The sequence below is a fragment of the Podarcis filfolensis genome (genome assembly GCF_964270895.1).
Source record: "Podarcis filfolensis genome assembly, chromosome: 6".
NCBI classification, from domain to species: domain Eukaryota; kingdom Metazoa; phylum Chordata; class Lepidosauria; order Squamata; family Lacertidae; genus Podarcis; species Podarcis filfolensis.
Genome location: NC_139609.1, coordinates 69,747,447 through 69,887,957, shown reverse-complemented (window position 1 = coordinate 69,887,957; position 140,511 = coordinate 69,747,447). Strand labels below are relative to the sequence as shown.

Here is a 140,511-nt window from a genome sequence, read left to right as displayed (position 1 = left end):
TCTATAAACATGTGAAGCTGCCTTATACCTAACCAGCCACACAGAATCCCTTTTAAAAAGACCTGGAGATGCAAGGGATTGATGCTCAGACCCAATACCTGCAAAACATGTGCCCTGCAGCTACTTTGCGGCCTCTTTCAAGGGCTTCTGAATCATTCTGGAAACTGAGTTCTGTTTTGCTCTGGATGCCTTTGTCTGTAGAATATATGTTCTAATTTGCTCTATATGAGCCAAGGAGACAGAAGAAGAGACAGAAGAAATGTACCGACTCCTTCCCTTTGGGCTGCCAAGTTGCAGCTAAGGTTGTCCATTCCACAGCAGTGAAAGAGGAGGCAGGTGCATCTTCTCCAACGACGCTCTTCCCGTGGTCCCTTTCCACATCCTCAGCTCTCACCTCCGCTTGGATTAGGCTTGTTTTTACACCCAATACTACCCTGGAAACAAAGTTGTATCAACATTACTTAGGCTGTACTGGGGAGAAAGACCCACTGAGGATAGTAGGACTTCCTTCTGCAGAAACATGCATAAGATTTTGCTGTTAGCAGCTGTTTGGCGAAGGTTTAATTTACCTTTACCTTATTTATTCATCACTGATATAAAAGATTTAAATAAAGGGGAAAGGCCATTATAGAGGACAAATTAGTGAAATAAAGGACAGGGATTCACCCTACCCGAGACAAAGTACATACTATTGATGTCTGAGTGTACATCATTAATTAGTGTATTTATTAAGATCTCTTTATTTAGGGTATGCTATGACCTCTAGTGGTTAGATAAAAGTCATTGTTGGCTTTAGTACAGGAAACTCTGTTTTGTGTGCAATTTACAAACAAACCTCCTGTAAGGATACACACCCTTTCCATCTCTGTTTGGCCCCACAAATTCATCCTGTTGCCACTGCTCTCAGATACCTTCATGCATTCAGTGATGCTGCACCATTCCAACACACATTTCAACTGGGGCACCAGTTTTGTGCCTTTTTTAATACTGAGTGGCAGATTTTTTTAAAAAAAAACAACAACAACAAACCCAGCAGGCACATCATCTCATCAACGCATTTCCATACCAGGAAAATTGCCCTGGTGGTTTTTGTTTCTGCATATCATACACCTCTTAAATGCACGAGAGCCCTACTAAAAAAGAAGCTGGCCATGCTTTGGTTCAAAATGAACAAAAGATGTATCTTTGCAGGCAATCCTCTGCATATCTAAGGAGTTCACCTAAGGAGCCTCATCAGCAGAAGTCCTACACAGAGATTTCCACCTTCACAACAGGGCCTCTCCTCGCCCTGTACAACACCTCCCCCCCCCATTGGAAGTGGGGTAGCCAGGAAAACCCCAGAACAGCACAAGGGGTGAGGAGAAGAATTGTTCCATCTGATGAGCTGCAATGTTTGCAGACAGAACGTTTGTCATAGTGTGATGTTGAATTCCACCTGCTATCTTAAATGGGGCTCACTCCTTTGTGAGACACGGAGCCCCCAAAGAACAAAATAAAATATCTATAATTTAAATAATTCTTGACTACGTTGGGAAATTTCTACAGGAGGGAACCTAAATGGCCAATCCAGCCCCTGGAGGCAGCCTCCCCCAACCTAGTATCCTCCAGATGTTTTGGACCGCAACTCTCATCATCCCACACCACTAATGATGCAGGCTGATGAAAGTTGGGGTGCAGAAAATAGCTGGAGGATACCTGGCTTGGTCAGCTGCTCTGAGGCAATAAGAAACGAAGGAGGGGAAAATGTGTCTCCTTGTCTTTGTTCAGCAGGTGGGGACCACAATGGGGAGAAATGCTGAGGAAGGAACACAGCTGTCTCTGCCATCTTCCTGATCCCTGCATACAAAAAGATGTTGAGGGCAGCAAAAGAATGTCAGACAACCTTGATCCAGCCCCAGGCACTAGACCACATTGGACTACCATCCAATAGTCTTGGCTCATCTAAACATGAGATTAACAAGGTTCCTAGGGGATCAAGCAAATGTGGGTCTGCAATGGGGAGAACTGTGGTCTGAGCTTAAAATGGTGGTATATTATAAGCACCGAAGTGTGCTCTTAGCTCATTGGATTCTGGGAACTGACAATGATTCTGCTTAGGGAATAGTGTGTTGTACACAGGCTGATTGCTGCTTCCCTGTAATTCTTTCAGAACACATCAATGTGCAATAAGAAACAGATTCTCAGATAAACTAAAGCACATTGCTCTCTCCTCTGAAGAAAATCCTGGAATGGCTGCCCTGTACTTGCCACCTTGCAGGAAAGGGCGAGCTAAGCAAAGCATTCATATTTTTATTGTTCACTGGTTCATGAACAAAACTAGGTTATTCTGCTGTTAGCTTCTGTGTATGACAGTTCACTGGAAACACTTGAATCAGATAATTGGAATCCAACTCTCCTGTTGACAACAGTAGTATGAAAAAACGGAATTGAATATGTAGAAGGAAATGATCTGATGGCTTTCATCTGCTCTTCGTCGCTAGGGAGAGAGCTTTTCCATTTGTCTCCGTCGGAGGCAGCCCCATTCCTCATCATGGAGAGGCTCTTGCCTTCATGGAGAAACCACAGAAAAATAATGACCATGCAGAAAAGGAAATAATATTACAAGCCATCCTGTTGTCAGAGTCAATCATGGGACTGCACCAAGACAGGTCAGGATCACATCTCACTATATCTTTGAAATCTATTAAAAGCAGTTTGTAGACTTGTTTTATGGCCATAGGCAGTGATGTGTGATTTCTGCGCCAAAATAGTTGGAAACATTATACACCAAGTATACTATGTCAGCTGAGTATATTTGCTGGGCTTTGTAAGTCATTCAACATCTAGGATTTAGGGGAGGGAAAAGTGAACGTTTCTTCAGGGAACTTAGGCACTGTCTCATTCTTGGAGTCCTAACCAGGTGTGTTGGGGATGCCCTAGAGCAACAGGGCCACAGGTGTTGTGCCCTGAGTCTCATAATAATTTAAGAAAAGCCCTCCTGGATTAGGCCAGACACCCATCTAGTCCAGCTTCCTGTTTTCACAGTGGCCCACTAGATGCCTATGGGAAGCCTGCAAGCATCTATCAATTTTGTGGAAACTGGTCAGACTGGAGTGGCACAACTGTTTTTCAGATTTTTTAGATTAATATCAAGAGCATCTTGGCTCTTCAGCAGTGGTGAAGAACCCAGAGGTAAAGCTGCCCAGATGTTGTTGGACCACAAGTCCCACCATCCCTGACCATTGACCATGCAAGCTGGGGCTGATGGAAGTTAGAGTCCAACAACTTGTTGATGATGTTGCTATATTTATAGATTTATAAAGTTCAAGGTATGCCCATAACAGCTTATTCTTGAGCAAACTGTCATGAAAATAGCATAAAAGTGTAAGTGAAGACAGGTGTAGTATTTTAAGAGCAAGGTTTGCATTAAAAAAAAATGTACCTTTTTCTCTTCCCAGAGTAAGATCTAACACTTGGTTTAACAAGTTTTTAACAGTTATTTATGAGCCAGAAAAAATGAGCTGTGGAAGGAACCTATTGGTTTGTGTCTATACCATCTACAACATACCTCTCACCCAACTATTGACAACTATTTCTAAATATTTGAAATTAAAAATAAATAAGGTGAAGGACAAAGTAGATACATATAAACATGCAGGTCACTTTGAGTTTGTTTTTTGAAAGATTTATGCAGACTTGGGAGGGAGGAAGTCTGACATCCAAATCAAAATTTAACTTGCTGAAATGTGTTTGTGTAAGGCATGTTGCAAAGCTGGGATCAAACCATGGATGAAGAATCTTCTGTGTCCTCTGTTAAAATTTTGTATCTCTCTCTGTCCCCCAAGACAAGCAGCAAAGCGGCAGACACCCTCTTGATTCTGTAAGGTCCTAAGCACTGTGATTCAGTCAATTTAAGCTCATGGTTGTCCCAGAAATTGCTGAAATACTACTCATTTTTCTAAACTAAGCTCACTAAATTGTTACCATTTCCTTTCGCAGCCCAAGAGGATAAATGAATGCACACTGATAATCATTTAATTGCCTTATAAACAACAAGCAATTAGCACTACTTAAATGCTCCAGTGGCACAAATGGCCTTCTAGGAAGACACAATAACAGGTCATTAGATTGTGGGGTTATATACTAGGGAGCCATACAATTGAGTCTGAATACGCGTCTTTTCCTCACTGTGCTACCGTGCGCCATGCAAATCGAAGCCACTAGTGTCATAGGCCCTCTAACCAAATTATGCTGGACTTAACATCACTACTGCTGTTATAGCTTACATATTTCCAGATGGAATGCTACGAAAGAATAGGAGCCTGTAGTGGAAGATCCATCTCTGCGTCCCCCAAATTTGTATATTAAGGAAAAAGTGCATACAAAGACATGTATATCAGAAGAAATCTGCACTAAATTGCTTATAATTTTTCAACAATTTTTTTTTTTCAAAAATGGCAAACTGATGTGGAAATGTGAAGAACTGAACTTATGACTGGAAAAATAAGTAACTGATATTGACAGATATACCCTTGTGACCTCATTGCCTCAGTTTTCTGTCTGTGGTGGTCATTGCAGACAGAGGGGGAAATTGTGCCTAAATGGCTGCGTTGATTCAACCATTAGCCTTGTTTTGTGAGGCTATTATTGAATTCAGGCTACCAGTACAACCCTCAATAATCAAAACTAAGTGTACTTCTAACTGTCTTTGCATTGTAAGGAGCTCTTATTTCTCCTGAATCTACAGCCAGCTGAAAGCACAGTGCTTTTAGCTAAAATAAGCATGCAATTCAAATTCCCCTCATCAAATATAGATGAGACACTTCAAAACCGAAAAAGCCACCCTTGCCATTGATCCACAAGAAAGACAGAGGTCCATTTTCTTCCAAAGAGTGGCTCTGCTTTTATTTTGCTGTTATCACACAAGTGTGTTTCTGAAAGCATCGAGCTGATCTCAAATAGTATGGTTACAAGGCATTTTTGAAAAATGAATTGGGTAGCCCAACCTTTCTGGGCAGCTATATAGCCAATAAACAGGTCCATACAGCAGAGTTGCTATACACTTAATTACAATCCCTATAATCTTCAATCCCTGTGGTAACTTTTCTGGTGTCTCTTTGTGATCCTTTCACGTTTAGTTGTCCTGTCACTGTGAAACGGAAGCTATAAAGCACTATTTTTGTATGCTACGCAAGAATGCCTTTTGAACTTCTGACGTCTTCTCTTTCTATCACGGTAAAGGAGAAGCAGGGCTGATCCAAGACAATTTGCTGCCTGAGGCAAAGGACATGATGACACTTCCCCTAATCCAAAAGATGACCAGTCTGGCAGTTAAAGTTAACTTCAGCACTGGCGAAAGGGCAGCAAGCTAGCTTAGTGGCTGCATGGCACACACAACTCCCTGCCCCTTAGCATCCATCGACTGAGGCAGCTACCTCATTCTCCCTATTGGTAGGGACAGACCTAAGCAGAAGTATACAATCCAACTGTGGGCATAATTCAGACAGCATTAAACACCTTGAAATCCCATTGATTTCAGTGGGAGTGGGATACACTGAAGTTTACTTCCCCACTGAAATAATTACAACTTATTGCACAACCCTGTATATGTCTGCTCAGAAGCAAGCTCCATTGAATTCAATGAGCCTTATTTTCAAGTACAGAAGAATATGAGAAGAGCTTGCTGGATCAGGCCAATTGCCCACTGAGCCCAGCATTCTCTTCTCACAGTGATCACCTGGATGTGCCAACAACTGGAATTCTGAAGCATGACTGCCTCTGAGTGCGGAGGCAAAGCATAGCCATCATGGCTAGTAATCGCTGATAGTGTTATCTTCCATGAATTTGTCTAATCCTTTTTAAAGTCTTCCAAGTTGGTAGCCATCACTGCCTCCTGTAGGATAAAGTTCCATAGGTCAACTATGCACAGTCTGAAAAAGCATTTATTTCAGTTCCTATAATATGATAAGTTAATGTAACATTGAAACCTTAAATGCTATTAACGTTGGTTGGATCACACCCTTCTTATTTATGCATGCTTATGAAGCGTAAACAAACCTTGTAGTCTTCAAACATGTGTGACTTTTGATATTATCACCAAACATATTGTCACCTCTGTATTGTTTTCCCCACATGTATCTACAGTACTCACATGTGCTACTACATGGAGAAATGATTTAGCTGTAGATGTCTGGATCCAGGAACCCAGGATTTAAACCCAAGCCCTAGATCTTGTCAGGGTGAAAAGGCAGGAACATTGTCCACAACCCAAGAGATTAAGCATGGCATGAAAATTTCCAGCGGTTTATGTGCAGCCCATAGCCAAACTCGTGTGTGTTTGTGTGTGTTCAAATGCGTATGTTTCTCTTGAAAAAGAACTTTGTGAATTCTAATAAGAAATTATATTAGCCCTGAAACAAAATTTGTTCCTCACCTTTAAAGAAAGATATAAAGATAAAGCTTTCATTTCCTTTACTACTGCAAATCCAACCAACCTGTTCTGTAAAAAATGAAATCACCATTAGACTATGAATGCATGTCAACTATTAGGGTCAGCAGCTCTGATTTCCTTGCTATAAACAGTTGCCACATGCACAAAGTGACTTTGCTATCTCCACTGCTTTCTGAATAGGTGCACCCAAGGTTTTCAGAGGTTCAGAGTCTACTCCACTACAACTACCACCATCTCAGAAGCAGCTGAGTAATGAGCAATTGGCAACTCCCCAAAATTGCTAAAAGTTTTCTCCCTCTCTCATAATACTGATTTTAACCTTTAAAGCCCTATACGGCCTAGGACCCTCGAACCTACAGGACCGCCTCTCCTGGTATGTCCCACAGAGGACCTTACGCTCTTCAAACAAAAACGTCTTGGAGGTCCCAGGCCACAGAGAGGTTAGGCTGGCCTCAACCAGAGCCAGGGCTTTTTCGGCTGTAGCTCCAAACTGGTGGAACGCTCTATCTCAAGAGTCTAGGGCCCTGCGGGACTTGACATCTTTCCGCAGGGCCTGCAAGACAGAGCTGTTCCACTAGGCCTTTGGCCAAGGAACAGCCTAACCCCCTCCTTTGGTAATTCTTCACAGAACTCTAGCCCAATGGTTGCCATCAATTTGATTTGAACTGATTTTATAATGAATTGATTTTAGAATGCTGTATTATTGTACTGTTGTTAGCTGCTCTGAGCCCGGCTTCAGCTGGGGAGGGCGGGATATAAATAAAATTTTGTTATTATTACTAGAACTCAGTAATAATGTTGGAAGATTCGGGAAAGACAGAATGCAGTACATATACAAGTGCATAGTTAAATTACAGAGTTCACTCTCACAGGATGTATTGATGGCCACCAGTTTTGAAGGCTTTAAGGGAGGTGAAGATTACTTCAAGAAGGATGAGGGTATCAATGACTACTAGTACGATGGCTATGCTCTACCTTCACTGACAGAGGCAGTATGATTCTGAATACCAGTTGCTGGAAAGGACAAGGAGAGAGAGCTATTGTGCTCAGGTCCTGCTTATGAGCATCTGCTTGGCCACTGTGAGAGCAGGATGATGAACTAGATGGGTCACTGGCCTGATCCTGAAGGGCCCTTCTTATGTTCTTAGCCCTGCCTCTGATCCCTACTCAAATTCCAGTGGAGTGCTTCAGATAGCACAGAGCACCTCGCTGTGAAAGAGTTAGGAAAAATACAAAAGGGACAGGTTCAGAAAATTCCCTTTAAACTGTGCACTGATTAAGAGTGAACAGTTATTATTGTTGTTCATCATTAGTATCTTAGTGCTTAATTACAATGCAGTGTTCTATTCCAGATGATGCGATTTAATTAAGCTCTAAGCTGAGCAAACTAAATAAAATTTAATTAATGTGACTCCTAAAGGTCCCTTGTTATGTCTCCTAAATGTACAACATATTGCAGGTGCAAGGGCCATTTCCCTCAGGAGACCTCATTGAGCTATTTTGCTTCTTCAGTATCTCGCAGGCTAAAACACAAATGCACACACACCCCTGTTACTGGAGGGAAGGGTGTTTTCAGTATGCACATCATGGAAAAACAACAGCACTGGCTCGGTATGTACAAACTGTGTCAAAGCAGTCAAACTGACAGCTTTGTTTAGTAGCAATCCATTAATTGACAACTGGATTTACGTGGCTTCCGAAACCACTGAGGGCTCATTTGCCTTATCACTAACAAAGCAAATGTCTCCAGTCTGAACAAAATGCTCAGATGAGCCACTTTAAGCTAAACAACCTCAAATGAGCTGTGACATATTTAGGGAGAACTCATTGAACACAATTTTATAATAAGGGGGATGGCTTTCATGCGCTGCTAGATTTGTTATGCAAGCAGCCGAAAAATCAAACAGGGAGAAGGCTGCATTTGCCAGAACGCTCCTTATGTTGTTCTTCCTATGCTACATTTGTGAGAATCTGTGGCAATATTCACTGATGTTGTTTTGAAAACAACAACACCTTCTTCTTACTCTCAGCCTATTCCTATGGTTATAACCATTCAGAGGTTAAAAACAAAAACATCAGCCCTTTGCAGTATGAGCAAGTCAGGAAAGGTCTGTAGCTCAGTGGCAGAGCCTTGCTGCAGAAGGTCATAGAATCATAGAATTGTAGGGACACCAAGGGCCATCTAGTCCAACCCCCTGCAATGCAAGAATCCCAGCTCAAGAATCCCTGGCAGATGGCCATGCAACCTTTGTTTAAAAACTTCCAATGAAGGAGCATTCACCACCTGCCATAGTCCCAGGTTCATTTCCCAGCATCTCCAGGTAGGGCTAGGAAGGGCTCCTGTTTGAAACCCTGGCCAATTGCTACCAGTCAGTTTAGACACTACTGAGCTAGATGGATCAATGGTCTGACTCTTGGGTGTCGGGGACTGGACCTCAGAGGAGGAATGATGGAGACCGCCTCCCCCTCCTCCTGAACCTTCCAGAGAAGAGGAAGACAGTTTAGCTTTGCAACACTGGTTTGCAGGAGGTCATAGCCCAGAGGCTGAAGAGGGGGAAAGCTGGGAAATAATGGGAGAGGAGCAGGAAGAAGCAGCAGCATCAGGGGAGAGACAGCTGACAGACTCAGTGTCTTTAGAAAGCATGCCAGACACCCCCCCCATAACCCCTTGGGCATTGAAAGTAGGAGAGCAGAGAGCTCAGAGGCAGAAGGCACAGATCAGCCACCATAGGGATGACGTATAACGGGAGAGATGGAGGGTGCGGGGTTTCACTTGGAGCAAAGCCATTACTCCAAGAGGCAGCTTTTCTAAGCCTCTCTTTGTGAATATTGAATAAAAGACTTCAGTAAGAACTCTCCTTGTTTATCTATTCCTGGCAGCCTACCATGGGGGGGGGTTGGATTTGCTGGCACCTGGCACTGGGCTTACCCACCCTTACCTTTTGCCCCACTCTTTCCAGGTACAGGTTAATTGGGAAAGAAATGGAACCAAAAGCTTCTGATCTCATTCTTGCAGCCATGGCAGAAATGGAAAGGAGAGCAGGGAGTACGTGAGCCTCAGGCTCACCTGCGCACATTGCCATGATGATAAGCCATTTTATTTATTGTATTGCAATTTTACTGTTTTACTGTTTTAGCATTTTAACACGTACGCTGCCTTGAGACAGATCATAACTGGCAGTATATAAATAAGTAAATAAGTTTTATTCCACAATCAGGGTGCAGCCCCAGAAAAAGTCCCATCCAAATCCCATCAGCCCCACCCAGCCAGCCTCCAGATTGTAACCCACAACATCTGGAGGAAATCACATTGGGGAAGCCTAGAGGCTTGTTTGTTTTTGTTGACTACCAGCTGCTTTTTGCTACTCCCTCCCTCTCTCCTATATGAAAGGAGTGGCATGTTTTCTGCTGGATGAGCATTGCATGGGGCCAGATACAGCAATGCCATGGCATTTAACTTGTTTTTTAAGAAAATAACAAACTATTGACCTAATACAAATCTCATCTTAGAAACTGTGGGTTGGACACACATCCCTGTATTGCAACGAGCTACTGATGTATCAGATCAGACAGGCATTTAAGAAAACCCACTTGTACTGTTTTCACAGCAATCTTCATGTCAGAAAATCAACAATTATTTAGTAGCCCAGTGATTTTCCTAGAAGATAACATTTATTTGCTTTGGGCAGATTATTATTCTGAGCAAAACCTGTGAAACAACAGCATCCAGGAAAACGTACTATTTACAACTGTCAAAAATAAGTATAAAGGACATACCGAAACAAACAAGGTGTGTTCTGATTGCCTTTAATATGACAGTCTTCCTATATAGTCAATCAAGTAATACTAGGTATTAGTAGAGTTACTGAGAGAAAAATGGAGGGTATGCTGACCTAGTGAATAAAAATTCAGAGCATATTTTATCCCTACCAATTTTAAGATTTGCTTACTAGTCTAGTGTGAGCTGGACAAGCGGATCAGCAAGGCAGCTATGGCAGTGGCTCTCCTCTCCAAAAGGGTGTGGGAGAATGTGATATTAATGTTAGAATTCCTGCTCCATGATTGCAGTCATGGGATTTTTGTCTATTACATGACGGTGTATGTTTTGGCTTCACAGAGTGGGAAGCGACGGAGACAGGGTGTTTGTGTTACTGTGTTCCATGAAGTGGGACTATTGTCCTTTGTTCTTTTTCTCTTTGCTGTCTGATGCTAGAGAGAGAGGGAGCCATGTTGCTCCATGTGTGTTTATATGTAAATAAAGTAGATTAACCAAAATGCTGAGTTGCTGAGGTCTGTTACGCAAGCTGCGCAAATTCTGCAGATCCCTAAGTGTGCTGATGTCTGTTGGCATCGGTCACTGTGATGTTCAGGCTGAAGAAAGCTTTTGAAGCTCCCGAACAAATGACCAGGAGGGAGAGAACATGGCAGTTGAGCATGTGTCTCTGCCAGGGTCCTATTCGAGTGTAGGACAAGCTCCTAACAATTAATAACCAATACCAAGATGAAGGTCTACCAGGCTTGTGTGTTGAGCTTGTTATGGAAGTGAGTTGTGGGCAACTTACAACCACCAGGAGTGACGCATCAACACCTTCCACATGCGCTGAGTCAGAAAGATTTTGGGCAGCACGTGGCAGGACAGAGTCTCAAAGAAAGATGTGCTCTCCCAAGCCCACATTCGCAGCATGTTCACCACTCCTGTCTCAGCAACGTCTCTGCTGGATAGGTCATGTTCACAGAATGAAAGATGGTAGGATCCCCAAGGACAAGCTGTCTTCAGGCACCAGGCCTGTGGGCAGACCAACTTTGCATTACAAAGATGTCTGCAAACATGACATGAAGGTTGGCAACATCAACCCTGCCATGTGGGAATCCCTTGCAGACAACCTCAGCACATGGAGAAAGGAATAACCACTGAGAGGAGCGCAGAGAGAAGAAACACCAGAGTGCATCTGCAGCTGCAGCAGCAGCCGGCCCCTTCACATCTGGGCTTCTAGAGCAGGCTTCCTCAACCTCGGCCCTCCAGATGTTTTGAGACTACAATTCCCATCATTCCTGACCACTGGTCCCGCTAGCCAGGGATCATGGGAGTTGTAGGCCAAAAACATCAGGAGGGCCGAGGTTGAGGAAGCCTGTTCTAGAGGATGTACAGATCTTGCCTTTGGGTATTGTGCCAAAGAAGACCCCTGGTGAGTTCTGTTTAATTCTCAATCTCTCTTACCCAAAAGGGGGGACTGTTAATAGTGCCATCCTACAGGAGCTTTGCTCAGTGCGCTATGCATCCTTTGACCATACAGTAAGGCTGGTCAGAGACTGCCGTCATGGCACTTTCTTGGCAAAATGCAACATTGAACCAGCTTCCCACCCAGTGCACCCAGATGATCTCAACCTTTTGGGCTTCAAATTTAATAACTGCTAGTATACAGGTCATGGGTAGGCAAACTAAGGCCCTGGGGCTGGATTTGGCCCAGTCACCTTCTAAATCTGGCCCGCAGATGGTCCGGGAATCAGCATGTTTTTAAATGAGTAGAATGTGTGCTTTTGTTTAAAATGCATCTCTGGGTTATTTGTGGGGTATAGGAATTCGTTCATATATTTTTTTTCAAAATATAGTCCGGTCCCCCACAAGGTGTGAGGGACAGTGGACTGGCCCCCTGCTGAAAATGTTTGCTGACCCCTGATATAGAAACATGGGAATTATAGCTCTGGAAGGGGAATGGGGTCTCCTAACAACTCTCAGCACCCTTAGCAAACTACAACTCCCAGAATACTTGGGGGGAGGAGCCATGAGTGCTTATTGTGATATCATAACGTTTTTAATATATAGTATGAATGTGGCCTATGTTTAGCTAGTGTGCACCTGCAACAGTAAAGTTGTTACAAACACAGGCATTTCATATTATGTTATTACTTATTTCAAACAGTTTTCAGACAAGCCCAAAAGTTTGGTACACTTTACATATAGCTTTTTGTATCTGTCTGAATTAGGAGCGGGGAACTTCTGGCCCTTCAGATGTTGCAGGACTACACCTCCCATCATTCCTGAATATTGACCATGCAGGATAGAGATGATGGGAGCTGGAGCCCAACAATATCTGGAGGGCCACAGGTTCCCCATCCCTAATCTTAATTATGTGGAATCTCTACACAAAGAAAATGAAGCGTGTCGTCCCTTCTTTTCATCTTGGTATTTAACAAGGTCTCATCCTCACGGGCTCTGAAGACCTTAAGCCCTGCTTGGTTACAGAAGATTACAGCTGCAACACCTATAAGAAGAAAGACTGAACATAAAGGCTAAGGAGAATGAAATCTCATTTCCATAAGTTCCACAGCTCAGGGAATTACAGCCAACATTCATGCCATGAAACAATCATAAATGCCTACACTAAAAAATAATTTTAAAAATCATGCCCTGGTTTCTTACTCTTTTTTTTTTTTTTTTTTTTTTTTTGCCTAAAACCTACTACTAAACATAAGCCACAAAAATTCATTTTTTGAGATATGAAAAATCTTCCCAGTAAGAAGCTCTTTGCATTCTTAAGTTCTGCAGTTTTCTTGAAATACTTGCAAGAGCATTTTTCAAATGTTGCTGCTAGAACAGTTGCTGAAAACAACAATTCCTTACAATAAAAGGTGGGAATCTGAAAGAAAATATTAATTTGCCGTGGTGTTATAGCTGCATATTTCAAAGGGAATCCTAGACTTGTTGTTGTTGTTGTTAGTTACTTTTATAGCTGACCCAGAAGGTGCTAAGGTGGCATAGGGGGTTCCCCCGCCTTTTATCCCCACAACAATCCTATGAGATAGGCAAGGTTGAGGCTGTGTAACCCATGACCACCCTAAAACACAACTAGGTTCTTCTTTTTCCCCATTTGGATCACATAGCTGGTAGGGACAGGGGTGCATCAAAAATGGCTCACAGCCACAATATCTCAAAGACCACCTCTTTCCATATGATCCTACCCAGACCCTGAGATAATCTCCTGAGGCCCTTCTTCATGTGCCCCCGCCTCGAGCTGTCAGGAGGGTGGCAACACGAGAACGGGCCTTCTCTGCGGTGGCTCCCCGTCTATGGAATGCTCTCCCCAGGGAAGTTCGCCTGGTGCCTTCATTATACACCTTTAGGCACAAGGCAAAAACGTTCCTTTTTAACCAGGCCTTTGGTTGATCTGACAGACATCCTATACCCTTTTAAAATGTGTTTGGGGGGCGCTATTGGTTTTCTTTTTTTTAAGTATTATGTTTTTTGTGGTTTTATATCTTGATTTAATTCTGTGAACCGCCCTGGGACCCCTAGGTATAGGATGGTATACAAATTCTAATAGTAATAATAATAATGATAATGACAATGACAAGGCAGTATTTCATAGGCAACAACAGGCTAGGTATGAATTACGGCTCATGTGTCTGTACACCACTTCTCTAGTACACTGGGAGTGTACTAGATGCGGAGTAAACACAAGTGTGTGCAAGTCCAAGAGTGATTGACCAGTGAGCTTCACGGCTGAGCAAGGTCTTCCCACTTAGTCTGATCATCTAACTGTTATACTGTACCTCTCTTCATTTTAAATCAGGGGTCAGCAAACTTTTTCAGCAGGGGGCTGGTCCACTGTCCCTCAGACCTTGTGGGGGGCTGGACTATATTGGAGGGGGGATGAACGAATTCCTATGCCCCACAAATAATCCAGAGATGCATTTTAAATAAAAGCACACATTCTACTCATGTAAAAACACCAGGCAGACTCCATAAAAAACCCAGAGATGCATTTTAAATAAAACAACACATTCTACGCATGTAAAAACATGCTGATTCCCAGACCGTCCACGGGCCGGATTTAGAAGGTGATTGGGCCGGATCCAGCCCCTGGGTCTTAGTTTGCCTACCCATGTTTTAAATACTCTAATTTGTTTTCTGTATGTCTGCTTTTTCTCTGTGTTGAGACTAACACTGCCTGGTTTTACAGTGCAACTGTAGGGTGCTCTGTCATTTGTTCACAAATAGCTGTGTAATGTTCTGTGCCCCCCCCTTAATCTACATTGACATAATTTCCCAAACTGCATTTTTTTATTTTTTTTTAAAAACTGTCTACCTTGGCATTTGGCTGTATTTGTTTCTCTTTCGTTACGTTAGTCAGGTGCTAAGCAAATAAAATCAATTCTGAAGTTATAAAAAGCAATTGAAAATGTCTAGTCTTTTATAGCAAAGACTCTGTTGTGGCAGCCCACAATGCTTCGAAAAAAATCAATCATCATTTCATCCTGCTACGTGTGCTACTAAAATTAAGGATTTATGTTAGGCTACTAGGGGAAATTATTTTTAGAGAACTACCTTTGCAAGATTTTTTTTTTCTCTGCTCATAAAACTCCTGTTTATGGTTTCCTCCCATAACAAGCGATTGCCTCCGTTCCAGCATGAATTATAGATATTAATGGATGATCCCGATTTACATAAAGTTTCCATCTTAATGGGCACCAAAATTGCAACCAGGGCAACAAAACCACTTACGATAAATGGCACATAGTAAACAAGTCATCACTGCCTTAAAAATATCATGAGGCGAAAGGCTGATAATATAATAATTACATATTATCCTCACCACAATTCTCACTGCTCAGAGAAATTTGCACTACTTTATCAGCGGTGCATTCGTAACAGAAGAAAGCCTGAGCTGGATAGCAAGATGGCTGGAAAAGCACTTAAATTCAATATAGCCTAAATATTTTAGTGAAGTATCATGCCCGCTGGAAAGCAGCAGATTCAGCATCCATGTTTGCATATGCTACTGCGTTAAGGCCTTTGTCATGTATCATATATTTCCAGCAGGAAGCCATAGGTCGTATGGCTTCTTGCTCGTAATACAGGATTGCACAATAACAGGCATGATTCAGCAGAAATTATGCATTTTTAAAGCTGCACACTGCCTGGGAAGTAAGACCTCAGTGAAGTCAACGGCGCTTCTTGATATATATATATGCACAGACTCTGGCTGCACAACCCATTGATTTTGATGGCAGGGTTAAGCAAGTATAATAAATTGCTTCCAATAGAATCAGTGGGACTTCTAAAAGTTTGCAACTTTGGCCGCTTCCAGACAATCTGTTTATTAAGCATTCATCTCGTTTTGTTTGTACAAAGTTTGCAGTGAGGTTAAATAATGCCAGCTATTCCTTGAGCACTGTTCTGGATTGTTTGTGGGGAGGTTAGATCATATGGCATCAAGCAAGCGTTATCCCACACTTTCCAGCACATTTCGCCATCACTTTCCTTATCTCAAAAAGTCTGGTTTTGTGCCCACCCACCCCACTCACACATGAAAACAAAGACCACCACAGCCAACCACAAATGAACAACCACACCCTAGGCCAACCCCAACCTCTCTCACCACCAAAAAAACACAAGCGAACAACAAAGAACCTGCACAGGCAACGCTGACACCAAACCCTACATATAGTAAAATAAGCAAAATAGTAAGTAAAATAGTAACACCTTCGCCCAACCCCAATCCCACCCATCTTTCCCCCCCTCCACCTCTTTCCTCCTTTTCTTCCCAATGTCTCAACAAATGAAACTGATTTGTAAAAATGTTACATGGGGGGGGAGGATACGAGAGAGACATTGCAAACACTTTTGTAAAACAAGAAAATCTTTTTAATTAAAAAAAATAAAAAAATTTTTTAAAGAAAGTCTGGTTTTGGGTGGGGTTGGAGGAACAAGGGGGTGGGCCAGTTGTGCAAGAGCACCAAATCCATTTTAATTGTGCAACCTAAATTTTCTGGCATGTGATTTAAATCCACCCAAAGATAGGAACAGTCTGGAAGCTTCATCTGACTTTCAGTGACTCATGGCTGGTGATCCTGTTCTATAAAGGATGCTGTTGTGTCACGCCATCAGAAGTGGTCCCTTATTCAAGCAGATGATGACTCTGCATTCAATGTCAGTGTTGAGGTGCTGGCTGTTCAGCTACCTGAACTGTCCTGTTACTTCAAAAGAGAATCATTATGTAAAGACCGGAAATTTCATTTGCTATAACTTTCAGTTAATGCTTTCCTGTCTCATCTGGATTACATCTAGCTCTGAGAGTAAGTGCCACGCTATGCCACGTCGATCCCCCAACAACAAGCCCACCAGCCCATTCCAGACAATATGTAGTGAAGAATATGATTACAACACAAGTGCAGTGTTGCCAACTGACCAGAAAAAACACCCTAGCCTAGCCTGCTCCTGGGTCCTTTCACAGAGGTTTAGACAAAGCTTTGAAGACATAATAAACAGGAATGTATGGATATTTGGAAGTAAACTAACCCTTCGCTACTTACTTTTCTGTTTTTTGAAAGTTTTAGTACAATAGTGTTTTCTAATTTTGTGTTTGTATACTTATTCTCCACTATCCAGAAAGGCAGCCTATAAATATTTAAAATAATTAGATATAAATTTATTTATTTTTGCAGATGGGACTGCTGTTAAAGGGCCCAGCCAACAGCTCAAAAGTGGGCCATTCTCCCCTTGTGGCCAATATAGATGTAACTTAGCACAGTCTAAACCACGGAGCCTAGGGCTTGCCGATCAGAAGGCTGGCAGTTCGAATCCCCACGATGGGGTGAGCTCCCGTTGCTCGGTCCCTGCTCCTGCCAACCTAGCAGTTCAAAAGCACATAAAAATGCAAGTAGATAAATAGGTACCGCTCTGGCAGGAAGGTAAACAGTGTTTCCGTGCGCTGCTCTGGTTCGCCAGAAGCGGCTTAGTCATGCTGACCACATGACTTGGAAGCTGTACACCGGTCCCTCAGCCAATAAAGCAAGATGAGTGCCGCAACCCCAAAGTCATCCGCGACTGGACCTAACGGTCAGGGGTCCCTTTACCTTTACCTTTAGCACAGTATCTAAGGATCCAACATGAATGAAACACAAAGGAGTTCAAATGCAAAGGAGTCCTAAACTGCCTTCAGGAAATGCATAAAGGTTGAGTGTCAGGAATAAGTTACTTCAGCTCACTCAAAGCATATTTGAACATAACATAATAAGAGGCCTGCTGAATCTGATGGATGGCCCTTCTAGTCTAGCAAGTACTCCTCAGAGTGGCCAACCAGGAGCCCACGGGAAGTCTGCTTAATTTCTTTAAGCCTCCATCATGATCCCTCACATATTCACCATTAAACAAAACCCTCAAACACTATAAATTTTTATCCTTCCTCTTTCAGAAATGCATCACCATTTTGTGAATCTTTAAAAAAAAAATCTATTTCTTTGGGAGCTGTGTGTTTTTCTTCCCCGGTGCTGGAGTACATAGCTTTGATCCCAGTTTGCGAGAAGCAGTACCTTAGTAAAATGTGAGTGTGTCACTGATCCCAGCCCAAATTTGTCTCCCTCATGCTCCTACAAACAGGTCCCAGAGGATCATTGTGCCTTTCAGAGTGGCTTTCTGAGGATGCAAGTACTTGCAGGTGTGAGGGAAGAAGTGATACATACACATGCATGCATCTATATCACACAAACAGCAGGATATGCAGATCCAATGATGTTTTCTTCTGATTACATGAAAGAGCAAATGTAAATATGACTCTCTTCAAAAGCCCAACTATTCCAGTGATTGGGATGAACTAGTTTGGTTTAATGAAGTTCCCTAAATTAGTTTTTGAAGATCTATTTAGTTCCCATAAATCCTGAGTGAACAGAACACGAATTAAGTTTGTTTTGGGCAATTTCTAGTTCGTTCTCTTACGTATGTGTATGTGTGTGTGTGTCTGTGTCTGTGTTTTATAACTCTTTAGACTCTTCGAGCCTTTAAGTTTAAAGGTAATAGTTGTTGGGAATAAGCTGTTCACATTCTCCCATGTCTGCATTTTGATGTTTAAGTATTTTATGTACTTCAGCACAGCAGCTTATAGCATTGTGAATACTTGTTCTTTATTTTTGATTTTGCTCAGAATCATTTGGGTAATTCCCATCTCCCTAAACCCATTTAAAGAGAGCATACTGCTGCCTTAGTAAGAGAGAACTCCATTTTTGATCACCAGGGCAAGCCCAAAGTCTCCTAGTAAAATAAAATGAGCATGCTCTATGTTATGTATTGAAGTTCTCACCCTGGCCACCAGGGGGTATTGTGTACTGTATATAGTTTTCACTCAGGTCCACATAAGTTAATTTAGGGGGTAAACACTGGGCTGCTGTTGTTACAATGTTGACAGCCAGTTGCCTATAAAAGCAGGCCGGCTGAGCTGTTTGCTGTTCAGTTCAGTTCAGTCAGTTCCAGCTTACTTATAAAGAACTACAGTGGTACCTCGCAAGACGAATGCCTCGGAAGACGAAAAACTCGCAAGACGAAAGAGTTTTTCGTTTTTTGAGTTGCTTCGCAAGACAATTTTCCCTATGGGCTTGCTTCGCAAGACGAAAACGTCTTGCGAGTTTGTTTCCTTTTTTTAAAAAAACCGCTTGAAGAGGTGCAGTTGCGACTGACCGTGCTCCGCAAGACGGAAAACATCGCAAGACGAAAAGACTCGGGAACGAATTAATTTCGTCTTGCGAGGCACCACTGTACTTGGATAACTCTCTGTGGCATCTGCTATGTCCACCCACTACTTAATACTCTATCAGTGTGTAATGTATGGGTTGTAGCTACCATCACCATAGGCATGATTTTGTGCTCTCACATGTGCTTGGTCAACTTTGCTATGAGACTTATGCTTTTGAGCCATTGTCCTGCTTGTTTCATCATCCAGAGCTCCCCAGTAAACCAGAATGCCTTTTGGACTCCACAGTGCCAGAAAGGGTCATATTGATAGCCATCTCACCATTCCATATTGAGGCCAGGGCTTCAGCAAGAGTGCCAACCTTACCAGCCATAAAGTCCCTCAAAGCATTCAGGCACAGGGGGGAGGTCATCTTAAGAAGTCCTCACCCCTGCAGGAGAGAACTGCCACCAGCAGCTTACACCTAACAAGGAAGTGGTTTGTTTATGAAAGCAAGGTTATATAGAAATTCAACCCAGTACCAACCTAATCACAGCCAGCATGGCTAGTGGTCAGGAATGATGGGAGTTGTAGTCCATTAAGATTTGGAGGGCTACAAGTTATCTATTCCTGACAAAAAATAATACGGTCTTGGCCTCCTGAACCTTCCTTAGTCAACAGAGCAGTACTTTCTATAGAGCCAGTGTGGTGTAGTGGTTAAGAGTGGTAGACTCATAATCTGGTGAACAGGGTTTGCGTCTCCGCTCCTCCACATGCAGCTGCTGGGTGACCTTGGGCTAGTCACACTTCTCTGAAGTCTCTCAGCCCCACTCACCTCACAGAGTGTTTGTTGTGGGGGAGGAAGGGAAAGGAGAATGTTACCCACTTTGAGACTCCTTCGGGTAGTGATAAAGCGGGATATCAAATCCAAACTCTTCTTCTTCTTTCTGCTTGCCTGTTGACATTAGGCAGGCTCCATCATTGTATTCTTTTAGACATCTGCTAAAAAAGCTTTCTGCTTGGGCAAGCCTATTCAGACATGTGGTTATATGTTTTGTAGTGTTTCATTGCATTTAGATGTTTTTCACAGTTTTGTAATGTTTAAAATATGTTATTATTTTATTTTTAATTGTATTTTTATTGCAGAGATGTTTGCAACCTGGACTCTGTTGAGAGAAGGAGAGAATATACATATGATAAATCAATATAAACTTCAGGGCCCAGCCCAAACCTGGGTTCTAGTACATACGCTCCAGACTGAATTAGAATATGGCCACTGACAATCCCAGATTGGCGCTGAGAGATTCTTGATACCAAACTTACTTTCCATATTACCAGAGACATTTTTCTCTCTCATGCAGTTCTGTACATGACTATTCAGAAATAACCCTGTTGGAGTTCAGTGGGATTTACTCCCAGGTAAGTATAAGATTGCAGCTTAAAATATGTAATATGCCATATCTAATCCATTCATGGCTTGATAAAATGTTTGTGTCTATTTCCTCTTTTAAGTATCTGCTTCTGTTCTGCATCTCCTGCTCAATATATTCCCGGCTTGAAAGAAAATACCCTTTGCTTTCAAAGGTATCTGGTCTTGCTATTTGGCTTTCTAGTCACATACCTCATGTGTTTCAAAAATACTTTAGTCAACTTTTAGAATTCAATAACTGACTTTGATAGAGAAATTACTGTTCCAGTGTATGGCAAATGACAATGGTCTAGAACACTGTTAAATTTAAGTCTTGAAAATGAACTTTAATAAAATGTGCTCCAATAATGTACTGTGACAGCTTTTAGAGAAATCAGCTTCAATACTCTGATTCTCCCAGGAATGCAGTGAGATATACTCAAGCAGCCTTGAGCCATGGAATAAGCAAGCAGACAGCTTTATGATAAATGGTCCTAGAAACCTAAATTACAACTGCACCAAATGAACAATATGTCCAAATTATTTGGTGGCTTTTTTTGTTGCAGAGACAGCTGGCATGAATACAGTGCGCTACCGGCGTTGTCTACAAACCTACAGTGTCACCTAGTGGGCAAACATCCCGTCAGGAAACCAGATCCTGGCTTGAAGGCTGCTGCAGGCTAAATGTCTCCCGTCTAAACAACAGAGTGGGTACATGAAAGAACGGCAAAATGTCAGGTTGCCTACCAGAAAGGGAACACTAGACTGAGCCAGTATTTGGAAAGTATATTGCATGACACACAGCAAATGGGGCTGCAGAAGATGGCAGCGCTATCCCCTTCCTTTCTCCAACATGAATTTTTTCCCAGTGCTAGAAAGATGTTATTCTTACTGTTATGATTTAGTTGTATAGCACCATCAATACATCTGGTGCTTTACACAGCGACAGGGGGTAAAATAATAACCCCCTGTTCCTAGGAGCCTACAATCCATTGGAGAGATGGAGAGACAACAGAAGGAGGGGGTGATGACAGAGACAGCAAGGACCGAGGAACAATTTGTGAATATATCTTGGTCCTGATTATACATATTTGAAGGGTGGCAATACATTTTGATAATAAATTAATCTTATCTGTGGCCCAATTCCAATATGATGCTAGGAATAAACATCATGGCGGGGGTCCAGGCAATGAGTGGCAGGTTTAATCCTGGACTAATTTACACTCATAGGTGCAGTGACATGGTCTAATTCTGATGCCAGTTGCAAGACGCTCCACAGGGGTAAATTGCTGGGGGGGGGGTTAACCTGGCTTGCATCACATTAACATTAAGCATTTCTGACTATCTAGCCAGCCATCGGTTTCTGGCCTTTCTATCATTTACGATATTTGCAAATAATAATCTATGTTGAATTGACTCTAAAACGTTATTTCTCCCTCTCCTTGAAATCCATAAAAAGTATTATAACAATTTTAAATTATAATCAGTGCAGTAAATTGAGTAGCTCAGCATCATTAAAATGTAGAATTCATAGTTTGTAGTGCTGAAGGTGCCATGAAGCAAAACATTAGCAGTCAGTTGTTACTAGATCTGCCTATGTGCCCATCTATACTCACACAAGCCTGTATATTACATGCTTCATGGAAGCGTCACTTTGGGAATCTTCTCCGGAGGCCAGTGTATGCCAGAGATTATAGTGTTTGACAGAATTACATTAGAAATACCCAGTGCTTTTTTCTGGGGGTATGCAAGGGTACTCTAAACATTTTAAGTGTGGCCTCATTGGGGGGCAGTATTTCAATATGAGTAGAAAAATAAGAGTTCCCCTAAACATTTTTTTTTTAGAAAAAAAGCACTGGAAATACTAATGCAGCCCTGCTTATTTGGGGGACTACAACAAGAGGCCAAAGTGCCAAAACGAAACATAAAGTATTTCTGTACACAAAATGGCAGACAATATTTAAATAGTATTGTGGATTGAAGCACCAAAATAGAAAAACAAAATGGCAAGTTGGTTAGTTGTTATAAATTACACAGGCTACCCAAATGTATACAGGAAATCCCCTTAAAAAACTGTATGCATAGTACCGTATTTTTTGCTCTATAAGACTCACTTTTTCCCTCCTAAAAAGTAAGGGGAAATGTGTGTGCGTCTTATAGAGCGAATGCAGGCTGCGCAGCTATCCCAGAAGCCAGAACAGCAAGAGGGATTGCTGCTTTCGCTGCGCAGCGATCCCTCTTGCTGTTCTGGCTTCTGAGATTCAGATTTATTTATTTTTTCTTGTTTTCCTCCTCCAAAAACTAGGTGCGCCTTATGGTCTGGTGCGTCTTATCGAGCGAAAAATACGTTATTTATAAGGTGATTTGTTTACTTAATTCCTTACCTGCCCTTTACCATAAGGTCCCAATGCAGGTTACAACAATTCAATATACAATTATAAAACAAATAATTCAGCTGCAAACATAAAGCAAACCATAAAAAACCACTTTAAAACATTTCTCCGTATAAAAACAGTTAAAAGTGATTCGGGTACAGACACAGGCTTGGAAAAAGATGTCCACTTATAAGGCTTGTTGAAAGAGAAATGTATTCATTAGGTGCTGAAAAGAGAACAGAGATTATGCCTAAATGTAAGGGGAGGGAATTCCAAAGGGTAGGTGCCACAACTCTAAAGGCCCAAGTTCTGTATTGTGCAGAATGGGAGTCTTGATAAGATAGTATCTGCAGGAGGCCTCTTCTGCAGAGCACAGTGATCAATTAGGTATTTAAGGTGTGAAACAATCTTTTAGCTATCCTGGCCCCTGCTGTATAAACCTTTGTACAGAAGTACAAGTAAGCCCAAGAGCTGCGGGTAAAAACTGGGGGCAGGCAAGTTTTTTCTGCACAATTCCCCAATAGTGTTGGCATCCTTCGGGGGTCAAGATGCCAGCTGGCTAGCCCCCAGCTGGATCATGCCCTTCCAGCCGTGACGATCCCCCAATCTCTGGTGCAACGTAAATCAGCGACTCACTGAGCACGCTATATTAGCACAGCATACAGTGCAAACAGAACAGGTGTGAGGCTTGTGGAAACATACTAACAGCTAAAGATTCATTAAGCATAAACCAGGACAAAGAAAACATGTTGTCTCCCTTTCTTCTCCTCAGAGAGACAGAGAGAAGCAAAAGCTATACACACAACGGAAGTTCCCAGCAAGCTGTGCTGGAATGTAAACAGACATGTGACACGTAACAATCCCATGTCTGCTCCTTAAGGTGGAATGGAAAGCAGTGCTGCACCCCCAGACCACCTGATAAAGGGATCCACCTCACAAAGGCAAGGTATTGGGTTTTTTTGCACTGTCCAGGAAGACTGACCACCTCGGGTGGAAGGCCTTTAGGAAGCCTTCCTGTTCAGCTTTCAGGCAAAGATGTTCAGCCAGACCAAAGTGGGATGCAAAAGAGTACACTGAGCCAGCCTGTCTAGATGCACTAGAAGATGCCTCAGTGAATCATTGCCAAGCTGTTTTTGTCCAACAACCATGGCCAGCTTGGCCAAAATAAGGTGACAGCACCACTACAGCATGTTCTTCCCATGTCTTCTTCACGATCTATGATAGTAGTGGCACTGATGGAAAGGCAAACAGGAAAGCTGAAACCTATGATGAGTGCAGAGCAGTGGTTCCTGTTTATGGAATTTATGGTACTGTTTATGTTTTTCTTTATAAATTATTGGATTTTATGTAATGCTCACATGTTTATAGTTCCCATTTACACTTTTCCTTAATTGTTTTATTTTTATGAATACTTTTTAATCCTGCACTTTGAAGGAAATTTTACTGAGCTTTCCTTTTCTTTCTTTGAAACCAATTAAAAATGCTTTAAAAAGCAAATGCCGACATTCATACACACAGAAAAAATCTATTCAAAACACAAATCACAAGCCTGATAAGCAAGCAGTTGGGGAGCGTGCACACACACACATATACACATATGTGTAGTCCGTTTGGGACCAAGACAGGAAGCCAACTAGTCAAGAGGCGGAGGGGAGAAAATAATGGGCAGAGACTTGTGCTTCCTATTTTGAGGCACACGAGGGCAGCATGACCTACTCTCTCTGCTGCTCCGACTTGATTCAAAAAATTGTAAGCCTTTCAGGGAAGAGACCTGTCCTGTTATACTTTGTAAAACACCATGAATGAACAAACGCACATAGAGAAAATAGGTAATAAAACACAATTGAAATACATGGTGAAAATAATTAATGTCAATCATGATTGAAATATACTCAGAGCTGAGAGTGGATTTCATGCCCTTTATTCAGCTCATAGTGGTGAGGAGGAATGGAGGTTCCCCCACAATATCTGCTTTATATACAATATTTACACAATGGGCTGCACGTGATTGGCTAATTCCGGGTTATCCTTAGGCCAATCAGGTTGCGGATTCACTTCCACCTGGAGCTGGATTGGGTGGCTCCTGCGGACCAATCATACTGCTGCATTGTTCCAGGACCAATCAGACTGCTGCATTTTGGATCCTATTCAACTCAGTACATAACAATAATATTTAGAGAGGGTATGTTTAGCCTGGAAAAGACGTGGCAGAGGATATCTGATAGCCATCTTCAAATATCTAGACGGCTGTCACATGGAAGATGGAGCACGCTTCTGCTCAGGAGGGTAGCACCAAACCAATGGCTTCAAGTTGCAAGAAAGGAGATTCACACTAAACATCAGGAAGAACTTTGGGACAGTCAGAGCTGTTCGACAGCGGATGGGGACTCCCACGAGAGGAGGTTTTGCAGCAGAGGTTGGATGGCCAGCTGTCAATGGATGCTTTAGCTGAGATTCCTGCATTGGACTAGATGACTCTTTGGGGGGGGGTCTCTTCTAACTATAATTCTATGCTCCAATGATTCAACACAGGGCTATTCGGAAAGCCAGCCTTATTTCCCCCTCTCCTCTTTCTCCATCCCTTCCTTCCGCGATAGGAAGAGCACCAACCAATAGCCAGAACCGGCGCACCGCAGCGGCCTCTACCGGCCACGACGTTTAGAACACGTCCCTACTCCCCTCTGCGCAGGCGCCCTCCGAGCTCACCAACCCTTTCATCTCGCGTCATCCCTACCGCAGGAGCGGGAGAGGCAGGCGGTTCTGATTGGCGCTCGGGGGAGTGGGCGGGACTACAGGGGTGGGCGTGTCCCGGAAGGGAGGCTGCTTGATGGCCGCGGAAGCGGGGAGAGGGAGGCAAGGGCGCCCGGGTTGCCCTCGCTGCGCGCGGCTGCTAGATGCTGCTGTCGGCGCCGCCCCTGCACCGGCTGGGCTGGCTCTGGCTGTGGGTGCTGCACTCGCTGGGGCAGCCCCCTCCGGCCGCCGGGAAGGAGGTCGACGTCGCCCGCTACAGGTGAGCCCGGACCAGGATGACTGATGGAGGGAGAGCAGCTCACTGCTCCCTCGTCACCTGGGCTCCTTTGCCTTCCCTTTTCTAAAGGCTCTGTGGTGCCAGGCGGATTTTCAACAGGTGAAGCCTCCCCTTTTTCCATGGCGTGCCTCTCTGGGTGGCCACGTTGAATTTCACCTGCCATCAAGTCTCCCGCAAGGACAACGAGAGAAAAAAGAATGGTGACAGCCCTGCTCTCAGGTGGAAAACCGAGGGTGGGAGAGGGCGGAAATCCTCTAATACTAACATGCAGGTGTATTTATCAGTTTGCTTTTTTTTAAAAAGTGCTTGTTGTCTAATAGTGAGGATGGAACAGAAATAAAAAGTCAGGGGATGACTTTAGATGGCAAGTTCTACCCTAGTAGAAAACTAAGAAACGACAGTCATTTTATTCATGTGTTTGTTTAAATATCTTAGGGATGTGGCTTCATGGAAAAGTAAACAAGATATCATAGCCATATATGTGGGCATGCTGCTCTTGACATATGCAGGTCTTTGTGGTCATGGTTAAAAGCAGCTGTGAAGAAACTTGAGGCAAAAAAACCCCCAGAAGTAGATCCTGCAAACCTGAAGTGCTTCCTTTGAGAAAGTAGGAAAAGTGCAGTAGATTTTTGGAAATTATTTATAAGGGAATCTTGAAGACATTGGTTTGGTGTGAAGACATGAACAGAGGCCCTTTTGTCTTCCCTTGCTTCTCCTGCTTTCCACTGCATTCTGTGTATATCAAGCAGGCAGCAAGAAAGTTGGAAGGAAGAGAATTGCTGAGGTGACCTACTGAGGGCCCGTGTGATCCACTCCTTTCAAAATTTTGGCAGTGCTATGCTCACCTTTTTAGAGGTCACCTTTTTTGCTGTTGTTGTTCTGTGGTGTTGTCCACTTTTCTGTAACACTGTAAGTCTGAAACGTCTTTTTTTTTCTCCCTTTAGAGAGCGAGTCAAGTCCATGTTTTATCATGCTTATGATAATTACCTGGAAAACGCCTTCCCATATGATGAACTGCGCCCTCTGACATGTGATGGGCAGGACACTTGGGGAAGGTACTGGGAAGACTGAATGTTCTTTCTCTGGTTGCTTGTGGAATTTTGAAATAACACCTTCTTAGGGTATGTCCCTGTTTACTAGAGCAGGTGTTGTCGTCCCCCACTTGCCATGCTGAGTGAAGCTGATGGGAATTGCAGTCTAACTTCTGGAGGGTCCCATGTTACAGCGTATGCTAGTTGTCCTGGAGCAGCATAGATTTACTTAACCTTTTCACTGCCTTTGGAATGGGTTTGTTTAGCCTAGTGAGGAAAGACTAAGGTGCACATGATGAAACTGTTCCGATACCTGAAGTGCTGTCACATAAAAGAGGCCAAGTTCTCTGCAGAACTTGATGTAATGGGCTCAAGTTACAGGAGGATGGATTTCAGTAGAACAGTGGGAGAAACCTCTTAATGGTAGGAGCAGTTTAGTCATGGAACTAACTATTAGAGTGGAGGTGGGCTCTCCCTCACTAGATCTTTTCCGACAGAGACTGGACAGCCATTTCTTGGTTTTTCAGAGAAGAAGCCCATTGGTTAAATGCTAGCATGTGCATCTTTCTATGTATTTTGTGGTTGATGCCACATTTGCCTCACCAGCACTGACTTCCTTTCTTTTTCAGTTTTTCTCTCACACTGATTGATGCACTGGACACTCTGCTAGTAAGTACCGTTTGTCAGTAACATCTTTCTTGGTTTTCTCAGGTCCTGCTTATTCTCAGGCATATTGGTAGAAAAAAAATTCTGTTCCTCATACTTTCAGTTTCTCCCTACTTTCAACTTCTTTACAAACAAGTAAAATGACAGCATTACTAAAACCAAGCACAAAATGGATTCCAAGCACAAAATGGATTCACAAATTTGAAAACAAAGGGTTATATCCAACACTATTGTTTCACTTACACAACGTATGTTTCCATAAGGAATGGACCATGCTCCTCTTTCCCGCCTGCAACTTCCCCAAATCTTCTCCAGAGGGTTGAGAGACCTTTCAGAACAGATTTGGGGGTGCACATAGAGAGAAGAGGACAGTGTGAGACCGGAACTCCATGTGTGCAGTGCAGGATACAACCCAAATGTAGAAGTAAAATTGTCCATTGTCTCCCAACAGATAGATGCCAGCTAATTCCAGACCTGATCCATAGAAACATAGAAAGCTGCTTTATACCAACTCAGGCTCACTGGTCCATCTACCTCAGTATTGTCTACACTGACTGGCAGCAGTTCTCCAGGGTTTCAGGCAGGGAGTGTCTCCCAGACCTATCCGGAGATGCTAAGGATGGGACCTGGGACCTTCTGTACACAAGGCCAACTTCTGTTGTTGATGCAATGCCAACATTCCAAGTTCTAGCACATTTTCTTCATTAGAACAACTTGAAGAAGCTTCAAGGGCAAAGCTAGATTGCCCCAGTGTAATATTATATATCTTTCCTACTGATTTCTATCCTGCCTGCCCCCAAATTTAGATGTTTGCAGTCTCATGAATTGTGTGCTTTCAGTTACATTTATTTATTCCCAGATTTTGGGGAACGTCTCTGAATTCCAGAGAGTTGTCAGCGTGTTGCAGGAGGGTGTGAATTTTGATATCGATGTAAATGCTTCTGTCTTTGAAACCAACATCAGAGGTGAGTGGAACTCAAAAAGGTCCCTGTCTTGGAAGTATTTTGCATAACAAATTAGTCTAGAGTTGCAGCACAGAGGAAAGATGAGTGTGTAATATAGTAACAGGATTCGGAAGGGTAGCCATGTGTAGCCAGTTGTAGCAAAAACAACAAAGAGTCAGTTGTAGCAGCCTTTTAAGGATTGACAATTTATTATAGCTTAATTTTTCACGGAGCAGAGTCCATAAGAGGTATAAAGTGTAATCCTAAATTGGCAGGCATTATATTAAAAGCACTGGGGGTTGGAAGAATGGAAAATGGAGAGGGAAATAAAAGTTATAGAAATACCCTGTTCAGAGGTAATACAATACCAGATTAGAACAAGGGTGGATTAACCAGATATTGTTGAAAGCCAGTTCTCATTATTCCTGACCTTTGGCCTTGCTCTCTGGGGCTGATGAGAGTTGCAGCTTCTAGAGGGTCCCCACTTCCCCACCCCTGTATTAAAGAGAGAAATCAGACAGAGAACTATGGCCTTCTATCCCCTGCCTGTAGCAGTCCTGGAAGCAGTCAGCTGGCAACTGTTAGAAATAGAGACCTGAGCTACATGGGCTTTTCGTCTTATTCAGCCGGGCTGCTGTTAACATTCTTGTGATGATTCTAGTGCAAGTTTTTGCTCTGATGCTTTTCTGTATTCATTAATAAGGTGCTAAGTTGAACATTTCATGACTTACACAGTATATCCTTGCAATGATCAAGGGAAAAGATGTTGCTGGGATAAGAACAATTCATGTGTGTCTCCTGAGAAGTTTAACCAAATGGCTGGCTCCTCTGTAGCCACTGAAAAGGAAATCAGTTCTGCACACTTCACATTGGCCAATTTGCACAATCAAATCCTGGGTTAAGAAGCCAGGATGTGAAAGTGTCATGCATGCTCACATGCAACTCCTTCATGTGAGCAGCATAACAGGCCAAGATTCAGCTTTTGGCCCTAGTTTCTCATTATGTGTGAACTGGAAACTGTGGTTAATGGGCTTTCAGACAAGACTGGATGTGAGGCCATGGTTTAAATTTGATTTCCAGTTCCTGGCTGGTTTGGAAGCCACATAGCATAACTTATGACTTTGCACATAAAACAAATCTCTGCTTAAAAGCTGAATCGTGGCTTGTTCAAAGGAACTCAGTGCCACCCACAAGTAGCTCCTGCATATACTGACTCCTTAAGCCAGGAATTGATTGTCCAATTAGTCTGTTTGCTCCTCCTTTTAAATATACTGTGATTGCAAATAAAGGGGCTGGGCATGGTTATCAAGAGGATGCTAGCTAGTCGGCTGTAGATATGCCTGGAGGAAGTGGATTTTCTAGATCCATTCCAGTCTGGTTTCCAGCTTGGTTTTGGCTCTGAAACACCCTTGTTGCCCTGATTGACAGTCTCCATGGGGAAAGTGATGGAGGAATGCAACTCTGCTGGTTCTCCTTGATCTCTCAATGGCTTTTGACACCATTGACCATGGTGCTCTTCTGGAGTGACTCAGGGAAGTTGGAGTTAGAAGTACTGTATTACAGTGGTTCTACTGCCTCCAGGATCACTACCATAAAATATTACTAGGAGATTACTGCTTAGGTTTTGGGCTGTTGGGTCCCACAAGGGTTCATTCTGTCTCCTAAGCTATTTAAAATATATGTGAAACTGTTGGGAGCTGTTATCTGGTGATTTGGAGCATGGTACTCGGCTCTCTCCTTCCATTTCATAGAAATTGGAGTCCGTGAAGGTGTTGGACAGGTGTTTGGAGGCAGCAGTGGACTAGGTGGGGGCCAATAAATTGAGACTGTTTCCAAATAAGACAGAAGTACTATGGATGGATAGTTCCCATGCCCAGGAATTTGGTGTACAAGTTCTGGAAGGAGTTGCACTCCCTTCTTAAGGAAAAGGCTTGTAGTCTGGGAGTATTCCCAGATCCCAACTGGATTGTCACTGGAGTCTCATATTGCTTCTGTGGCTAGGAGTGCAGCTGTTCCAAGGTCAGAGTAGCCTGGCCTCAGTTGTCCGTTCTTGGTGGCCTTCAAAAACATTCCTGTTTACTGAGGCATTTGATGGCTGAAAGAGACTGTGAGATCACTTGCTGAGATAATGTTCTTAACTGTTTTTAGATTTTTGTTTTGTTTTATCATTGCTATGTCTGCTGCTCTGGGCTCCTTTGGGAGGAAGAGCAAGATACAAATCAAATGAATTATAACATATTCACCCTTTGCCATTGAGACAGCTTTTTTAATAAGCTTTGGGTTCCCATTTTCAGTGGTTGGCGGACTCCTGTCTGCTCACTTGTTGTCAAAGAAGGCCGGTGTTGAAGTGGAAGCAGGATGGCCCTGCTCTGGGCCCCTCTTGAGGATGGCAGAGGATGCAGCTCGAAAACTTTTGCCAGGTGAGCACTGTTGCAGACTCTGAGAATTCATTTCCTCCCTTTCTGTGTTGCTGCCTTATAGGCTAAACTAGATTATAAGTAATGGGTACCAGGAACTGCAGGGGGACAAATTCTTGCAAATTGCTAGAAGCAGAAGAGATGTAGTTGGATATATCAAGTGCGTCGAAAATAAATATTTATGCTCCAAATGTAGCCTTCCCCAACCTTGGGTCCCCAGATATTGTTGGACCCAGTTCCCATCATCCTTGACCACTAGACCTGCTAGCTAGGAATGATGGGAGTTGTAGTCCAACAACATCTGGGGACCCACGGTTGGGAAAGGCTGCCCTAATGTATACAGTGGTACCTCGGGTTAAGTACTTAATTCGTTCCGGAGGTCCGTACTTAACCTGAAACTGTTCTTAACCTGAAGCACCACTTTAGCTAATGGGGCCTCCTGCTGCTGCCACGCCGCCGGAGCACGATTTCTGTTCTCATTCTGAAGCAAAATTCTTAACCCAAGGTAATATTTCTGGGTTAGCAGAGTCTATAACCTGAAGCATATGTAAGCTGAAGCGTATGTAACCCGAGGTAACACTGTACTGGGCCGAATGTTGCTAAAATCTGAAGGAATGAAAATGGACTCAAGTATCTGCTTTTTTATCGATGAGTATACCACAGCAGCAAAAATAGTAATATGGCTAAGTAGTAGATAATGTGGGACGCGGGTGGCGCTGTGGTCTAAATCACAGAGGTTAGGGCTTGCCAATCAGAAGGTCGGCGGTTCAAATCCCCGCAACGGGGTGAGCTCCCGTTGCTCAGTCCCTGCTCCTGCCAACCTAGCAGTTCGAAAGCATGTCAAAGTGCAAGTAGATAAATAGGTGCCACTCCGATGGGAAGGTAAATGGCGTTTCCATGCGCTGCTCTGGTTTGCCAGAAGTGGCTTAGTCATGCTGGCCACATGACCCGGAAGCTGTACGCTGGCTCCCTCGGCCAGGAAAGTGAGATGAGTGCCGCAACCCAAGTCATTCGCGAGTGGACCTAACGGACAGGGGTCCCTTTACCTTTACCTAGTGGATAATGTAATGGCTCTGATAAATATCTAAGATGAGAAGTAATGCAGCTAATGCAATGTTTACTTTGAGGAAGTAGAAAGGCACTTACAGTGCTGTATATGACATGTATTTGTCACTAAGCATTCATTGCACACCTGAGCTAAAACAGAACATAGTCTTTGCTGTCTATTTGAATAGCGATGATCATTTTAACTTGTGGTTACTAGGATTCGCATTTGTTCACCTGTGAATGGGTTACTGTTAAAGTGGAATATAAATCCCAATCTATACAACAGAAACCTCTTTGAGCAAAGTAGTTCTTCAGTATACAGCTGTGTTCTTGTGTTGTGTGTTTTGGAAAATCTTTAAATTATTGTTATAAACGTAGGAAATCTATTGGTTGCCAAGCCCGTTGAGCTTGATTGGACAGTGTATCAGGGTTGCTCACCAGGAGCAGGTAACAATTCCTTATGGGTAAATACCTTGCTTACCAGACCTGCTGTTCAAATTGAGCTGTGCGCTATAGGTGACGAGGCAGACAAACCTACATGTATTGAATTCAATGCATTGAATTAGGCAATCTTCCCAGTAGTTCTCCTGACTTGTTTGCCCACTGTTTAGATTGTGCTGGGCTGTCACATGACTTGCTGTTAAAACTTGAAACACACCTGATAGGGGACTTGCAGGAGTATTTGTGGAACCAACCTTGGGAGAATCCACAGTTTGAACTGTATTACCTACACTGGGCCCCCAGTTATGCTAGTTTTGTTTTGAAGCCTTTCAGACTCCAACTGGAATGCCATATGGGACAGTGAACTTACTACATGGAGTAAACCCTGGAGAGACACCAATTACTTGTACTGCTGGAATTGGTACATTTATAGTGGAATTTGCTACATTAAGTCATCTTACAGGTGACCCAATATTTGAGGATGTTGCCAGAAAGGCTCTTAAGACCCTCTGGAAAAATCGTTCTGATATTGGCTTGGTGAGTGGAAAAACCTCATGTCACACTTTCCAACTACATAGTTTGATTTCTGTTGAAAGTATGGTTGAATTAATGCTGCCACTGAAACAATTGATTGCAAGAATATAACAGTACCAGGTCCACCATGTACCATAAATGTACACAGGCTGGTATAAGCTGAATCCTACTCCCAAACGTCTGTTGTTTGTCTACATCAAGGATGAGCATGATGATCATCACCATTTTTCAGTAGCTTGTGGTCCAGATACCTTGAGCTTTTTTGCATGAATACAATGGGCGATCATATTAGAAGACGGCTTTGTTGAAGTTACAATACTTGTAGAAACCTGCATTGCTTGCTACCAGTCACTTCCTACCTCCACATTCTTACAAATCTTTTAAAAAAAAGATTTGCTCTTACATTTTCTCAGGTATACAAATCAGTTCAGGAATTTCCTCATTGGTCATTTCACATCATCATCATCATCCTCTTAAATGAATCTCTTCTGTCATGGAACTCAAGAGAGCACACATGACCCATCCAAACACTGACCAGACTCAGACCTGCTTAAGTTCAGCAAGGTGGTGGCTTCATGTGCCTTCAGACCCTCCCACTCCCTTCCACCACCCATTAGACATTGGTCATTGTTTTCACTGAAAACTGGTATGATCCACAAAGTGTCTGTCACAGGATTTAATGTGGAAATGAAATTCACTCTTGGGGAAATCCAGTGTATTCAGTTACGTTCTAGGCTTATAGTATGTTCTTGGGCAAATCCAAGAACTTGGAACCGAAAAGCAGCTGGGATTTTAAATAAAGATCAAAACAGTTGATGCCATGATAAGCATTCTGGTTTAAAAGGCTGTGTTAATGAATCATTAATGTCACATGTTAAAGATGCCTGGTCCTGTGTTAGTTCTCCTAATCAGAGTAGACTCATTGAAGTTAATGAACATAGCTAACTTATGTCCATTAATTTCAATGGGCCTATTCTGAGTAAAAATTAGTTGACTACCACCCATAGGTTTTTATAACAAAGAATTTGTACAGTAGCACACATTGTTGGTACTAAGTACATGTTAGAAAGGCTGCAGAAATTAAGATTTTTTGTTACATCCTTGTGCTTTTTGGAAACTTGTACAGATAACAAACCAAGGATCTATTGTTTGCTGAAATGTATAGAAATGTAAACCTATGCTAATCCCAATCTATAGCTTTTAATAAATGAGGCTTTTTTTCTTTCTTCAGGTGGGTAATCATGTTGATGTGGTAACTGCCAAATGGGTAGCCCAGGATGCTGGCATTGGAGCCGGAGTAGATTCCTATTTTGAGTATCTTGTTAAAGGAGCCATCCTACTGCAGGATGAGGAGCTGATGTCAATGTTTCTAGGTGAGTTCAGAAAGGGCCATAGCTCAGTGGCAGGGCATCTTCTTTGCATGCCAAAGGTCCCTGGTTCCATCCCTGACATCTCCAGGTAGGGTCAGGAAATACCTCCACCTGACATCTCGGAGAGTCATTGCCAGCCATGGTGAACAATGCTCATTGGCTTCCTTCCTTCATCACATTAGGGAAGGGCTGTAGCTCAGGGATATAACATCTGCTTTGCATGCAAGAGATCCCAGGGTTTGGGAATCTCTCTTCTCTGCAGCCCTAGAGAGCTGCTTATAGTCAGTGTGGACAAAACTGAGCTAGATGGGCAAAGGATCTGACTCAGGCTAAGGCAGTGACATGTGATGGTCTTGTTCAGTGGTGATGAGCACAATCGGGAGAATCACACTTTAAAGCTTCTGATTATGCATCAGCAGCTCTGTCTGCCCCTGTCAGATGTGGGGCAGGTGCACATGGTTTGGGGAAACTGTTTTGCAGCCAGATTGGAACAGGTGCCAGGCAAAATTAGGATGCATGTCCAGGCCATGGCCCCGGAGGCTCCTTGCCCCTGCTTTAATGATAACTCATGTGCCATTTTTTTCTCTTTCCCTCCTTGAACAGCAACTGCTCTGTAGAAGCTCATGTACTGCGAGCAGAGTTCCTTTTTAAAATATTTTCGTATTGTCATCCTTTTAACATTGTTAAGCATAAAAGGAAATTCCGATGATAAATGTGTTCTTTGAAATATATGCAAATAGAATATATGAAAGCCAGTTCATTTTCAGGTTCTCTGAAATTCTTCTTCCAATGTTTATCGTTCATTTTGTCTTGTCTTTCTGTAGACTACAACAAAGCTATAAGCAACTACACAAAATTTGATGATTGGTACCTCTGGGTTCAGATGTATAAAGGAACAGTCTCAATGCCTGTTTTTCAGTCCCTTGAAGCCTACTGGCCTGGCTTGCAGGTAAGGGCTGATGAAGAACAGGTATGTTTTAACTCAGGGATCGCTAAAGAACTTGTGGCTCTTCATATGTTGTTGGACGCTATGGTCAAGCAATACTTGGTGGCCACAGTTTCCATCCCTCTTTTAATTGCTTGTGTTCTTCATAATTCCATTTCTACAGTAAAACTGAGAACCTGCACCAGAGTAGGCGTCCAATGCAGTATAACATGAATCCAGTCTTTTTGCTTGTGTTGGATAATGCTGTACTTAAATCAGAAGTGTTAAAGCAGATGAGGACAAATATCTGCACTGAGAAAACCAGCTGTGGCTTTTTCTTGCCAAGAAAACAGTTAGCAATAATCCACTTTTCGTTGTCTCTCTGATCCCGTGTGAACTGTAATTCCGCTGAGAATCTGACAAAGGCTGTTTTAGTATCCAGGAATGAAAATGAACGATTTCCTAAAACAGAGTAGCCCTATTAAACTTGAACATGTTATTTCTAGTAGATTTCTTTCCAGACTTAAAAAAAAAAACACCTGGTTGCCACTGAGGTGTCCGTCCTATGGTTATTTTATATTCCAAGTCTTCTTACAGACATCATCTCAGTACATTGTTGATTGTGCTATTACGGTTCTTCTCCCCCCCCCCCTTTTCCTTTTTTAAAAGCAGATTAAGTACTGTTTGAGGGTTCTAGTTGTACACTGTGCTTGGTTTGATTATGTCTGCTATGCTCTATTCTTTCTGTTACCTCACTGGGTTTTTTCTGGTTTTGTTCTTCCTCCCAGAGCCTCATTGGAGACATAGATAGTGCAATGCGAACATTCCTCAATTATTACACTGTTTGGAAGCAGTTTGGTGGGTTGCCCGAGTTCTACAATATTCCCCAGGGTTATACAGTGGAAAAGCGTGAAGGGTATCCACTTAGACCTGGTAAATGAGAAATAAGTATTTTGTTTGTAGCATCTTTCATTTGTTGTTTACAAGGCATATAAATACTGCAGATGTATGTTTAAATAAAATAATTTATATACTGCTTAACTACAGTAATCTCCAGATAGTTTACAAGGATGAAATACTGAAAGTAAATATTGGTTAGAAGTATAAAATCAAACTCCAATTAAAATGCCTGCTGGAACAAAAACAAAAAATGTCTTCAGTAGGTGCTGGAAGTTCAGCAGGGAGGGAGGGAGTCTTCATGACATTCCTCCTAGGGATGCAGCAATAAAACTGCTAGCACATTTGCAAAACTAAGCATGGTTTCAAAGCAGATGAGGTGACTGTGTGTTAAGATTCCTGCCTTGCAGGTAGTTGGAGATGACCCTCAAGACCCCTTCCAATTCTATGATTCCATTATGTCATCTGGAAGCAAGTGCCATAAAATTGGGCCCACAATACTAAACCCAACGGCTCCTGGTGAATACGAGCCATGCATGCAAGCCACGGGGGACCACTAACAGTAACTCCCCCAAAGACCTCAGTAATTAAGAAGAGATACAAGGGATTAGGCAGGTATCCTGGACCCAAATTGTTAAGGGCCTTGTAAAGTTATATAAAAACCTTGAGCATGGCTTAGTAGCGTATGGGCAGTCAGTGTAAACTTTTGAACACTGCAGTTATGTGCTGGCGGTAATCTGCCCCCATCGACAGTCTAGGCCACAGCATTTTGCATCAGCTGGAACCTCTGGACCAGCCCCACATAGAGCACACTGCAATAATAGAGTCTTGAGGTTACTAATGCATGGATCTCTGTCCAGTAATGGCCATAGTCAGCATACCAGCTGAAGCTAGTAAAGGCCTCCCTAGCCTCCAGCAGCAAAGATAGATACAGGAGGACCCCCCCCCCCAAAAAAAGTCCAAGCTTCTTCATTCAGAGGGAGCACAACTCCACCCAGAACAGGCAACTGTCCAGTCTCCCAGACACATGAACCACCATCCCAAAGGGCTTCCGTCCTCCTACAGTTCATGCTTAGTTTACTGGTCCTCGTCCAGATCACCCCTCCACCTAGGCAAGTGTTTAGATCATGCATAGCATCCCCTGACTCAATGTTATGGAGAAGTAGAGCTGTGTGTTGATAGCCTATTGATGACCCTTAGCCCCAAATCATCTAAAGACCACACACAGTGATGTCATATAGATATTAAACTAGATTGTTTAAGACTTTAGCTTGTACCTTGTGGCTTCCTTTTGGATGATCTCCAAGTTGCTTTGTGGTTTGCCTTGGTTATAGATAAATCTATAGATCATTAACATTTCAGTCTAAGTGGCTCCTGAACCTCTTTCTGTTAAAAAGAGGGTTCCAAATGCATATTGTTCTCTAGTGTTGCCGAAGGCAGCAGCTTTGAACAGCAAGCTACCTCTTAACGCAGAATAAAATGAGTTCCAAACTACGTGGCATGATGGGGGAAAAGTTTTAAGGAAAACTGATTATTTTGTCCCTTATTCAATAATAGAGGACCCCTGTTTTGAACTATTGTGTGTTCTGAATCTTTGGGAAACTGTGCAGGTGCTTGCTGTATATTGAATAAATGCATGTGTATGCAATGATGTAACTTAAGGGGTGGGATTCACCTCATCAGTTGAAACCCTGTGCAATGGGGCTTCCCCTCTCTCCTTCATGTTGTTGTTGTTTAGTCGTTTAGTCGTGTCCGACTCTTCGTGACCCCATGGACCAGAGCACGCCAGGCACTTCTGTCTTCTACTGCCTCCCGCAGTTTAGTCAGACTCATGTTTGTAGCTTCGAAGACACTATCCAACCATCTCGTCCTCTGTCGTCCCCTTCTCCTTGTGCCCTCCATCTTTCCCAACATCAGGGTCTTTTCCAGGGAGTCTTCTCTTCTCATGAGGTGGCCAAAGTATTGGAGCCTCTCTCCTTCATGTGCCTCCTGAAATTGGTTCGGGGGTTGAAGAGAACCCCGCGAGTACAGCACAGGGGAGGGGAGATAATTCCGTCTGGAAAGCTGATAATCTTGTGCGTACAGAATATTTTTAATAGCGCAACATTGATTTCCACCCAAGCTTTTTCTTTTTTGTATTTTTGCAGAACTGATAGAGAGCGCAATGTACCTATATCGTGCTACCCAAGATCCCACCCTTTTGGAACTGGGCAGAGATGTTGTAGAGTCAATAGAAAAAATCAGCAAGGTTGAGTGTGGCTTTGCAACAGTTAAGTATTTCTCCTGAACTCTCTTCCCCTGCCCCTTTCTTTTTAGTAATGGACTAGTGTGTCCCTCTCAAGCATCCTTTTCTCACTAGCAAAAGTTAACCTACCAGAATGTGTCGTCTTGGTTGGTGTGTGTGTGTTTTATTCTGTGGCACAAATATGGCACTGATTCTAAGTTCTGCTTATTTCAACAGTAGACTTGAACTCCTGATTCGTGCCACTGTATATTTCTCCAGAATGTTGCTGAAACAATTGTACGACAGATTCTGGCATATGCAGTGTAACCACTTTTCCCTCCATTTATTTTAAAGATCAAAGACCTGCGAGATCACAAACTAGATAACCGCATGGAGTCCTTCTTCCTGGCTGAAACAGTGAAATATTTGTATCTACTGTTTGATCCTGACAACTTTATCCATAACAATGGGTCATCCTTTGACATCGTACTGACACCCTATGGAGAATGTGTTCTTGGTGCTGGTGGATACATCTTCAATACTGAAGCTCATCCTATAGACCCTGCTGCACTGCACTGTTGCAGGAAACAAAAGGAAGAGCAGTGGGAGGTAGAAGATCTAGTGAGAGAGTTCTATTCTCTGAAAAGAAGCAAGAAGTTCACTTTGACAAGAACTTCCGGTGGAAGAGAAGCAGAGACGCACAAAGACTCTGCAGATACTTCTTCAGAAGGCCGCAAAGAGCAAATGAACACTAAACAGAAAGAGAAAAGGAAAATCCCACTCCTGAGCTGCCCTAGTCAACCCTTTAACTCCAAACTGGCTGTTCTAGGGCAGGTCTTCTTAGACAATACTTGATTCCTTTGCTCTGATTCAGAGTTGTTGATTTCAATAAATATGTATTTTATTTGCACTTTTCTGTTGCTGTTTCCTTAGAGGGATATCTATCCTTAGGGGCATATCTTCAAACGGGCGTAAATTGTGTTTTGGCATACATCCACTTTGGAAAGCAGAAGTATTTTGAAAACAACAAAAAGCAATTGTATGACACTTAGTATAGCTTTAGTTCCCAGATTGCGCCAGCCCCCTGCATGCCTTGTTTGTTAATTTTTTTCTATCTCTCTATCTCTCTTTCAGAGAGTGTTCATACTCTTTAACCACAGGCAGCACGGCAAGTTTCATCTGATATTAAATAGTCATGTTAGCCTCATGCAAAAAGAAATATGGCAAGCAAGTTTTTGAACTGCATAATCTTTAGGCAAATGTGTTTAGAATACAAAAATAGGTTACATGCTCAGGTTGTGGGTGCCTGGATGCAACACCATTACCTGGGTGAGACTCGTTCAAGTAATGTACAACTTAAACAGCTGCACCTAAATAAGGTATAGTTTGAAAACTTGCCACACACTGTGCCAATAAAATGTTGTCTTGGTCTGTAGTCAACAAGATGTTTGTTTACAGCATGGTGACAGAGTGGATCTTGCAGATACGGTGTACTGTGGTAGCTCTGTCCTGCAAAGTACCCAATTCAGATTTCACTCTTGCCAAGAGTTTGCTACATGGCCCTGAGTCAAACAGCTGTGCAATCATACTTTGCCTGCTGTCTGCAAGGTGGAGATAACATACAGTACTAACCTACAGAGTTGCCATAAAGATTGCTGAGATAATTATGCTGAGTGCTTTGAATTCTGACATCCTGTATACATGTTAAGTTGATAGCTGTGAGAATAGATGGATTCACACATTTCTATCATGGACATTAAAGAGAAGGGTGATTATTTGTAGTCTTGGGGCTTTCCAATTGGGACACGATGGTGGCTTCTGATTTGTATGTGGTTGTTCTGGCAAAGACATCTATCTTACTCTATAGCTGGGAGTACTTTTTGTATAAAGCAGAGTTTTTTTAAAGGGGATTTAAAGGTATATAATGCAGCTTCCATTTTAAGATGCATTGCTTTTCTTTGTTTAGAGAGAAGCAAACCATGAGTGTTGGCTTGCAAGTAACAAGAAGTCAACCTTTGTTCCCCAGTGTGGCAACAGCAAAACTGAAAAATAAATGAAGCAAGCAAAAAGAAGAGGGGAAGAAACCTCTTGCAGGCAGAGACTTGTGTTTCTATTTTTATATGGGGTACTTTTTATAAATAATAAATGGCGATAAGTGAGCTAGTAGGAAGGCTGTAAATCCTGAAACACGTAGAGATGGGACTGGTATAAGTTCCATGTTGGCAATTTCTAGGATTTCTGCCAGATTCTAAACAGACAGTTTGTCTGGAAGGAGCAGAAAAGCTCCCCTTTTGTGATTATGGGTCAGCATAATTGCATAGAAGCGGCTTGCATTTACTTTTTCTTTCCACTTATATATTCTTATGTCCCATTTAAGGACAAAACCCTGTGATTTCACCTCGGCCAACCTCCCAGCTTCGTTTTACTATTTACCCTGTTGAACTTATGGAGAGGAACTTGAAAGCTTGTACGCTATGTTGTTCCACGTTGGTTGTCCTAATTACGGTATTGTGCTAGGGTAAAGGTAAAGGGACCCCTGACCATTAGGTCCAGTCGCGGACGACTCGGGTTGCAGTGCTCATCTCGCTTTACTGACCGAGGGAGCTGGCGTTTGTCCACAAACAGCTTCCGGGTCATGTGGCCAGCATGACTAAGCCGCTTCTGGCGAACCAGAGCAGCGCACGGAAACACCATTTACCTTCCGTTGGAGTGGTACCTATTTATCTACTTGCACTTTGACGTGCTTTCGAACTGCTAGGTTGGCCTGTAATTATTACCTTATTATATATATGCATATATATGCACATAATATGCTGATGCCGATTATAAAAAAATAGTTGTTAGTAATATTTCGTACACAACTATGGCTTAATTGAATAAAGGCTTTACATGTAGCTATCTAACAAAGCAAAATGGGGGGGGGGGCGTTTAAAAAGAACTTCACGTGCCTTTGTGTCTTCGGGAGGCGTCGCACAAAATACCGGAAGTCCTGGCTTTTGACTGAAGGGAGAAGGAGATGACAGCTTCGCCTCTCCGCTCCTTACGTGCTTCCCTCACCCGCATCCCTTTCTGTGAGTAAAGCTGCTCGCAGTTTACGGCCAAAGACTACGTTTCCCATCAGCCGCTGGGGAGTGGGGGGGGACGGGAAGAGGCAGGCGCGTACTCCTCTCCCCACCAATCAGGAAGCGGCTGGTTGTGCGCGCGCGGCCGGGCCAGCTGGGGTCGCTGCGGAGCAGCCCGGGAGACGTTCAGTTCAAAGAGCCTGAGAGGAGGGGCGCTTCCTGTTTAGCCAGAGGCAGGAGCGGCTATGGCGGCGGCGGCGGCGGCGAAAGGAGCAGGAGCGGCGCCCCCGCTCGCGGCAGCGGGCTCGGATCCCGGAGCCCCGGGGCGGACGGGAGCCTGCCGAAGGCCGGCCAACATCCTGGCCCAGCTCCGGCAGGCGCAGCTCAGTGGCCGGGGCCTGTCGCGGGGGCCGCAGGTACCGCGGGGCTGAGGCGGGCTTTGTGGGAAGGCCGAGGCTGAGGCGACGCCGAAACGCCACCTCCCTCAGAAGAGGCTCCGCTCAGGAGACGGGGCGGCGGCGGCGGCGGGAGGGACGAGGCGGGGAGCGAGGCCGCGGCCGAGCCACGTCCCATTCTAGCCTTGCCTTTTGCAGCTCGCTCTGGGGTGGGAAGTGGGGGGCGGTTTTCGCCCCTGTCCCTCCCTCGCGTGTGATGCCGCCCCTTTGTCTCTCCCCACCCCCATACCCGCATCCAGGAGGCGGCCCTTCTTGGCACCCGTTAGGGCGAGCTCGGGCAATTTTATCCCATCTCCCCCACCCTCGGAAATATGGGAGTCAGAGGCTTTCTGCCGCTCGTCTTTCTGGGCTCCCAGGGAATCCCGGAGTTTCTGCTGCAAGGCCTGCTTGGCTTCCTGGTCTGCAACTCTCAACGGCTTTTCTGTTAATAAGGCCATTGCCTCTGGCATTTGCTGAAGTCCGGTACCTTTCCCCCAGTAGCATGCAATCCAGTTTACTTCGTTGGAAAGGTGTCGTCTTGCCTTGCTCGCCGGAGTTTTTTGCGCGCGCACGGGCGTCTTGCACAGCCCTATGGCAAGGTATGACTCGCAAGCAGGAGTCAGTTGGCAGAATATAAGAGCACCGTGTTCTCCATCGCTGAGTCAACGTGTGGCAATTTTGTTGTGTTCCGAGAGGCAATCTTAAAAGTGTGATCTTTATGCAGCAGACACAAAGTCTGGCAGTTGAATTTTTCACCTACTTTCCTCCATAACGGCTGCCACGTTTAGGAGCATTAGGAAATAATAGTGTCCAAGGACACGTATCAAATACGTTTTCTTTATTTAGTAGAACTTAAGCATTGCAGGGGGGGAAAGACATATGAAGTTAATACCATAAAAACCTGAAGTACGAACATTGCAAATCTACAATGTTGATTATTGATACTGAGCTGTGAAACCCTAATTAAATCATAATTACCTGAATAAGCAAGGCTAAAATTGGGCATCAGGCAAAAGGTGATATTGGCCTCTGAAATGGAAGAATGGGAGATGCTGAAAGGAATGGATATTTATACCCATTTTTGCCTTTGAGGGAGATAATTTTTGCTAACTTTTTCCATTTATTTGAAGACTACAGTCCACAAAATACCCAACTTCAATAAAGGTCTATATTTTTGCTTTTATAAGTATCTTTGTTGTTGATGATGATGTTCTCCCTCTCTTCTTTTTTCCTGTATCCCTTTATTTCTTTTAACTGAAATCACCTAAATAAAACATAAGCATTAAATTAAAAAAATGAAAGGATTCAATAAATCATGTCCTCAAAATACATTCATTTCAGCTTTGGCAATGGTTTTGATCAAACATAATTTACTGTCATCAAAGCATAATAATTTTAGTAGCATCTAAAACAACTACATCAGATACAAACAATTGCTATTTTAAAAAAGTATCTGGATAAGAATTACATGCACATTATTAAAACCTAATTTTTACAGGGATGTGTTTGACTCATATTGGAGTGTACTAAAATTATCAGTGTTCAAAATAGCATTTGCTGTGAACACAGTTTGCCTAACCAATACATAAAGGTGGATTAATTAAGTCAGGCCAATCAAGGATTTTTTTATATAATGGGAGACAATGGTATTGGTTCGAGATAGGGAATGGGAAATAGTGATCTACCATTCTGGTATGCAAGTCTGTCCTGTCTCTGAAAGGTGTTACAAAAATAGAAAGATGCCTTATATTCCCATTTCTGTAAGTTTAGTTGGAATGCATTGGTATAAGGAAAATCAGCCATATGGACTATTGTTGTGTCCTGGAACCAGCCAAAATGAAAATATTTGCCACAAATATATGTGAAGTTTTTTGAAGAAATATTCCTTTGTATGTGATACCTCACAATACACAATATAATTTAATGTTGCAATCCAGCACTGAGCTGGGTACACCGAAGCCTGTTGTTTTCAGTGATTTAAAGGAGTTTTAACACTGTTGGATTATGATCAAAATGCACAATGTAAATGTTAAAAATTATATTCCTTCCTTTGAGGCAAGTTTCTAGCTGCCTAAAGTGATTCTTTTCTAACTTGAAAATAGAATTTACTTACCAGGATAACCTAACTTTCTCAGTTCTTTTTTTGTCCTTCAGTGAAATATGTTGTGCCTATCCTACTTAAGTCATTTCCTTTAGTCATTTCCCCTAAATACTAGAAGAGTTCTGGTTTGATGACTAGTGGAAAAGGTGACATTGATCTTGTAAACTCCTAGTTGGGTTTCTTTGATGAGTTTTGAACCTTTGAATCTGTGGTGTTTTGCTTGTATATATTTCATGCTTGATCAGCATTCCTTTCTCTTTTGGCACAATAAACTAAATTATATGGAAATTTACATCCAGAATTTTTAAAAACTCTTCTCTGAAAATGGTGGAGCCAGAAGCTTTGTTAAGTGTGAATGCTGAATTTAAAATACTGTTTTGTTCTGCTCACAGGGACTTCTTAAAATAGAAGTCCCTGTGAGTTGGGGGGCGGGGAAGCTGCAATGGCCCAAAGTTACCTATCTGCTGCAACACTTTAGCGTGGAGTTGCTAGTCAAAACTTTTTGTGTAGAAGCTTCTTGTCACTGCTTTGTTGCAAGATTGGGAATGAAAAGAGAATTTGAAGCATTGATTCTTTTCCACGGTAATGGAATCTGCATTTCAATAGCATTTTCATGGGGAGGGGAGAATTCATCACTGTGTCATGCACATTGCATTTTCTGCATGGGCATCATCACTTCTGCACATTACAATCACACACATCTTTTCTGGTGCAAGTGTTCATAGTACAGAAACTGTGGTTTTCCAGCTCAGGTATGCATAACAAAAGATACTTGTAAATCTAGTTTGTTTGTTTTTCTTATAGTGAAAGTTATATCTGTGAAGAAAAATCATAATGTGAGGAGTCCTTCTATCTTAAAAGAGCTGTGGTGTTAATCCTATCTAGAACCTGACAAAACTGATGGCACACATAAGCTGCTCACTTGGCCAACATCTAAATGATGTCTGTCTGTTTGCACAATGGGATTTCTAGTTTCTCTTCTCTCCCCCTAAAATCTGCTGAATGGTCCCTGAATTCCCCCAGAGCAGATTTGGGGGTTGTGTTTTGGGGGTCCATGGGGAGGAAATGAAGGGAAAGCCCCATTGTGTAAGCAGGCACCTACTTCCGCTAAATTAGATCTCACATCTTGACAAGCAACCCTACTTAGAAAATTTATTTTAACCCTTCAGTGGTTATTGAAAATCTAGAGTATTTTTAGTGTGATAAGGCTTCCTAATTTTGATAAAATAAGGTAAGGAAGATGAGGATAACACACTTGTGGGGAACTAGAGTAAGTTATATTTTGGATATTGAAAGTGCATGATAATTTACAAAATATTAGTTTATGAGTCTAAAGATAATACAGAATGAAACAACAGTATCCCATCAGTTCAAGGATTGATCCTTGCACGACTGGACTTTCCTGACACACACTCTACACACTATTCAAATCTGCTCTGTAAGGTTGAGGTAACCCTCTAGAATTAGTTTAGGGGGAAAGGAGTGGGGACATTCTGTTGCACAAGCAGAAATTATTGCACAGATAGAATGTTCATATAGCACTATGTTGGATACAACCCTTTATTTACAGTACTATCAACATCTGTGAATTTATAATTTCTCTTTGCCAATGACAATTTAAAAAAATAACCCATTCTTTTCATTTTTATAAAGAAGATAATAATCTACGAAAGAAAAATATAGGTGGAAGATATAGCAGGGAAAGCAATCTAATTTTCTTTTTGTATTAGTATTTTTTATTAGCAACAAACTAGTCAGCAGTTGCACATTGTTAGCATACCTCACCACTATCACTACTCTGGCTGATAACTTTGCTTATTTCCTTTGCAATACTCGTATGTGAGAGCTGTGGGTTTTATTCATATAGTATAGTTATAACAGAAAGCAGGGAATCTCTTGATCTACAGATTTGATCTAGGTGGCCTTAAAAAAGATCACATTCAGAGCCTAGCTGTCAGTTTTCAATACTATGGAAAATATTGCTGGTGGATTATTATTTTTTAAAAAGTTTTGGAAATTCAGCACTAGACATTGGCCTACTAGAGAATGGTAAGAATTTTTAGGACTGTTCTTGAATGGGAAAAGCTTTAAGCAAAAGAAATGATGGGGTGGCTTGGTTTTTACTACTGTTTACAATAGCTAAACTATGTTAACCAGCTGATGAATGAGGAAAAGCTTAACTCATGATGATATCTGAAAACAATATTTCCCATTTTCCTTAGGGTAACCTGCAAAGGGAGCCTGGGAGATTATAAATCTGTCCTCCACCCCACCCCCAGCTGTAGTGGCAATGTTTGCTTCAGTTGACCAAGGTCAAACATTTTAATGCTGATTTCAAAAATCATGTTTTAACAGCTGTACATTGGCTTGACATGTTCATCAAGCTATCCACCACAAACTCAAGTCATCATCATCATCAACCTTTTATTCGACCGTCAGTCAGAAAAAAGTACATTTGTCAATCCAGGAAGATTTTAGAATTTAGCCAACACTAAAATGGGCTAAACAGATAGCCCCATATCAATACAGTCAATTATAGTCTTGCGACGCTTAAAAGCTAAAAAAAGAAATTTGGCCACCAAAGAAGGTATAGCTCTAGTGACATTATTCAGCAAGTGTAAAACCTGGTTTTCTCCGGGTAGGAAGCTAAATTGACATAGGTGTGGGTCTATAAAATTTTGTCTAAGCTCTGCATAAGAAGGGCAAGTCAAGAGAATGTGTTCGGTGGACTCAACCACACCCATGGCACAATGACAGGTTCTCTGGGCGTATGGTACTCCCCTGTACCTTCCCCACAATATCGCAGAGTCAAGGACATTTAATCTAGCCGCTGTAAGAAGTCTGCGGTATTCAACATAGTGGATTTCTGCAAGGTAGGGGGCTGGTATGGTCCAATAAATCTGGTCCCCTAGGAACATCCCTGGTTTTACCAGGGCTGTGTCCTCTTGTCTGGCAGTGTCACTCAGTCTCCGGGAGATCACAGCTCTAGCTTGATTGTATGTCATAGACTCAAAGTAAAGGTGAGACAATCCGCAGGATTGAACCTCGTTAATGACCTCCCTTTCCCACGATGATTGGAAATCGTCCCTCAATATCAAGGGGGCAATACCCACTGGTTTAAAACAAAGCTTGAGCCATAGCCAGAGCTTCGTCTTCAAGGCCACATACCGTAGAGCTTGCCAGCCGACCTCTAATCTCATAACCGCACCCGCTACCGAGGGGGGAATCCTAAGGATGGCTCTAAGGAATCGCGTTTGGATAGAATCCAATTTCAAAAAATCCCTACGGGAGCCTAAAGAGATGCCCACCAAAAGAAGGGGGAGGACTTTCATTTGAAAGAGCCTCAAAGCTATCTTCACTGATTGAGCCTGATTCTTAGCATATAGAGATCTAATCTGGATGGCTGCTTTAGATGCATTAGTTGTTATATAGTCTCTATGGGCCAGAAAAGACCTATTTGACCGTATTACTTGTCCCAGATATTTAAAGCAGTTAACCTGCTCTAGGGGGATCCCGTTCATCGACCATCGATGGAGTCTCGGTCGGGCAGAGAAGACCATGATCTTGGTCTTAGCATAGTTGGGTTGGAGCTCATGCTGATCACAGTATTCATGTAGAGCTTGCAACATTCTCCTCAGTCCAATAGGGGATCTGGCAAGAAGTGCGGCGTCATCCGCATACAGAAGAACATTCAGAGATCGGCCTGCTAATTTGGGGGGGTGGAAAGCATCATTGGCCATGTGAGTCACCAGTAAGTTAATGTAAAAACTAAACAATGCTGGGACCAATAGACAACCCTGTCTTACCCCTCTAGTGGTGGTAACAGGGTTGGAGACTAGGCCTTTATTGTCTAGCCTGATTCTCAGAAAGGTGTTTGTATGGAAGCTGATAATCAGATGAAGGAGACGACGATCGATCTTTGTAGCAGCCAGTTTTGTCCATAGCTGCTTTCTAGAGATTCGATCAAATGCCTGCTTAAGGTCAATAAAAGCCACATGAAGAACCTTTGGGGCTTTGCCGGCATACTTTTCCGCCAGGTGATTCAAGATTAATATTTGGTCTGTGGTAGATCTTCCAGGGCGAAAACCCGCCTGTTCATCGGCAATGATATTGTCGTCCTCCATCCATTTCGATAGTTTGTTTAGCAGGTACCCCGAGTAAATCTTCCCAATGACATTTAGCAAGCTGATTGGCCTAAAGTTGCTCGGCTCTGTACGTGGGCCTTTCTTATGTATTAATACAATCAACGCAGAGCTCCAGCTTGAGGGAAATTTTGCTGTTTTGTTTATATGCGTGTAAAGTGCTGCTAAAAGTGGGATCCACCAATCTTTATTTGCTTTGATGGCATCAATGGATATAAGGTCATCACCGGGGGCCTTGCCTGCTTTAAATCGATCTATGAGAGTTTCAACTTCAGGGCATGTAACTGGGTCCCAATCGGGCAGTACTTCCGGCTCCACTGTATCTCCGCAGGCATCATGGGCTGCATACAGATCGGCGAAGTATCTTTCCCAAGTGTCCGCTGAGATGTGGGGTTCTATTCTTGCAAGCGGCCTACCCAGGTATCTGGAAATTAACTGCCAAAAAGAGGCTGGATTTCTATTCTCTGCAGCTATCAAAAGGTTGTTCCAATTGTTTCTTTCTGCCTCGAGCTTCTTTTCCTTTAGTAGGACTTTGTAACTTCTCCTGAGGGTGATAAGGCGGTTATTTGGCATGGGGTCATTTGATGCTCTGTATGCCAACCATTCATTATACAGATGATTCTTGAAGTTTTTGCATTCCTCATCGAACCATTTTTTGTGGAAAAACTGTTTACCATGCTTTGTGGGGGACCGAGCTAATGTTGCTTTTAGAAGTTCTGCTAGATCGTCATATATTGGTAGAGGCTCATCCGCCTGCATAAGGGAAGCCCTTTTTATTTGGAGCTGATCAGACCAGAGAAGTTCGTTCAACTGCTGGGCCGAGTTGGAGGTCCATTTAAGGGCTGTAGGTCTTATCTCCAGATGATCATTTGATAGGTGCACAAAGGAGTGCCTATCAAGTTCGTCAGCCAGAGTCAAGGAAATTTCTAGAGGGAAGTGATCACTCTCCAATCTTGTAGCCACCTTAAAGCTGGATATTTTGGGGGTAAGGTCGGGAGATATCCATACAAAATCAATAGTGGGTGCACGTGAACCTGACCAATAGGTGAATTCGGCAGGGTAGTCCAAGCTGACTGCCCCATTTAGCAGAAGGAAATTGAGGGCCAGCAAGGTTTGCCTGCATTTGAAACCTGCGTAAGTGGCTATGTTATCTTTGAATTTCCTTGGTAAAAGATCTGTAGTCATAAGAGGTGAAGAAGGGTACTTGTTAAATTTAGAGAATAAGATTTGGTCAGTATGTGACAGGCGTCCATTAAAATCTCCCGCCAACAGAAAAGTGGCTTCGGGGTATTTATCAAAAAGCATTTCCAATGTCACTTGGATTTCCTGCCATCTCAGATCAACCAAATTTCTCTTATAAATTGGACATAAGTAGATATTGATCACTACTATCGTTTCCTCTGCTGTTTGCAACTTTATAATCAGCATGAGTGACGACTGGATGTCGATTTTTTCGGCCTGAAGATTTATGGCTAAGGAAACAAAAGTAGCCAAGCCTCCTTGCGGTCTACCATGTGATAACGAGTTCTGCGTGGCATTCAGGTAGAAGCCCTTGTATCCTGTTAGATAGAAGTCCTCACAGGTCCATGACTCTTGGAATAGAAGGATGTGGCTGCCATTTATATAGGCAACAAATGATGGATCTGTCAGTTTGGATTTAATACCAGCCACATTCCATGATAGTAATGTAAGAGGCCGCTTTGTGTTTCCCTCAAGTCATGATTTCTCTTGAGTGGTTAATCCTGGAGAATCCAAATGGGGGTGTACGCTGCGTGAAGGGGCAGTAGGGTGAAAAAAGGCAGTGATTTTTTATTGTTTGCATTTCAGGTTCAAGTTGTCACATGTCACAGGAACAGCCAGTGGCTGGGGTGAATTTATAGATCGCTGTAAGAGAGAATCTTGATACGAGGGGGTGTTACTAGCCGACAAGTCCATAGACTCGTCGTTTGCCGTATGCTCTGTAGTTGCAGGAGTCGTGCCTTGAGGATCGAGGCTTGTTGATGGGAAAGCACTATGTAAGACAGAAGAAAGACATCCTTTTCGGTTAGCTTCCAGTAGCTTGTTTAGCCTTGCCACTGCCTCAGTGTTTGTCCAAAGGGCTACTGGATCTCCCAGTGTCTCTTGCATCGTCATGGTATCAGCACAAGGAATGCAGCCATTTTGAGGATTGGAGATCGTTATCGCTGCAGGGGGGTCCACATGGGCTTGTGTCTGCCAATCTTTAGGAGCATCTATAATGGCCAAGGCTGGACCCGTCAAAGCTCTACCCCTTAAGGCAGTCCCTTCTTGCCGGTGGGATGGTCGGCTAGTAAATCGTAGGGAGGGGTTCATAGGAAGGGTCCGTTGCTGCGAATTCCGGTCATAATCCTCAATCCTCCTTGTAGGCCGGCTAACCAAATTTGCTGAGTTTGGGGTTTTCCCAATAATGCCCCTACAGTTGTTAAACAAGCATCTTTGTGGGAAGATTCCATACCAGTTGAGGCGATTTTGAAGTTTGCTCAAAAGTGCAGGAAGCCTGGGAGAGTCGAACTTGAGCAACAAGCGCTTAAATTTTGGAGTCTCTGGCAGCCATTCTAATGATAGGAGATCACCCTGGGCCAAGTAGGACCTGGTCAACATTCGCAATGAGATCACAGCAGCTTTACAATTTCTCCAGGCATAGTAGGGGAAGCAGGAGTGAGCGATGTTCAAGCATATATTGTTAGGGGTGAGTTGGAGGTTTACCAGCTGCTGCCCCCTACTTAGGCTCTGTGCCTCATGATTATCAGGTCCCTGATGATTTAATGGCGGATTCAAAATCGAGGCAGGGGTTTTGGTGAAGGCATTTAGTTTTCCCTCTAACATATTGATGGAAGCTGATAGCACCTTTATTTCGTCAGCCAAGTGCAGGCAATATTTCTGCAAAGTCCTCAGCTCCACTGATTGTACTATATCACATAAAGATTTACAATGAGGGTCGAGGTGGGGAGAGAGGCCATCTGGGCTGGAGGTTATATCCAACAGCGATTTGTCTCCTGGCAAGGGAGTATTTGAAGTCGTTGCGGGGTCATATGGACAGTCTACCTGCTTGGAGGTGTTTAAAAGGTTGTTTGGAGTCATTGCAGGATCATGTAGGCAATCTAACTGCTTGGAGGTAACAGGCGAAAGAGGCACGAGATTGCAGAAAAACTCCTCCAATGATGAGATAGAAGGCTCTAAGGTCTTAGGTGGTGAATCCAGCCCAGTAGGCTTCGAAACCTTAGACATAGGTTCTGAGGCATTAAAGGAAAGGTCTTCCACAGAAGAGGTACGACCACGTTTTAGGTTCGTCATGCTAAACCCCTTGAGCGGCTCGGTTATCTAAGAGTCCTCCAAGGCCAAGCAAGAGCTGGTGGAAGGCCAGGGAAGCGCGGCCGGTGGCTGCCCAAGTTACAGCTAATCAGGTTGTTAGTGAAGCTCATTAGGGAGATTTATGGCGCTGACTATGCAAGCTTCCACAGGGTGAGTTCCAGGCGTTATCATCAAAACATTATCGTGCCAACTTCCAGAGAAAAATAGGAGCGGAGTAACTTACAGCATGAACTGGAAAGGGGAGCTCCGGCAAGCGCGTCTTACTTCGTCGCCATCTTCCCCTCCCTTCTCAAGTCCTCATTCCTATTCAGTTACCACCACCACCAATTCAGACTCCTTATGTGAAATTTAGAGTGAAAAGTGCCCCAGTTTGCATCAGCTTACTTGACTACATAGTGTTACATTTGCCATTTTACTGCTCATTCACCCAGTTTAGATAGATCCTTTCAAAGCTCTTCCTCATTTTTGTTTTAACTATCCAGATCATTTTGGTACCATCAACTCTAAATAATTTATGAACAAGTTAAAAAGCACAGGCCCCAATATCAGTCATTGGGGAATTTGCAGAAATCTGCTTTGGCAAGTGTTAGGACAATTGGAACACACACCTATAAGTTTTTCTTATAAGTAAGATGCAATGAGCATATGTGGATTTAATACATTAACAAAAGTACAATTTTCAGTGAGTAAACCATACCAGTCCTGTTATGAGTATCAGAGTATTTGACTAAACATCACTGGCCCCATTCTTCAAAATGTTACAGTCTGCTTGGCACTAAAGATCTGTTGTAATTAAGGTCACACAGTGTTGCCTGTATCAGAATACAGAACCCTCTTTGTATCCAGATTTTCACGTGAATGACAACTGAATTTCCAAATCTCACTTACAATGAAAGAACTTATATTCTTGTTGGAAGCATTGTTAACACCATTACCTGATATTTAGAATGCTTGCTGGAGAGATGGGGACAGTGTTTAATTTCTAAAGAAAGACATCTAGGGACTCAGACTTATACCATGAGTTTTATGAGCCCTCCTCAACAGAGTGTGGGAAGGGTGAGGAAACTTGCTTAGGGGAAAGGAAAGGACATACTGTGTGAGCTCAGGGACACTTTTAATGTATTCTAGTGGGTCAGTAGAATTAACTGTTGGCTTCCAAGTTTGAAGGCAATTTGTTGTCCCTTCTACATCAAGAAAAAGAAGTTTCTGCATGATTGGGGATGCCTGAACAGACCTAGTGTAATAGTGAATATCAGATACAGTGAGCTCACAATTTTGGTATAGTGACCAGTTTCCAAGACACAAGGTAGCATGATGTATGCTCTGGGGCAGTATAAAATATATTATATCTGAAAAATGTGTCAGTCTCATCTTTATCTTGTCTTGTAGCTCACAGAAGCTTTGTTAAAGGAAAGAGATAAACAAGCAAAGTGGAATGGAATTCCCTTGCTCTTACAGAAGCTGTATGAGAACAGTCATCCCAACAGTGATTTATCCCAGTGCCAAGGCATCTTAAAGGTAATGTTTCTTACTGGCAGACTGATTCATGGAGCAGAATCCATTCTCAGTTTCCTCTGATATTTTAAGTCAATTCATAAGTTATGTGTTAGTCACAGATTCTTTCAGTGGCCCCTCAAATGCATGTGTTTAGCTATTTCCATCCTGTGCATAATTATATGGACTGCTATCAGAGCCCTCATTTGTTGTCTCCCCCACTCCCAGCTAAACCTCCTCAAAGCTTTAAGCTTTCTTCGTACAGAAGATTCTCCAACCCTTTTTTTCCCAGAAGAGTAAAAAGGAATTGAGTATCAAGTTCTGCTCATATAAAGTGAATTTCAACAAATGTGTTTCACATATTTACTTAGAAATCATTTCTTTTCCCAATCTTGCATGTTTGGCATTTCAGACTACATTGATAGAATAATTAAGTTTGTTCTGTTTTCTGATATCACATTTAGCTGCTGATGCAGTGAATTAATCTGTATTTGCATATTTTTTGATGAAATCGGCTATCTGGTGCTGCAAATTGATGTTTTGAAAATCTCATAAGTACCCTCAGTAACCTTCTGCAACTACTTTGAATAATATGCTTTGATATGAAGTATCTCTCAGTACGTGCAACTTTAACTTTTGTTCCCTGCCAGGAGATTTCTCCCCTCCTTTCAATGGAAGCTATGGCATTTGTCACAGAAGAGAGAAAGTCTGCTCAAGAATCCACTTTTCCAAATACATACACATTTGACTTATTTGGAGGAGTTGATGTAAGTGGTTTCTACTTTTTTTAAAAAAAATGCTGTAGCATATTGTCAAATACAGTAACTAACACATTGAGTGAGGCATTGGTAGTAGGAATAATTAAATACTAATACTCTTGTTCAAGACAATAGTACAGCCATAGGAAGGTTTGGTTACCCAAGAAAGCCAAATTAAAAATGTAAGGAAGGGATTCTTCATTACAATAGGAATATTGTGTTTTTGGAGACTAAAGTAACTTGGCCTTTTGGCTTAGAAAATGAAGGCTTAAGAGAAAACACAATTTCACTCTACAAGTTGAATAAACAGTCACAGGGTGCAACTTTAACCAAGGTTAAAGTTATGTGATCTTGGTGTGTTTCTTCCATTCTTTTGGAGTGGGGGGTGTAAAGCAGCATGGATTTGCATCACTTTATTGGATGCTAGGAAGGAATCTCCCTCAATCAGATTGAGTATCACAAGGAACGGGAATGTTTTCTCTCTAGCAGGAATGACTAACTAGCAGTCCATGGGGTACTTGTAGCATCAAGAGAGGTAAGGATGGAGGGCACCAATACAGAAAATCAGAAGAAACTTCTAGAGTTGAGAATCTTGACCCTCTGGGTTTTTTCAGACTACAACCCCACAGTGTTAGAAACTGAGATATGAAAGCTAAATGGCAACTTAAACCTAGGTTATGGGTGCAACGATGGAATATCTAGGTGTGTTCTTTTTATAACAAGAATTCCGAAGCTGAAAATGAATGAACTGCAGCTAAAATATTATGTTCATTTTTTACATGGTCTAGTCCTTCACCCGCTCCCCCCATATATTCTTAAGAGGGTCTCTTCTCCAGTCTTCAGAGAGTAGCTGGAAGTGGGGAGGCAGAAATATGTCCCCCTTTCCTTCTACTCTGCAGTTTTAATCTGAAATCTTAGGTGCAGTACTGCACCCAGAGCTCAGAAATTGCTCACTCTAGTGAAATTCCCTATCACAAAATGTGCCTAGAACAGTGGAAGTTTTGAACACTGCAACTCCAACAATCCTTGATCATGCTTATAATCTGGAGGGCCACAGGTTCTGCACCCCTGCTGTAAGTGGCACTAGAAGTGTGTGACTTATTTCACCCAGTATATTTTGAAGTAAGACTCTTCATCAGAGGCACTGCGTATTTTTTATGTTGCAAGGTAAATGTGTTCTATATTAGGCGTCTCATAACCTGACTGGCCAACTGTCCTTCAGCATTTCAAAACGTTTATGGGGCACCCATAATTTCAGTGCTAAGAAAGTTGAGGGTTGTCATGGCTCAGAAGTGATATTCAATCTTCTTGAGAGTCATAGGATCCTGACGTATATAATTAATACTTAGCCTCTTGAATCCAGTATATTAAGTACAAAGTGTCTAGTTTCCTTTTGCATATTTCATAACCAAATCTTTAATCTTAATAAAGCTTCCATTTAGTGGGAGGCTGGCTCTGGCAATGGAACCCCTTGTCAATATATGAGTGGCTGTAATGAATGGGTCTGTGATAGAGCTAACTAAAAGTTGTCTATAAATTAAACACAAGGTCATAGTTAAAAGCTTGGAGAGCAACATGTCTGTATCTTAAAGATAAATTTAGAAAAGCACGTTCTTTTATTACTACAGAATCTTAATAGCTAGCTTGAACTAATATTGAAACTAAGCTATTTCACACTAAAATATAGAGTTGCCTACTACATCAAAATCTTTTAAATCCTCTTCAATGGGAAGTTACAAAAACCTTTTGTCTGTATAAGCTACAATTTTACAACTAATATGCGCAAAGACTGAGTAGTGATGCCGGTTGATATAACGTCTCGATCAGATAAGCTACAGGCAGTGCAGATTTTGCTTTTAAGTAGCCTATAGCTTTTAAAAGTTGCAATGTATTCAACTTCTATTCAGCCTTCACAAGGAGAGGCCACAGGCGTATATTATAGAGTCCTGTCCTCCTTAGTGATAGAGGGGTGGTTCGTGGTCCAGTCCTGTATGTTGTGCAATACAATTGCATCCTGTGCCACTACTGAAAGAATAGACTGGATGCCAGCCCTGATTCTTGCTCTCGGATAGCACCAGCTATTGGTGCTACTGTGTCAACTGGTAGGGAGGACAGGGTGGCTTCCATAAGGTGCAGGAATATGCAAAGGCCATTTTCAAGGGCAGGAGGTGCCCCATAGTCCTATAGATAGCTTTGCTACAATTGTCTGGAATGTTTTCTGGGTGACATTGTTTCCTTTTACAATAGTTGCTTCTGTCTTTTTTAACCCCTTATCAGTCTAATTCCAAGTCTTTCTTTGAAATGGAAAAGAAGGGTAATATAAAAGGGTGTGGGGGGTGAATAAAAGTATCCATTCTTTTTAATTCACTTGACTTATATTTATGTAAGTGTGTTACTGTATTGAGTTTTCCCAGTGTGTATATTCAGTAAATATTAGTAAGTATATGTGTATCTTTAAAATATTAATACATGGCAGGGGGAAAGCTTGCCCTGCAAATGTAAAGATCAGTAGACTATCCATGTCCTCTGCAAATGGCATTGCCTCAGTAAAGTTTTGAATATCTGTTTCCCCAGTGATTTTGTTTTGAATATAAATATAAATTTAAACTGTAGCTTGATTTTCATACAACACTGAAGTATAGTTAAGTCTTTTGCTTATGTGCTTTCCCCCGGAATAGCTGCATCATAGAGGCTAGAAGTTTACACCCCTAATTTCAATATAACTACATTTTTTTCATTATGGTTGAAGCACAGCAAATCTATGTTAATGCTTACTATAGTGTATTGAAGGAAGCTAGGACAATCAATCATGATTTAAAGGTGGTTTGTTTCACTAGCCACTAACCATAGTTTGTCTGTGCTTGGAGATAACAGGTAACAGCACTTCATTGAAAGTGGAAGCACATGCTTCCAAGCTCTTCTTCAGCCACGCAGGAGAGGGGATCACATGGACCCAAAGCTTATACACAATACTAAATTATGGTTTAGTTGCCTGTGAATTCAGCCATTGGCCCAGTTCACCTACTGTATCCTATTAAACCATACTTTAAAACATATTATTGTCTAATCTCAACAAGCAGTGTGCAGATTGCTCAATAGTTCCTGCAGTGTTCTTCCCCCCAGTCTTGTTGCTGCTGCACCACAGATTAAATAAATCAAAGTCTGGGTTGTTGTATCATCTGAATCCAGGTTCATGATTCATTTCTTTCCAAACAAACCATGACAGGTAGGCAATATTTTTCATTTTGGTTTGCCTCTTATTTAGGAGAAACCACAAGCCTCTGTTCAGATCACACAACAAGCCAGATTCAGACTAATTTTTGTCTGCAGCATGGCAGCAGATGGGGAGAAATGTTGTGGGAACTTTGCACCAACTTTGCAGCATGCACAAGCGTACTGCTCATTCACATTAAAACTATAGTTTCTTTTAAAATGCAAACAATGTCATTGCATTGCTCTTGAAATATGACTATGGTTTTGAAGAGAAGCATAGTAAAGTAGGACACTGGATGTTTTGTGCAATACAATAGAGCGGAATTGTCGTTTTTTAAAGTAGTTTGCTTTAAATTTCGATATAGCCCAAAAATTAGGTTTTTTTATTATTAAAATGCATCTATATAAAGTTATTATGTATCTAATTTTCACAGCTTCTAGTAGAAATACTTATGAGACCAACTCTTATTACACAAAAGAAGAAGCAGAAAAGTAAGTCAATAATATACTTCCTTCACCAAACCTTGTTTTGTTTCCTTCTCTTCTTGTGTCCTGATAGAATAATTGGTCACTAAACCAAGTACTGGTAGCAGTACTTGTTTGCTAACATTGTGTGTGTGTTTTAATGATGTATGAAAATGAAGTTTTACCACACAGTTTCTTAACTTTTATGGTTGCAGAGGTGATAAATGCTGGTAAACCGTGTTTGTTTATAGGATTAAATACGGCACAATAAACAAAGTATATAGGCAGTGAACATAGCACATCCATAAAACAGCATTAGACTACTTAGTAACATCTGGATAGTCATGCACAATAACCAGTGTGTTAGAGGACCCGCTCCCCAAACCCTGGAGGCAAGCCCAAATCTTGTTGGGTAGCAGTAGCCAAATGACCAGAATTAAACACCAACCACTGTCATCACTCCTGTGAGTCCAACAGTTTTGGCTAGGAAAATCACAGAGCTTTACAGAACGTCACCTAAGATTTGAGAAACAAAATACTAAGAACCAGACTTTCTGTTCCAACAATACATAAGCCTCCAGGAGGTTATTCAGTAGCAGTTTGTCTGAGCAGCCAAGTCCATGGATTTAGTTCTAGAAATCTTACTCAGAAGAACGCACAGGAAATAGGTGAAGTAGATTTCTTAAAAATTAAATTAAAAATAGTTTTTTTAAAAAAATAGACTCCAGTATCCCAGTGAAAGTATAAGAAAAAACCATTGTTAAGACTACAGTTGTGAATTACAAGACAGGATACAAAGCAACAAAAGCTAGCTTTCTTAGGCTAATACAAACAATATCAGCAAATGGACCAGTGCTGCTTACTTATAATAATAGGCACAGAGTTTCACAATCCAGACAAGCTAAATGCCCTTTCATTTAGAAGCAAGGCTAGAATCATGTGGCATATATATAGGCTCATAAGGTAATAAAAGGAAGTCAAAGTCTCACAGTTTCTTGTTTCATGTGGTGTTCAGAACAGGAATATCACATGATATCTGCAGTATTTCTGTCAGCCATATAAACTTGATGTGAACGGATTGCCTACCTGCCCTAATAATAGTTGTTGTTCCTCTGTGTGTTCAACTTAGATCAGATCTCATTTTTATTGGATTTTAGCAGCTGAGATACTTGCTGAATTTTTTCATTTGTTCATTTGGGCTGTTAAATACAGTGGTGCCTCGCAAGACAAAATTAATTCGTTCTGCGAATTTTTTCGTCTAGCGAATTTTTCGTCTTGCGAAGCACGAAATCCCATAGGAATGCATTGAAAATCAATTAATGCGTTCCTATGGTCAAAAAAAGTCCAAACAAAGCCAAATTTGGTACAACAAGAGTTTATTAAGTGCTCTTTAAAGTCACACATACTGTAAAGAGCATTTCAAAATTCAAACCCAGATTTATTTATTTATTTTTAAACAGCAGAGTGGCCCAATGGTCACAGAAAATCATAAAACTGCAGGGGGAAAAACACAAGCTTCCAGATTCTTGCAAACCCCTCCCCAACTGTTCCCCCAGCCACCCAGCACACAGAAATTCAAATCCAGAATTTTTTTTAAAAAACAGCAGAGTGCCCCAATGGTCACAAAAAATCATAAAAATGCAGAAAAAAACACACAAGCTTCCAGATTCTTGCAAACCCCTCCCCAACACCAAGTCCTTGAATTCCAAACACCCCAACCCAAAATCCAAAACCCCCCAAAAAAGTTTTAAAAGCTTAACTTACCAAATGGCTGCAAAAGAAGTTTTGGAAAAGCTTCAAAAATCACCAAAGTCTTTAAAAACCTGAAAAAAGGCTACTATGTACACTGCGTTCTATGAGTTGCTCCTCGAAGTCAAGTCGCAACTGTATTAATGGTGTTAAGAAAAAGGAAACAAACTTGCAAGATGTTTTCGTCTTGCGAAGCAAGCCCATAGGGAAATTCGTCTTGCGAAGCAGCTCAAAAAACGGAAAACCCTTTCGTCTAGCGAGTTTTCCGTCTTGCGAGGCATTCGTCTTGCGGGGCACCACTGTAGTGTGATGACGTATGTCATAGTTTGTGGTTGATTGTTCAGGAAGCATTAATCAGTTTTTTCTATTGCAGTAAGCGATGACCTCATCAAGGATTGTTTAAGCATATTGTACAACACTTGCATATGTGTAAGTTATATTTTCTGTTCTATCTATAATTTTTGTTTTGTGATGCAGCTAGGTTTAGGGGATTCTTGGTCTGACATAGAAAAACATTCAAAGCATTAAATTAATATTGCGTGCTGCAATATTCTTGATGCTAAAATTTCTATTGCATTTCACAAATTGCAGTGTAGCAAACCTGTTGCTGCTTGCATTTTGTCTAAACATCTTTTAAATAAGGACTCATTGCTATTTATTGCTGAAGTGTTTTAAGCCTTAATGCAGTGGCTTGCTGTGGGAATCTTGGTCAGCATTCCCTGTTTAAGACTCTTTTCAGTTATGTATGCTTTTTAAATATTATTCTGGAATTGTATGAGTCATTTTATGTTTTTGGTAGTATTTAAACTGGGTTTTTTTAAAAAAAAATAGAAACTTTTTATCAATATAAAATTAGTGTTGAAAACTAGAGTTGAGTTCATGACATTAAATGTTGCATGAAAACAAACCAATAATTCCTGTCATTCACATTACATTTGTATGCATTCACAAGACTATTGGATACTTTTCTTAGCAGGTATGCACTTTTATACTCACGTCATTTGAGCAGCCTAGCTTTCCCTTTTGAGAATTTATTGCTCTTCTACTTAAAGGCAAAGAAAGCTGGAAAGGTTCAGAATCCTATGTGGAATAACAAGGAAGGCACTTTTCTCCATTCCTTTTTAATTTCCACTTTGCTGCCTCCTGGGAGAGCCCTGTTTTTCTTTATTATTTTAAAATTATATGTGATGTTTGTCTTAGCAGTGTTAGCTTTTGCTCATGTGTATATGTGGTTTCTCATTGTTGTAGACTGAAGGAGTCACTAAGCGATTGGCAGAAAGAAATGATTTTGTATTGTTCTTGTTTACATTGATGACAAATAAAAAGACATTCCTGCAAACAGCCACCCTTATAGAAGACATCCTGGGAGTAAAAAAGGTTTGTTGATAATCTAGCCTATACTGTCATGTTCTCATTTAATCTTGAAAACTCTTTAACAGCTTGTAAGTAGAAGTCCCTTCTCAGTTCAGTAACTGATAAAAAAAATATTGTATCCTAAATGGAAAAAGCCATATTACTTGCTCCTAGCCTGTCTTTCCTTTGCAATGTTTAAGAGTAGCTTGGCAGCACCTCTCCTAACTGTAAAATGGAATTTTGGAAAGGCATCATGTAATAGCAAGGCTGGGTACCTTTTATTGAGCCTGCTGCAGTGAGTCCCCATTATACATCTCTGCATGCACTGCTTTGATTACCCCATTCATGCCTTAGCTTTCTGGTCTCAAATAAAGTAATGTTGTGGGTAGCACTATGCCCACTTCTGGATACTGGAATTTACAAAGGAAATGGTGAAGCAAGTGTGTCCAGAGAATAGTGACTAGGGTGGTGTACAGGGTCTGGAGGGACAGTTGGGAAATGAGTAGGTTTGGTGTGGATAAGAAAAGGTTAAGGGGACATGTCTGCTGCCTTCAAATACCTGAAGGGCTATTGCACGCAAGAGGGAGCAGACTTGTTTTCTGTTGTTTCAGAGCTAAGAGCTGTGGACAGTGGAATGGACTGCCTTGGGTGGTGGTGGGCTCGCCTGCATTGGAAATGTTTAAGCAGAAGCAGGGAAACCAGTTGTCGGGGATGCTGTATTTTAAGTTCTGCATTGCAGATCCTTCTTTGATTAGGAAGTTGGATTAGGTGATCTCCAAGGTCTCTTCTGATTCTGAAATTCTGTGATTCATTTTTTTTATCATGAGCTTGGAAATGCATTTATTTAGCACTTAAGTTTGATCAGCAGATTTAATTAGATCTCCCTTTTCCCAGTTAAAATAATAGCCGAGGCTTTCAAGAGAGAAAGGGGGGAATTTTTAAAGATGAGACATTATTTCCCGACCCCCATTATGTTTGCTATTTAAACCTTGTTTGGGTTTGCATTGAGACAAATACAGCATAAATGTAAATGCTATTATTCATTTGTAGTACACAAGCTAAAAACTTTGGGTGTAATGTTTCATGAAACTTGTACCCTTTCAGGAATCTGAGGAGTTTCCTTATGTTCTCTAACTTGTGAGATTAGTTGTCAGTTGCTGTCAATAATTTTCAGCATTGTGCCATTAAGAAAAATTGCTTCGCAAAGAGTAATTTACCAGTTATAATTTTAAAATATGTTCCCAAAGGTATAATTCATTCAAATTAAAATGAGATACAAGAAATAGAAGGAAAACCAAGAAACAGGGGACTGCAGTCAGTCTCATTTTATACCCTGCACTCTCATAAATGGTGCACAGATGTCCTTAAGACTTTCAGTTTCATTATAAGATAACTCCGCAAAATGCTTAAGCTAGAAGCATATTGCAATCATGTTCTTTTTCTATATTCAGTATTATTATTTTAGCTGCTAGTGCTAAAAGAAGTAAATTCTTTTAATTTTCTAGAAGTCCAGAAAGTGGGAAGGTGGCTTCATACCCCCATCTAATTAAAGAAAAATAATAAATTATTCCTGCAGTTAATAATTTCCAGCCAATCAGCATGGAACAATATGCAGTTTTGTGGTGAAGTGCGGTATAATTTGTGACTGTTTATTAATGTTAATAATGTATCAGAAGTAAGTGTTGATAACTCCTAAGTGTTGATAACTCATAACTGCCTTTGCTGTTGTGCAGCATGATCTCTCAAGATTGTTGTATGGCCCAACTAATACATTACTTAGATAGAATAGGAGTCCCTGGAAAGCTGTTCTCCTATGATAGGCTTCCATGTTGCCTAGGTAAAGTATTCTTTTCCCGCTCCAACTTGTCAAGGAGCAATATGATAGCAACAGCCCCACATGATCAGAACTTCTGTACTTTGCTGGGGTGACGCCTTTGTACAGACGTATACAAAACATTAGATCCGTTTTAAGTACTTGCTATACAGAATCTAATGAGCCTCACAGCAAGCAATATAAAAAGTAAAACGGTTACAGTAAGCCCACAACTTGCATGCAATTTACTTGTGCCCATTCAGTTTTACATGCTTGGCAGAAACATATTTTTTTTCAATAGAAAGGGGGTGGGTGTCTGGGAAATCCCAGCTGCCATTGAGCTCAATGTGTTTTGACTAGATGTGATTTTGGCTGTAGGCATGATCCCTGTAACATAGCCCCACATAAATTGCAGACTTACTGTAGTTATGTTAATGTTCTTCAGAGTGGTAAATTAAGAGATTCCTATCTCTGTATAATGCCCTATCTAGGAGTTTGCCAAAAAGTGTTAAGTGAGGTGAGGACAGAGGTGCACACCAGCTCCTTTTCAGACCTTCAGCTGAGTGCATCTTAGGTTCCTGACTGCAAATGCACTTTGAATTGAATATTAATGCAGTTAGACTCCTCCTTGTAAATGGGAACCCTGGTTTCACTATCAGTATTCTAAGCACATTCAGCTGAATATGTTCAGGATTCCCCTTTGTCTTAGGGATAAAATGAAGTGCAGGTTAGCATGTTTAAGGACATTGAGATCAGTGCTGCCTTTCTCCACTTCTAGCTAGTGGTTTCAGATGGAGATCAGAATAGGCTTTTAATCTGCAAGAATCTTGGAAATAATATCTTTGCTGAAAATTTTAAAAATCATCTATGGGTCACTAGCAGTCAGCATATCGCTTGTCATGTTTTAGGAAATGATTCAGTTGGAGGATATTCCAAACCTCTCCAGTCTAGTCTCTAGCTTTGACCAACAGCAGCTTGCAAACTTCTGCAGGATCCTTGCAGTTACAATTTCAGAACTGGACACAGGCAGTGATGACAAACATACACTTCTTGCAAAAAATGCTCAGCAGAAAAAGAACATGGGTCCTTCTCGGGCAGAAATTAATCAAGGTAAAGCATCCTGTTTCTGAAATTAATATGTACTCAAATTGATATGTACTCAGTTAAAGTATTTTAAGATGGAAGTAAACTTGATTTCATTTGGATTTCTAATAATAGTTGTTCCATCAATTTAACATTTGTTAATCCTATTTGCTTCTTGTCATAGCTGCACTCCTCAATATACCAGGCTTCATTGAACGACTGTGTAAACTAGCAACCAGAAAAGTTTCAGAAACAACAGGAACTTCAAGTTTCCTTCAAGAATTGGAGGAGTGGTACACCTGGCTAGATAATGCACTTGTACTTGATGCACTAATGCGTGTGGCAGGTGAAGAGACAGAGCAAAGCAGCACAGGTACCTGCTTTTAAATTTACTAGAACAGCCATTTAATAATCTGGTAGCTTTATCACCTGTAGATCTGCGTGTGGCCTTGTCTTGCACTGTACTCTTGCTTTGACATTTTCGTACTGGAATGGAAGCATGTGTGCAGCAGTCCCTAAAGACTGAAAAGACTTGTGTATTCAGTTTCTGCTACATTGGAGAAACTTAACATCTTCTCATTTCCTACCTTTTTCTTGCATTGATAACTATTATATAACTACCTCCTTGCCCTTTTTTTTTTTTTTTGTCTTTTAGAATCTTCAGATGAGAGTGGATTTGCCTCTACTTCACCAAGGAATCAACTTCCACAGACCATGAAGATTATGCATGAGATTATGTATAAACTGGAAGTTTTGTATGTCCTCTGTGTGCTTTTAATGGGCAGGCAAAGGAATCAGGTGAGATTCTGCATCAGAAGTGTATAGTGAATTGCAAGCAGTGGCTCTGAAAATTCAAATGGGGGTCCAGCTATTTAAAATCCTACAATCTTTTCAAACTCTAGACCACTAATAATCTTATCTTGTAGGAAATGGATGCTTGTTGATTCATGTATCTTGCACAGTGATCAGCTATAAGGTTTTTGGTTGGTGATCTAGTAAGAATTTAATTTGTATGTGCCTTTATGTACTTTTCCATTTGCCAAGTACTTTGCATTAAGATAGGCAGCAGTTAAGGCACCCTGCTTTATGCAAATACTTTGAAATGAGGCTTTTGGCTAAGGAAGTCCATGTCATGTTTTATGCCAGTCTATTTTGGGATCAACAAACTCACACTAAAAAGTTTCACTTTAAATTTTGAAATTTGGTGCATTATTGAAAACAAGTAGATTAAAATGAAGGGTGTAGCCACTGCAGAAGCACTCTTGAAACAACATTTTCTTCATTCCTATTCATTCTTGTGGGGTGTGCAGAATAGAAATCCCTAAGGGATATTGCTGGATATTGAAATATATATTTTTCAGAGTTAATTTGTGTGTGTGTGTGTGTGTGTGTGTGTAGATTATGATTTTTATATTTATATATATAATGGGCTATATTTTGTGGGGAAGTGGGGGAGCTTTAAAGAATAAACTGGCACAGTTTATGGAAGATCTTAAAACAATATACCTGTAGTGAATATACCTGATCATTCTTCTTGCCTAGGTTCACAAGATGATTGCAGAATTCAGATTGATCCCTGGCCTTAATAATTTGTTTGATAAATTGATCTGGCGGAAGCATTCAGCATCAGCCCTTGTTCTGCATGGGCATAATCAAAACTGTGACTGTAGCCCGGTGAGTATTAGGTTTAAGCTGCTGCATAGAGTATGTTCTTTTGAAATGGCCCTTAAGAGCTCATATGTAATAGCTGTTAATAATGTTGATAGCTAGCCTCTTCAGTTGTTTTTCATACTAGTATTTTTTTCTGATTGCAATGGTAACAGCATCACTCTCTAAAATGGCTTAAATATTTTTTAAAGCCTGGAAGTCGTGAGTTGATGTTTCTACCGGTCTGCTAGGAAGGATATTCTGTAATGTTTCTTATAAAATAAATTCTCAACTTCTTTCTTCTGTAGGATATTACATTGAAGATACAGTTTTTGAGGCTACTTCAGAGTTTTAGTGATCACCATGAGTGAGTATAGAATATGTTTGCCATAAACTTTGTGGTGGCACTTCATGTATTGCTGAATTGATAGAACATCATATTTGAAGTAACTCGGATAATTTAGAACCTCCTTAAAAGTAACATACAAAGAATATGTAATAGTTTTGATCATGTTTTACTGTTACACTTCCAAGAAGTGAGTGAAAAGATATTGGGAGGTATTTGTAAAGCACATTTTGGGAGAGACTATTCAGTGGCTGCCAGCATGCAAGGGACCAAAAAATGGAATACAGCTGTTTAGACTAGTTTTGTCAGAGGACACTTTCAAAGGCACTATGCGCATGAATTTTGAGATTCTAAACAGATTGCCCCAAATCTAAACTTATATTTAGGGCATTCTTTATCAAAAAGTTCAGGGGGAAAGGAACTGGAATTGTGAAACTTGGCCTTCTGCTATTTTAGGAGTTCCTTTTTCACAATTTCCTTTAATATGACAGTATTCAGCTAAATAATTACGCAAGCAGAATGATTCCTGCTTGCGCAACAGAAGTTTGCCCCCCCTCACACACACACCATCCCCAAATCTGTTCTAAAGTGTTGGGGGGAAACCCCAGAACAGGGGGAGATGGGGGAAGGGGAGACATTATGTTGCACAAGCGGAAGTCATTCTGCTTGTGCAAGGAACTACCTAATGCTACTTTGAATGCAACCTGTAATTTATTCTGTGGGTTCATTCTACTTTGTAAATTTGTAAATTGTAATTCTACTTTGTAAATTACAGGTTGCATTCTACTTTGAATGCAACCTGTAATTTATTCTGTGGGAATATAGATGATACATTAAAGAATCAATGTTTGTAATCACTCCTTCTGTCCTGATTTTTATAATAGGAACAAGTATCTGCTCCTAAACAGCCAAGAGCTTAATGAACTGAGTGCAATATCCCTCAAAGCCAACATCCCTGAAGTAGAGGCAGTTGTCAACACAGACAGGTAGAGAGAAGTGCATGTATGTTTGTATCATTTGTTCTTTCTGAAAGTATGGCAAGTATCCTATTTTACCAGGCCTGTCTCTTGAACCCTTGCAATAAGTTGGGTTATCTCTAACTTTGTTAGTATGTTGAACTAGCAAAAACGTGAATCACTCACACAATGCAATGGCATCTTTCTGAAGTGTATATTGGACATCTGGGTGGGGCCACATATGCTCTTTAGGGATTGCTTGCAGTCCTTTACAATCAGCTTCTACCCCTAAAGCCAACTCTGTCCCTTTTGAGGCAGAACTTAGGTCTGTTTATTCAGACCTGTGAACACTTAACAGCCAATGTTGGCTGGAGAGTGAATGCATAAGCGATGGATTTTGAGAGTGGAGGTTGCAAATCATAGGTTATTTTGATAACTGATGGGAACATTCATGGGAAGCAGGAAAAGGATCACATAGGACTTCATAAGGAATTTAATTAGCATATTTAAAGTATGCATACACTTATACAAATGAACATATTTATTTATATAATGCCCTTTATACCTATATTTCTGCTTAAATATTTATTACATACAAATTCCAAATTGGGTCACGCTGACTTCCTAGTGAATTGCTGCACATTCTGTTTATGAATGTAGCTTGTGCAATGCTTTATGTTACCCTGTTTGAGGTATGGGACATTCTTTCCATCTAAGAGGGAACAAGTTTCACAGCTTCACCCTTTTCATAGATTGAGTTTGTGGGCAAAAGCAGCATACATTATTTTTTTTAAAAACAAAACAAGTAGTAGCAAGATGTGGTCCTTACTGCCCCCTTTCCAAGCTATCTGGCCTGGAAAATAACATTGCTGTAGATGTCAGTTTGGAGGACAAAGGTGCAAGCAAATGGACTTCAACCCTCCGATTCCTAACATTTGAGGATTCATGGGACTGATTATCGTTCATTTGCCTAGCAGAGAGTTCAGTTGATATGGAATGATAAACCGGGTAAGGTGGCCTCTGTGTTTTAGCCACAGGCCAACACCATTCTGCTTTTGCTTGTTTTCATAACTTCCCTATAATTACACATTGTGTAATCTTGTACATCTAGAGACATCTGGAACATATAAGTATTTTCATATTGGCTACCAAAAAACCCTGGGTGTAAAACTTTTTTTAAAAAATTGAACTAACATCTGTTGGGTTAGAATATGCAAGTTCTGAGTTTGTACAGTTCTGAATGCTGTGTAATGGAAAAGTAACAACCCATTCTTGTGCATGTAAGCTCAGAAATATCCTACATTCAGTGAGGCTTAGATTTAGACTGTAGTCATGTTTTATTTTATTCATAGAATATATACAGCACTTGATTACAAAAACAAAACAAAACCTCAAAGCGGTTTACAAAAAGCTAAAACAATAAAATTTGTAGTATCTGTTTGTGTGAGAGAGCACAAGGTTTTTACAAATGCAGATTTTCTTCTTGGGCACTTAAGATTCAATCCCATTGAAAAGGTTTTTAGAATTACAATAGAAAATTCATTCACCAGCAGGGGGTGTTAGACTCTAATGTTCCATGGAGTCACAGTATGTTCAAAATACACCATCCATTTTGAAATGGTTGTAGCATTGCAAAAGCTTGGCATAGTTTACTCAGGTACTGCTGTATAGAACTGCTAGATATTTTCTTAATAAATTCCCCTTCAACCCATTGGTTTACTCATTGTAATTTCTCCCCATGTTTTAGGAATTTAGTCTGTGATGGGAAAAGAGGCTTGCTGACCAGACTTCTTCAGGTAATGAAGAAAGAGCCAGCGGAATCATCATTCAGGTGGGCTCTGTTATTACTACATTAAGCATAGTGTTCTGTTGTAGGAAAACTTGATCTTCAGAGTCCAGAGAGAAAGTGGATCCTTGCCAACTATTAAAAAACTTCAATTTTGATTAGTTTTGTCCTTGAATTGAAAAAAATTGAGGCCAGCAGTGCTCAGGGATAGGAGACCCTCTCTCAACATGGTTTCTACCCTGCCCATGACCTTAAAGTTGCCTAGTCTCCAAAGATGTCTTAGTTGTTTAAGCTTTGAATCCTAACTAGTGATACACATAAGGAAGATCCACATATATAGCCAGTTTTGCTTTGCTTTCCTTCAACTGTTCTCACTATCAAAAGAGCATGTCACATAAAACTGTTTCCACTTTTTATTTACAATTAACCAGATGTTTCTTTCTTAATATAAGGTGTTAATTTTATTTTATGCACCAGGTTTTGGCAAGCCAGGGCAGTTGAAAGTTTCTTACGAGGCGCTACTTCTTATGCAGATCAGATGTTCCTGCTAAAGAGAGGGCTCCTAGAGGTATTCTAAATGTTTACTAAATACATATGTTTGTGAAGCATGCTTCTAAACCCTTAAACCCTTGATTTCTTAGAGAACATGGAGTCTTTACTAAGAGTTAATCAACTTGTTAGACATTGTCATAATCTAGGGTTCAGTCTAATCTTCTGAAGTTTGTCACTTTACTGTGCTCTGTGTCTCTGAAACACCACAGTTATAAATTATCAGGCTTGATCCCCTAGCAAGTCAAAACACCTTCCAGTAACAAGTATAGGAAGTCAAAGCCATTTTATTTCTGCCTGCAGAAAGCAAAATGTGAAGCTTATTGTCTTTATGGTAATATTTTTCTCCTTGCCAGCATATTCTCTACTGCATTGTAGACAGCGAATGCAAGTCACGAGATGTGCTTCAGAGTTACTTTGATCTTCTGGGAGAACTGATGAAATTCAACATAGATGCTTTCAAGAGGTTTAATAAATACATCAATACGGATGAAAAGGTAAACCTAAACCCCCAGAGTCCCAAATGAATCCTCAGCCTTATAATATATTGGATGCTGGCAAAGCCTAATCACTCTACTTTTTTTAGTTTCAGATATTTTTGAATCAGATCAACAGCTCACTGGTTGATTCCAACATGCTGGTTCGTTGTATTACTTTGTCTCTAGATCGATTTGAGAGCCAGTCAGATATTAAAGGTAACTTTGTGGTCTGTTCTGAGACCAAGAAATTGTTTTTAAAATATGGGCAACTGTGTCTATAACCATCAGGGATGTGGTGGCTTCTGAAAATCCTTTTGGAATTATTGGGTGCAATGATTGGTTCCTGGTCCATGGCGAGCAGGTACATACAGGGTCTGGCTTTTCCCCCATGCTGATTAGCAGTGGCATATTTGCTGCACAGCCAGCAACTTCAGAAAGATTTTCAGCAGCCACTAAGGCTTAGATGAATTGATGATAACAAACAGGTAAAACTCCTAGTATCTGTTCACAATAGATAAGCACCCATTGTTGCTACTGCTTCTGTTTTTGTCTGAGTTTCTTTGAAGTTAAAAAAGTGGTAATTTTAATGGGCACTTCATGTGTTTGCTTTTCTCAATTAACGAACAGTGAATAGAAACAAATATTGGCAAAGCTGTTAGTCCTTTCAAAAATGATTCTTGGCTCAGCTCTTTCAACCTAACAAATGGCTTGTCTCCTACAGTGGCAGAAGTCCTGTCTGAGTGCCGCCTGTTATCCTACATGTCACAGATGTCCATGAGGATGTCCTTCCTTTTCCGGCTTATTAATATTATTCATGTACAGACGCTCACACAGGTAAAAAGCTGGCACTGATCTCCCATGGAGCATATGTAAATAGATTTTGTATCCAATGTGATGTTTTCCTTTAAGTTCCTAACCTGTTGGACTCTTGTGTTCCATAAATGGACTCTGGGAATATCTGTTAGTTTGAGCCTTTTATATTTTTTATCCTTATTTTCTTTACTATAGGAAAATGTAAGTTGTCTGAACACAAGTCTAGTTATCTTAATGCTGGCCCGAAGGAAGGACAAACTTCCCTTCTATCTTCAGACACTGCAAGAGATGGAATACACCAAGAAATACCCTGGATTTATCCTGAATAATTTTCACAGTCTTCTGCGTTTCTGGCAACAGCATTACCTCAATAAGGACAAGGACAGCACCTGCTTAGAAAATGTATGTCTGTTCCAGTTGCTTTGGAATATGCTCTTTATATTTTGTAATTGTGGCCCAGTGGGGAAAGAGTAAAAGAGATAGGTGATGTAATGACAGTGCTAAGGCAGTGTAATACAACAGCAACGTGAGTGTCAGGGTGTATTTTAAGAATATGCGAGAATTGAACGTTCTTAGGTGGCTGTGTTGGGCTCTCAACAAAACGAAAGCATTTTTTGGTTATTTTAAGTGTCACAGTTTCTTGGTAAGCCAGAACAGACTGTGCGCTGCCACAGAAACATTCTGCTTCCTCAAATGCAGGCTACATCTGCATTGAAAAAGTGAGAACCCATGTTTTGTTAGGTGGATCTAAACTTGACTGAATTTCTTAGCTATAGTAAAATAGTGCTTTCTATGTACCTATGCATTTGGTCCATGTTAATTTGAAGCAATAGCCCAGCATTGTCTGGTACTTTATATACACATACACCCCCACGCACACCATGATTAGCATGGAAATGCTTATGCTGTGTTCTTGGCCAGTTGTGGCATAACATTTTTCCACTGGAAGGCAGTTTTTATAACTTTCTATAGTAAAATTCATATGGAAAACATTATCATTTTGGTCTCCCTGGAGACATCTGGCTGATTACTGGGTGGGGGATGTCCTGGTTCAGGCCAGAAAAATTGTTGTGCTACTGGGCCAAATTTAAAGTTTCACTTGTTGGCATATAAAGCCCTAAACAACTAGGGACCAGGCTGTCTGAAAGATCGCCTTTGCAGTTGTCTGTGGTGCCGTGTGTGCTGGAGGTTTGTTTCATGGTAACTCAGAAGTCCTTCGGCACGGGGGCACCTGCCTTGTGGAATACAACATCTGTCGAAATTAGGCAGGCTCCAACAATAGGTTATATGCTAAAAAAACCACTTCAGTGGGCTTTCCCAGATTTGATTCACGGGCAGTATCAGATTTTTTTTGTGGGGGGCACTATATTTATTATACATTGCTGTGATATTTGTTCATATTCAGCAGCCTATTTATTTGGAAAATTTCTAAAATTTCTAAAATCGTCATACTGATTGCAGAATTTCTGCATTCTAAGAAAATTTCCTTTCCTTTCAAAAGAACACGCTCCTGAAAGAAGACTGGGCTAAGTTGCGTATACCGTTGCTCTGAATTCAATTTGAATTCCTAGTTTCCCTGTGTTTGATAATGGGTGGGGCCAACATGAAGTTTCTGTTCTTGGTAGCAAGTTAGTTGCTAGATACAGCTGCATTTTAGTGGCACTTGCTGTTGTGCTGTAGCATAAACTGTTTTTTCTACCTTCTTTACAGAGTTCATGTATTAGTTTTTCCTACTGGAAAGAGACTGTATCTATACTGCTTAGCCCAGACCGGACATCACCTTGTGCCATAGTTAGCTACATTGATGAGGCATACATGGACATGGACAGAGATTTCGCCGAGGAGTAATTCTTCAGGCTCTGGCTTCCAATGGACTGTGCTTCAGAGGGAATCTTGCAGACAATGGATTTTCAGGGATATGCTGTGTGCACAAACTTGGAACTATGGAATGTTACCATGTTAAAGTTTTCTCTCTCCATCCCCTGCTCTCAGCACTGTTTTGAAGAGCAAGACATCACCAACTTCCTAGTCAACATATTCAGGGAATGCTTGTGTTCTGTCCGAAATTGTCTGCAAAAAGCCCAGTCTTTTCTGCTCACTGTGGCTAGAATCCTTTGAGTTTGATAGATGGGATCTTTCAGATGTGCAGTTGTTAGCTGTGGCTTTTTATCCTGGCTACCAGAATTAGATGTTAAAAGTGCAGGCAATTTTTTGGGCCATCCAAACAAGCCGATTTTTATGGGCACGCCAGATGCACACCAGCCACATTTAAGCCACTTTAAAAAGTTTCTATTTTTATTGCTTTTTCCTTTGCATTGGGATATAGAACTGATTGTGTGTGTATTTTGTTTTTAAATTCTTGGAGATAATAGCTCTCTTCACTTCTTTGCAAACTACTTTGGGATTGTCTCCTACAAAACTTGTGTCCAAACCCCTTATTTTATCTTGTTGTGGTATTGCATCCAGAAGTATCTCTCTCCGTTCTGTGGAAATCTCTTGTCTTCAGCTGATTTTACAGTGTGGTCTAGAACAGGCATACATTGTGGTGATGGGGTTAGTCTTGGGAGCCTAGCTTTGACTAGGCACTAATGAATTGAAATTAACTGATTTCCCCCACTCTAAATATTGCAGCCTGACCATTTTGTCAATAAATAACCAAGTCAAGTTGAAAATTTATTCTGCAGTCCTGCTTTGGCTGACCATAAAATCCGCTCTTGAACTTTTGCTATTTGGAAACCTAACACTCTAGGCTAAAATAGCAAAATTAACACCTTTTATTCCAATTGTGTATATATATTTATTTATTGTTCCTGAAGTGTAATAGTTACTGGAATTGGCTGATCTTCTCCTAATGATACATGTATTAAATGCTGCCCAGTGATTTTGGTTTGGGGACAAATTGCTCAACAACATCTGAGTTTGCTCTTGTAACTGCTGGCATTTAAACAAGTCACTTGGAATATAAGCTAATATTTGAAGTCAGAAACTTTCTGAACATTCTTTTCATTACTGTGCTAAAGCACTTTAAGAAGCTTTAGCAGCCCTTTATCTCCCTCAGTTTAAAATTACTTTGATTGTCCCTTAATGTGTAAATGTATACTTCTGGGACATACTCATATAGCACAATATACCCCTGAAAAGTCTTGTGTTAGAATGCTATGACTATGTGGTATTTTCCTCTATGAAGGAAAACCTTAAATATCAGAACCAGTCTTGGTTCAGAAAGGTAATTTCCAGACATGGAACTTAACAGTAGCTGGGAAAGCGGAGTGCTTGACTATTCTCATCATCTTTACCCTGCACTTTTTGCTGCACCTTATTTTCAGATAACGCCATGGAAAGAACAGCTGGACTGCAGCAGGTTTGTTTACAGATACTATTTTAATATATATTTGCCTGATAAAAAAACAAAGGCACTTGCTTCCAGAATAAAAAGTATAGTACTGTTCTATCTCACAGTACTAGTTGCTCTTTGGTTTAAATCAGGCGTCCTCAAACTCGGCCCTCCAGAATTTTTTGGCCTACAACTCCCATGATCCCTGGCTAGCAGGACCCAGTGGTCAGGGATGATGGGAATTGTAGTCTCAAAACAGCTGGAGGGCCAAGGTTGAGGAAGCCTAGTTTAAATAATCTAATTGGTTGGGCATCTATTGAAGGAACAGCGCAGCACTTTAAGACCCAATCTGTGTTCTCCTTTGTGGTATGTTAGAAATTAAAATGGAAATATGGGAGCAAATTATGTATCTGCTGTGCAGGAGCAACCAACCCACATCCTTTTTGATTATTTTTTTTTTAAGGATATGTTAAAATTTTCATCCCAAGGCACTATTAAACTGGCTTTACCTGACTCCACATGCCTTTGACAGTTATCAAATGAGTCCAAGTGTTGAGGTAACTTTTTATAGCAGACATTTGCTTCTTGGTTTTAACCTGTTCCTTCTTGGGCTCATCCTTTTTCCCCTTCCCCAAATTCTAGGTTATATTTATGCGCTGATTCTATAAATGTAGTAACCCTACACTTCAAATTAAACGCTATGTATTAAAAGGCTCAAATGAGACTGGATGCCTTCCGAGTCGTTTTAATTATTGCATCCAGTCTGCAAAGAACTTACTAATTTTCATCCAGTATATATGACATATTTCCTTGTAATTGAATGGTCAGGCTGCTTTGTTTCTTTTATGCATTTGACTCAGGTGAGACTGATCCTTAGCTACTCCTGGGAGTGGCTTGGTATCGCCCACCACGCTCCTCTATTTGTTTCCAGTTTATTGGTATAGGCTCAGGGGTAAGGAACTTGCAGCCCCTCAGATGTTGCTGCACTACAGCTTCAATCAGCCTCGGCCATAGTGGTTAGACCTGATGGGAGTTGGAGTCCACCAACAATTAGAAGGCCACCTGTGTTCCCTATCCCTGTTACAAGGTGATTGCAAGGAGTTGAGCTGGGGTTTTTGACTCAGGCTGCACCATTTTCCTTTTAGTTCCTACAGGGAGCTTGTATGCCTGAGAGATCTCCCGCCACAGCTTTTCTCATAGAATCTTCTTTGCAAATGTTTAGAGACTGCAATGGTAGGCTTGGATTTAAATGCAAACTGCTTCAAGGAGTGATACCGATGAGTGACACTTAAATGTGGCTGAAAAACAAAAAAGGTCACTGTTGGCTGTGTTGGCTTTGGTTTGGATTTTTAATCACTAAAGGAATGGAACTGCTGTGTGGCAAGAGGGTGGGCCTCACCAGGCCAACAAATGTTCCTGGAAATTTAAAGTATCTCAAGTGGATTAATGTTCATGCTGCCCAGATTAATGCTGATTTACTAACAGCACATAAATGTATTAAATGGAAACTATTAAAATAATTTTATTTTAAAAAAATATGCTAGTGAAGGTCTTTCCTTTTTCTGCACCAATTCTCATAGTCACAGAGCTCTTCCTATAAAGAGCATGGATTGGGTATAAGCAAGTGGACTTCACAGTTGTAATGCTCAGGTGGAGGTTTGTGAGTTGATGGGTTAACAATAGACACACTGAAATTATCAACGGGTCTATTCTTTGTATGGCTGGAAGTGATTACCACACTTTTTTAACAAGTCTTAAGGACCCTTATGGTTGGTGCCAATTCTACTTTAGTGTAGGATCTGTTGGCATACTTGTGTGATTGTGTATAATTCTGCATGCTTTGGGAACAGGTACCATTAATGTGGAAGCTTGCAATCTGAATATGCTTTGAGAAGGGATAGTTAAGGGGAACTTAGCTGCCTCCTAACCATCTTCAGTAGGGATATGTCTGCTGTAGAACGTAGCACAGTATCTTTGCAGCCCTGGGTCAACTGTATTATTACTGTTGCATAGCTATCATTAGATGCTGTATGTCTAAGAATTAAAAACATTGGCTTCACAATGAAGGCTGCTCTTTGTCAGGTAGAACAATACATTTCCCCTTTATGTGGGTTCTTGAGTTATTTTTCCAAAAGACTTTGATCTATACATACTCCATGATTGAAGTTTTCACACCTGACCATGTTTCCTTACCTGCAGTACTTGAGAAAACACCTCTATCACCACTGGAAGTCAAGTCTCTACAGGGCCTTCCTCCACTAAGTAGATGGGGAAAGTTGCCTATTGATGGAATTCTTAGAAAAGGACTTTAAAATGGAAAGATGGCAGGAAGAACTTTCAAATAGAGGAATTGTCATAGTGAGAACAATAGTCCACCCACCCTGCTTCAATACTTATAAATAGGTCACAGCCTTCTCATGAATGCTAGGCTTTATTCACTACAGAGACAGTGATGGCTGTTGCAGCCATTTACATCTACACAATGACATACATGGTGAGAGAAGAGATGTTGCACTGCAGCTTCTTATTCTTCATACTATTAATATAAAAAAAAACAGAAAGTATGTTTCAGAGTAGATTGCAGGAACTTCACGGAGTCCCAACCGCTCCCTCAGTCTTTTCCTTCCGAGTTGCAACCCAAGGATGCAGCCACTGCTCTTGAGTGCTGCCTTGTCCTCCTTTCCTGGACTGGTAGAGCTTGGTCATCTTCCAAATAATATTAAACCATAGCTTAGCATTATGTGTGAACCCTGCCCTGCACCTTAACTATGAATTGTTTTCTACTAACAAACCATGATCCAAAGCCATGGTTGTTTGTTGGCTTATGAATCCTGGTTTGTTTTAACTGGCTTGGTAATATGTGAACCCAGTAGCTTAATGCTGGCTGGTTTGTCTACCCCATTGCAGAAGCTCTAGACTACAGAGGCATAAGGAAAGAGCAGCTGGAAAATAAAATAAACCAGATAAACAAGTCATGGCTTAGTGGTGTGTGTGTGGTCCAAGCTGTCTAGACACCACTAGATTTACCTGGCTCGGTTATTTATCACTAGCATTCAAAACAAAAAGATTTGCATCCTCCTCCAGTAAACCATCCTCACAAACTTTGTGGTAGCTTAGCCTTTACCTTCAGAGGTACAACTTCCCTAGTGCGAATCCGCAGTTTGTTCACTTGTGTCTCTGCGATATCTGCCCGCTCTTCAGCATCATCCAGCTCATGCTGCACCTTGCGGTATTTCACAAGGTTGGAGTTGGCTTGCTGCTCCTAAGAAGGAAAGACAGGGATGGATGTAGACAGCAGAACTGGTAGTGGCCCTGTGATTAGATACCCCTGTGGCAAGTATGGTCTGCTTAGACACATGGAAAAAGGTTTGCAGGCAGGGGTGAGTGTGAATTTGCCCTTGTGCCTTCAGAGCCTATAGCATGGCTGGGAAATCTTTTTTAGCCCAAGGGGTAGCACTGCCTTATGGACATCCTTCCACAGGCCATGTGCTAGTGGTGGTAAAGGCTACTTTCCAGCCATACAAAACACTTAAGGAAGGCTTGGAGCAGGATTGGTGAAGAGTGTGGCCTGCAGAGAGTTCCAAGGGCCAGATACTAAGGCCTGGGAGCCACATTTCCCCCCTGGGGGCCAGAGGTTCCTCATATATAAGCCCAATAAGAGCAATAAGGTGCAGGGGCAATGAAGGCTGATTTGCCCTAAGCACATGAGAGTGACATTTTAAGGTGTCAGAGCTCCTGTTGTGTCACTTTTTGAATATGATTCTTGCTTAGAATTAACTGCAGCAACACATGGGGAATGTAGACACTAGGGTTCCCACAAGACCAGAGGGAGCTGTGAGTAAAGACAGCACGTTTTCTGCTGCCTATAAGTCCCTGTCCATGCAGAGTCACACTTACTGCCTCCTCAAACTGGCGCTTGTAACTCTTGACTTTGCTCTGCAGTTTGTCAATCAGTTCCTGCATCCGTGCCAGGTTCTTCCTGTCCTCTTCAGTCTGAAAAGCAATGGCAAAACATGGGATAGCTCAGCTCTTCCTGTCAGTGATTCTCTCCCACACTATGCACAGAGATTTCCCCCTTCTGCTCCCTTGGAACTTCACTTTCCCTAGATTAATCCAGCCCCTCCTTGATCTCCACATATATCCAGTAGCATGTGGGCCTCCATATCTTGGAACTTGCCGCATCTTTCAGGCCCCCTTGCATTAATTATTGTTGGGATGAGGAAGGGGAATACATGGGGGCAGACTTTTAAAGTTCCCTCCCCGCCTCCTACTTATGGTGCAGCTCTACTGCTAATAAAACAAGGGGCTGAGAAATTGGTGTGAAGATGCTGAGGCTTGTACCTGATAGGTCAGTTCTTTGATCCTGCGTTCATACTTGCGAATACCCTTCTGAGTATCTGCATACTTCTTCTGTTCTACATCCAATTCACCCTCCAGTTCACGCACCTGAAAAGAACAAATAGGGTGGCTTAGGTTCCTTTACACCTCTCTTTATTTGACTCAGAGAAGAGACCTAGAATGAAGGATATAATTGTCACACTCAGCAAGGCAGTAGGAATTCATGTGGATGTTCGTATGTCACACTAGGAAGACGTTAGAGGGGACTTGCCTATACTCCCACATTCTAGATTCCTGCAAGAACCTTGTAGCTGAGATTTTGTCAACTCTGGGCTGAGTACCCTGAGCATCTTGTCTTCCTATGACAGAATATAACTGGAAGAGAAGAGGCCAAGTTGCACTATTCTCCAGGCCTATCCTTGGTGATTCCCTCTCAACTAGGACCTTCTCTCAAATAAAAACCTAGCATCTTTTAGGGATATTGGTGAACACAGTATTTCATTCGGTGTCAAGGGAATTCAAACAATGGAACCAGAACAAATCATGGCATTTGGCAATTTAATTTTCTGCATGATTTTTTTATCCTACCCATGAGCAATAGAGGGGAAATGAAGGCAACAGGAAATGGTTGAGTTGGAGCCTCCTAAGTCAACACATTTCCAAGCTGTTTCCTAGAACCATGAGGGCTAGAATCCTCATATTATTGGAATGACAAATTCTCCCTGCAGAAGTACATCATGAGTACAGCCCAAGTTATGATGAAGCATTCTTGGAATGCTTAGCATAGCAGGTGGTGGGGCTCAAGCTTGTATGAGCGTCAGGGAGTTAGGATAAGCAGCTCTGGGTTGGGCTCAGAGAAACACTTCCGCAGCATTCGGTCGGAACACCAAGAGTGGCATTGGGAAAGATGTTGCTGGAAGGATCTATCTAGTGGCTTCAGTGTTGGCAGAGTTCAGATTTCTATTAATCCCTCCTCCTCCTTGCCTTGTGGATCATAGATGGCTGCTGCAAGAAAATGTTACATTCCCCTTGTTCTCACCCTGGCTTCCAGTTTTTGGATCTGCTTCTTGCCTCCTTTCAGGGCAATCTGCTCAGCCTCATCCAGCCGCATCTGCAGGTCCTTGATGGTCTGTTCCATATTCTTCTTCATCCGCTCCAAATGGGCACTTGTGTCTTGCTCCTTCTTTAGTTCCTCTGCCATCATGGCTGCCTGGTGGGACAAAGGGCAAAGAGTCCATGTAGCATCTGGAGGTCTGCAACAGATGCAGGGTGAGATAGTCCAGCACACATACTAGCACAGCTTAAGCCTACCCAGACACAAGTGAAAGTGAACCTCTCTGTATTATCCATAGCTGTGTTCAGACTCCACTACCCATTCAACCAATCAGGTAATGTTGCAATCATCAAGTTCTTCACTTACGTTAACAGCCATTGTCTATCCCCAACTGGGAGTTCCCCTTGGTTTATCTCCTCTACTCTACCAAAATTACCAAGGCTCAGCCCATTAGTTCCTAAAGCAGAGATAGGTAATAGAGTGCCCTCCAGATGTTGTGGGCTAAAACTCCCATCAGCCCCAGCCAGCCTGGTCATGGATGATGGGAGTTGTAGTCTACAAGACCTGGAGGACACCACTTTGGCTATCCCTGTCCAAAGGTGCTGCAGATCACTCGCCTTCTCTAACCCCCAGATGTCCTGCCTCTCTTGTCCTGCTACTTCAGCAACACCTTCAGCTGCTGATGCCTAAGTGCTGTGGCAGCATGAAGAATGCCACCTACAAAAAGGGATGCTGTAGGCAACCACCTATTAACACAGAGGCATTGCCAGCTCTAGCCCGTCATTAGAGAGAATGGAAATGCTCTGGTGAATATGTGATAGTGAAGCTCCCAGCTCTGTAGGTAATTTCGTGTAATGAGTCAAAGCCCCGGCTAACTGCGAGAGCTGAAGCAAACGTTTTATTGGGTGGACAGCTGTCAAAATTTGGACATTTTAAAATGCACATTTCACAATTTAGATTGATATCCAAAAGCCAACATCTGACTTTCAGAGAAACAGCATTTGAAATTGGGCTGGGTTTTTTTTTTGTCGGTTTTTTTGCCTGTTCAAAGAGTGTTTCTGGTTTAATATATACAGTGGTACCTCGGGTTACCTACGCTTCAGGTTACATACGCTTCAGGTTACAGATGCCGCTAACCCAGAAATAGTGCTTCAGGTTAAGAACTTTGCTTCAAGATGAGAACAGAAATCGTGCGGTGGTGGAGCGGCAGCAGCGGGAGGCCCCATTAGCTAAAGTGGTGCTTCAGGTTAAGAACAGTTTCAGGTTAAGTACGGACCTCCGGAACAAATTAAGTACTTAACCTGAGGTACCACTGTACTAAACAAGCATTATTGTAACAGGAACAGTGCAAGAGTCCCTCTCAAGGGCTTCCAATCTCTTACATCCGTGATGGCTTTCTTGGCCTTCTCTTCCGCATTCCGGCATTCCTGCACCGCCTCCTCCACCTCAGTGCTCAACTGGGAGATGTCTGCCTCCATCTTCTTCTTTTGGTTAATCAGACCAGTGTTCTGGGAGAGAAAGGGACTGTGGAAATGAACTCGCCATGACATTAGGAACACAGAGTGCTAACAAATACTCAATTTAACCATGGGTTGTCTGGTCTGAGCTCTCCAGACTCGCAAGCAGAGAGTCTTTCCTGACCCCTGCTCCTTTTGACCCTTTTAACTGGAGATATCAGGGATTGAACATGGAAGAGTCTGCATGCAAATTGGTTCACTTTAAGTTCCATGTTGGAAAAACAGGAGGATATAAATAGAGTAAATACAAAACGCAAAGAAATAGATCTCTTCCTGGGCTTAAAAAAAAAACCTAAATCAAGTTTATCTTCTCAAATTCCTTGAGATAACACCCCCTTTCTATGTAAACAAGAAAATACAGGGTCTTCTAGCCATATCCTCTTCTTTCTACATGGGGCTATTCATAGGACACAGTTTCCCATGAGCCCAAGCGAGAAATTATCCCCAGAAGGAGAGGCAGATCAAGAAACCTGCATTTTTTCAGGGCTGATTTGAAACAGTTCACTTCAACCATCGATTCAGCACTGAGTCCAGCAGTTGGTATCTCACATGGGAACTCAGCCTCTGCCTCACCTGCGAGTGCAGCAGATTGACTCTTTCTGTGGCCTCCAGCAGCTCCTGCTCAGCCAGCTTCCTTCCACGCTCAGCTTGCTCCAGGGCTGCACGCAGCTCCTCCACCTCAGCCAGCATCAGGTTGTTGCGCCTCTCCAGGGCAGCAGCCTGCTCCTTCAGGTCATCGTTATGGCGCAAGGTGTCATCCAGTTCTATCTGCAAGTCCTGTCAGGCACAACAAGAAAAAAAGGGGTCTGATTAATATGAGAGAGAAGCAAGAGCTAGGAGTCTCCTGAGGTCTGCAGAGAACCATTAAGGGTATTCAGATACCAGGCCCAGACTCTCTCCTGTCAAAGACTGAGTGTGGCCTGTCTATAAGGTAAGAGGAGTGGGGAACCTGTAGCCCAACAACTACATGAGGCCTTTGGCCTAATTTCACGCAGGTGGCAAGATGTGGGGGTAAGCATGTAGCAGAGAGAGAGAGAGATTGTGCACTGTGGCCCTATTTACCTCTGGATTTGGCCCACCTACCATCAGCAGCTTGCCCCTGCAGGGCCAATCCAATACACTTCCTGCCTAAGGCAAAGGGCAAGATGGCACCCGCCCCCCAGTTCCACATACAGAAGTCAACTAGACTCACAGTCTAATCTTACTCTAATATTGGTAATGGAGTAGCATCTTCCATGGCACTTGAGGATAACAGGCTAGTTAAGAGGACACAGGACAGGCAGCATGGCAGACACGGCTCTGTCCTTCAAGGAAATGCTGTCCATCAACAACCTGAGGGGCCTAATGGTAGAGCTGGGCTTGGGGGAATGTGATACCAGGGGTATCTGTGGAGCAGCCATGGAGAGAGGCAGAAATACAGGAGAGCTCCAGGAGGCTCAGTGAGGACATGTTTCCGACATGGCTGACCTTCATTTGGGCTTGGAGCTGCCGCACCAGTTTCTGAGACTCGGCGGCCTGGCGGTTTGCGTGGCTCAGCTGTATCTCCATCTCATTCAGGTCTCCCTCCATCTTCTTGCGCAGCCTGATGGCCTCATTTCTGGCTTTGGCTTCTGCATCCAGTGAAGCCTGCATGGAGTCCATGGCTCTCTGGTGGTTGCGCCTGGGAAAGTGAAGAAAGATGCTTAAGAAAAGAGGCACTTTATACCCACAAATGCAGTACCGGTGAACCTTCGTCACAACTTTTTTTTTCTCAACGATGGCTCTCTGTGTAGATTTGCTCTGTGTTGGCTATGAAGGCTTCAGAAGGCCCAAACCTATAAAAACCTAACTAGTTTCTTAAAACAGCCTGCCACAGTATGTTCTGCTCCTACCTGAGGTTCTCAAATTCTTCATCCTTCTCTGCCAGTTTCCTATCAACATCAGCCTTGATCTGAGACAACTCCAGCTGGATGCGCAGAGTCTTGCTCTCCTCATGCTCCAGGGCTCCCTAGGAGCAGAACGAAAGATAAGTACTTCATGAAAAGGCTCACCAGAGTCCCGGTCCCCTCAGTCTGCTTCAGCTTATTTTTGAAAAGGTATCAGGGGTGCTGAATAGCCTGAAGCTCATTAGGGTATCTAATATTTTTGAGCAACTAGGGCAGCCTTTGCCAACACTCTCTCCCTCATTAACAACTGTTATAATGAACTTAAAACACTCCTGTTTACCCAGGTGTTTGGTTGCAACATTAGTTGTTTCTTGGAACCTTGAACCTTATTAGCTGTGGGGCTATGAGATTGTTCTTAAATGTTGTGTTTTTAATTTAATCGTGTTAGCATTTTAATATTTTGGTGTTTGCCACCTTGGGCTTCTCTAGGAGGGCTGAGGTAGAGATTTAATAATAAATAAAATAAAATAAACCTGGCACCATGTTGGCAAAGGCCAGAAGTGTACTTTTCTGACCACTGGATGCCACCATGGAGCCAGGTAAATGGTCAGCTTCTATGCCTCTAGTTGTTCCACCTGCTAGGATTCAACACCAAGACAAGGCCAGAAAAAAATCAACAGCAGCAAGTGATGGATGAGAGGCAAATGTGGGAAAGAGGAAAACGACTTGTCAAAGGCCTGCATGTTAAAAGGATACTGTTTCTAAATGCCACAGTTCTAACATCTATGTGGCTCTACCTAACAGGATTCTTCCTGAACACTGTAGGACTTGGGCAATACTTCCTACATTTGTATTTTCCCATAGGAACATGCACAGACACACTGACATATTTCTCAAATTAAGCAAGGCACTCCTTTCACTGCCCCAAATCTTTGTGGCCCAGTGTCCCTTGGGTCCCTAGATGATGGATTACAACTCCCATGTGGCAAAGCTATCTGGTCAAAATTCAGAATGAGGAGCAGCACAATGAGCTAGAGCAGGGATGGGAAATCTGTGGCCCCCCAGATGTTGGTGGATTCCAGTCCCCAACAGCCACTGCTAGCACAGCCCACACTCAGGAATAATGGCAGCAGAAGCCCAACAACTTCTGGGACTCAAGGTTGAAGAGCATTGCTGTAGCCCCCAGTTCAGTTGGGATATGGCTTGGATTTCACATAATGTGGCCTGACATTGCGCACGGCCACAACGTGAAGCTCTCCCTCTGCTCACAAGCTAGGGGCTCACCTCAGCCTCCTCCAGGGCAGCCTGGATTTCGTTTTTCTCACTCTCCAGACCTTTCTTCAGCTTCTCCAGCTCATGGATGGTTTTGCCACTCATGCCAATCTGATCAGTCAAGTCAGTGATCTCCTCTGGTAAGGAAGACAGGAATTATAGGCCTGCATGTAACTGTAGTTGTTTTTAATAATAATAATAACAACAACAACAACAACAACAACAACAACAACAACACGTGGGGGCCACTAGGTGGCGCATCGGAAGATGGCTGACAATAACATCTCTCCAACCCACATGAGGTAATTTGGAGGCTATGATGGGGGTAATTAGCCTCCTTAACCCCCCCCCCAGGATTGTGGGGGGGACGGCCCTTGCCTGCTGTGCCCTATACCACCCCCGAATTTGTGGGGGTGGGGGCACTAGGCACAAAGCCCTCCTGTGGGATTCCAGCACTCCTGGACGCTAGAATCCCTGATTCGTGCCGCTAGTTGCAAGCATCTTCAAAAGAAACAATTTGGACGAGATAAATTGCACATGCTTCAAGGAAAAAGGGGAGGAAAGACTGCTGACAGAAGAGATCTCTGATAACAAGACAAGAATAAAATATGAGAAGATACGTCAAGATACGGTATGACAAATGACTGAGGGGGGAGGGGGGGAAAAACCTGCCTTCCTTTTTCTTATGTGATTTAACAAGAATCCCCTCCCCTAATGAGTCAGAAACTAAGGACTTAAGCTGTGGATTTAAGGCTGTGTGGAGATAAACTTTCGAACCAAAGCAATGTTTCAAAATGAAGCTGGAAAGCTAAGAGTTTTGGAATGACGCAGTTAAAAATGCCGTCGCCATTTTGGGAGGCATTGTTGGAGCTCTTGGGTCTGGGAGGAGAAAGAGAGAAATAGAGTTGTTTACATATCATGGATCAACTCCTCGGTGGGACTTAAGAGCGACAAATGCCAAATTCATGATGGAAAGAGCGATGCTATCTACGAAGGAGATATATGGAAATCATCTGGACTTAGTGGAGGAACGGGAAATCCACACAGGATTATTATTTTGCTTATCGGCTTAAGGAGACTAACAGAAGAGATCGTAAAGGAAAAATAGAAATTATATGAACAAGATATGATGTGGAATGGGACTGATTTGGACATTAACGCAGTAATAAGAAGATGATTTGAATCCCCCTTTGGATCTTGAAGTATGGGTTCCCCCAACAAAATTTAAAAATTTGGCTTTGTAATTTGGAATTATGTGATGTGATTTAATTTGATGTGATTGGCCAGTTAATAAAAATTATTTAAAATAATAATAATAATAATAATAATAATAATAATAATAATAACAACAACAACAACAACAACACGTAGCTGGTATTCAGATACTCCACTAATTCAAAATTCCTGGGTGGAATTCAATGCCTGTTCTACTCAGAGTAGACCCACTGGAGTTAATTGACATGACTAAGGTTCATTCATTTCAATAGGTCCACTCTAAGTAGGGCTTGGTTGAATTCCACCGTCTATCTCCGAGTGACTGGGGAAAAGGGCGACCAAAATCAAACCCAGAATGGAAGACAAGACAGTTCAGAATGCCTAACCTAAAGCTCTGAACCTTTGCTGAGCTTGCCACATGGTTATGGCTTATGCCATCCTTCATCAATCTGGTGCTCTCCAGATGTTTTAGCCCATCAGCCCCAGCTAACATCTGGAGAACACAAGATTGGCGAAGGCTGGCTTACGTACTTGGGCTACACACAAATACAAGAGGCTGTCAACCCACCAGCACCACCCTTTGTCCAAGATGCCCAAAACCAGCCTTGCAAATTGGTCCACAGATGAGCCCACACATTCATTAGGCTACTGATATTCTTGTAAATAAGCTGGTAAAATGCGGTCTTGACTATGCTACCACTCACTGGATTTGTAACTGGCTGACTGTCCGAACCCAAAGGGTGCTCATCAATGGTTCCTCTTCATCCTGGAGAAGAGTGACTAGTGGGGTGGCACAGGGTTCTGTCTTGGGCCCGGTCTTATTCAACATCTTTATCAACGACTTGGATGATGGACTCAAGGGCATCCTGATCAAATTTGCAGATGACACCAAACTGGGAGGGGTGGCTAACACCCCAGAGGACAGGATCACACTTCAAAACGACCTTGACAGATTAGAGAACTGGGCCAAAACAAACAAGATGAATTTTAACAGGGAGAAATGTAAAGTATTGCACTTGGGCAAAAAAAATGAGAGGCACAAATACAAGATGGGTGACACCTGGCTTGAGAGCAGTACATGTGAAAAGGATCTAGGAGTCTTGGTTGACCACAAACTTGACATGAGCCAACAGTGTGATGCGGCAGCTAAAAAAGCCAATGCAATTCTGGGCTGCATCAATAAGAGTATAGCATCTAGATCAAGCGAAGTAATAGTGCCACTGTATTCTGCTCTGGTCAGACCTCACCTGGAGTACTGTGTCCAGTTCTGGGCACCACAGTTCAAGAAGGACACTGACAAACTGGAACGTGTCCAGAGGAGAGCAACCAAAATGGTCAAAGGCCTGGAAACGATGCCTTATGAGGAACGGCTAAGGGAGCTGGGCATGTTTAGCCTGGAGAAGAGGAGGTTAAGGGGTGATATGATAGCCATGTTCAAATATATAAAAGGATGTCACATAGAGGAGGGAGAAAGGTTGTTTTCTGCTGCTCCAGAGAAGCGGACACGGAGCAATGGTTCCAAACTACAAGAAAGAAGATTCCACCTAAACATTAGGAAGAACTTCCTGACAGTAAGAGCTGTTTGACAGTGGAATTTGCTGCCAAGGAGTGTGGTGGAGTCTCCTTCTTTGGAGGTCTTTAAGCAGAGGCTTGACAACCATATGTCAGGAGTGCTCTGATGGTGTTTCCTGCTTGGCAGGGGGTTGGACTCGATGGCCCTTGTGGTCTCTTCCAACTCTATGATTCTATGATTCTATGATTCTATGATACTGGTCTTAAGTGGAAGGATAGAGACCCACAAGTAGGGCATGCTTTGACCTTATGTGGGTCACATCAATCATTATTTTCTTCCTGTTACTGAGGAGAAGGGCAAAATCATTCCCTGAACACTGGTGATCCTGCTCAGATTCTCTACCCTGCTTCCACCCCCAGGCCATTACTCCCACACTTTCAAGCATTCTCTTCCCATCGTAAGGGCTAGATAGAAGCTACCTTTACAGAAGAAAAAGAATAAATGACACCTGTGCCTGCCCAGTAACAGCTCCTTGGATTGCAAAGTACACTCTTAGATTACCCACAGCCCTTACGATACCTTGCAGGTTCTTGTTTTCACGTTTGAGAGTCTCTAGATTTTCCAAGGACTCCTCATAGGCGTTCTTGAGCTTGAAGAGCTCTGTGCTGAGGCTGCGGGACTCCTTCTGGGAGGACTCCAGCTCCGACTGCGTCTCCTCGTACTTCTGCTTCCACTCCGCAATGATCCTGTCAAAATTGCGCTGCTTCTTGTCCAAAGCGGCAGCGGCCGAGTTTGCTCTCTCCAGGTCGATCGAAAGGTCCTCGATCTCTGTCTGCAGACGGTGCTTGGTCTTCTCCAGAGAGGAGCACTTGGCATGGGCTGCTTCCACAGCTTCCTCTGCCTCCTGCAGCCGGATGGCCAGCTTCTTCCTGCAAATTATCATGGTTAGCTAGGGAAATAGCTGCTCCTACACGAGCCAGAGATGGAGCCCTAGAAGCAGCACAGATCTCATCCACCTGGCGCAATGCTTTCCACCTTTCTGTTGAGAAGGATCTTCAAGGGAGACGGAAGCAACAAACTGGGAAGGGAAACTTGAGGAGGCAGCTGGAGCTCATTATGGCATGCTTCCTCCCTCTTCCTGAAATATATCCCTAACATGGACTTTTCCTGCCTCCTGCTATTGGGTGGCCATTTGCATAATTTATATGTATAGATGCAAATTTAGAAAGAATTACTGCAATTTATGTAGAATAAATTGCCTTTCACCATAAAGGGAAAGACTGACCTGCTGTCTTCTTTCCAGGTGCCAACTGGCGATGGGCAACTTCAAGGTGGTACTTCTCCATTCTTACGCTTCTTAAAAATCTGGACCAGCCAGCCTTTCAGATAGAGAACACCTCCAAACAGAGAACTGTGCTCTATGAAGTTGGACACATGACCATCCTACCTGTTGCACTTAATTGTAGAGTTGCCTTTGGGCAACACTGCAATGCGAAAGCTGCTTCATTTCTGCACAGAATTGGGACAGCACAAAATTTATTTTGCATGCATGGCCACCTCTAGGACTTACTTGGCTTCCTCTAACTCTTCTGTCCTCTGGATGGCGTCTGTCTCATATTTGGTCCTCCACTGGGCCACTTCTGCATTGGCCTTTGACAGGGACCGCTGGAGGTCTCCCTTGGCTTCTACTTCCTCCTCATACTGCTCCCGCAGAAGGTCACAGTCGTGGCGGGAAGCTTGCAAAGCATGAGCCAGAGCGTTCTTGGACTGGAAGGTTGGAAACATTAAAATGGAAACAAGGCCTCTCTCCCTTGCGTGTGTCCATTTATCAAGGAGTAGATAGTTCTAACTCCCCAGTGTGTCAAATGAAGGCTGGGGTTCAATACATTCTGACAGATTATTCATCAATAAGTTAGGAGCAACTGTTTGTGAAGATGGTTCCCTTCTATGCAAAAAATATACACAGTATGCAGGGTAGGAGAAGCTGGGCTCTTTATGGACACTCACCAAGCGGCCTGTGACAATCATTGGAGCAGATACTCTTGAGAGCTCAAGGTGGATGAGTCAACAAGGAAAACAGTCCACTGACTGGGCATGCCAATCGCCCAACATAATCACCACACCTGCTCTGTCCTGGCTGAACCAGAAGCCATGGCTTTTCTTATTTACTGTCTTTATGGAATGTAGAAGAATCAAGGCTACTGCTGTCTCCCTTTCAAAAAACATCTTTCCCATCAGAGACATTTGTTAACATACTGAAAATATTGCTACAGCTATGGGAGTATAATTTACTGTCTTATTCACTCTCCCCATGGAAGCACAATATTATCTACATTAAAGGGTTCCCTTTATAGCATTATAGCCAAAAAGATGGGGATGGATTTCAAACATGCCCATGAAAGTCCTGTTCCTGAATCCTAAAAATATGCAGACTGTGGTTATTTAGTGGTATAGAAAAGCACTCTGCACATACTCAGACTTCTCCTTACTATTATTTGATATATTCCAGGATATGCTCTGGGTATTGAAAAATAGTTTCAAGGCCCAAGTGAGCCTCCCCACAGTACAAATTAAGTCCTGGTTCCCTGTTACCAGCTCTTGACTGCAGGTGTAACCCCAGATGTATAAATGGTCACCTTAGTCTCTTCTTCTAGCTGTCTCTTGAGTTCATCAATGGTTTGCGTAAAGGAAGTCTTGCCGCGACTCAGCTGGTTTATAAAGGACTCCTTCTCTTCGAGAAGCCGGCTAAGTTCTCCTAATTTTGTAAAAAGCCAGATATCCCATTGACATTTCATTAGAGAACACATCATTTTCCAGTCCTTTGAAATCCAAAATAGCCACACTGCAGTTTTCAGGACTGATCCAACACTGAACACAACTCATTTGAAGGTTATCAGCATGGGCAGGATGCAGACATTGGGTGGTATTCAGTTTGTCAGATGGAACAATCCCCTTCCCCTCCTTCGCATGCTGTTCTAGAAGTTTTCTTGACTCTCTTGAGCTGTTTTTTGGGGGGTGGAGGTGAAGGGGAAGGAAAGCCCCAGTGCACAAGTGCAAGTCCTTATGCAGGCTTCCACTGGTGGGACTCATTAGCTCATCAGATTTTATGAATCCACCCCAATCCCCACAGGATAGATGTTATGGGATCTCAGTCTAATGTTCACCTCAAAAGACTGTAGCCACGTCAATCAAAATGGATTCAGTGCTTTCTCTTGGTGGCTCTAAAATCTAACTTGTTAGAAAGCCGAACCCAATGAATGTAATTAGCTCTGTATTTTCTGAAGCATGCATAGCATAATTACTACCAATTGGCATGAGCTTCATAAAGCTCCAAAATGGCTGATAATTCTAATCTCAATTATTTATCATTGCAGGAGTGGCATCTTTGGGCAATTGCCAGGGCCTCAGTACCAGGCAGGGCCTTCTAATGATGCCTGCCATGTTCTTATTCGATTAGTTTCTGGCTCAGCACTACAAGCAGGGCCAGGCGACTGCATCTAGCCAACGTTGTAATGTCCCACAATGCCCCTGACGTAGCATCAGTCACCACAGCTAGATAAATCCACCAAGCCACTGACAGGGGAGAGTGGCCCATGAGAGGGCATTTTGCCCAGGGCCCCCCTCAAGCCTGGAGCAACACTGTGAAGTAACTAGACAGTGACTTTTCCAAGGACATTCAATTAGCCTCCTCACGGCCAAGTGAGAATCAAAACCTTCAAGCTTCAAGTTCAAACTCAACATGCCAAGATCCCCAAGGCCAATTGTCCAGCATGGATATTCTGCAGCTCTTTGTAGGCAATTTATCTGACATAAGAATATCTTGCATCATCAAGGCTGCTTATCCAGACTGCTCTCTCTTCCCGGGGAGATCCAACATGCATGCAATCAAGGTCTGCAACACAGGGAGCAACTTTGAAAGCAAAGAATACCATTTTCAGTCTGCAGTCTCCCACGCTGGGTGCTGACTTCGGCTAGCTGACGCTGGAGTTCATCCAGCTTTGATTTGGTTTCACTCAGCTGATCCTCATATGTTCGGCAGAGCTTTTCAGCATTTGCCTGCAACAGGGAAGAAAACTTTCTCTAGATGTCTGAATTGTCAATGCATTAAACAACTGGCTCGAGGCAGAGCCTAGGGCTGGATCATGGACAGTGAAGAGCTCCGGTGCCCTCATGGTCTGCTCCCTGCACCAGATTTGGCACTTACATGTAGATGACTGTCCCCATCATGTACAGTATACACGGTGCTTACTAAAAAAAGGCAGCTACCTTCTCCCACCCTGACCAGTCAGAAAGTCAATGGTGTAACTTGCATTGCAGTGCTGGTCCTTGTCAACTGAGCAAACCAGCAGGGGACCTGTCAAGTTGAGGAATGCTTCAGATCCAGAGAAAGGGAACTGAAATGCTGAAAAAGTGCACCTGATCCACTCCATCTGAACAACCAATCACTGTAATGGACTTCTAAGCTAAAACACACCTTAGCTGATTCATTGGGCTTATGGTGATTTTTTGAAGTCAGGAGGAAAATGAAAAATCAAGCTTCTTGAGATGCTGACTTCTGCCTCAGGACCAAATTACTGCTGTATGTGATACCTTCCTCCCTCAAGCCACCTTCTGGCTTAGAGTTGCAGCACTAAACTAGCCCATTCACATTCATGCACGGAAAGCTCTACCTCTGCTTACAACATCTTCTCCTCCTTTCAACACATTAGTGCACAAGGAAGCATCAGCAAATGGTAATCACCTTGTTCTTGGTGAGGTAGTCAATGTTGGATGACAGATCATCCACCTCCATCTTCAACTCGCTCTTCTCCTTCTCCAGCTTCTGCTTCACGCGCTGCAGGTTGTCGATCTGCTCCCCCAGTTCCGCCACAGAATCTGCGTGCTTTTTGCGCAGGGCGGCAGCGGTTGACTCGTGCTGCAAAGTGGCCTCCTCCAGGTCCCTGCGCAGCTTCAAGAACTCTGCTTCACGCTTCTTGTTCAGCTCTATCTGGCAAGCTGTGGCACCACCCGCCTCCTCTAGCCGCTCGCTCAGCTCCTCCAGCTCATGCGCCACCTCTGCCCGCTGCTTCTCCACCTTGGCCCTGGCAGCTCGCTCGGCCTCAAGCTCCTCTTCTAGCTCCTCAATGCGGGCCTGCAAGTAGACAAAAGATGGCAGAAACCAGCAGGTAACTCTGCCCAGAATGAAAGGGGGAGGAGAACCCAATGACTCTGATCAGGGTCGAGTGGCTCATAACGCTTCTACCTGGGCTTCCAGGTAGAACACGTGGATCATTGTGGTACCAAGTGGCCAAGAGCATCTACATTGCAGTGGACTACAGGAAATTCCGCAAGGGCCGGACCAAATGTTTGCCCCTTTTGACTTTCAGAATAAATGGTGGGCTTGCTCCCCACTTACCCCCCAAAATGTTCAAACCCAGCTCTGCTGCTGTAAAAATATATATATATATGTATTGTGTGTGTGTGTGTGTGTGTGTATATATATATATATATATATATATATATATATATATATATATATATACACACACACACACACACACACACAAAAAGGCCTTCCCTTTTTGTGCCTGTTAACATCCAACACTCTTAGGTTTACCTGGAGCTCTTTAATTTTCTTCTGCAGCTGAATTGCAAGGACTTGTTCATCTTCAATTCTTGAATTTAACTGGTTCATTTCAAAGTCTTTCCTATGAAATAAAATAAGAACAAGCTGTGTTTATATCAGGACTGAGATAGATGCAATTGTCACTGCTAGGAGACTGAGGGAGGATTGTTTCTACACTGGTGGTTTGAAAATGTAAATGGTTTTTTTAAAAATCTTGTTTTTTGCGTTGTGGGACAAGACCATCTTGTTGAAAATATCATCTAAAGGGGTGTTCACATATTACACACAAGGAGTACACAATCTGTGTACCTGTACAACAATAGTTGAGCTGCACACTTGCACAGTTATTCACAAGTTCAACAAGTGTTCAGTGTGTACAGAATTAGTTCAGCCGCACAAACCAACAAGTGTATACTCTTTGACACAAACACTTGTTCATGTGCAGAGACAGCTTGTACTTGTGGTTCAGTGCAACACATGAATAAGCCTATAAAGCAGCTTAATTCTTTAAACCATGTAGCAATTCACTTGAGTTGAGAGCGGGGGCACAGATGAAGGCAGATTCACCAGCTGCCCCTGCTTTTCTTCATTGGGGGCAGTGATCTGAAGCCATAATGAGCATCTTAGTGGGTTGCACTGTGCAGCTCACGCCCTTTCTCTATTTCTCACTCCAGTAACTGAAGCTTCAAGGAGGACATGGGAAAAAGCAGGAGGGATAAATCCTAAGTACTTGTGCTTAAGTCCCATGGACACAAACCAGACACAAAGCCCACCATTTCTATTTTCACTTGCATCTTCAACAATCCTTCATACAGCAGAGACTCCTACTCAAATTTGCCTTTCGATACTGCGTGAAAATAGAGAACCCTTTTCAACCTGTAATTATTGTTCCAAAATTCCAGTGCAGAAACAATTCAGCATCTGTTGTGAGCTATTATCTCACATCTGTTGTTAGGCTGATATCAAGCAGCCTGCTTAACCCGGTTTGGTTTGATTGGGTGGTATTTCCATCAATTGCATGCTCACTTCTTGAGTTTCTCTTCCAGCTGCTGCTTATCATTCTCCAGATCCATCACAGATTCCTGAGTGAGCTTCAAATCGCCTTCCAGCTTGCGTTTTGCTCTTTCCAGGTCCATCCGTATCTTCTTTTCTTGTTCTAAAGCACTTTCCAGCTGGAGGGCACAAAGAATAGTGAAGGAAAATGAGAAAGTCACAGAACATGCTTTGCTCACCCGATCTACCCTTTCTCCCAAAATGGTGCCTCCGTGCAATGATGTCAGAGATAGAGAACCCATGTCCCTCCAAATGTTGTTGGATTCCAAGCCTCAATAACCCCAGCCAGCACTGCCAATGGACAGGGATGGTGGCAGTTGTAGTCCAACACCCTCTGGTGGGCCACAGGTCCCCCAACATTGGATAAGAAGCTCAGCCAGCTGGAAACATTACAGAAGCACCTATCCCAAAAAGCACATTTTGCTGTCTGAGGCCAAAGGCAAGATGGTACCCCCACCCCACTCCTACACACAGAAGGTGACTAGACCAGCAGTTGAATCTCACTTCAACACAGGCAATGTTAGTGGCACAGTGTCCTCCAAGGCACCTGAGGGCAGCAGGCTACTTTAAGGGGGTTAACACACAGGTCTGTCCTCTAATAGAGGAGGAAGCTGTCCCTCACCACAAGCATCTGCTGATACACTCTCCCTAGTGGTAGGGCCAGTTCTGGACTGGAACATATGAAAGGCAGATATTGCTGGGCAGACATTTCAAAGAACTGGACAAGTAGATATTGTTAAGGTTTCTGAGACTGACAATTTTCCAGCAAAGCATTTATGGTTGCACAATCTAGTGAGCTTTTAGCCAAACCTCTGGACAAAATGGGTGTCGCAGGTCCTCTCTCCTGGAAGCCTCAGTTTTTATACCACCACAGACAATTTTCATGTGCCTTGACTCACGTCATCCACTTGTTGCTCCAGCTTGACTTTAGCCTTGGTCAGAGTGTTGACTTTGTCCTCCTCAGCCTGAAGGTCATCCAGAGCTTGCTGGTGGGCCTCCTGCAATGCCTTTTTCTCCTTGGTCAGCTTAGCAATGACCTCATCCAAAGCAGCCATTTCTTCAATCAGGTTTTTCACCTACGATGGTGTGACAAAAGCTTAGAGGGTTATATGAATAATATGGAAGAGTGAAAGGATGCACAAATGTAAAACTCGGCAGGCCTTTGGTGAAGCACAACAACATTCATCACAGAAGATGGTAATTTTTAAATACCTATCAACTATAAAAGAAAAGTGGTGTAAATTCATGCTTTCACCCCACCCTTTATGCCATTGCCCCAATAAACCAAATGTGTTATTTCTGCTAAAAGAGAAGACAACTTTTTTTTTCTTTTTGTGCTGTTTTGAAGTCACACAACACAAATCCTCTGTTAAACTAGTAGCACTTTCAGGTATCACAAAACCAGCAGTAGTTTGTGCTGATTTTGTACTCTACCTGTTTTTCTTTATTCTTTTCGTGCTGCCATTACCTGTTTTTTATTTCTATCCTAATGGTGCTCACCTTGTTTTCTGTGGCATGCTTCTCCTTCTCCACCTTGGCCAGGGTGATCTCCAAGTCATCAATGTCTTTCTTCAGTTCAGCACATTCATCCTCCAGCTTTCGCTTTTTAGAGGTCAGGTCTGAGTTCATCTCCTCCTCGTCCTCCAGGCGCTCCATCAGTTCCTTCACCTTGGCTTCCAGCTGAATCTTGGTCTTGATCAAGAGGTCACAGCGCTCCTCTGCATCAGCCAAGTTGTCCTGCTCCTATTGAAGAATATCCAAGAGGAGGGAGCACTTTACCACACTGGGAGATGCTGATGCTCCATTCTCAAGTGTACAGATATATGAAATGTCCATGGTGGTTAAGGTGCTGTTTTGTCAATTGTCTACAATAAGAGTCTCACTTTGACTGCCTTCAATTCTCCAGCTGAGAGAAACACTGAACCCATCAATTTGTTGAAGTTTGTCAGATCCACAGTTCTATCACATGTATAGAACCATGTAATGGGGAATCAAACATCTCAAGTATCTTATTTTTCATTTTAAAAGCCCCCGACACACCACAAGTTTCTAGTTCTCATGGTTGCATGCTAAAAAGGGAAAACTAGTGTGTGGTAATTGATGAAGGCTCAGAAACTAGAAGGCATCTGCAAAAGAATTCCAAGACTGGTTAGGAAAAGTTAACTATCTAAGCCAGGCAAGGGCACTTGTGGCCACCAATGGAAAATGCAAGGTGTACCCCAAATGGCATACCTGATTCTTCAGGGGGACTATTCCCCCATGCAAACCAGGATAAATTCTTACAATATGCCATTGCCATGTTTCCATTAGCAAGACTTCAGTGCCTTGTCTCTGTGCATATTGTCTCTGTAGACTTCAGTATTCATCTTTTACCTTCTTAGTATATAGCAGTCAGGGGGCCACATGGAGGAAGGCCGAGGGCCACATGTGACCTGCAGGTTGCTCACTTGTGACATACAGAAATGTTTGAAAGGAAAATCTCAAGGCCAGATTCACCATCGGCTTCCTAAACTACTTATAACACAATGCCTACCCTTCACTTGGAAAGCTCAGCTGGACAGATTACTCACTGCTTGAAGCTGCAGTGACAGATCATTCTTCTCCTGGATGATGCTGACTTGCTTCTCTTCCAGCTCCTTGCGTTTAGCCTCCGACTTCTCCAGAGCTTCCTTCAGCTTCTGGAACTCCTCTTTGAGGGTGGCCATTTCCTTCTCAGTCTGAGCTGACTTGAGGAGAGGTTTGATCTTGAAGAAAAGCTTCATCCAGGACCAATTCTTGACTGCATTAAAAGCACGGATGTTCCACTGAATGGTGTAGAGTGCGTCCCTGTGGGGAATAAGTAACACATGTTGCAATGTGATTTGGTGGAAACTATTAGTGCCTGATCACTGCCCATTATAGAGGCGGCAGATTCTTGCTCCCTTCTCAAACCATGAGCAATAAGCTACAGATTCCTGGAGGAAGAGATGCACAGAGGAACTCAGTATACTAGGTATACACTATATCAGCTTGTGTGCAGGTCTTTGCTGAAAATCAGATCTTTTCTGAAACTTAAAAATCACTGTATTAACATAGTGAGGGGAGGGGGGAAGAGACGGAGCGGGGGCGAAAATCAGAAACAAACGTATGAAGGGTCTATTGGCCATGCCCAAGCAAACAAATGCTGATATTTTAAAGAAAATAGAGAATAACTTGTTCAAGGAAATATTTCATATACCTAAATGTTAATATCTTTGCACTGTAATATTTTATAATGTAACCCTCCCATCTGTTATGAACAGAAGATAGGCACAAAGTGGTTGTCTCTGTGAGTGAATGTAGCAGTGGCTGATATATGTGCTGCATTGATGGAGCATTGATGGGGCGTGCCAGCACCATTCTGAAATCCTGTCTCTTTTTCTGCTCTTTGAGGGCACGGCAGCCATTTTGTGTTATGCCATACACCCATAGCAGCCATTTAGTGGCTGCCATCCACAATGCTTTCTCAAAATAATTCCAAACATGCCCACTGGCCCAAAGTGGTCTGCCCATCTGGTCACTGAAAGTGAAAAGTTTGAGGATATTCCAGCGGACGACATGCAAGGAGTTCCTGTGGCCAGGCTTGCGTGTTGCTATACCTTCTGCCAATGATCCACCCATACTCAATGCGCATCAGCCGTCCACGCATCCTGGCCTGCAGGAGGGTGATAATCTTGGCCAGACGTTGATCTCGCATCTCCTCCAGGAGACCCAGCAAGCCTGCTTTGAAAAATACCTGCAAACAGGGAAACAGGGAAAGTTGGAGCAGAGGAGACACCAGTCTCTGAAGGACATTCTCCTTGTGCCAATTCCTTGCCCCCAAATTATAAAATACGGAAAAGGTGTTGTATATTTAATATATCAAATCACACAAGTCTGCTCACCTCTCTTGGTGCGGTGGCATTGCCCACCGGGATAATTGGCTCTTAAACGGTGGTTTTGCCTACCTCATAGCAATTTGTCACAACTGGTTGGGCATTGGGGCAATCCTTTGTTTTGGATGGAGGGGAGGTTGTAGTCTCCGCCTACCCCTCCAAACGCTGGGGTATACTGTTAAAGGGATCTGGGGGGAGTGGCCATGTCTGCTTACCCAGGGGGTCCAGGGTCGAAGGCACTCCCCCAGATGGTGGTCCCTGCAGGGGTCACCCTATTTGATATAAGTCTTAGGAACCCTTGCCTGGATTGACCATGCATCCCTTCCGACAGGTGGGCCGGAAGTATTTAGATTGCCCCATGCCAAGCCAAACCTCTTTCGTCTGTATTCAATAAAGTCGTGGCCTGTTTTTACCCCCAACCCAGTCTTATTGGTCTCTTATTTATATGGGTTGGGACATGGGAAGTCCGATGCCTTGTCCTGCAATACCACTTATATGCAGATCCTAAAATAATTCTATTAGGCTATCTAAGCAGGAAGTATAGCTACCACATTAACTCATAGTATACTGGAAGTTGTAAGAATATGCACTGGCACATTAACTCTTAGTCTACCAGTAGTTGTAAGAATATGTGTTGCTAAATGATAGAAAACATTTACTCCACTGATTTCAGACCGGGTTCAAGAAGTGTGGCTTTATTAAGTAGCTTTATTCATAAAAGTCATAAAAGCTTCTATAGGTTGATGCTACAGAAAGTAAGCACTGAACAAACAGGAAAGTACGCTAGTAAATCAGATGTCCTTAGCAAAACAATATGGTAGGCACTGAGCAAGAAGTTTGAAACAGGGAGAATAAAATGTAGTGGATTTACTACCAGCAAGGGAAGTGTATGTCAAATTACACATGCACATTGTGACCATTCTCAAGGCTTTAGTTTTATGGCACAGCAAATCACTTAATCCGCCCATTCAATTTGCACACCACGTACCTTTGTGTGTCCAAACTTATATTGGGAGTGGTCAAGGTCCAAGGAAAGAAGCAGCTTCTCTGTGGCCTTCCTGCTATCCACAAATTTGTCATCAGGAATGGCAGCGGGATTCAAGATACGGTAGCTGCGAAGATACGAGAGATCAGCACACTCAGGAAGAGATGAGGAGAATCAAGAACACTTCAACTAGGGCCTACCCACTGAGGTCATTTTGGCAGAGGGGGCTTCTCTGCCCATCTTTCCCAGCATGGGACAGATGCAGAGTGTGCTCCTGACACCAAGTTTGTATTTATTGTTCTATTTTATTTTATTACTCTTTCTGAAGCAGGTGTGGGAAACTTCTGGCCTTCCAGATGTTACTGAACTGCAACTCCCAGCCACTGGCCATGCTTGCTGGGGCTGATGGGACTTATAGTTCAGCAACATCTAGAGGGCTAAAGCCCCCCCCCCCCCAAGTCCTGCTCTAGAGATTAGACTGGGACATATGTTTTTATTCCTCACTGTGTGTTCATAGCATGTTGTCCAGGTCTTGCACAGCTGATAGCATCGGTGATCAGCAAAGTTGAACAGAAAACTTAATTACCGCTGCTTAAAGTCAGCATAGAGGATTCTGTTTGGAAAGCCTTTCCGACAGATGCGGATGCCTTCTAGCACACCGTTACACCGTAACTGATGCAGCACCAGGAAGGGGTCCATGACTCCTGCATGGGAAAGAAGGGAAGGACAGATCCTAACACCTTTCCTGAGCGGTGAGCGCTCATACTTTGAGAATAATAATAATAATTTACACTAGTGGCCAAAATTGTGGGAAAGTGTATTTCCGAGATTTGATGGCTCATAACACCTGACTGGCTCTCTAAACACTCATGCTCATTGGCTGCATCCAAATGAAGGAAAGCTACTGTATATCCAGAAAAGGGAAGCAAGTTATGCTTCCCTTTTCTGGTTATTTGGCTATAACTTTTGATAGAATACAGACAATTGAACAAACTTTGTTGCATTACATTCTTCATTATCTTTCCATTGGTATAAAATTTTATGGTATTACTCCAAAAAAAGTGGTGTTATGAGCCATCAAACCTCAGAAATACACTTTTTCAAAAAGGTTTCCACAATTTTGGCCACCAGCGTAGGCGTATTTGCATCCACGCAAGGCTAGAGAAATGAGAAAAACAGCAAGCACACCTGCTACACAGCTAAATGGTAGTAGTAGCAGAATGCAAAACAAGGAACAAAGCAAAGGGAAAGGGATACCTTTACAGCCCAATTCTAAGCATGTTTATTCAGAGCAAAGTCATACTATATGTTGGATCCAGACATGAACTTTCATGAATGGAAGGGCTCTTTCCATTTGCAGGAAGGACTCCAGTCCACCCAAGGCTCCCTGTGGAGGAAAGGGGGGGGAGGCTGATTCTCCCGTCCCCCAGCAGCCCCCAGCACCACCTCCCATGCTGTTTCAGAAGGTCTCCCAATCCTCCACAGCAACTCCTTCAGGGCCACAGGAGGAAGGAGGAATCAGCAAAAATAACCCTCCCCACACAACCCCATTTCCTCCAGCGTGGCATCACAAGAGCACAACTCTACTCTGGATCCAAACCTAGAATTCAAGCCAGAGTACTAGTGTTTTTAACCTGTATGAGGCTTGAGGCATTGTTTACAGCAGATAAGCTGCAGAGAGATGCCAAACAAATAATCATAAGAGTGTTGTCTGCAGACTTCCCCCTGGTCATTCTAATCCCTCACAGACAGAGCGTACTCTTTGCAGTTGTGTACCTGGGGTCTTTGTTTCATTGGGGATGATGCAGCGGACAAAATGAGGCTGGGTAGCACGCAAATTGGTCATCAGCTTGTTTAGGTTTTCCTATAAGGCAGACATACAGGGTTAAGTCACTTCACAGGCTCCCAAGTCCATGTCTGAGCAAAAGTCAAGGAGCTCATTTTAACCTTTAAAGCCCTCTGCAGCTTAGGATTCAGATATCTGAAAGGCCACCTCCTCTCACAGAAGCCTGTCCCATTATGATGATCTGCGTTTGAGGCCTGACTTTGGGTATCCCCGTCATCCAAAGCTGGCAGCTGCTTTTAAGGGCCTCAAGCACAGATTATTATTTCCTGCCCAACCCTGCTCCCTTATATCCCTTCATCTGGAGATTCTGGGAAGTGATTCTGAGACCATGTGTGTACAAAGCATGTAGCCTGCTACTGAGCAGCAATTAAAATCCATGCACAGGTTCAGTGGTGGGCCTGGGGAAGGATGAACTCCACCCTACGGGGCTCTGAAAATTGGGCCGCTCCCTCTCCCTCCTGACCACAGCCCTCTATCCCCCCACCACAGCACTCCCACTTTTTATGTGAATGGGGCAGGCCTGCTTTAAGGAAACAGAACTGGCACATTTAGTTTGGCCATCCAATCTATTAAAAAAAAAACCCACCAATGCTGCTAAATAACATGTTGCTGCTTCTGTACTCTCCACATGCCCAGTTTACCTTGCAATCTAAAACCATTCCTAACCCTCTTTGCTTTTAACCTTGTGGTTTCTGGATCATTCACTTGCCAAGCACTGTCTCTCAGTCAGATGGATGCTGCTCTGCTAAGTGGTTCAGTGTGTGGAGTGTTGTGTCCAGCTAACTCCCTCTCCCAACACGGGAAAGGCCAAGGGCCTGTTGCTCCGACCCTTGTAAGATCCACATTTCTTTTCTTCTTCCCAAGGGTTCTCCTTCCCGCAGTCAAGAGTGAGGAGAAGAGAAGTAGCACAGACTTAAAGTGATGTTCATGTAATAAATTATCTAAACATCACTGCAAGTCTTAACTGCCTCTCCCTCAGCAACGGAGAAGCAGACAGGAACCATGTAGCGCAGACATCACAGGGGCGGAAATAAGCATTACTCTACTACAAATGGAACCTGACTCCTCTGCATTCTAGCATTATTCCTATTCAAATGCTGATACGATGATCACCAAGAGCTGGCAATACAGGGATAAGGTAAAGGTAAAGGGACCCCTGACCATTAGGTCCAGTCGTGGCCAACTCTGGGGTTGCGGTGCTCATCTCGCTTTATTGGCTGAGGGAGCCGGCGTACAGCTTCTGGGTCATGTGGCCAGCATGACTAAGCCGCTTCTGGCGAACCAGAGCAGCACACTGAAATGCCGTTTACCTTCCCGCCAGAGCAGTACCTATTTATCTACTTACACTTTGACGTGCTTTCAAACTGCTAGGTTGGCAGGAGCAGGGACTGAGCAACGGGAGCTCACCCCGTCATGGGGATTTCGAACCGCCCACCCTCTGATGAGCAAGTCCTAGGCTCTGTGGTTTAATCCACAGTGCCACATACAGGGATAGTTACAGCTGTTATTCCTGAGCAATAATATTCTCAAAAAGGGAGAGCGCTCTGGGCCAACTGAGGGAAGAATAGCCAAGCCCCAAAAGTCCTTAGTGTCTGGCCTGGTGTTCCAAGACTTCACGTTCAGGTTATTGCCTGCAAGAAGTGCCGTGTGTATACATAGAGAGAGCCAAGTGAAATTCTAGCCAGCAGTTCTGCTTACCATGGGGAGTGGGCACTTACCTTATGCAGCTGGGACACAGTTTGGAATGAAGCTGCCTTCTTGCGCTTCTCTTTGCCACCTGTCCTGGTTGCATCATCTGCCCAACAAAATGTCAGTTTATTGCCTTAATGGTGTTCATTTGGTTCAGGTCCTTGGTTGGTTCCCAAGAGCTGTGAGACCAACCCTATTGCTCAAGTTATAGGACAATTAATTCTCCAGCTCTATTGAATACCCAGGCCCAGAGAATGGTCTGAACTCTACACGTCTCTGAAGCTAAGCAGGGGTCAGCCTGGCCACTTTCTGGCTTTTCAGACAATCTTACATATTCTGTATTTAGTGCTTTGTTTGGCACAGATGGGAATGCCGCTCACCTGAAGAAGAGGACACATAGTTTTCATATAAAGTAGCCAGCAGCTTATTTTGTGATTTTTGGAAGATGGTTACCACTGTCTCATTCAATGGGTCTTTGTTCTTGTCTAGCCAGCCAACAATGTTATAGGGCACCTGCCAAAGAGCAAAACCAGCTGTAACAGAGGCAGAAAACAGAAAAGCAACACTAAAAACCCAGTATATGGAGCCAGGAAACAAAGACATACCACTCCAGCATAGTGCACCAGTTCAAAGTGGGCTTCATATTTGCGCTTCTTATCTGGCCGCGGCTTTTGGAAGTTGGGTGATTTCCCAATGTGGTTGTCATACAGTTTGGCCTTGAATGACATATCAGAGGCTTTGGGGAACATGCATTCTTCCTCCAAAATGGAGAGGATTCCCATTGGCTGCAAGGAAAGGATACGGATCAACCAACTGGAGGCAAGTTCACTTGGTGTTAATTTTAGTCCTATGTGAGAGGAGGATAGTCTAAGCAATAACCACTTCCATGTGATGAATGTTATAAAAAGGCTTCTAAAGTTAGCATGCAAAGTATAAGAAAAACCATATTCAATCCATTCATAGAGTGGGGATGGGAAAAAGTGCTTCCGGGAAGAGAAAAAGTCACCACAAAAGAATGCTTCCCCTCAAAACTGATATACTGTTGGTGTGAAAGCAAGCTTGTGCAGTAGAAGGACAAACAACTATGCCATGGGGGAAATGCTTTTGTTCTACCATGTTGGCAAAGTGATTTAATTTTTTCAGGCCTCTGTATTATGTGCACATTGAATAGTGATTTGATCACACTTTCTTTCAGCTCAAAATGGTTGCTTGCCCCTCTCGTAGTTCTAAAGGTGTTCTATTTACCATGTTTTCATTAGAAGAATGCAGCACCCTGGAGCTGTAGAACATAATTTTATGAGGATGGTTCCTTTTTGTCTCATGAAAAAAGCAGTATAAACATTATTTCCAACCTAATTTTACTTTATGTTGTTCTTCCCAAAGAGAACTGGGGAACAAGGAGCGATGAGAAGTTCTCAGAAGCTGAAAAGAGTCAGTTGCCAGTGGGAGTTAAATGTTTAAATTGCTCCTTTGCTACTGGAAACCACTTTTTAAATTCACATTGTAGCTTGCAAGTAAGTGTCTCTTGCAGTGGGGCCATTTTCAGCAAGCAGGAACCGCTAGCCAGAATGAATGGAACCAGATTTCAGTCAAAAATATGTAAAAACTGTGTTACAACAGAAAGGAAGTTAATTTTTACTTTGCTCTGTTGTGAAAGTATTGGCCCGCCAGACTCATCTGGCAAATTGGCTAGAAACAAGAGGACATTAGAACCGATGTAGCCACATTTCCATTATCATTCAACCTTTACAATGACATATATGTACATAAAGCCAGCCATATTAGCTGTACAATAATGCCCCAATCTTACCTTTTCAATCAGGTCAATACAAGCCTGCAGGTCCAGGCCAAAGTCAATGAAGACCCACTCAATTCCTTCTTTCTTGTATTCTTCTTGTTCCAGGACAAACATGTGGTGGTTGAAAAACTGTTGCAGCTTCTCGTTGGTGAAGTTGATGCATAGCTGTTCAAAGCTGTTAAACTGCAGGCAGAAAGTGAACGCCTAAGAGTCTGGAGACTTCACTGCCCAACTCAAGACACTCCACTACCAGTAGCCTCGGAAGAGTAAAAACCACCCATCACTTCCCAGCTGTTGATCAGATCTGGTGACAATTGGCCAGCATGTTTGTACCCCACACATAAATTCCTGGTTGAACAGGAATGCCATAGTTAACTGAATGAAAATTGTTACGCACCACAACCAGGTTACCTGGAGCTCCAAGCATGCCAAGTGTATTGAAACATACAAACAAACAGCAGTGTTCAACTAAATAGTTGTGCTAGCACAAGGGATTAGTGCTAGCACAACAGGATTTGCCCCTCCTCTCCTCCTCCCCCACATGCCCCATGCCATCCCCCAGAACAGACTTGAGTGGGGGGCGCAGGGGGAGGAGAAGGGGAGAACATTCAGCTGAGCAAGGAGAAAATATTGTACTGAAGGAATACTTCGCTTAGTGCTATGCTGAATAAAACCCAGAGCCTTGATGTAGCTTCTCTTATGCACCATATGCTATGATTCTGCCTGTCTAGGTTAAATACTTCCGCTTGTCCCATGCTAGAAAGCAATGGTCTGAGTGGTTTTCTGCATCTCCTGCGCTTTCTAGGTATGGGTCTCTACAGTTTTGCCTTTGCCCTGTTGCTTTCCCCCAGAAACCCCCCTCTTTAGTGCTAAATTGGAACAAACAACAATCCGCAGAAAACCCAGCTGCCTTTTGTTCTGATTCAGAGCTAAACTACAGGTTTCCCCAGGTGGTGCGGGGAGGGAAGTGGCAGGCCAAATGGAAGTGTGGATGAGCCCATAGTTCTTGAGATACTAAACCTCAGCAAAAAGCAGTCCACAGTTGTTGTTTTTAGTAATGCAGTACCATTAGGGCCCGAATGCCTGCATGATCATTAATCAGCACTCAACACCGCACAAATGCATACGTGAAACCACCCATAGATAGCATAGCATAGCATGAAACCAGAAAGTCAGCAGAATGGTGTTGTTTGTTATGCACAGACATCAGCCTTTCACCCAGTGGCCACTGGAATGTTTAATAATTCTGTAAGTCACCTCAGGAGGATGGAAAACCGGGAGGGCATTTGAGAAAGGGAATGTCCATTGGCCACTCAGGACATAACTACAGACATGAAATGGGTTTAAAGTTGTTCTTTATCCCAGAGGAACCAGTTCTCCAGGGAGATCTACTGATCTCTAGCGCAGAATTCTCAACAACCTCGCCAAACTGGATCCAATTCTATAGCTCGGGTGAGTTCTGAATTTTCACAATATCTCTTTCAACATGCCAGCAACTTTTTTGGGGCAAGGAAGTCAGCAGCAGTTTGGCATGTGTATTTCATTCTTAGCAGCACTTCCCCTCCATTGCACAGTGCAAAATGTGAGCCAGTTTTGAAACCCACCTCAAAGATCTCAAAGCCAGCAATGTCCAGAACTCCAATGAAGAACTGCCTGGCTAGCTTAGTGTCCAAAGTTTTGTTGATACGAAAAACCAGCCACTTGAACATGCGATCATAGGTAGCTTTCGCCAAGGCTCCCACTGCATACACAACCTGCAAATAATTATGTAACGATAATTGGTCAGAATTTATATTTGTTCGTTTCTGATGGTGTTACATAGCAATAATGATGATAACGATAACAACAACGATGATGATAGTAATAATTAGTTTATTATTTATACGCCACCCAGCTGACTGTGCTTGGCGACATGGTCAAGCACAGAAAAGGGAGGGAGGCTATTTATAAAATAGAATCAGTATGTTTCAGCTGACACTGATGAAATAGTTCCTGGATAACTAAAGAGACAATCCTGTGCGTATGCGCACTGAACTCAGTTGGGCTTTATTCTGAGGAAACATGCCAAGAATCAGGCTGCATATGTCACTGCTGCTATTTGCTAATTTAAGCACAGGCAATTAAATAACCACCACTCTTTTGCTTGAAATATATATTTTCCACGAGTGACACGTCTTAACCCAGAGATTAAGATGCACAACCTTTCTCCCAGGTACATCGCTAAGAGGTCCTATGGGAAACTGCATAAGGCCAAGCCGTACAGTCCAAGAAGCTTACCTGCTCCACATTCTGGCCTTTGGTCACATACTCATTTCCAACTTTCACCCTAGGATGGAGCAGCCCCTTGATCAGGTCACTTGAGCTGATTCCCATGAGGTAAGATGCTTTATCGGCACCTGCAGTGCAATAAAAAATCATAAATAAGAAAGTGGTCTTGATAAGAAATAAATGTGGGTTCCTGTAATTTAGAACCCCTTGATTAAGAGCTACCACCCAGCAGGAACTGCTTATAGTTCAAGCCAATTAAAGGCAGACCAATTTGGGCTCCAGTAGTAATAATAAGATCAGAGATTTATAAATCCTAACACATGTACATTCTGGTCCATAAAAGCTGATGATGCCACAATGAATTTGTATGACTGCTTCCAGACTGGCATTATACTGGTGGGGTTCAATTGCCTACTGACAGGTTCACGTTGTGCCACTGACATGGATTATACCACTCTTGTACAACCCTCCCCCAAAACGGATTGTTTGCTGTAAAGAAAGGGACAGGAAAATGCACTGGAAAGTGTGGGGTAACAATTCCTTGCCCATGACATAGTTTAAGCTTCCTGCAAGCAAATAAGAAAGATTGCTCATAAACAGTGGATTTTGTAGAACTCCCCAGAAACTTTGTACAAACAAATAAGGATGAATTCTCAAAGAAACAGGTTGTCTGGAAGCGACCTTAGTCTTTTCAGAAGGTCTGAGGGAGCTAACAGCAAGGTGTTGTCCAGTGAGCACCTATGCAATTGTGCCCTCCCCACACCTGGTTCATGAGGATCCTGGGGAAGTTTATCTTGGTAGCTCCAGAGAACAGCCATTTCCTCATTCACAAATGCTCCCAAAGCTGAGTTGGCAAAAAGCTAGGTAATGGCTGCTGAGAGAAAGTAAGAGCGTTTAAAAGGGGGGAGGGCAGGATAGACATCAGCAGTGGGTCCCGAATGCCACTGGGCTTGGCAGCTGCTTGAGCTGGTCAGGTGCTTTCGCTGGCTTTGCTTCCAAGTACCACCAGACTGCTAGTTTTGCTGCAACAGACTGATCTGGCGGCCACAATGGGATTTGTAGGCAGCAATGTAGGCAAACTCCCTTACTTTCAGTGCCTTCAGCCTCTGCCTGTTCTTCGCGTTGTTTCTGCTTGAATTTCATGTTGCCAAAGTGCATGATGGCTCCTACTATCTTATAGCAGCCATATTTCTCCTCGTTGCTGAAGCCCAGGATATCCATAGCATGCTGCAGAGGAAATCAGAACAAGGTGTGATTAACAAACAGAAAAGGACGAATTCAGGATGTACTGGCCTCAGTCCAGAAGGACTGCTGCACCCTTCTGGTGATGCAAATGCTAAGCAAATGACAAATGCACTATACCGGCTTGTCTAGCTGGCATTTCTTTCATGCTGCTAAAATATACCTCATTAAAATTAAGTAATAACGCTCAACAGCCTATATATGCAGTTTTTTGCTATTTTGCATTTTCTGTGCATCTGAGTTCATAGTGTTTTCCATGGTGCACCCTTCAGACCCCTGCCATAAAATTTTCTAGCGTGCAGATAATCTAAAACAGACAAATCCAGAAGCCCACGAACTTTTTGTTAGGAGGCTGGTTGGCAGAACCATTGTGGAGGGGGTAGAAGAGGGTGAGGAGAGAAGGGTGTGGCCGAGAGAGAGAGAGAGAGATCCCACAGAGAGTGCTGTGTGCCAGACTGAGAATCTTGGGAAGACACAGGCTCCCCACCCCTTAAATAAGAAAAGGATGCATGATTCACACCAGTGCCATTTGAAATGGCTAGCTATGTAGCAACAAATGGGAACAGTAGTTTGTTAAGGGTGCTGGGAATTCTAGTTCAGTTGGGGGGTGTAAAGTACAGTTTCCAGGATTCTTTGTGGAAAACAATTGTGCTTATTATACTCATTTTCTCCCCCCCCCCTTAAAAAATAATGGGTCTCGGAAGCAGTTCATGAGGCTAGACTGTGTCCATGCGTCACAAAGAGACTTTGACACCCCAGTTGATTTCACAGTGGATTAACACATACATCTGTAGCCAAGAGTTCCTCTCCATCGTCCAGGTTGTCTACAGTTGTTACACCTTGTGAGCAGAAATGGTAGTCATAGGGGTTGGAAGACAGCAGCAGCATATCTGGGGGGAAACAGACAGAAGATGCATTCTTTGTTTCACAGCATATTGTGGGTACATGCCCAATTTGAACTATGAACCAAGTGGCTATGAATCAAGGATCAGCTTGGAAGTTTCAGCCTCAGAGGCCACATAGTCTCCATTACACGGCTACCAGAAAGGCATGTGCATTGTATAGTTGCATCTCCCGCCAGCTATCTTAGGAACACCCTTGGGCCGCTGACTGATTTAGAAGTGGTCAGCCTTGGCCTTGTGAGCACCAGATAAGATTACTGCTCAGTAGAGCTCTCCAGACCTGCCTAATAAGGTATTGTTTGTCACTGAGCAGCAAGAGCAGCAGGCAGTAGCCCAGATTCCTTACTGCCATGACAGGACACTATGCTAAAAATCCCTGTCCGGTCGGAAAAGGGTTTCGCCTACATTTCCTATTTCACAGCATCGGGTTCCATACTGGAAAGATGCCTTGAGTGCAGATCATAGCATGACTGGGAGGGATCATTATTGGACAAGCTTGCCATCCTCTCAGAGAGAGGTCCTACATGAATATGTCTGAAGGACCTCCCTGCTCACGGTGCTCTTATTTGTGTGAGGTTTGTAGGAGCAAACAGGGAGAGAAAGATTGAAAGGGAGCAAGTGCAAACCTTCCCTGTGATCCAGTTCTGGTCAAGCACAGTTACCCGTTCCATCAATATGTAGATAGGGATGCCCATCAAAATGGGCATCCTGTTGACAGTAATGACATGCCAATTAACGGCATTTGCATAAATGACAACTGTATTCAAATACGCATCTGAATAATCCCCTGTAGGTTCTGATCCAGAGGGTGATACATGTGTGTGAGCCTGCTCACACACACACATCTATGTTTCTATGATCCATCTCTTGATCTGGCTCAGAGGTACAGCTTTTGAATCAATTACATTAAACATCCGACTGATATGCAATGAAACTAACTTCTGGTGTGCTCAGAATCATGGACCCAAGAACAAAAGGTGCTTAGGACTAAACAGAATTTTGGACAAATTTTAAAAAATGATAAAATGTTCAAAATTTGAATTGTACTTTCAAATATGCTCAATTTTCACTTTTGAAATTGAAGTTTGAGGGCTACTTAAAACATTCTTAAAACTTAATTCCCATTTGTAACTTGCCAGATTCAATAGTCTACATCCAACCGTGATAGTCAGTGGGCAGGTTGCCTTGAGGTCCTTGGAGGGGAAGCAAGTTATAAATGTATTTACATAAATAAGTCTCAGAAACAAGGTTCAATTTAAGTGCACTCATAAGCACAAGCCTTTTCAAAGCACCAGTGCCAATGTCACAAATACTGGGTTAGCCTAAATTTCAAAAGTACTGAGCAGATATAAGGTGTGTTGACATTGGTGGCATCTAGGAGTGTTCAGCAGGAAGGATGGACAAATTTGTCAGGGTCAGTTTCTTATGTTTCCAGTTTTTTCCCCAGTCTGAGATTTTTTTAAAAGAAGATCCTCATGAAAATTCATCAGCATTTTCGTGCAAATTTCTCCTAATATACACATTTTTGTATGATTTTTGCATAACATACACATTTTCGCAAAGCAGTTTCTCCTAATATAATGCACTTTTGTATGTTATTTTTCCCTACTATTTGCATTTTGTGATACATTTCTTGGCTTACACAATTCAGGGAAGTGTGAATTTCAAAGGATAGCTGTGTTTTGGGCCACCCATTGTTTTGAAAAGTGCACATTTGCTTTTAAATGTGAATGGAATTGAATTTATTCCCCATCCCTACTCAGTAGGGATATCATACTGAGCACAGCTCTTTTGTGATCATCTGCATTGTGCTTTCCAAACCTGATTGTCAAATTTCTTTGTATATTATTTTAGTGCCTCTCACCTTGGAGTTCTGGCTTCTTTCCAGAAAGGATTTGATAGTAGATATGGTAGCTTCTCTCTCCTGGCTGCTGGAAAATCACTCTTGATTTTTCCAACAAATCTAGAAACAACAGGTAAGAAATCAGATTGTGGGGTTACTACTTCAAGGGTTTATCAAACTGCTCAAGTAAAAAACAACATGGGATGTCATGTGACATCAGCCATTTACTCACAGATGTCAATGTCAGCGGAAGCCAGCTTCCCTGAAGGACCAAAATGGATGCGAATGAACTTGCCCTGTTTTGATATGAGGGAAAGTGGAAAATGAATAGAAGTACTCACTATGACCTGCAGGCTCTTAAAGAGGAAACCTGCTGTATTCAAGGTAAGATTATTTGTGCATCTAGGCCAGTATTGTCTGCGCTGACAGACAACAGCCAGATAGAGGAATAAAGTGCCGTCTGATTATAGCCTCTGAAGTTGCTATTCAAAGGGAACTCCTACTGGCACCAATGGAGCTGCCCCTTGACATGCAAATAGCAGCTTCAGATTTTTGTTGGGGTTGTGACAGGTAAGGAAGAAGTTAAGCTTCCCATCCCCACCTATTTTCACACAGCCCCAAGTCTCCTCATGCTTTCCCATACTTGCTATTTCCATAACATAAACGTGCAGCTTTAATTGCATTCACATTTTAATCATATTGTGTTTGGTCATAACTCTCCTTCCTCAGAGGCTGATTTCTCTGTTCCGAATATCAAAACGTCAGTATAATCTGCTAAACTTATGAATAAGAGAATTTATAGATATGGAAATAGTTTGTTTCATACGCTTCATTATATCATAAATATTTCTATAGGCTTACCAAAAAAAAAATACATATGCATACTGCCTGTATAAATGCTCTGTACTGTACTTTTGTTTTTTAAAAAATACTTACAAATCGTGAGGAATTGTCATTTCTCAGGGTTTTGGCGTTGCCAAAGGATTCCATAGCAGGGTTAGCCTCAATGATTTGATCTTCAAGGGTACCCTAGGTCACATAAACATAGAATAGTTCAAATACCCAGTGTTGCAAGCCAGATTTATCTGAATACTGATGGGAGCAAGATGAGGATCACAGGATAGAGGATGCCATTACTTTCTTAAACTTTGACCAGTATCAGCAGTTGCCTCCTGAATCACTGGCATGTGGCCCTTTGGAAGGCTGCCCAGAAGAGAAAGCAGCCCTAGGCTGAAAAAGGTTCTCTAACCCTCAATCAAGGGTAGCCTCCAAATGTTGTCAAAGTACAAACCCCATCATCCTTGACCACAGGCAGACTGGCTGGAGCTCAGGGGAGCTGCACTCCAAAAACATCTCTAGGGCAGTATGTTGGCTACCCATATCTAGAAGAGTCCACTCATATTTTGGAGGCAGCTTGAGCCACATACATTCTGGAATCTGGAACACTGTGTTTGAGAGATGTTCTGAGACTACATATAAGCAATGCAATGAGAGAGAACATACATGCTTCTTACTGGAGAATGGAGAGAGAACATACAAAGGGATCCAGATGGGTGTTTATTGTGGGATCAGCACTCCTCAAGTATGGAAGTTGGTTTTATTTTTTTTACAGAGTCCACATGACGTCATTGTCATCAAAATACCAGCTCATATCTCCCTGCCTTCCCTTTAATCTGGATTTGCCCTTTCCAGAGAAAATCCAATATTATTTAAACAAAAACAAAAAAGCAGCAACAACTGATGCCAAAGACCCATGTGCAACATCCCAGTTTACAGTATTATGCCTCCATCTGGAAGCACCCTCAGGCTACTTATGAAGGTGTCAGTATGTCAGAAATGAACAGATGGACATAGGAGCCTGAACCACAAACATGGGGTGTAAATTCAGTCTTGGATAGTTAATCTGGGCCATTAATACAAAAGCGACAGAGGATTTGTTTGCTTCTAATTATGCTTCTTGTGTTGGCTTGGAATGCAACACCATTGAAATGATGTGTTCTGAAAAATGGAGATTTACATTTTGTATTACCACCACTCATTCAAAAGGAAAGGAAAGATGCCTCTTCTTTTTCATGCCTTTAAAGCTTAAAAGATGAAGGGAAACTTAGAAAGCACTAAGTACGCAATCCATTTTCCTGGGAGTAAGAGCCACTACTCACTGTTAAGTAGGGTTGCCATATGTCCAGAATTTCCCAGATATATCCGGAATACTATAGCCACAAGCAGTGTCTGGGTGGAAATTGGCGAAAGGTCCACGAGAATCCAGACATATGGCAGCCCATGTCAGCAGTGTCATTTTTTCCTCAAAAATAACTCAAAAACGTCCAGATTTTCACTTTTTGAAATATGGCAACCCTACTGTTAAGACCATGTTCATGGAAGATAATCTAACTTGGCTACAAGTGATTGCCAAAGAAGAAAGAAGTTGGTTAAGCTTAGACCCATTGAAACAATCAGGCCTCTGTTAGGTCCATTAATTTCAGTGGGTCTACTTTCAGTAAAACTTAGTTGATTACCATTAGCGAAGAGCAAAAGAACTTGAATAAAATGAACAACTTCTAAATATCTAAACAATTGAAATACACACACATTTTAATGTTTAGCAGATTAAAGGCAAAGAATGAAGAGTTGTTGCTTTTCTACAGATTTTTGGAAGCACCCTATAATATTGCTTTAGTGAGATGCTTTGTATGTTAACAAAGTCCTATATTATATAGGATATATTTCTGGACACTAGAATGAAGACAGAAATGCTGATTCACGCAATCATTCTGCTTGTAGTGGTCAGCTAAAATTGCCACATGTATCAGCTCTGCATCTGGTGCCAAGTGGTCACATGCAGCAACCGGAGGCACTTTTGGACGATCTGCTTATTGAATATGCATCCTGATTTGTTTGCAGGGAGGTTAGATTATGTTGGGCCAAGGCAAATGTTACCTTACACGAAACTGAGCTTTTGGAGAAGCTGGTTTGTTGCACGAGACCTCCCAATCAACTATAATAAAAGTCTAGAAATACTGTGCCATGCACAAGACCAAACCTTTCGCATGCTCAAATGGTCCAACATGGAAGTCAGTGCACAAAAAGTTTAATCATATGCACAGCTGCTTCTTCATATGGCCAACTAGCCACAGGCACGGACTGGAAAGAGCTGCCATGAATCTAATTATCATGTTGCCTGCTCCTCAGGTACCATTTTCTTGGAACTAATAAGGTATTATTTTATCTCTCTGCCTTTGAACATGAAGTCAGTTATTTCTTTTAAATACTTACCCCAGTTTTAGTGGCAGGAGCTTGCTATAAGAAAAGATAAGAAAATAGCATTACAATTCCAGAAATATAAAACCAGTTTCACAGAAAGTTCCATCCAAAGAGGAGGACATTTCAGATTTGTCCAGAAGAATGTTAAAAAAGTTTAACTGTTTAAATTTTAAAATCCCAACTTTTTATTATTCAAAAAACCCACTAAAATATGTTAAATAGATTAGATCAAGATCAAGAACAGCATCAAGAAGCAAGAGGGTTAAAATCAAAATCCAGGGAAGGAAAACAATGCTGGTGAATTTCTTTTGGCGTAACCCAAGTCCAAAAATAATCAAGAAGTAAGAAGGGTATTTTTAAAAAGAAAAGGAAAAGGAAAAAAAAGGAGTGTGAGAAGAAGAAGAAAGAGAGTCAGAAAACATACAAGATGAAAAAGAATCAAAGGGAACAGTATAGATAAACGGAGGGAGGGGATCACAAAAAGCAAGGCTTAAAAGAAAGAGTTACAAGAATGCCTTGGGGAATTTCCCCCATTTTCAGAAAAGAAAAACTGTGGAGTGGAGGAAAAAGCCAGTGACTTAAAAATTCCGTAAAGCAGCCACTGCTTGGGGTTTTTAGCAGCGCCCGCTTTATGAAACCTTTTCCCTCAAAGCAATTTTTTCAAGCCTTGCTTGTTTCAAAGTAAAAGAAAAAGTCACGTCCACCACGCACGCTGCCAAACACAAAAGAAGACCAAAACAAAACAAAACAAAAATGAACAAAAGAAAACAGCCAAAAAGAAAAACGGGAAAAAAGGTTTTCAAATGAGGGCCTTACTCCTTTCTTGCCCGGAGAGTCACCCAGGGCTGCGACAATGGCAAAGTACTGAATAACCCGCTTGGTGTTTACAGTCTTACCAGCACCAGATTCTCCGCTTAGAGTAATAGAAATACACAGATCAAGAACACGAAGCAGCTACTGTCAAAGGTTATTTCACAGGCACACAGAAACAGCTAGCCAAAATCCCACCCACCCAGAAATATACAGCAGAGTTGGGGGGCATGTGGGGAGGGTTGTTTATTTGGGTATGGTGGCATCTGGCATGCAGGGGGCATTTGAATGAGAGTTAACCAGGGTAGAAGAAGTTCCCCCCAAAAAGCAAAGGTGATGTGACATGGGGAAAAGCTGTCCTGACATTGCTTCTGAAACGGTGTGGGAAACTGATGTTCCTGCTGGATTGAAAATGTGTCCCCACCTGCAGGCTGAAAGACCTATATCAGATTTGGCACACATGGGTTCCTTGTGCTGCAAGGGCTGCCTTCAATGGAGCAGTGAACATGTAGTTCAAGCATAAGGAAACCTGTGGCCTCAGTGGACTACAACTCCCTTCATTCCTGACCATCAGTAATGCTGGCCGATGATGATGCCAGTGGGAGAATCGCAGGTTTAACCCCTTGCCCTGATGTAAATGCACCTACATTTTGCTCCTAGAGCAACAGCAAATAATAATAATAATAATAATAATAATAATAATAATAATAATAATTTATTTGTACCCCACCCATCTGGCTGGGTTTCCCCAGCCACTCTGGGCGGCTTCCAACAAAGATTAAAAATACATTAAAATGTCACCCATTAAAAACTTCCCTAAACAGGGCTGCAAAGAGTGCAGATTCTTAGTGTATATCTTGTAAGAGCTTTTACAAGGCACACTTTAAATGGAAAAGGAGACAAGGCAGCTGAACTTGTTTTTCCAATGGGCCATTTTACTATGGGCAAAAATGAACTGGCTACAGGTGGTTAATAAACTTCCACTTTTATCTCAAGCAGAAAATGCACTTATCACGAAGTTACTGGAAAGGAGGAGGAGATAGATTTTCCTTCCTTTTCGATACAAATCCAGAGAAAAATTAGTTCACCCATGGAATAGAAGCAGGGCCTCCAAGTATTCCTGGCCCAAGTCCAGCAGGCTGGCTCCAGGGTCCAGGCTTCTTTATCACATCAGCAGGCTAGTATCACCCTCCCTCCTGCCCCTTTCTCTGCAAAGCCCTCTGGCACTGGCCTGGCATTGATTTCATGCCTATAGTTAGCTGTTCTTCCATTGTAATCCCAGCACACAAAGAGACATGCTCGGCAGTGGGGGGAGTGAGGCCTCTGTAGGACAAAAGCCAAACATTGCACGCTATCAACCCCTGCTTTACCTAATTAGGCCATGGCCAAAGCTTCAAGCGTCAGGGGCTTCTGGCACTAGACTAGGCTTTATATAGCCTCCTCAACATGGCTGTTTCGGTTATCATGTCTTCCTCCTCGCTCCTCTACAATTGGGCCTCAGCCACCCCAACATTCCTCCACAGCTGTGAGGTAGCCATTTCCTATCCTCCCCTTATCCTATCAGCTGCCTCTTTCTCTACCCCTACTTAGCTAAACCTCGTCTCCTTCCTTCAAGTCATTATCCTTCATAAGGCAACCACACCATGTCTCTATTCTCTCTTTTAATCCCACCCCCCACTAGGGATGGAAGGATCTGTCAAATTTTTTTGTCCTAGTTTCTCATTTTTCCAATCTTGAAATCAGTTCTCCACATTTTGCAGCAATTTGTGATATATATATATATATATTCCTCAGGAAAATCCACCAGCATTTTAGTGCAAATGTAGCCCAATAAACACATTTCTTGGATGCAGTTTTGACTAATGTGCACATTTCTGCAAGCAATTTTCCCTAGTAAAATGCATTTTTTGTTCTTTTTCACATCCATTTTTGCACACTTTGCATATGTATGTATGTATGTATGTATGTATGTGTGCGGGAGAGAATTTCAAAGCATAGCCATGTTTCAGTTTGCATATTGTTTTGGAAAGTGTGGATTTGAGAGATTTAGCTTCAAATGAGAACCTGAATACAATTCCCCCCCCCCATCCTTATCCACACATATGCATTGCTCCCCAATTTCTTTGGAGGTTGACTGCATGAGTTCTATGTGTTAAAAGTGAAACGGTGAAAATTATATGTGTCGCTCTAAGACAGCAATATTTTGCTTGTGATCAGGTGGCCTGCACACCCTGTGACCATCCAAGCTGAATACAGCCCACCAGCCACATCAGGCAATGGAAGAAACCCATGTTTTCTTACTGTCTGATAGCAGCCACAATACCAGGTTATAGCAATGAAAACTAGGCAGGGTGACTATACATTATCTGAATACCCATTGCTGGGGAACATGAGGAGGAGAATACTATTGCACCAATGTCCTTGTGAGATTCCCAGAGGCATCAGAATGGCCACATGGGGAAACATGACGGCTTTCCAGAAGGGCTCATCTCATGTTCCAATATGATGTTCTTAGGGGAGCTGTTATGGAACACCTGGCAAGATGCAACACGCGATTGCTGAACAGTGTCATGCTCATGGGTCATGAGTTGTGCAGGCTTTCTTTAGTTTCATTCTGCCATCTTGGGATATTTGCTATGGAAATGGATTGGTTGAACAGGACCTACCCCACCCCACCCCAGTTTTGTGCCCTAGTAATAACTAGTCACATTCAAAGAAGCAGACAGGAAATACAAATAAACAACATATGAGCAGCCACACAATGAGAGGAATTTTCTGCCCTACTTTTTGTTGGCAGTGTACTCCTGGAAGGGCTATAGCAGCTGTTAGCTGACATGTAAGAGCCAGAAATCCTGCCGTGTGTGTGTGTGTGCTTGTGCTTAGGCAACAAACTGAAGGGAGTGTAAAGACCCTACAGCGCAGCCAAACCATTTGGCTTTCTCAAACAGGGAGACAGGGGCGTTTCCTCCGCCTGCAGTTTCTTTTCATGCATAACCAATATTGTGAGACCAGGAAAGCATATCAGACCTTGCATCTTAAGGGCACTCCCAGATGACCTGTTTATTTACATTCATCCTCATTTCTTTGCAGGGAGATTAAACGATGATGTTGCCTCAAAGGAAGGGTTATCCTACCCTTTCCACTGCATCCTGTCACTTTCTTTATAGCAAAAGGCCACAGCCTTTGTGGTTGCACAAGAGTTCACAGTCAACCATAATTGGACAACTTGTATTTGCTGGTATGTGATTGAATCCCACCACAAAATAGTTTGGAAGTGCCCTAGCTTGCAGGCAATACAAAACAGAAAACAGACTTATAAAGACAGAACTTACGTGATGAGCATAGACTGGTTCTCACGATCTGGAAGACAAGAAGCAGGACTGTTAGACTCAAACAGTTACTTTCAGGCTCTGCCACTGGTTCTTCCTAGCACAATCTGATCACTGCTTTGCTTTTTCAGTGTTAAGCTATATGAAAAATTGCTGTTGATTGTCGACACTGTCCATGACATCATAGTTTTTGTGTGTGCACATTCCACTAAGGCCACATGCACACCATACATTTAAAGCACTATGGTACCACATTTAAACAGTCATGGATTCCCTCCAAAGAATTCTGGGAGCTGTAGTTTGTTCAGTATGCTAAAAGTCGTTAGAATAGCCCTATCCCCTACTATAGAGCCACAATTCCTAGTTAGCTGAGAAGAGAAATTGATGGTTAAACCACTCTTGAGGATTATATCTCTGCGAGGGGAACAGGGGGTCTTCTTCTTAGCACCAACACTTCTTAGCACCCATAACAAACTACAGCTCCCATAATTCTTTGGAGGAAGCCAATACTGTTTCAACGTGGTATCATTGTGCTTTAAATGTATGGTGTGAATCTGAACACTTCATCGTCCACCGTAATAAATCTGGCCTTAGTTCCCTCCACTCCAGTAGGCAGATCATGATGGGACTTAACTAGGATTCAACCTGACTATCCCTCCCTACATAGGAAGCCGCTTTATTCTGAGTCACACCATTAGTCCATCTAGCTAAATACTGACAACACTGACTAGCAGCAGCTGTCCAGGATTTCAGACGAAATAATTCCCAGCCCTACCTGGAGATGACAGGGATTGAACCAGGCGCTGTCTGCAGGCAAAGCAGCTGTTCTGCTACTGAGCTTCAACTCTTTTCTTCCAGTCTAGTTCTTTTTTACTGAATATGCCTGCAGCTGTAGGTGACTGTACTCAGATTGGTAGCCCCTCCCTGTTTTAGCTCAGTGATTCCAGCTGAGAAGAAAATTAGGGCTAGCACTCAGCCACCCGTTCAGCTGCAACTCAAGTTTATAGCCCTATTTCCATACTTATTCTCCTGTACTCATAAGTACACCGCCCTGCACCATCCCTGTGCTACTATGGTGCCAAACTAGTTTTTGTGGCACTTCCAAGGTCCCCTAAAATTTGACCCTTTAAAAATCTAATTATTATTGTTTTCCAATGCTCTTGTGGTCTTCAGCTTTGGTTCTGTGATGCCAAAAAATGTGACACACACACCCTCCTGCCCCAAAATGTCCCTTTAAAAAAAGGGCCACACACACTTTGACCACACACACTTTCACATAGGTGTTACTGTCAGTGGGTTGAACACAGGTCAGTTAGCCACCCCTGCCATATAGCAATGCAAAATAAATTCGCAACACATCCAAGAGAACGACCAATATGCAAGGCAGAAGCTCTGCTGATTCAATGGGTTTCCAAGCATACAACAGAACTTCTTCCTCTTCCTCTCCCCTCCAGCGTTCTGCATCAGCCCAAGGGAGTTGCGGGACCCTCCGAGGCAGATTTTGTGAGAGCACAGAGGAAGGAAACCATACTGGCGCAGCCCTAGAATTCCAGCTTAACCTTCTTACTTATTTGAATTCCATATGCACAGAATTTCTGATGCAGGGGAACATTCAGACATGCCATCCCTCCCACATCTGCATTCTGAAGTGCTACAGTCCCTTTCTGAATGCCCTTGCTTAGGAAGCTAGTAGTCTGGTAGCAGTGCAACATCTGAAGCAGGGAACACGGAAGATTACAGCAGTCTATTGGCAGTAAGAAAAACACCACAAGATGCATTTTTCTAATCGCCAAAATTTCTGCCATCTTATCTTCTCTCTTTCCCTCTCTCTCTGTTTCTTACATTAATTCTCACACAGAGAAACAAACTGAAAGCATTTAGAAAATTAAGAGCTTCATTGCCTCTGGGACAAAGGACTGTTTCCCTCTCTGTGAGTTTGGAATGCAAGAGAAGTATGAAGCTAATCAAATAAGAGTTGGGGCAATGCTAGGAATGTTTTAATGCAATGGCTAAGACTAGGCTAGCTTTGAACTTCCTTCCCACAACAATGAGACAATGGATAAGATACTTACTACGTAACATGTCGTTGTAGGCATTGTCTGCAATGGAATAAATGTGGGGCGGTGCCTCAGACCTCCGCTTGCCCTTATAGGCTGCTACCACAGGAGCAGTATAGACTGGAAGCCATTTATATGGGTTTATGGTGACACAGAACAAGCCCGAATAGGTCTGAGAGGAAAGAAAAAGTAAAAATACATCACCATTTAGTCCCATTTCGGATGGGACAGAAGATGGCAGCCACCCCACCAACATATTTTGGACTTGTGTGTGATTATTCCTCAGGAACATCTTATTTCTGGCTGTCATGAAGCCTAATATGAAATAACTATAACAAATGCAGATTAAAAATGCACCCTATTAAATCTCTTTGCTTGCAACCCTGCTACTGAAACCTGAATTGGAACCCATGCTTGGGAACAAATATTATTTACTCACTCTTCTGAGTCACGCAGTATCAACACTTGTATGTAGATATTCTCTCACACACATCACTGGACATTTTCTAACTGAACATCTAATCAAAGGTACCAAGCAGCTACTCTCTATGTGTCTAGAACCAAAATTTGGGGAACATTTCTAATATAATGGAAGTTAAAGCAGGGGGTGGGGTGAGATTTTGTGACACAAACCTTGCTATTTGGGACAGCAAAAGGATGTGAATTGGGAGAAATCTGTTCTGGGTCTTTTGATTCAGACATATGACATGGTACCCTTGTCTTACTTACATAGATCATCCACTTGGCATAACGCCGTTTCAGGTTATGCAGCACAGAGGCCTCATTGAGATGAGTTAACATAGCCATGTCTTCAATCATGTCGAATTTGGGAGGATTCACTTGTTGAATGTCATCCTCCTTTACAACCACAGTCTGCAGGGATTAAACAGAAACATTTTGACAAAGGGATTTCTTAAGAAATGTTTTCTTTTCTTAACAAGGATGTTGAACTGCAGTGGTGGAATGGTGGAATTTATTCTTACTTATTATTAAATCCAATAAAAATGTATTTTGAAAACGAGGTGCAGTTTGTGTCAGATTTTCATATTGCCATCCTTGGTTTTGTTTTCTCTGCTCTGGTCTTATCTTGTGAGTGTAATGAAAGCCTGTAATACTTACTACAAAAAGCAAAGCAAAGGAGGTGCTGTTGAAACCCATAAGCAGGAAATAAAAGTGATGGCTTTCCCCTTCATTGAACACTTTTGGTTAAGAGGTCTTTAAAAAGTTTGGTCTAAAGGCTGCACTGCCACCAGTCATCACGCATAACATTTGGACATTGTGTTTCATGCAACAGATGAGCCATTGGGCCCCTTGCAACTCTGTGTTCCTAGAATTTCAGCAATATCCTCCTATGAAACTTCCTTTGTGGAATTGGCCATACTCAAGGAGCACTTTAGATTAATTCTCCAGCTCTTTCTCCTAGACTAGAAATATATGAAGACAGACTTGGTCGCAGCACTTTACTGGGCAAGGACTAGCAACCCAGCTCCACATATGGGACAGGGAAGTAAATCCCATTGACTTTCAAGAGTGGAGCCTTAGGGATTTAATAGGGCTTAGTCACATCTTGTCGTGACTCCTGTAATTGCACTTCAATTGCTCCTGTGGTGCAATGCAGCGGCTGCTGTCAAGGGTTTCTATGGATAAATATAACCTAAACAAAATAATATGCCACAGGGTTTTAATCAGGAAGGTTTGAGGTTATTTAGACAAACAGCTGAAGTATACAATTCATTACTTATAATAACTGGAATTAGTTTGATCCTATAAATCTAAGAACTGGAATAACTATCATATTACACATCTGTGCCTGATGAGAATGAATTGCATTTAACAAATGTTAAAGCTCATATGAAAAAAAAGCCTTGCCAGTATCAGCTTAATTAGGAAGACATGACTAGTGGTTAAAAACATAACAAAATAACCTGGAAGCTTGAAGAAACATAGCTAGGCATTAGTGGAAGTCTGCTGAGAAGTAGATAGCTGGTCCCAAGGATTGAAACAATATTAGTTATATATCTATTTGGTTGGTTATTAATAATTGGATTCTAAGCCATGCTGTTCCCAGATAATGATGGTTTACAATGTATAACATATGCTAAAATATATTCTTAAAATTCCTATAAAATGTATATCTATATCAACATAAAATGACCCGGAACAAATCTTGGTTTGGGCTCATGGTTAGTGAGGAGAGAGCTAAACCATGAGCCCAGACTAAGAAAACATGCTAAGGCAAACCTTGGCTTAGCTCAGCACTGTCCAGGTCTAAAAAAAGACAAGGGGAGAGCTAAGGGGCTACGAGCTCCCCTCCAGGACCCCACACATTCACAGTCTCAGTAAGCCCTACTTTAACTTACTGTGTCATGTGACCCAGCCCAATAAGTCAAATAGTGTGTTCGTAGTGGTGGTGGCCAACCACAGCATGCTCTCCCCAGGGTGATATGCCTAGTACCTGTTTTAATAACTTTTAGGCACCAGTTGAAGATCCTCCACGGTTTTAATAATACTGTACTGTTTTTATCAGTTCATTGCTGGTTTGTTGCTGATGTTTTTATTGTTAGGTGTCTCTTATTGCTGTTTTCCCATAATTTTTAACGCAGTATTTGGTTTTAAGTCAATTGCTTTAATTCTTGCTACTAACAAATGGTAAAATAGAAATATGTTAAATAAACATCATTGGCTTATTGAATTTGCCCCACAGAACAGTGGCTCTCCAGGGTCTCTGAGACAGGTCTTCCCTTGCCACACTAGGAGGTGCCAAGGAAGGAACATGGGATATTATCCATGCAAAATGTGTGTTCTACCTCTGAGCTCGTGGTTGACATCTGGTGCATTTCCATGGGGAAGAAAATTCTAGATCTGGAGAAGCGTAACCCAAATTAGTGTATTGCCCTAAAAGGTAATGGGAAGGAAGTGTAGAGCTGAATCTACAGATGCTTGGATCAACAAGATATAGGGATGTTGCTGTTGCTGTTGTTTTATTCATCTTTATGCACAGTTCATCAACCAGAGCTGCAAGGAAAATCTCAGTACTACAGATTGGTTGAAAGCAAAAGCTACCCAAAGCCTGAAGCAGGAAGCCATTAGCTATCTTGCTGTCACTCAGAAGTTTGAAGATAAGAGTTATTAGATGTTGAATTAACATCAAGAGAAGGTTTTATGTAAACTGTGCTATTTTTACTGTTGTTGTCTGAGCCTGGCTTTGGCTGGGGAGGGCGGGATATAAATAAAATTTTATTATTATTATTATTATTATTATTATTATTATTATTATTATTATTACTTTAATTAGGACTGCAACATATAACTGATTCAGCAGCTTGATTAATGGGTTCAAATATTTTTAGTGATGATGTACCTCATCTAATTTGATGGACAGCTGATTATAATTTTTAATTCCGATGCATAATAAACAAAAATGCACACACCATCTTAAATTAGGTATTTCTTTTTGTCTCTCACTGAGCAGGTCTATTTGGATGTTTGCCTGTTGAGGGTAAAGTGGGGTCCAATGTAGTAATCCCTGCCAGCTGTAGCCTCAGACCTTAATGTGCTGTGTGGAAGGAAGATTGTTCACACATTCAGCTGAATGTGCTTAGAATTCTCCCTATAACCAGGAACATCAATCACACGGGGTTTCCAGTTGCAGCGAGGCATCTAAGTGCTCTCAGCCAATGCACTTAGAATTTCTTTTTGGGCTTTCCTTTCCTGAATAATGCGGGAAGGTTAGGGTGGTTTCCGCAGGGCCAACATGTGTGGAGAAGTTGAAGACGGGGCCAGTCCTTATAACACCTATTCTAAAAATGTCTGCTGCACCACACACAACCATCATCCTAAAAAAGGAATGCTTTTTAATGCTTTTTCCTCACGTGTCAATTTAATTGGGGACTGGTTAATGGACTAACTAAATGGACTAATCATATGAATTGACTAAGATTAACTGAGAGACTGACCTAGTGGATTTTTTAGCAGCTGCTGGGTTATTAAAAACTATCAAGCGTTCTGCCACCTTGAAGAGCAACTCAATAAAGGCAATAGAAATCAGAGTACAAACTTTATTCCCATTTAAATCAATGTAGCAACTGAGTACTGTGAATAGATATAGCACCATAGAAATCAAGTACAAATATCAACATTGTGTTGCTTGCTTATCCACTTTTCAAGTATTCAGTCTAGAGATAGTGAAGGTATAACAGAGGGCATTGCATGTCCATATGTCTGTGTATAAGATCTCTGCAGATAATTTAATGAAGATATGTGTGTTATGGGCAAAGCCTGTCACTGCAGTGCCTGGTTATCTTAGAGTGAATGCCTGGTAAGGGTTAATGTAAATGTAAAATTGCTTTTTAAAAGCCTAATGGGTATTTATAGCACTAGCAGCAGCAGTAGCATCAGTTCTCAATAAATGTTAAAAAATCATTTTGTACAGATATCTTGCTTGTTAAGTCAATTCCCTGAAAAAATAGTGGCTGACAATTCTGCAATAAATGCATCATTTACAAAAAACAAAAACAAAAAACAATTTAGGTGATTTCTATTTCCTGCGTGTAGATTGATAGACCATAGCTTATCTGAGAAGAAAACCTAGCCTATTATTTTTCTATTATTTCCTGAACCAAGCTGGATAATCAAATCCATTGTAGCAACCAGATAAACAAAATAAGTCATTACAGCTATGGAATGTTGTCACAGCTGTCAGGTTGAGACAGTTGATTGCCTGAGGGTAAATTAGGGGACAAGGAAAGGTATTTCACTAATTCTTTCAACACTTTTCCTTAAAAGGAATCTTCTTGAAACTATATGCTTGTGCTATTTGGAAGGATTGAGTTGTAAGGAAAATTCATGTCAAAGTCATAAAATTCATCGACAACCAAACAATTTTTCATTGCTAAATTGAAATTATGTTGTTCTGCTGTTGAATTAATGTATGTGAAGTTGCTCTCATATTTAGGAAAAAAGCACTATAAAAATTAAAAGTATATTAGGAGTAGGAGTACTGTTACTACTATATGAGTAGTAGTAGCAGTACTACTATTGTGAGAGGGAGGCAGGCAGGCAGGCAAGGATAGCATCTGCTCCTATTCCAGCAAAATAATTCCAGTATAAATAATTGGAATAAATAATAATTGTTTCATTTGACTGTGTAGCAGGTGGTTCTTGCATTACAGCAGTGGTATAATTCCTGCTCCTTTGTGTCTTTGCCTCACATTATTCCAGGATTTTAGTTTATATTTGTTTTTATTAAAAGATTTGTAAACAGCCGTTCAGGACATAAAAGCCATCACAGGGCAGTGGACAGTTCTCAGGAAAGTATAATGGGTGGGATACAACATGGCACTAAGGAAATTGTTCCATCAGTGTAAGCGTTTCCGCTTGCCTGATAGAAGAAAATCTCCTCTCCCTGTACTGTTCTGAGGAAACTTCTGGCCCTTCAAAGCAGATTGGGGTGGGGGCAGCGAGGAGATAGGAGAGAAGAGGAGGGACTTCGTTATGCTAGTGCAGGGGTCAGCAAACTTTTTCAGCAGGGGGCCAGTCCACTGTCCCTCAGACCTTGTGGGGAGCCAGACTATATTTTGGGGGGAAAATATGAATAAATTCCTGTGCCCCACAAATAACCCAGAGATGCATTTTAAATAAAAGGACACATTCTACTCATGTAAAAACACGCTGATTCCCAGACCGTCCCTGGGCTGGATTTAGAAGGCGATTGGGCTGGAACTGGCCAACCAGGCCTTAGTTTGCCTACCCATGTGCCAGTGGGTAGTTGAAAATCCATAATCAATCCTAAAGGAGATTCACCCTTTAAAATGAGGAGTGGAAATGAACCCTAGAGACAGCAGATTGAAATGTTAAAATCTTAACCCAGCTTTCAAAAAACAACATAATAATGATGAAGCCACACAAATTTCAAGCCTGGTCTTAACAGGGGAGACTACATGGGAGGGAATGATAATGAGGTTATTTCCCATGCTTGAGTTTTTTTTATAAGACATCTGAAGGCAGCCCTGAATAGGGGAGTTTTTAATGTTGTTTTATTGTGTTTTATATTTTGTTGGAAGCTGCCCAGAGTGGCTGGGCAACCCAGTCAGATGGACAGCATATAAATAATAAAAAATATCATCATCATCATCATCATCAACCAAACAAGATCATTGCGCCTCTCCTGTGTTATCTGTCCCAGAAGACTAGCATGTGATGGAGCCCTGGGAAGCTCCTGTAACATAAGAGCCACTTTTAATTCTTGATGATTGCAGAAGCGTCAGTAAGAACTGTGGCCAATGTGACATGTTTAAGCATATTTCATCTCCCTCCTTTCCTCTGCCATATGCCCTCATGCAGGCTCCCTTTCCTTTTCAATTCCTCCCTGCCACATTTCACTGTCCGCCCATCAGTATGGAATTCTTTTACCTTTTTGTCTTTTGTTTCCACAGTGACTTTGCCACCAGAGGATTCTTTGACTTCCACTTCAATATATGCTTCCTTTTCATCCGGGATCCAGGCCCTCTTCTTTCCTTTATGACCCCCGAAAGAGACAAGAGAAATGAGAGCACTCCGGAAAAGGGAGCAATAAGGGTTACAATTCTTAGTAGTTTCCATACATGCACTTATAAAATTTAGCAGTACAACTGAACACAATAGTATTCTCCTCCTTTCATTCTCCAGCCAAGCCAATGGACCCGGAAATCATGGATATTGCAAGCTGATGTTGTGTAATTCTCACACCCACCCACCTTGTTTTAGGATTGATTTGTGTATTTTGCTGCTACCTTATACAGTATGTCGTAAACCAAATGAATCAAGGGCTAGAGCAGGGATAAATGGGGCAGGGATATTTAAGCAAGCCTTCCTATCTCAAATTTGTTGCACAATACTGCATAACCATGTCTCAAACTCAAATTTGTAATACCTGTAATAGTATTCATATATATATTTGTTGAAAGCATTTTTACCCTGCCCTCCAGGTGAAAAAGGCTTCTAGAGTCACTTGCAAAGACAACAAATAAGGTGTTGGATTAAGTTTTATGGCTTTTTTGCTTTGCCTTGCCTTGCCTTGCCTTGCCTTGCCTTGCCTTGCCTTGCCTTGCCTTGCCTTGCCTTGCCTTGTTTGTTTGTTTTAAATACCCTGGAAGTTATCCAGAAGTCTTAAGATTACAGTGGTACCTCGGGTTAAGTACTTAATTTGTTCCAGAGGTCCATTCTTAACCTGAAACTGTTCTTAACCTGAAGCACCACTTTGGCTAATGGGGCCTCCTGCTGCTGCCGTGCTGCCGGAGCCCAATTTCTGTTCTCATCCTGAAGCAAAGTTCTTAACCCGAGGTACTATTTCTGGGTTAGAGGAGTCTGTAACCTGAAGCGTATGTAACCCGAAGTACCACTGTATAGAAGTACACCTCTGTTATATGTTATAATGGCTTATAAATCTTTTAAAATATAGATAAAAAACACCAAGTATCCCTCATAGTTTTTTTTTAAAGAAAACAAACTTCCAAAGATTGGACACAGATTTTGAAATCCTGGCCAAATGCACAATTATTTCAGCTCTATCAAAGGCAAACTTGCATTTGCCAGGTAAATGTTTGTGATAAAAAAAATCCAAGGATGTGTAGAAGAGACAATGACTGCAGTTATGAGCATAGGCTGCCTATATCCCATTGACTTCAGTGGGATTTAGGTGGATTAACTATGTGCATGATTGCAGACAATGATTGGCTGCATACACACAATCCCTTTAAAGTATTCTTTCCTACTGGAGTTTACCCCTCACAGAGTTACTATTCTCAGCAACTCTTAACAAACTACCGTACTGTGCCCATAATTCTTTGAAGGGGGAAATGTGCTTCAAAAAGTGCTTTAAAGACATAGGGTGTATGCAACCATTATCTTGAATGATTTCAGAAATGGACTAGGAATTTCTAGAATCAGACACATGGAAGTTTGCTCTGGGACAATCCAGAAATCCATTGTTTCAAGAGATGCTGAAATATAGCAGGTCTTTCTAGATTTTTGTCCGGTGACATTTGTCCCTGTTTCTGGATTTGCCTGTGACCGTAAGAGTTGAGTCAGATGGAAAATGTATTTTAGGACAAAGAAAGCAATATTATGTTCCTGCATTCCTTGTGCATTAGCATTGGGGTATTTATTCTGAAACCAAACAGATCACTCCTGTAAATTGTAACAATGGCAGTGAATAGCCCACATGTAATATGATAATGGCATAGGTGGAAAGAATGAGTATCCATTTCTGGATACTCCTGCAGTCAATTGTTTATCCCTAGTGTGACAGATGGCTAAGAAACAGCTTCCCAAACTAAATTCTCCACAGGTTTCTAGAAAGCAGATACTTTTGTCTCACACAGTCCTTCCAGAAGTACTTTGTTCACGTGTCCAATATACATATTACAGTAGTGGTGTGATCGTCAAGAGAAACACAATCTTACTAAAGGTTTACCTACAAATTGCAAAATGGAGCTGTATGATTAGTAGAACTTATATACAGTAGTTGTAATCAGATTTCATAAACATTTGATTCAAATACTCTGAAATTAATGGGTTTTAATCTGCAGCAACACTAGGTAAACAAATGTTCTCCTAGGAGTGGTTATAATCGCCTCAATACATATAAGCAAATGATAGCAACACTTGATAAGAAAGAGAGGGAGGGGGTCATGGATACAAGGCCCCTTGAGAACAGTAAAAGTTGCATTACCATCAAATGGTATATTGTGATATTTTAACATCTCCTCATAACTTTTCCGGAGGTACTCAGCCGCCTCCCCAAACTCAGCCATGTCCAACATAGACATCTTGCCTCAAGGAGTAGTGCTCAACAGCAGAAAACAAATAATCTGAACACTCTAGAACATTGAGAAGAGAGAACAGAAACAAAGCATTAGCCCAGTTAGCTACAAAAAAACACAGTATCCCCCCCATGCAGAAAAATGCTATCCATTCATTTTCTGTCCTACCTAAACATAGAAAAGCTTCTTCCAGTGTCAAAAGAAGAATTAGAACTTTCTTCTTTCTATCTGTCTTTCCCGGTATGTCCCTATAGACTTAAGTCCATCAACTTGTACTACATCTAAACAGAATAAATACCTCACTCCAATGTATCAGCCTACTGCTTTTCTGCTGGGTGAACCAAAGCCAGCTGTCTCTTGGCCAATGCATGCCTCATACATGGCAAACAACAGTTGTTTCAATATGTTCCTGGTACACTCCATCACACCTTTATTCCAAATCACTGACATAGCAATTTGCTTTATTAATCTGGTAACACAGTGATGGGATGACTTGCTTCTTGCTGAGACGATGGCTTATTTTTACAAGATTCCCTTTGGTTCCTTTACGTGTATGTGTTTTAAATGAGAAAGCAAGAGTGCAAAAGATCTCCTAATATATATACAGTAGTAGGTGATCATGAATATGCATCCTTGCTTAAGAACATAAGAAGCAGCTTGTTGGATCAGACCCAGCTCCAACTTATTCAACATTCTCTACAAAAATCCCAACAATCTGTAAGCACTGGTCAGTCAACTTGAAACTGGCCGGTGGTTCACTAGTGGACTGTGAGCTATCTACTGTCCGCTCCTGCCATACACTTTTGCCAATTTACATCTCAGAGATAGTTCTCTGCAGATGGTCCCTATGCTTCTACTCTGATTGAGCTAGTATCTGCAGACCTGTCCATGCATGAGTGGTAATGTGGATGGTTGGAAGCTTTGCATGAACTCTCTATCAAACTAGTGAAGAAGTTTGGTTGATGCATCCATTAAGTTGACCAAATAAATTCCTAAGAAGACAAGGTTCCATTTAGAATTACACAAGAGTGCTGAGTGCAGCCAGACCATTAACTCCTGCAGGACCATTCATTGTTTTATAAGTGGCTATTGTTGACAACATTCCAATATAAAGTTGCTACAGCAACAAATAGTTCTCATATTCAGGATCCATGCATGCTAAAACACAACATCAATAACACACACTGTTGCTACTGGCTTTACTGAACTCAAATCTTAATAAATGCACATTATTCTTTTATCTTTCCCTTTGAACTCACCAACCCTGCACCAGCCTCATGAGTTAGCATGATAACCACAGACATCCTGTTCCTTATTCTCTTTTCTTTTCGAAAAGCCATGCTAAGGAAGGTAAGGTGACAGCACAGAACAAACATGCAACACAGACATGCTTTTGATTACCAACCTTGGCTACGGGGCTGAGTGACTGTGTGTGTGTGTGCTGTGAAGCCCCTTTTTATTGTGTCCCTCAAGGTCAGAGTAGGGAGAGATATGTCAGAAATTCCCATGTGTCATATCAGCTCCATTGGTGCTGCTGCCCTACTGCCCATAGAGACACAAAAGGCAAACTTTTATCTCTCTGCAAATGCGGGCTGGTTATTTTTACTCCTGTATTGTCAGGCGATTACAAAGGCAGAGAGTGGGGGCTCCAGCTTTGACAGGCAGCACAACCTTCTCTCACAGCCATTCTCTTCCAGAAGAGGAACACCACAAAATGCAATCGCATAATTTGTTCTTTCAGCCCCTTCTGTTGTGATTGTTTCAACTTTCGACCACAGCCTTTGGCCTATACTCTTAACTTTCAGGACCAGGAAGGAAATTGCTGAGCAGGATTGTTAACCATCCCTTCTTCAGGGATGCCACCAGTGATCTCAAACTGCAGATTCAAAAACAGTGGCATGGGTGACTCCAACTTCATTTAACTGCAGAGTGTTCTATTCAAAATATATCAAACCTGATTTTCAGTGGGATAAAGAAATGGGAAGGAACAGGGTTCAGTTCCCCTTGTACTTTCTCCTGCTTTTTATTGCTTTATACTATTTTATTTATTTTATATTATTTATATTTTATTGCTTTATATTAATCAGTAAGACCATGTAATATGACACTTATTTAAAAGCTCATGCAAAGGGAACATAGAATGAGGTGGGGAGAGGAAGGGCATAAATAGGAAAGATTTTAAAAATTCCAGCCAGACTCCCTAGCAGCAGGCTGAGGCAGTCGAATCCCGAGGAACAGCGCCCTCACTGACACGCCACCTGCCCCTGCCCCTGCTGGAGAAGTGGGAGCGGTGGCTTCTAGTGAGAACTCTTAGAAATCTTGTGAGATCTTGCTGCCGCCACCACATTTCTTACGTCTCCCATGGTGGAGGGTGCCACACATGGTGAGTGTAAAGTAACATTATTGGTGACTTCTACGCTGCTGCTAAACTCTCTCCCTTTTAAAACTTGTCAAAGCCCAACATCTGAGCATTTTGTAGCACTTCCTGTTGGATTCATGTGATTCTGTGCTTGCTATAGCATAGGGATCAGCCACTGGAGGTCTCCCGGAGCAGTAGGAATGGGGGCGGGATTCAGTTTAGTTTGCATTTATAGGTGAACTTACTTAATTCCAAATTAATATGCAAACTGAAAACTGCAGACGAAGATGTGCATATCTCACTAAAATGCCGCTGAATTTTCGCAGAAATGCAAAATGCAGTGGAAATAAGAATTATTATGATTATTAAACTGAACTTGAGAGTAAAAAAATGAGAAGTGAAGAGAAACTGAAACTGACAGATTCATGCGAGGCAGCTTCATAGCAGCAGTGAACCAAACTCCCAGCCCTTGCCCATGTATGGTGCAGCCATGTAAATGACGCTGGCTGGTACATGTGCACCATGCAGGTCCAGAACTCTACTTAATGCCAGTTTGCCAGCTAAGCCTCATCAACTGGAGTGACAGTGCTGGCAGTCTGACAACAGTGGCGGGTCCCTGGCATTTGCAAGGTAATGCTAAATAATCTGAATGGATCCCAGTAGGTTTCAGGTGTGTGGTGGTTAGCTGCTTGACACAGGACAATTGATATGTCTTATGGAAGCCTAAGAGCTGCTTGCTCCTTATAAACTTCTAACACACATCTTCACAAGTGACATTTCCTGAGCCAGTGGATGGGGGGGGGGGACACAGAAGAACTCTGATGTCTTGGGCATCACAGCTAGCTTTGCCACTGGGGTGGAACTGGCAGTAGGGGTCTTGGCTGAGATACTTAACTTGCTTGCTTGAATTTGGCAGAAGAGTCTAAATTAATGTTATGTTTTTTAAAAAATGTGTTTTGACTGGTGGCTTTAAGAAAGGCAGGATAGAAAAGCATATAAACCAATACATGTAGCTCATATTTAGGATCTTAAGTTATCTTTGCCAGAAGTACTCCATCACTTAAGGGGTAATGAATTTCTCCTCTCAGAGAGTGCAAGCTGCATACCCTTTCCCTGGGATCATCTATATATTTATGATCATCTCTCTATTTATTGCCTAGTCAGGGCCAGACTCCTCAACCTGCTCCTCCTCTTCAGCGTTGTAATCTACTTGTTTGTTCACTCAGACAAAACAGGTAGCAAGGAGGAGAAATAGATGCTTCAGTGGTGCCCAGTGCCCATTAGGACTGGCAGAAAAGCAAGGAGGCAGCAATAGATAAACCCCAAGCCAAGGGCAAGGCAGAGCCAACTAATTCTAGTCCCCATTCTCCTCCTCCCTGCTGAGACAAAGGAGGAGGCTGTTGACAGGCTGGACTGGATGCAAGTAAGAAAGCAACAAAGTGGGTATTGACTCAGAGGTTGGTGGGGTAGTGCCCTATTCACCCAAATGGACCAGCCTCCACTGAAAGGCCCGTTTGCTCATTGGGTCTCTACCTGGCAAACAAGCAAGTGTTGGCAATAATGAGGAAGAGGAGGAGCAGGAGCTGGTGATAATGGCAGTGAAATGGAAGATTCATTCAGGGAGAGGTGCCCACAGAGAATGTCTTGCCTGGAGCTAACACTGTGCTTGGTAGTGTTTGAATGAGTGTTTCCAAGAGCATGCTCCTTACAGACAATGACTTATACATTAGTAGAAGCTGGGCCCATGAAATGCTATGGGCACCCAGGTGTAACAACCTTATTAAAGCTAAGGGAGGGAGGAAAATGAGTGGGAGCCACATGCAAGAGCAAGGTACTATATTGTAAATCACTCCAGGAGGCCTCATGATTTAAGTCATATTGGTTTCAGTGGGAATTAAGTGCACCTAATGCCGTGATCATTTTTAAAAAGTATCTTTCTAAAGAACATCAGTGGCAAGCTCTTTCAAAGCATGCAGCAAACCAGGTGGGATACCCAACCATGTACAAAGGCTTGCAAGGCTTGGGGGAATGTAGAATTCCGTCTCATGTTACACTGGCCTCTCTGAAATCCCAAGGGAGGCTGCTGTGCTATTGCTAATCACCAGAGTCCCCTCCAGAGAAATATTTCTCTGTTAAGAAGCTCTGATAAAAGGCAGGAAGTGAGACGACTGCAAGCTGTTGGGGTCTTTTGCTGATAGGTCCTACCCTCAACACATCACTCCCACCAGTTGCTGTGAGAAGCAACCAAAGCAAAGGAGCTAAATCACAGATTAGATAGGGACAATCTGCAGAGGAGCTATTTTGGGCATATTTCCATTTTGTAAGACTAGCCACTTATAGGGAAGTGTTCGGGGATATCACAGTCTTGTGCTGGTTCTCGCACCCAGGGCCACACTGGTGGCAACATCATCATTATCAACAACAACTTTGTTCAGCTTCCTGTGCCCTTGAAGCATTGCACAGACATTGTATCAGTTGTGGTACATCAGAAGGTGTTTGATTTTCCTGGACAAGAGTCACTAGCTTCTACTTTTAATATTAGATAAGAGAGTATGAGGAAGATAAGGAGAACCTGGAGAAATCATTCCATTGCTTAGGGAAGTTGATAGCTGATATTGCATGTTGAAGCAGGAGGTTGAACGTTTGAAGAATGTATATCCGTATATTCTTGTAAGCAAGACTGAAAGGTATGGCATGGGTGCAACATCTACTGGAGATGAGCTGCTGTGTCGATCGTGTTTTTGCTAATAAAGAGTTAGCTCCAACTTGCATGGTATGAATTACTGTTGGTTCGCTCCTGACATACAGTTACCAACATCTGTTGTTGCAATGATTAAACTAGGGACTCATCCACACTTTTTCCGAACCTGCATTTTGATAGAATTGTGTACCAATTTATTCCTCCAGGTCCAAGAGCTTTTCTCATTGTTCCGCAGCTGTGCTTTGCAAAAATCCAATCTTACCCACTGAATCAGATCTTAGCTGATGAGCAGAAAATCCAGAGAGAGATTTTGCTTAACCAAGCTTCAGTTCAGCAGGTAACATTGCATTTTCAAAAGGCAAAGCTGTGGAACAATGAGAAAAGCTCTTGGACTCAGAGGAATTAATCGGTACACAATATACAACCAAATTACAGGGCAAGTGAAAGTGTGGATGAGCCCTAACCATAAAAGGGGAAATAAAATTAAAATTATCTCCATAGTGGTATCAGAGAATTCATTAGGTTCAAATAATACTAAAGCATGCATTTTATCAGCCTATCAGGTCTATGAAACTTTTAACATGATGACGTTTCCTAAGATGATTTTTGAAGGCACAAGTGTCTTAAGATGAATCAGCCTGTAATATGGGAAAATAAATGGAAGTATCTGTTTCACAGCAAGATCCTGCATATGTGTCTTAGAAACTGTACACCTAATTGACATAAACAATGTCTCCAGCTCCACAGGGCCTCTTATCATTGAGGGGGGGTTTTCAGGAAGGATAGGAGGCTGCTCCCTGAAGAATGGAGATGAAAAGCCTTCAAATGCATACGACATAATGGACGCAGCACTTTGGATCTCACATTCTCCAGAGACATAGATAGAGACTCAACCAAAAGCTGAGTGGGCTCGGCTAATCAAGGCAATAAGGAATTCAATGCAGGCAAGGAAACAGACTGGTAAAGAGGGGATAGAGTACTCTATTCCTTCTCTGGCCCAACTTAGAAACCAAATGGACTGCCAACGCAAGAAATCCCATTCATCTGCACCCAGCATAGAAATACAGCGGGCTGCTGAAGTTGGAGTGGAGTAGGAGTTCTCTGTTCCCATTTCTGCCATCCCCCACCAGGCTAGAACTTTTTAGTTTTTTTAGTTTGACAAGCTATTAGCTTTTGTAGGGTCATTTACAATGCTGTCAAGAGGTAATGATTTCTTTATTGTTTTACGAATTAAATCCCACCCACCTTTCTGCCCAACAGCCAGTGTGGTGTAGTCAGTTAGAGTGTCAGATGAGAACCTGGGAGATCAGGGTTCAAATGCCCACTAAGCCACAAGGAACCCGCACTGGGTGACCTTGGGCTAGTTGCAACCTCTCAACCTAACCCGCCTCACAGGGTAGCTGTCAATAAATGTTGGGAAGGGTAAAACCATGAACCCCACCTTTATTGCCTTAAAAGAAAGGTGGGGCCTATATATAATAAATAAGTAAGTATATATAATGGTGAATACTGGTAGAATATTGGGGGAGGGGGGTTGAACCTGGGTCTCCTCAATGCTAGCCAGTCACTCTAACTGTTACACCACACTAGCTCACAAGGAGATGATGATTTGGCCCATGGGCCTTAAGTTCCTCACGGCTGTTTCTAGTTAATTCTTGTGACAGAGGACCCTTCCCCTTGGATTCTCAGTAACGTCCTCCATTGTCTTGCAATGCTTGAACACAGTGCAAGCAGAAACCTCAACAGATGAAAGAGAATGCTTGAAAAATCACATGGAATTGCTTTCTAGAGGGATTCTACCATTTGGGTTTCCCTTACCCATTTCATATCAGAGGACTGGGACCTGCTTCCTACATCCCCCCTGAGGATTCAATGGGCTGTGGGATTTTTTATTTTATTTTTCATTTATCCCAAACGGGTGCGTGGCATTTGCTTGCATTGTGCTCCCGAACAGCTGCAGCTTTGAACTGAAGAGGTGTCTGTATTTCATGTACGAGCAAAGTAATCCCCTACATTGTGCACATATCAGCGTGGCAGCTTTAGAAAGCATTGTGGTGAAATACTGCTTCATAAATTAGATTGTGAACTACTTCTGTCCATAACGTGCTTCCAGCATGGCTCCCAAGACTGAAAAGCCATGATTGCGCTTTGTAGTAACGATGAAATAAGATGGCTATGGGGTTGTTGTTTTTTTTAAAAAAAGGTTTATTTTGTATGTAAATTTGAAAGCACAAATAAAAGATGCAAATAAAAAGTAAGTTTAAGGGCTCATTCACACTTACCTTTTGACCCGTAATTCTAGGCAAAGGTCCATGTCTGAGCGTGCTTTTTTTGTCCCACCACTTTCCCCAGGAAAACCCACTCTTTAATGTGGAATTGGAACAAATGGCAATTCAGGTTTTCTGCAGGTTGCGGTGTGCTCTGATTCAGCAGTAAAGAGTGGGCAAAAAAAAAACCCTGTTCGGACATGTAGCTTTAAAGTGTGCTTAGAAATGCAGCACAAAAAGAAGTCTGGATGAGCGCTAACTGAAAGATTCCCCTGCTTCTGGAATGTTTCCTAGAAATTATCCTAGAAAATATATTGGCCACAATCCATTCAAGGTAAGCTCATTTGACTGCCATTGATTTAAATAGGATAGGAATATGCTTAAACCTCTCCAGTGGAAATCAATGGGATTTAAATGCATTTAAAAGCCAAACTAGACAAGACAACAGAGATTGCTTCAAAGTTTGGCACGTAGAGGTTTGTGTACAAATTAACTATTTCGTAATCGGGCAAATATAAGTTTTGGAATATTGGGGTATTGGTTTGGAAAATAATGCAGGGGGAAGGGTGAATCCTGCCCCCACTCCAATGCCATGGTCCTAGTCCAGATCATCGCTACTTGGCAAAAAATTAAAGAGAAAGGAGAGCCAATCCTGGAACGCCATTGTCTCATCTAGTTTGACCCTTAGCTTGGCCATATCATGTTCACTTCAAAGAAGCATGGTGCTTTTTGTGTTAGTTTGTATAGCCAATATAAAGGGCTGCAGATGGTTTGGATGTTGACCATTGCTACCCATTCTGGTAGGCTGGCCAGATTTCATATATAAACCCAAAAAGCAGAATAACTCATGTAATGTTTTCATTTTTAACATCATGACAACACAGTTGGTCCAACTATCCAATCCATCAGCACACACACATAGATCAACACATACACAACAGGGAAAGCCTGAAACTGCATTTTTGTAAATATAATGATAAAAAAGATACGACATAGAATGTAATTTCTAATAATGACTGGCATCCTGGCACAGAGAACAAGGCTAGGCAAGGGCATGGGATTGAATGTTGGGCTGTGGTGGTTGTTTCCTCTTAGGATTGAGAGGAGGGGTTACTTCTAGTTGCAGCCAGGACCATCTGTCAGATGCCTGCATTTACATGCAGCAGTGATGGGGGACTTGTGGTCCTCCAGGTGTTGCTGAACTGCAACTCCCCTCTTCCCTGATCAATGGTCATGCTGGCTAGAGCTGATGGGATTTGGAATCTAACAACATCTGGAGAGCTACTGGTTCCCCACCCCAGATTTATAGCCTCTAGTACTTAAGTGAGTAAAACCCAGCGTTGATACCATTTTGTATATGGTTGATAGCTTCACTGTGTTACTGAACTGAACTCAAAATTATGTAGAATCAATGTGATGGATAATTCCCCCAAGCACATCCCTAAAACAATCTGGGGCGGTCTTTATGAGAATTTCCCTTGGAAATAAAGATTCTGGTACATGAATGTTCATGTTTATTTTTAAAATTGGAATTGGGACTAACAGACCATTATTTAATGTGTGTATATAGTGTCTTCTATTAAAATATGTGGTGTTTACAATAAAAAGAAAACCAATGTATAAACCACAGAACAACAGCATCAATGACAAGAGATATAGTCCAAAATAAAAGCAAACCATCAGATGTCAAAGAGCTAAAGAACTACATAACTTTTAGAAGACATCTGAAGGCAGCACTGTATCAGGAAGTTTCTAATGTTTGGTGTTTTGCTGTTTTTATATGTACTGTAAGCCACCCAGAATTGCTGGGGAAACCCAGCCAGGTGGGTGGGGTATAAATATTATTATTAGTAGTAGTAGTAGTAGCAGCAGCAGCAGCAGCAGCAGCAGCAAACACAGATTACCCATCAGAAGCCTCAGAGAATAAAAAGGGTTAGGATGAGAGATTTTAAAACAAGATTTTACTTTCAAATTTTACTTGTTAAAGTCATAAACCTGTGCCGATTATTGCAAATCACCCAGAGATCTGCCAGTAGATCCCAATTTATATTCTGCTGACTGATGATGGAATTAATAAAAGTGTTGATTCCTCCCAAACCTGCCTGGGGCTTCCCTCTCTTCAGTTCCCACTTAGATAGCCTCCAAACGGAGAGGCACCAGGGTGGGTGCATTTCTGCATAGGATGGAATTCTTAAATGTTGGACAGGTTCAAAAATAAAAGAAAATCGGGGGGGGGGTGGAATAGCCCCACATAAATGGATGATCCTACCCTGGAGTAAACCATGAATGGATTGTAGCTTCAAAGAGGATTAAGATAACAGAATAAAAATCCGTATGAAGCCAGCATTCATTTCTTGATCTCAAGAAATTTCTCGGAAGCAAATGAGCATCAGCCATCCCTGGCTTTTCTCCAGATTTTTGAGAAAGGCAATGCTATGTTTACTAGATGAGTTATCATCTTCACAGTGAGTGTAATTCAGACAGGCACACAGCAGGAGAAAAACTTTGAACCCGAGCTATACCCTCGGGGATCACTGGGTTCCTGTTCAGGAGGGACAAGGGCACGACGGACTTTATTTTAAGAATGTGATACAGAATGAAAGTTAGCCGCCAAAGCTTTTCACTCACTGATAGGGAGATGGCAGCTAAGCACCTTAAAGTCCTGTCTGGACAGTGTAATTAAGGCCTCTGTTGCGGCAAGAGCTACTGATTGTTCTGAGGAACCGCAGTTATTCTAAGGTCTTCTTTCTCAAGAGCTATTTTGAATAGCAGCACGTGTCAGATTCCAGGAGGGCAGTCGGGTGTCGTTCATGCAAAACATACAGTTGTTGTAGATTATCATGCATGCAATGCCACACCATGACTTAATGGCACTTGAGCAGCTTCAGGCTCCAGGCAGGGTGAACCGTGATTCCTTCTACTCTTTCTGAACTCAAGCACAAATAAGCAACTTCACTGGATAGCCACTGCCCAACTTTGACTACACTTGTTTTCCAAGAGATACAGAGGATCTACAGTCTTCAGTGGGACAGATGAACAAACTCAAGAAAGGATCCCGATACCTCCACATCTTAAAGCCAACTCAGGCCTATAGAATTGAAGCTGAATAATAATAAAAACTCACAGTGTGATGTTCAGCCAGGTGATGGGGCATCTTTCTATAAATATTCTGTAATGATGAACAGGAGTTCTCTTGCCTAATTGCAGATGTGAAGCAGCTGGTTGTGCTAGGCATTTGGTAAGAGAAACGCTCTCACAGGTCCTCAAAGGAACACTTTTTGTTCTATTTAGAATTTATTTTTTTAATACGGCTCATCTTTTAACTACATCTAGATCTCAAAGCAGCTTCCAAAAAGCATACAATATATAAAATTTAAAACATCAGAAAAGAAAGCAAAGCTGTTCTCAAAGTGCAGGCAGGTTCAACTGTTTATAAGGTATGCCTTTGTTCCGGTGCATTATTCTGTAGGAATTAAAGGTGCAGATCTTCTTTGGTCTACATACTGCACAGACTTTGGTGATTATGCTACATTTTCCCTGAAACACTTCTGAACAAATTGATCAGCATTCCGTACAGCAAACAGGGAAAGATCAATAATTAAAATAAGCCATATTTTTAGTGCCATTGTCGGTAAATCAGTAGCCGCCAAATAAATGTATAAATATTAGATTTGTGAATGGCTTGCATTAACATAATCTTCATATTATTGTTATTATTCTTGTTGAATTTATATCCTGCCCTTCCTTCTAAAGGAGCCCAGGGCAGCAATGTAACTAAAACATGTAACAATACTACAAATCTACCCCTGTATATATTTAAAGTTTTCCAAAAGGCAGCTTGTTTGTATATCTTTGAGAGAGGGAGGGGGGTATTCAAATTATTAACACTGTAAACAATAATGGTAAAAAAGTGAACTCGGAAACTCTTCACATGTATGCAGTTGTTGTTTTCCCTTCTGACCTAAGTTTACAATTCACTGCCACCCAACATGTATCTGCACACCTGCAGATTAGCATAACATTTCATGTGTCTGATGAAGTGGACTGTAGTCCAGAAAAGCTTATGTTTTTGCTGCAAGATACTAACATGGCTTCACCTCTGGAAATTATAATAAATGTTTTTTCTTTTGTGATCCAGTTCTGGAACTGGAAAAGTCCATGTTGTGGGAACTGAAGCACTTTCCTTTCTCAAAAATGATGCATATAGATGAAGCTTGGAGACAGGGAAACGATGCTGTTTCAAAATGTACTGTCTAAACTGACATCTTCATGCCACATCATGCTAAGACCACTCTGGAATTTGGCAATGCCCACTTACTGTTGTCAGGACTGCCAAATGTGTGCAGCACAAAATAAAATCAATGACTGCCCTCAAAATTAATGAACCCAGTTTTTTAAAACCATTTTTAAAAATTGCTTATCATTTGTGTTCTTCTAAGGTGCTTCTCATTTCATTAAACATCTAAGGTATACTGTACATACACAAACCATTAATCCAAAAGGTGAATCTGTTGGCTCAAACTGTAGATGCCAGCAATTGCTTTTTTCAATCATACATGGCTCACTCCATTATTTAAATGACAAAACTGAGGTATAGAAGAGTCTCAAGTTGATAATTCAATCAAAAAGCTATTTGAGTTAAAAAAGCTATTAGAGTTGTTTAAGGCCATTTGCCATTCCTTGAGCCTGCCTGTGGGTGCAGAATCACTACAGCCACGAGTACACATGATGGGAAGCTGATGCATATTCTGGGCTATTAAGCCATCTCCTGCTTCAAGCAGTATGAGCGTTAAATGTTTCAAATTAATCATTCAAGGTGCAGGACAAAGATACATTCCATATAATTCACATCGATGTTCCACATTCTTGGACCAAGATAGCCATCAACTGGTGGCTATTTTCTAGTCTATGCTTTCTATGCAAAAATTTTGTACCATGCAATGTGCCCATTGGAAAATATCCTGGCAGCTCTAATCCAGAGGATCAGAAAGCCTGTTTCAGTACTTCCAGGGTCTACAATCCTCAGTCCAGCTGTATATGTAGAGATAGGCATCTGGGTGGCCACTGTGAGAACAGGATGCTGGACTAGATGGGCCTTGGTCTGATCCAGCAGGGCTCTTTTTGCATCCTTAACTGAGAGAACGTAATGCAAAAGGCTAAGAAAGTGCAGTTAGATTGTGGGGGATGGGAAAGGATGACATTAGGCATTTATAAATAACTTGCTGATCCATCCCATTGGTCCTTTCGAAGTGGTTCCAATGTCACTACTCCAGTAATGCAGACAATACTTGAGCATTGTTTTATTCTCAGTTACTAAGAAATGGACAGCAGCAGCTGCCTTTCTATTTTTAGCAAGCCAGAACACCCTTCAATTGTTGTTCCATACTTCAAACAATAGATGCATCCATTACGGGCTTTAGCTTTGCTGGCTCTACCTTAGGCATTTCAGATTGAAACAAAGCCTAGAAACAATAGAGTTTGTTTGTTTGTTTTTAAATGCCCTTCCTCAAGCTGGCAGTTATATGAAGGAGATTGTAGTTGTTTTTCTTTTGCATTTCAAACCAAATAAAGATCCGTAACACTATGGCGTAGGATTGATATGAAACCTCTTCCTCAAAAATAGCACAATTGTTTTTTCTTTATTTAGCTGCTGCTAAGCATGATATCATCGTCTCAGATGATATGACCATTTTTAATGCATTTCAGAACAAAGCCCTATTAGTTACAGTCAACATTAATGGGCTGTCTACCTTAGGAGTTAAGCACAGCACAGTTTTAGGATGAAGTCATTTCAACCAGTAGCTAATCTGCAGCATTAAGTTGTGTTTGAACTTTGCATGGCCCCAGTTATACCTCATAGAAAAGTGGCTGGTGTTTTCTCTAAAACCCCAGAGACTGAAAAACAGACATTTTAATGACTCGCAGCGGAACACGTGCACCA

General features: G+C 42.2%; 3 protein-coding genes and 1 long non-coding RNA gene across 6 annotated transcripts; 2 read left to right on the top strand and 2 right to left on the bottom strand.

The window, feature by feature from the left end:
* Positions 1-25,418: 25,418 nt before the first annotated feature.
* On the top strand, positions 25,419-39,090 carry LOC310764543 (ER degradation-enhancing alpha-mannosidase-like protein 2). The gene is made up of 11 exons (XM_083618736.1): positions 25,419-25,666; positions 26,629-26,739; positions 27,345-27,384; positions 28,241-28,346; positions 30,620-30,745; positions 32,556-32,767; positions 33,996-34,137; positions 34,959-35,083; positions 35,848-35,992; positions 38,104-38,225; positions 38,535-39,090. Exons 1-11 carry the CDS (start codon positions 25,551-25,553, stop codon positions 39,033-39,035), a joined length of 1,746 nt encoding a protein of 581 aa, XP_083474862.1. The 5' UTR covers positions 25,419-25,550; the 3' UTR covers positions 39,036-39,090.
* LOC310764861 lies at positions 34,790-38,104 on the bottom strand. Its single transcript, XR_014549288.1, has 2 exons — positions 37,926-38,104; positions 34,790-37,666 (listed from the first exon to the last, which is right to left on the bottom strand). It is a non-coding gene; the product is annotated as an uncharacterized lncRNA (long non-coding RNA).
* Positions 39,091-41,394: 2,304 nt separating the features above from the next.
* Positions 41,395-74,623, top strand: TRPC4AP (transient receptor potential cation channel subfamily C member 4 associated protein). Of its 2 annotated transcripts, none has more exons than XM_083618563.1 (19): positions 41,395-41,658; positions 52,639-52,767; positions 53,394-53,510; positions 57,149-57,206; positions 59,302-59,357; positions 60,177-60,305; positions 63,003-63,204; positions 63,362-63,550; positions 63,833-63,975; positions 64,720-64,851; positions 65,133-65,191; positions 66,055-66,156; positions 67,874-67,957; positions 68,390-68,480; positions 68,818-68,958; positions 69,048-69,156; positions 69,662-69,774; positions 69,949-70,155; positions 71,464-74,623. In XM_083618563.1, the coding sequence occupies exons 1-19, from the start codon at positions 41,488-41,490 to the stop codon at positions 71,599-71,601; spliced, it is 2,370 nt and encodes a 789-aa protein (XP_083474689.1). In that variant the 5' UTR covers positions 41,395-41,487; the 3' UTR covers positions 71,602-74,623. The 2 variants fall into 2 exon arrangements, with proteins under 2 accessions (XP_083474689.1, XP_083474690.1); XM_083618564.1 differs by having other exon boundaries at positions 41,472-41,658; positions 53,394-56,047; positions 56,843-57,206.
* Positions 74,624-75,499: 876 nt separating this feature from the next.
* Positions 75,500-129,026, bottom strand: MYH7B (myosin heavy chain 7B). Of its 2 annotated transcripts, XM_083618285.1 has the most exons (43): positions 128,649-129,026; positions 127,153-127,300; positions 124,854-124,957; positions 119,172-119,315; positions 118,458-118,614; positions 116,389-116,416; positions 113,063-113,159; positions 112,259-112,282; positions 109,922-110,014; positions 109,218-109,281; positions 109,007-109,105; positions 107,027-107,130; positions 106,087-106,225; positions 105,008-105,126; positions 104,335-104,484; positions 102,743-102,913; positions 101,538-101,717; positions 101,313-101,445; positions 100,962-101,038; positions 99,174-99,261; positions 97,984-98,101; positions 97,401-97,524; positions 96,137-96,273; positions 95,090-95,345; positions 94,020-94,262; positions 93,419-93,595; positions 92,493-92,638; positions 91,458-91,548; positions 90,603-90,992; positions 89,791-89,917; positions 88,498-88,616; positions 87,432-87,628; positions 86,441-86,790; positions 83,146-83,270; positions 81,868-81,983; positions 81,464-81,656; positions 80,570-80,773; positions 79,862-79,987; positions 78,465-78,635; positions 77,429-77,533; positions 76,985-77,080; positions 76,212-76,349; positions 75,500-75,623 (listed from the first exon to the last, which is right to left on the bottom strand). In XM_083618285.1, exons 2-43 carry the CDS (start codon positions 127,247-127,249, stop codon positions 75,612-75,614), a joined length of 5,829 nt encoding a protein of 1,942 aa, XP_083474411.1. In that variant the 5' UTR covers positions 127,250-127,300; positions 128,649-129,026; the 3' UTR covers positions 75,500-75,611. The 2 variants fall into 2 exon arrangements, with proteins under 2 accessions (XP_083474411.1, XP_083474412.1); XM_083618286.1 differs by lacking the exons at positions 113,063-113,159; positions 128,649-129,026.
* Positions 129,027-140,511: the final 11,485 nt, after the last annotated feature.

What these genes read in the sequence shown, in the direction of transcription:
- LOC310764543 (XM_083618736.1), top strand. Translation starts at nt 25,551, where the DNA reads ATGCTGCTGTCGGCGCCGCCCCTGCACCGGCTGGGCTGGCTCTGGCTG. An exon ending in GGGCAGGACACTTGGGGAAG is followed by an intron (nt 26,740 to 27,344) that starts GTACTGGGAAGA and finishes TTTCTTTTTCAG; the next exon opens with TTTTTCTCTCACACTGATTG. An exon ending in ATGCACTGGACACTCTGCTA is followed by an intron (nt 27,385 to 28,240) that starts GTAAGTACCGTT and finishes ATTTATTCCCAG; the next exon opens with ATTTTGGGGAACGTCTCTGA.
- MYH7B (XM_083618285.1), bottom strand. Translation starts at nt 127,249, where the DNA reads ATGTCTATGTTGGACATGGCTGAGTTTGGGGAGGCGGCTGAGTACCTC. An exon ending in TATGCTGACTTTAAGCAGCG is followed by an intron (nt 97,525 to 97,983) that starts GTAATTAAGTTT and finishes GTATCTTCGCAG; the next exon opens with CTACCGTATCTTGAATCCCG. An exon ending in TGTCACTGCAGCTTCAAGCA is followed by an intron (nt 94,263 to 95,089) that starts GTGAGTAATCTG and finishes ATTCTTCAATAG; the next exon opens with GAGCAGGACAACTTGGCTGA.
- TRPC4AP (XM_083618563.1), top strand. Translation starts at nt 41,488, where the DNA reads ATGGCGGCGGCGGCGGCGGCGAAAGGAGCAGGAGCGGCGCCCCCGCTC. An exon ending in AGTGCCAAGGCATCTTAAAG is followed by an intron (nt 52,768 to 53,393) that starts GTAATGTTTCTT and finishes GTTCCCTGCCAG; the next exon opens with GAGATTTCTCCCCTCCTTTC. An exon ending in ACATCCTGGGAGTAAAAAAG is followed by an intron (nt 60,306 to 63,002) that starts GTTTGTTGATAA and finishes GTCATGTTTTAG; the next exon opens with GAAATGATTCAGTTGGAGGA.